Here is a 135724-nt window from a genome sequence, read left to right as displayed (position 1 = left end):
AGAGGCCTCAGCAGTTCGCAGGGAACCCAAACGTAGACGAAATGAAAGGGGAAGGAGACCAGGAGGGCAGGAGTGAGGGGAGGGGAGGGCAGGGGAGGGCAGGGGAGGGGAGGGGGAGGGACCGGGCAGAGACCCCGCCCCTGCCCACGTGACCCGGCCAAGCGCTCCTGCCCCCAGAGGTGGCTCAGCACAGAGGGAGGAAGGACCACAGAGCCAACTTGTGACAGCGGTGCTCCTGAGCATTTCTGGAGCCGAAGCTCTCCTCACAGAGGGAAGGACAGAGCAGGCAGCAGGCGGCATGGAGCCCCCCTCGGCCCTTCCCCGAGGAGGGCGTGTTCCCTGGCAGGAGCTCCTGCTGGCAGGTGAGAGGGACGATCCCCTGGGTTAAGGGTGAAGGGAAGAGAGAGACTGGCTGCGGTCTCCCAGGGGAAGACGGGGCGCCGAGAGGGGACATGGGAACAGGGCAGGGCAGGGCAGGGCAGGAGAGGGGGTTCCCGGCTCAGCAACAGGAAAATCTCATGATCTGGAAGAGGCGAGCGAGCGACGTGCTGTGTGTCCCAAATTACTCATCAAGGAGGGTTGAATTTTGGACACGATGTGAGCAACCAGGGACCCTAAACCCTGCCCCTCCCACCAACCTGAGATATTGACAGATCAATGCTGGGCCCTGGGAACACTCATTCATTCATCCACAGGTATTTGCAGCCGGCCCCACCACTGGGGCACAACACAGATCAGAGTCCCTGCCCTCCCTGAGCACACTTCTCTGGGGAGGAAGACAGACAAGCAAAGACACAGTATGGGAGGTCGGGCACTGACAGGCCATGAAGGGAACAGAGCAGGGAAAGGTCAGAATGTGAAGACAGAGGGTCTTTAGAGGAGGCGGTGTGGGCAGGCCTCTCCCAAGGACCCCTGAGTGTGAGCAGGTACCTGAGGTCAGTGAGGGAGTGAGCCCACGGACATCTGAGGGGAGAGTATTGGAAACAGAGGAAATCACAAGTTCAGAAGCGCTGAAGCCATGGCGGTCGTGCCCTGACCTTGACCCGTAGGACGCGTGCGCGCGCTGTCACACACACACACACACACACACACACACACACACGCTCACCCCTGGGCCCAAGGCTGAGCGATTAGGACCTGCTCAGTCTCCAGGGCCACATCTTTCCGTCCCAATACATAGGCCAAATATTGATCCAGGTCTTCTCTCTTCCCTCCTAGTCTCACTCCTAACCTTCTGGAACCCTCCCACCACTGCCCAAGTCACTGTTGAATCGGTGCCGCCCAATGCTGCCGAGGGGAAGGACGTTCTTCTGCGTGTCCACAATCTGCCTGTGAATCTTATAGGCTTTGGCTGGTTCAAAGGGGAAACTGTTGAGCCCCGTAGTGAAATTGTATCATATGCAGCAGACTCACAAGAAATTACCCCAGGATATGCACACAGTGGCAGAGAGACATTATATCTCAGTGGATCCCTGCTGTTCCAGAACATCAACCTGGAGGACACGGGATACTACACTGTACGAATCTTAAAGAGAAATTTTCAAATTGAAATAGTAACTAGATGGCTCCGTGTATATCGTGAGTAATTCCTCTCTCACCTCTGGTGTCGGGTGGAGTGAATTCTACTTCGTACACACAGGATTGACAGGCCTGGACTGTGCCTCCCTCCCCTTCTGCATTTTGTCCCAAATGGTGTTTGAGCATTTAGTGCAGGACACACACAGTAAAGATGAATTTCCTAAGATTGCAACTTCTTTCCTGGAATCCAGACTCTATGACCATCTGAGAAAGACCATGCAGGTCACAGTCAAGGCCAGGCCCGAAGGGGCCCTGGGATCCTCACTAGAGCTCAGCCCAGAAGGCCCTTGCCCAGAACAGTGCCTTGGGGCTCCTGAGTCTCGTGACCCCGGGGACTCTGTGCCAGGGTGGGGTAGGGCTCCTGGGCAGGGCTGACAGGGAGCAATGATTTCCCAGCTGCCCGAGTCCTGAGCCTCTGAGCTGGTCGCCAGCCAGCGCTCAGTCTCCAGATCTGCATCTGGAGAGAGGCATGGGCAGCACAGACATAAAAAGGCTCCAGTCCATTAGCCAACTGCTGTGGGGGACTTAGGAGACTCCAGCGGAGGGTCAGCACCCCCAGGAAGGAACAGAGCAGAGAGATGCTCTTGACAGCTCTTCCTCTCCCAAGAAGGAGGCCCAGGGAGGGAGCCTTGTCTTGTGGAGGCAAGAGTAAGGGAGGCCATTTGATTGGCCGGCCGCGATATACCATTTTAGGGCCAGGTATTTAAGGATGGTTAAAGGTTACTTCACAGGCATGGCAGGTGGAGATCATTTACCATTATTCCTGTTGTATTAGGGGGAAACTGAGGCCCAGGGAGGTATAGTCACTGAATCAGGGTCACACAGGCTGATGGGCTGCTGGGCAGCACAGCCCCGTCCTCTCCTCCATCAGCGGGAAGGGTGCTGGTGTGGGCAGTGAGAGCAAATAGAGGCTCATTCTGTGATCACTCTCCAACTAATGACCCCCAGCAGCAACCTGAGTCAGCATGCCCCTGCCGCCCCTCAGGTGGCCCATCCTCACCTCCTTATGCTGGACTTGAAATCACTGAGTGTTTCCTGGTGTGTTGGTGTCGCTCCCACTGGGGTAGACTTGCCTTCTCCTTCTGACTCTGCACCTGAAACCAGCACAGGGCCTTGCCTCGTTTATAACTCTGGCACTCGCCTCAATAAGTGCACAGTCAAGACTATCACAGTCTCTGGTAGGTGGATCCCTGGAGCATCTACATTAGGCACTATGGTGAAGGTCTGCCTGGTTTTCATAAAAGAGCCGAGGTGAAGTTATTTTCACTTGTTGTGACACAGATCTGTCCCTGAACTCTCCCATCACACGTCTGCAGATGCTTCCTCCTCTTGCTCTCTGAATTCTCATCGCAGATCTTGAGATCTGAGATCTGAGATCTCCCAGTCCAGTCTCCAATGTGGGGAGGGGAGTCTGTCAGCTCCAGAAAACCCCACACACATATAAGGGGCCTTTGCAGATGGGGAAGAAAGAAGGGTCCTCAGGGTCAAGTTGCTTTTTGTTGTTGTTGAATTGCAGAAGTGCTTTATATATTCTGGATATTAATCTCTTACCAGCTATGATTTGCAAATGTTTTCTTCCAATCTGTGCATTGCCATCACTGTTTGTTTTTTGTTTCTGTTTTTGTTTTTGTTTTTTGTTTTTGGTCTTGGTTTTGGTCAGGGAAATTTAGCTGACACACAATGTAACATTAGTTTCAGGTTCAGAGGGATTGGACAACTCTATATGTTATGTTATGCCCACCACAATGTAGCTACCATCTGTTACCATGCAATGCTATTAAAATACCATTGACTAAGGGCACCTTGCTGACTCAGTAAGTAGAGCATGAGACTCTTGATCTTGGGGTTGTAAGTTCGAGCCCCACATTGGGTGTAGAGCTTACTTAAAAATAAAATCTTAAAAAAATTAAAAAAAATCATTGACTGTGTTTCTATCTGTGCATTTCCTACCTGAGTCCTGTTCATTCCATAACTGCTACCATCACTCTCTTGATTGTGCTTTTGGTGCACAGAAGTTTTCTAACTCAATACAATCCAATTCATCTATTTTTTCTTTTGTTTGCTTTGGGCATCATATCTAACAAATCTTTGGGAAATACGGGTTCAGAAAGTTTTTGCTTTATGTTTTGTTCTAAGACTTTTACAGTTTTGACTCTTATGTTTAGATGTTTGATCTATTTTAAGTTAATTTTGGAGGGCAGTTATGCTCACCACTATACCACCAAAACATACTATTTTAAGGTATTTCTGTACATGATGTAAGGTCAAGGTCCAACTTTATTCATTTGCTAGGATGCCCAGTGTTCCCAATACCACTTGTTTAAAAAAATTTTTTAACATTTATTTGTTTTTGAGAGGCAGAGACAGAGCATGAGCAGGGGAGGGGCAGAGAGAGAGGGAGACACAGAATCCAAAGCAGGCTCCAGGCTCTGAGCTGTCAGCACAGAACCTGATGCAGGGCTCGAACTCACAAACCGCGAGATCATGACCTGAGCCGAAGTCGAATGCTTAACCGACTGAGCCACCCAGGCAGCCCCCAATACCATTTGTTGAACAGATTTTTTTATGCATTGAATGGTCATGACAACCTTATTGAAAATCATTGAACCACATATATTCAGTTTGTTTCTGGGGTACCTACTGCATCCCATTGGCATTTCTGTGCCTATCTTTATACCAAGCCCATGTTATTTTGGTTGCTGTAGCTTTGTAGTCAGGAAGTAGGAGTCCTCCAAATTTGTTCTTTTTTCAAAATAATTTTGGCTATTTGAGGCCCCTGAGATTTCATGTGAATATTTGGAAATTTCTATTTCTGCAAAATATTTCCTTAAGAATTTGATAGGGGGGGGCACCTGACTGGCTCAGTCGGTAAAGTATGCGACTCTTGATCTCTAGGTTATATGTTCAAGCCCCACGTTGGGTATAGAGATTACTTAAAAATAAAATCTTTTAAAAAAATGATTTTGATAGGGATTACATTGAATCTGTGGATCTCTTTGGGTAGTATTGTCATCTTAACAATATTAAGTCTTACTATCCATGAACATGGGATGTCTTTCCATTCGTGTCTTCTGTAATTTCCTTCAGTGATGTTTTATAGATTTCCATGTACAGTCTATTGCCTCATTAGCTCATTCCTAAGTATTTTATTCTTTTTAATGTTATTGTAAATTAAATTCTTTCCTTAATTTGGGAAGGGGTTATTTCATTATTAGTGTATAGCAGCACAATTGATTTTTGCCTGTTGATTTTGTATCCTGCAAGTTTGTTGAAATTGTTGATTAGTTCAACAGTTTTTGTGGAATCATTAGAGTTTTATACATATCATTTCATGTCATCTACAAACAGACCTAATTGTACTTAATCCTTTCCAATTTGATTGCATTCTACTCTTTTTTCTCCAAATTATTTCAGCTTGGTCTCCTATACTCTGTTGAATATGGGTGGTGAAAGTGGCATGTTTATGTACTACCTGATCTTAGAGGAAACGCTTTCCGTGTTTCACCATTGAGTATAATGCTAGCTGTAAGGGTTTCATATAAGGCCTTTATTATGTTGCAGTAGTTTTCTTCTATTTACAAGGGTGCCAGTATTCTGTATACCGTACCCGATTCTCTACAGAAGTTTTTCACCCTGAGATTCAGTCCACAGATGTAGAAGTAAAAGTCTTCAGAGGGAGAAATCCTATGGATTGAAAACTCTTTGGTCCCTAAGGTGATGAAGACTGGGTGGGCTGCTCTCATTTCCTAATAAATTATAACCGTGCAAATACCTTCCCTATTTTATGTAAAGGTGCCTCAGACTCAGACATAGAAGGCCCGCAAGCCTTCCTCCCCACCATACGCGAAAAGGTATATAAGGAGTGAGGCTTGATCTATTAAAGTCATAGAAGTTCAAGAAAGGAATCACACAGGAGTCCATGGGAAAAAATTCCACCTGCTGATGAGGATGCTGGACACATGGACTGAGAGGTGTGTGGTGCTGATACTACAGAGATGTCCAGGCAGACCAGGCAGATGACTGACGGCCAGAGGGGGACCTGAGGGTCAGAGGGAGAGGTACAGCCCCCTCCTTATAGATCGCCACCTGAACAAAGACACTCATCCTTCTGCAGACATCAGGGCCATCCTCTAGGGCACCTTTACAGAGCCCAGTGGGGCCCTCTGAGTGGCCAAGATCTTGGAAGAAGGAGCATGGCCCCAGGCTCCCTCTCATTCTGTCACCTCCTCTGTTTCTCCACAGAGCAAGTGTCCCAGCCCTCCATCAACATCAGCAACACCACAGCCACAGAACATAAGGACTCTGTGGTCCTGACCTGCTCTACAAATAACACAGGGGTCTCCATCTGGTGGTTTTTCAATAACCAGAGTCTAAAGCTCTTGGAGAGGATGAAGCTGTCCCCGGACAACAGCACCCTCACCGTTGACCCTGTCAGGAGGGAAGATGCCGGGGATTATCAGTGTGAGGTCTCCAACCGGGCCAGTTCCAACAGAAGTGACCCCATCAGGCTGGCTGTGAGCTGTGAGTGACCCTAGACCTCTCCCCCTTCCTCCCTGTACATTTCATGGGCAGGGGGTGTGTGTTAAATAGAATACCGGTCTGGGGGAGGTGGGAGCCTCCTTCACAGCCTCTACAGCAATGTGGATGAGATCCCTGGAATTAGACTAATCTTGTTAACATCTTGGTTCTGCTTTATACCAGCTGTGGGACCTCAGACAAGACACTCAACCTCCAGAACCTAAGTTTCCTCATCTGTAAAACTGGAAAGAACAGCTGGGTCTTAGGGCTGTTCTGAGGGTTGTCACTATGAGGTTAATGAGATCTTAAATCCTGAGACAGCATCCTACACAGGTTCAAGGCTCAATCAAATTTAGCAGTTCTTGATCTTTTGTCATTGACGTTGTTGTTATTAGCCGTAACGTCCCGTGGAGCTGGGATTAAGTGTTGTCTCAACTCGGTCCAGTTCTGTGACCTTCACTACTTTACTGAAGCCCTTGACACTCTCAGACCGTAATTTGCACAGTGGGGTTGACACCTGGCCGCCTCATGGGAGCAGCAGATGAGATAAACACAAAGTATTTCCCATGTGCCTGGCCCAGCGCTGACCTCGAAAGCAGTCAGCTAGTGTTGTTTTCACTAATCCGTGTTGAGTGGACAAGTAGGGGCCTCCCTCTAAGACCATCAATGGTAATAGAAAGGAAGAAATGTGGAAAGAGGCATAATGTGAGAATAAGAAAGAGAGGCATTAGGAGGAAAATGAACAGGATGTGGGCACTGGCCACCGTTTTGGGCAGAGGAGGGCAACATGAAGATTCAAGTCCAAGGTTTCACTATAAGGATAGAAAGGACACAGCAGGGGGAACCTGGGAAGCTCACTCCATTAAGCATCCAACTCTTCTTTTTTTTTCTTAAGTTTTTTAAAAAAGTTTATTTATTTTCAGAGACAGAGAAAGAGAGTTGGGGAAGGGCAGAGAGAGAGGGAGAGAATCTCAAGCAGGCTCTGCACTGTAGGCACAGAACCTGATGTGGGTTTGAACCTACCAACCATGAGATCGTGGCCTGAGCCAAAGACACATGTTTAACCAACTGAGCCACCCAGGTGCCTCAAGCGTTCAACTCTTGATCTCAGATCAGGCCATGATCTCATAGTTCATGGGTTCAAGCCCCTTGTTGGGATGTGCACTGACAGTGGGGACCCTGCTTGGGAGTCTGTCTTCCCTCTTTCTCTGCCCCTTCCCTGCTCCCACTCTCTTTCTCTCTCTCTCAAAAAAAAAAAAATACACTTAAAAAAATAAAAAAAGAAATGACACAGCAGCCGAGGGGGTGGGGATGCTGTGGAGATAACACACATCATCCAGACCTCGATGGCCATTCCTTCCTCCCTAGCCAGGCCCTTCCCCCCAGCCCTCATGGCTTCAGCAGATATGACTTGGGACTCATTCCTCCTCCCTTTTGCTTCTTATTTCAGATGAAAGAAGCCCCACGGGCCTCCCTGTGGGGACCAGTGTTGGCATTGCAATTGGGGTCCTGGTTGGGGTGGCACTCGTGGCCGCCCTGGGGTATGTCCTGCTCCGGGTGAAGACGGGAAGGTACGATGGCATTTCCCACACACACGATCCTGTCCACCACCCCTCCCCCACCCCAGCGGACTCACCAGCAGGCAGACGCCGTCCTGACCCAGGATTCTGGGCTGGGTGTCCCAGACCTCCCAACTGCCCCCTGGATTTCTCCTCTGATCACACCTGGCTCCTTCCTCACCAGCTGCTGCCCGGGGCCCTTCCTCCACAGCTGCCTCTGTGCAAAATTAGGGACAATCACAGAACAGCCCCTCAGGGTTGTCCTGGTTCGCTCGGCAACCCTACAGCAATGCTCGCTTCTAAGTGCACGGAGGAGACTGGTACCTCCCGTGGTTTGTCAGTCCACATGCCCTGGGACGGGGATTTGCAGCCTCAGGACCGAGGGTGGTCCCGGCCAAGGTCACACAAGGGAGAGTGGAAGACCCTGACAGGCCGGGTGGGGTCGACCCCCTAAGTGGCACATGCGGGAACCACGGTGCCTGATGTGTGACACCGCAGACCCTGGACCCCGTCAGGTAGAAGTCCTGGGACGATGCCCCTCGTCCATGCAGATGGAGATAGAGCACGAGCCAATGTCAGTTTTCAGCGAATTCTGGCCTGAGGACTCGAGGGTCTGGCCACAGCAGGGGCACCGCATTCAGGGATCTGACATACCTGGGGCTCCCCAAGTGTCCTGCACACGCAGCTGGCCGCCTTGACCCTTCCACTCACTCAGACCCTCATGTGTGATTCCTTTCCTGGGCCCTTGATCCCTTTTCGGGACACTTTCTCCTAGGTGTCCGTCCGCTGCCCGGCTTCCTCTCTGGTCCGAGGATACATGTGCTCCGAAGGCCTTTTTTTATCCCTCTCCTGGGCCCTTCCCCTCCTAAATTGACTGGTGGAGAGATGGGGTCTCTAAGCCCTGCTTGGAATGAGGACCCTCCCTGTCCCCTGTTCTGACACCAGAGCTGTGACCTCTCCCTGCCCACCTCACAAATAAGCCTGATCTTTCCTAGGGCCAGTGGCCAACGTAATCACAGAGAGATGGGGCACCCAGCCTGCACCCCTGGTGAGTATCCCTTCAGCACAAGGAGCCCCTCGACCTGCCCCCAATGTCCACTCCTGCCAGTCACACCCTGGGGCCTCTGACCACGTCCCTGGGGCTTCAGTACAGGGGACCCCAACTGGCCATACTCCCTGACCTATGGAATCTAGGTCACGGCTCAGCACCTCCCAGACCAGCACCAGTGGGTCTCCCTGTGGGAGGTGCTCCTTCCCTGGTTCTCCGAGAGCCGATGACCCGGTACCTCCTGGGAGGGTGGACCCTGGGTGCTAATTCCTGTTTCTGTCCCCAGGTCATGGTCCAGTCAGCAGCTCCACATCCCCGGTAAGCCCGCCCCCTCCCCACTGGGGTCTAGGTTGTGCGGGCGCAAGGCAGAGAACCAACGAATTCAGCAGCACAGCACACACCCTGCTTCCCCCAGAGTAGCCAGGACAAGGCAGGGCCCGTTCTGCCCAGGAATGGGACCGTCTTCAGGGACAGGACCACTCCCCACCCCGTCCTGAGTGTCTCCTGCCACTCTGAGCTGGCCCAAGGGGAACCCTGGAGTCTGGCCAAGGACAGAGCACTGGGCACATCAGCCAGGGGTCCTGGGCTAATAGGAGTGGGGCAGGGAGTTCAGGAGAGACCGGTCTGGGTCTGGGGTGTGGGTCAACAGGCTTGGCGAAAGCTGCTCAAGAGGCAGAACGGGTCACCCCTGCAGAGAAATGACTCTCCCTCTGTCCACTGACACCCATTCTCTCCCCCTGTTCAGAGCGCCCTACCCAGCCCGAGGACAGCCGTTCCCATCTACCAGGTGAGTGTGGGCAATGAATGTTCAGGTCCCCCAAGCCCAAGGGGGCTGAGGATCTGTCCCCAGCCTGCCCTGCCTGTGCTTTCAGGTTTGGGACACAGCAGGGCAAAAGGGCACAGGGGCTAGTGGGAGGAAGGAGGGGCCTGGGGCAGAAACCTGCCACCCAGCCAGGTTCCCAGAGAGGTGGACGCAGGACCTGAAAGTCACCCAGACATGTTCTGAGAAGCCTGCGGGGTTCAGAGGCCTCTTTTTCTTTTACAGGAGTTACAACACCCTGACAGGAACATTTACTGCCAGATCAACCACAAAGGACAAGTGTCTTCTTAGTTTCCCCTCCCCTGGGAGCTACACCTTCCAGGGGCCTTCCTGAGACCCCAGACCCTGGGTGGGGTCAGGTGCCCCCGCCTGAGCCAGAGAGCCAGCTCTAAGCCCAGAGGATATTCAGGGACATGGACCCAGGGTCCGGGCCTTCCTGATTTCTGGAAGCCCCGACAGGCTGCCACGAACCCCGGATGGGCCAGGACAAAGGCCCCCATGTCCCAGGAAGTGGGGTTTCCCAGGGAGAGTATCCCGGGCCCTGACCCACCAGGGACAGCATGAGGGGATCTGATGAAACAGGACTCTTCCCCCTCCTTGGCCCTTTTTTGGTGAATGGTGATTTCTCTGAGCAGAAATTCACCTGAACCTCTGGGGCCCTTCTCTCCTGGGTCACACAGGGAAATGTTCCCTCTGAGTTCACCAAGCCCCCACCTTAGTCCCCTGAGATAGAGGAGGGGCGAGGGGTGTTGACATGCTGGGACCACGTTAACTAGAAAAGGAGAGATCACCAGAGCTGTGGCCAAACTATGACAGCACTCAGCGGTCCTCACCCTGCTCAGGGACCAAGGCTGGAGACACCTCCAGTGTCTGCACACGTGCACAGGGTTCTCAGGAGCACAGGACATGGGGCCTCTGGTGACCACACGAGGAGGAGCTTGGAAGGAGCAGCCATGGGCAGGCACACGTCCCAGGTGGGACCCCTTCATAGCCTTTTGGTGTCCTGAGCCCTTTGGTCCTCCTCACCCATCCCCGGTGGCCCTGACTGGTGGCCTTCACCAATAAACTTGCCCTGTCCCCAGATCCAAGATCCAGGGCACTGAGACCTGTCTGAAGCTTTCTCCAGCCTTCGGGATGTCCTTCCTGCTGGGGTGACATAAAGGCAGGTTGTCAGAGGAACGCCAGGGTTTGGGACCCAGACTTCATGCTCTGAGCATAGCCTTCCCGGACACTGCCCATGACGTCTAGCCCAGTACCTCCCAGCAGTGTCCACTTTTCTCCCTGAACGGGATCTTATCTTGAAACACACGTCCTCCCCATACATAAGCATGCAGGTCAGAGGCAGAGGGCTTCCCCCACCTAACTCTCACCCAGGCTCCCATGGTGATGGGACAAAGTGTCTCTTCCACCTGGTCCACAGGCCTCGTCCTGCTGTCCCACCTGCAGCCTCCTCCACACACCTGGGCCAGCGGCTCTCAGTCCTTCCCTGAGGCCCCCGGTTGGGTGCCCATGTGGATTCGCTCGCATCAAGGTGCCCTGTTCACACAAAAGCGGTCCAAGCACCAAGGCACCGCACCCACGTTTCACAGGTGGGTTTGCCATCACCCACTTGTTTCTTAGTCATGAGATGAGAGGTAAGAAAAACAAGCTGCAAAGTATCACGTCACTTTTAGCTCTGTGATGCTCCTATCGCAATGCACACTATGTTGGATTAGACAGGGTGACGCCTCTTGTTAGTTTCCTCTTGGTGCTCTAGCAAATTATTGTAAGCTTAGTGGTGGATGTCAACACAAATCAAGGTGCCCACCTGGCTGTCTCTTCTGGAGGCTTAGGAGAGAGTCTGTTTCCTTGTTTTTCAAGCTGTGCCGTTGGAGGCTGCCCACGTTCCATGGATGTGGCCCCTTCCTTCACCTTCAAAACCAGCAGTGCAACATCTTGAAGTCTCTCTGTGTCCTGTTTCCACATCACCTCTTCTTCTCTGGTTCTGCCTCTCCTGCCTCCCCCTGTCACTTATATAAGGACCCTTGTGGGTGCCTGGATGGCTCAGTGGGTTAGACTTCCAACTTTGGCTCACGTCGTGATCTCAGAAGGTCGAGCCCTGTGTTGGGCTCTGTGCTGACAGCTCAGAGCCTGGAGCCTGTGATTATGTGTCTCCCTCTCTCTCTCTACCTCTCTCTGTGTCAAAAATGAATAAACATTTTTTAAAAATTTAAGAAAAAAAGAAAGAACTCTTGGATTATATTGGCCCACCTTGGTAAACTACCATAATGTCACAATCACATGGTCCTTAACTTAATCTGCTAGTCCCTTCATCATTGAAATAATCACAGATTCTTGACACGAGGGATGTGGGAGTCTCTGAGAGGCCTCTGTTCTGTCTACTGCACCCCCAAGGCCATATTCACCATAATCGTTCATGACAAACTGCTGGTGGGCAGCCTGGACTTGGTCATCTGACCACGGAGTCACTGCCTGCAGGGATGTCCACAACACCATCACTGCCCTGAGCCAGTGATGAAGGCCAGTCCACACTCCCTGCAGCCTTCTCCACCTCTTCCTTGTTAGTAATGCTCCTTGTTAAGAATGCAAAGAGAGTGGACACAACTGGAAGATCACAGCTCCCAAGCCTTGGGAATAGTTCGGTGAGCATCAGCACCTTGGACAGGTGCCCCAGCCACCCTCCTCCCAGGGGTTGAGCAGGGAGGAGGCAAGAAAAAGAGACTCTGGAGAAGCTGCCTATTGCTTTTCTACATAAGAAAGATGTAATGAGGGGCACCTGGGTGGCACAGTCGGTTAAGCGTCCGACTTCAGCCAGGTCACGATTTCGCGGTCCGGGAGTTCGAGGGCCGCGTTGGGCTCTGGGCTGATGGCTCAGAGCCTGGAGCCTGTTTCCGATTCTGTGTCTCCCTCTCTCTCTGCCCCTCCCCCGTTCATGCTCTGTCTCTCTCTGTCCCAAAAATAAATAAACGTTGAAAACAAAATTTTTTTTAAAAAAAGAAAGATGTAATGAGGCAGAATGCTATCACGGGGATGAGCTGCTTCTGCTCTAATATCAGTCATAAGCGCTTTGCACATGTCTGGATGTTACTGTTGGCACGTTCATTACAATTCCCTGCGTGGCTGTTAGCTGCATCCAGAGGGTGGCCTTGGGGAGTCTGGGAGGCTGCTCCAGCCTCTTGGGGAACCTCCTGCCCCCCGAGAGTCAGGCCACTGTCTTGCATACAATAAGGAAGGAATGGGGGCTCCTGGCTGGCTCAGTCAGTACAGAATGAGACCCTTGACCTCAGAGTCGTGAATTGGAGCATTGGGGGTAGAGTTTCCTCAGTAAAAGAAAAAAATGGAAAATAAAAGGAAGGAATGTTTCATGATTAGCTTCTGACCCTTAGTGCCTGACCTTGGAAACACACTCATCACCCGGCCTGGAGCACCCCCTAAGCACAGCATCCTGTTTCCAAGCCCCAGCTGAACCCCACAGGCAGCAGGGCTGAGCAGAGCCCCTGGGCTCTTCTCCAGCTCCTCCTTGCTGAGCCCTGTGCGTGGTGTCGGAGTCCTATGCCATCTGCCTGCCCTTCCCAGCAGAGCAAACATTTCACCCAGGGGACAAGGGGGGACCTGAAGATCTCCCAGGGGAGAATCCAACATCTGAGGGTTTCTGCATCTGCCTGTGACCCCTCAGGGGAAGAGATAAGACAAGGGCGCTCACAGTCACCCCCATCTTCCCTTTTCCCCATCCACATCCCACCTGCAGAACCAACTCTGATGCTACAGACCCAGTCTTGCCCTTCCATGGGCTCGGGTGCATTCTGTCCACTCACAGTGTCCAATATAAGGTCAGCTGGGTGCTCTGTCTCTATTATTTCTTTCTTTCTGCTTTTAGCTGGGTTCATTTTGCTCTTATTTTTCTGGTTCTTCTAGTAGGAACTTACATTATTGATTTGAGATATATCCTTTCTTGTAATGGAAGCATTTTGTGCTAGAAACTCCCCTCTCAGTGTCGCATAAGCTGCATCCCATAGATACCCTCAGATACCTTTTCAGTCCGCACGCTTCCCTTCCACTTCTGGTACCCAGTGGCACCGAGGTTCCATCCTTTTTTTACGGAACATAAGCAGAGGAGGGTTTTTTTTAGTATATTTAATTTAATTCTGTGTGTTTAAATGTTTTTTTTTTTTATTTTGAGAGAGAGAGAGAAAGAGAGAGGCCATGGGTAGGGGAGAGAGAGAGAGAGAGAGAGAGAGAGAGAGAGAGAACCCCAAGCAGGCTCCGCACTCAGCACAGAGCCTGCCTTGGGACTCAGTCCCACGACCCTGGGATCATGACCTGCCTCAGATCAAGAGTCAGATGCTCAACCGACCAAGCCACTCAGGCATCCCAATTCTGTGTGTTTTTAAAATTTCCTTTGAAATTTGCTTTTTGACCAATAAATTATTTACAAATATGTAGCTTACTTTCCAAATCTTTTAGGGATTTTTTTCAGTTGTCTATTATTAATTTCTAGATTCATTACCATTTTCCGAGAACATACTCCGATTTCAGTATTTTACATTTATTTATTTTTGAGAGACAGAGAAAGAGCATGTGCAAGGGAGTGGCAGAGAGGGAGAGGGAGACGCAGAATCCTTAGCAGGCTCCAGGCTCTGAGCTGTTCGCACAGAGCCCGATGAGGGGTTTGAACCCACGAAGCGTGAGATCGTGGCCTGAGACGAAGTCAGACGCCAAACCGACTGAGCCACCCAGGCACCCCAGATTTCAGTATTTTAAATTTGGTGCGGGGCGCCTGGGTGGCTCAGTCGGGAGAACATGTGACTCGATCTCAGGGTCGTGAGTTCAAGCCCCACGTTGGGCTTCCTGCCGTCATGCAGAGCCTGCTTTGGATCCTCTGTCACCCTGTCTCTCTGCCTCTCTCTCTCTTTCTCCCTCTCCCTCTCTTCCTCCCTCTCTCAAAAATGAATAAATATTAAAAAAAAAAACAAAGTAAATTTGGTTAGATTTTCGATATGATACCAAACATGAGCTACAGAGAATGATGAATTATACATCTCCTTTGGCCATTCTTTAATAGTAGGTCAGCTGGCAATAAATTTTCATACTCTCCCTTCATCAGGGAATTTCCTTCTTTCCCCATTCACTCCTGAGGCTAATTTTAGCAGGCGCACAATTTGAAACATGTGCCACTTCCTTCTGGCCTCCATGCTTTCAGATACAAAACCTACTGTCACTTAAATTAGTGTTCCTTAGTGCGCAAGGGGGGTTTCTCTGGGTGTCTTTAGGATTTTTGTTCTCTTGTCTTTTATTTTCAGAAGTTTGTTACGTGCCTTAGTGTGACCGCTCACCGTGTGTGGGGTTCTGACTCAGCCTCTTGGGTTGTCATTTCCTCAGATACCTTTTCAGTCCGCACGCTTCCCTTCCACTTCTGGTACCCAGTGGCACCGAGGTTCCATCTTTTTTTTACGGAACAGATCTCAGGACTCGGCTCATTTTTCTGTCTCTTCCTCTCTCTTTTTCAGGAGGAATAAATTCTATGGATTTGTCCTCCAGTTCATTGATTCTACCTTGTACATCGTCATGTTACTATGAAGTTCACCAGTGAGGATTTGGTTTTGTTTTTGTTTTTTTTTTTTTTAATTTTTTTTTGGTTTTGTTTTTTTAAATATTGGTTACTGTAGTTTTCAGTTTCATCATTTCTATGTTTCTTTTCTATTTTTCTTTTTTTTAATTTTTTTTTCAACTTTTTAAATTTATTTTTGGGACAGAGAGAGACAGAGCATGAACGGGGGAGGGGCAGAGAGAGAGGGAGACACAGGATCGGAAACAGGCTCCAGGCTCCGAGCCATCAGCCCTGAGCCTGACGCGGGGCTCGAACTCACAGACCATCTATTTTTCTTGAAGACAGAGAGAGGGAGTGCATGGGTGTGGGAGTGGAGGAGAGGCAGAGGGAGAGAGAGGGAGAGAGAGGGAGGGAGAGGGAGAGAGAGGGAGAATCTCAAACAGGCTCCATGCCCAGGGTGGAGCTCGACTTGGGGCCTGATCTCACCACCCTGATATCATGACCTGAGCAGAAATCAAGACTTGGACACTTAACCAATTGAGTCACCCAGGTGCCCCTGTGTGGTTCCTTTTTATAACTTTCTTTTTTTGCTGTGGTTTTCTTTTTTCTTTTTCTTTTTCTTTTTTTTTTTGAGCAGCCTTGACGCCAGTGTGGCACTTGAACTCGTAACCCCTTGATCAAGAGTCATGTGCTCTACTAACTGAGTCAGATAGGCCCCTCTCAATTTTGTTAAAGAATTTATTATCGGTTATTGAAGTGTTCTTTTAATGATATTTACTTGTTAAATCTTCGTTGGATAATTCCACAGTCATTGGGATTGGAGTCAGTAATGATCTTTTCTCAGTCAAATCGTGATTCTCCTGGCTCTTGGTATGATGAGTGATTTTTTTTTATTGTATCCTGGATATTTTGTTATTGGGTTAGTAGATTCGATAATATTTAAATCTTCATGAAAAATTTTTTTTATGTCTTTATTTTATTTTGAGAGACAGAGTGAGTGTGGGGGGAGGGGCAGAGAGAAGGAGACACAGAATCAGAAGCAGGTTCCAGGCTCTGAGCTGTCAGCACACAGCCCTACCCCGGGGCTCAAACTCAGGGACAGCCCAAGTCCGACACACAAGGAACTGAGACACCAGGCGCCCCCCCCCCCGCCTTTTTCTTATACTTTCAACAGGTGGATTTTCTTATATGTCAACTATAACACAATAAGGTCGCTAAAAATTGTATCTACATACATGAAATAGTAATTAAAGTATACTTTGAAAATACAGAACTCTAAAAACACAGAGCAGGACGTTTTCTTCCACATTTTCCGCATGGTCCAGCAGAGGGCGGCAGAGAAACTCCGCAGCCTGGAGCCTTGGGTAGGGTGGGGGCGGGGGGGGGGGGCGCTGCTGATGCCCCTTGGCGCGCCCACTCCCCAGCAGGGTCTGACCCTCCCAGCCTCACCCAGTCACAGTCCTCCTCGCTCTCCAGGCTCCCACACTGACCTCCGTCAGCCCCTCCGGCCAGTCGGGTCTGCCCGCTGAGACAGGTCCCTCTGTAGGCAGCTCAGCCCCCCACACCCTCTGTCCTTCGCGGGGCAAAGGCCCACCCACACTTCCGGTCTCAGCCAAAAGATCACTTTGTCAGGGGTGCTGACGTGACCCCAGGCCAGCTGAGACCCCGTTACTTGCTCCTGTCACACTAGACGCTTTCCCTTCACGGCTCTTTTCTCCATTTTATTGTACTTTATTTTCAATCTTATTTTAAAAAATGTTTTTTTGATGTTCACTTAAGAGAAAGACAGCCGTGAGCAGGGGAGGGGCAGAGAGACAGGGAGACACAGACTCCAAAGCAGGCTCCAGACTCTGAGCTGTCAGCACAGAACCTGACGCAGGGCTCGAACCCACGAACCATGAGATCAAGACCTGAGCCAAAGTGGAACACTTTACTCAACTGAGCCAACCAGGCGCCCCTTTTTCCACTTTACAGAGAGAGAGAGAGACAGAGAGAGAGAGAGAGAGAGAGAGTGGTAGAGAGGCAGAGGGAGAGAGAGAATCCACGCAGGCTCCACACTCAGCAGGCAGCCGACAAGAGGCTCAATCTCACCGCAGAGAGATCATGACCTGAGCCAAAATCAAGAGTCGGACATTAAATCAACTGAACGACCGAGGCTCCCCACCTTCCCTCCATTTTAAGGGTGTCCTCAGAGCCATGATTTTCTCTGGGTGCCTGTGGCCCTGTTTCAGGATCTATGTCTGTCCTGTTCTCTTTGGAGTCCCCAGGACCCAGCCCCGTGCCCCGTGCCTGACCCTGTGCAGGATGGGACAGGAGAACCCAGGATCTACGTTTGTTTCCATCTCAGAGGGGCTGAGGGTCTCCTCCCCTGTAACAGAGGAAGCCCTGGGAACCCTCAGCTGAGTCTCCAGGTGGGCTCTGTGGGGAGGCCTAGAGCAAAAGCACGGACACAGATGACACGGATGCATTCCCCCCCCTCCCGCCCCGTGCTGTGATGAGGAAACAGGGCATTGTGGTGTCCAGCCCCCTCCCCCCAAGCCAGTGCCTCTTCCAAAGTCTCAAGAGACTCTACTGGGTCATTCCTTGAAACCTCAAGGACAGAGAGCTCCTCCTAAGGGAGCACATCTCTCTGGGTGGACAATTCTCCTGACTCACGATCAGGAATCTTCGGGATGGTGCCTGTCCACTCCCTGGGCTCACCCTACCCTGGAATGGAGTCAGGCAACCCAGGACCCACAGGGACCAGGACCCAGGCTGCCCAGGGCTCAGGGCCCACGCATCCTTTGGAGCCAGGTCAGGGTCCCTGGTGCAGCCCCAGGATCGCCTCCAGGGGGCGACATAGGGACACGCAGGCAACATACAGGGAATTAAAATGTGAAGCTGGCTTTGTTTGCCTAAGGAGGTAGAGGAATCTGATTTCCGTCTCTTTCTCCAAGAGACCCTTCTGAGTCCCTCCCATGTGGCTGTTCTGTCCTGCCCACTCCTTCTAGGGGACGAGGAGCACCCTGATCTATCAGGGGTCCCTGTGCAGCCCCCACTCCTTGCCATGGGGGAGACAGGGTGACCACAGGAAAGTCCCTCAGGCAGAGGACACGGGCTGCCCAGGATGCTCAGGATCACACGGTCAGCCTCTCGGCCACAGTGCAGCCAGCAGACACGTAGAGGAAGGGTCTCCTTACGATCTGCCCTCCAGGATCAGGGAACTTCCCGCCACCGGACCTCCCCCCATCTCTTCTCTTCCTGGGACACACAGGAAACTGCCTGCACACCCGGAACCTGAGCTCCTGAGACACTTGGTCCCGGGTGTCGGTCCCTGGAAGCGGAGACCGGGCTGGGGACACCCAGGGATGGAGAGTGGGTCCCTCACCAGTCATCACCCTGCTTGCCCTCTTCTCACCCTCAGAGCATTACTGTGACCTTGCTGCCAGGAGTCAATGCAACTTCCCCAGAGCATTTGACAACACTGGGGGGAGCCGGTGCCCCGCTGGGCTTCTCTGACACAGATGGAAAGAATCCCCTGGGTTTGGGGCCCCTGGGGCTCTGTGTGCGGTGCTGACAGACTGGAGGCCAGGACTCAGCAGAGGCCAACACGGAGTAGGGAGGAGGCTCGTCCTCTGAGAGAACCAGGTCCCCGTCAGCCTGGCTATTCAAAGTGTGCCTGGCCCAGGACAACCAGCCTCACCTGAGAGCTTGTTAGATGCGGACTCTCAGGTCCCCACCACACTGCTGAGTCAGAATGTGCATTTTACAGGATCTGCAGACCCTCTGTGGGTGCAGGAAAGAAGGAGGTGGCCCCACTCCCACATCCTGGGGTCTCAGCCTGGCTGGCCATCTGCTGAAGCAGCATTTCTAGGGGTCACCAGGGCATTGGCGGTCTTTAGAAAGTTCCACAGGTGATTCCGATGCCCAGTGGGGGTAACATCCCTGTGATGAGAGTTCCTGGGGTAGCCCCTCGGGCTCCTGCTCTGAAGAGAAAAGGCACATAGGGAGGAGAGAGGGCTGCAGGGGGCTGACTGTGCGCCCCGACCCTGAGCTGCGGGGAGCGCCCAGGACACCAATGCCACAGGCTTGTGCTTGTCCACACAAGGGCATTGTGTGCGCACTCGCATATGGTGGGAAATTCCAGCTGAAGAGGGAGAGGCCTCAGCAATTCGCAGGGAACCCAAACGTAGACGAAATGAAAGGGGAAGGAGACCAGGAGGGCAGGAGTGAGGGGAGGGGAGGGGGAGGGACCGGGCAGAGACCCCGCCCCTGCCCACGTGACCCGGCCAAGCGCTCCTGCCCCCAGAGGCGGCTCAGCACAGATGGAGGAAGGACCACAGAGCCAACCTGTCGTGACAGCGGTGCTCCTGAGCATTTCTGGAGCCGAAGCTCTCCTCACAGAGGGAAGGACAGAGCAGGCAGCAGGCGGCATGGAGCCCCCCTCGGCCCTTCCCCGAGGAGGGCGTGTCCCCTGGCAGGAGCTCCTGCTGGCAGGTAAGAAGGACGATCCCCTGGGTTAAGGGTGAAGGGAAGAGAGAGACTGGCTGCGGTCTCCCAGGGGAAGACGGGGCGCCGAGAGGGGACATGGGAACAGGGCAGGGCAGGAGAGGGGGTTCCCGGCTCAGCAACAGGAAAATCTCATGATCTGGAAGAGGCGAGCGAGCGACGTGCTGTGTGTCCCAAGTTACTCATCACTGAGGGTTGAATTTTGGACACGATGTGAGCAAGCAGGGACCCTAAACGCTGCCCCTCCCACCAACCTGAGATATTGACAGATCAATGCTGGGCCCTGGGAACACTCATTCATTCATCCACAGGTATTTGCAGCCGGCCCCACCACTGGGGCACAACACAGATCAGAGTCCCTGCCCTCCCTGAGCACACTTCTCTGGGGAGGAAGACAGACAAGCAAAGACACAGTATGGGAGGTCGGGCACTGACAGGCCATGAAGGGAACAGAGCAGGGAAAGGTCAGAATGTGAAGACAGAGGGTCTTTAGAGGAGGCGGTGTGGGCAGGCCTCTCCCAAGGACCCCTGAGTGTGAGCAGGTACCTGAGGTCAGTGAGGGAGTGAGCCCACGGACATCTGAGGGAGAGTATTGGAAACAGAGGAAATCACAAGTTCAGAAGCGCTGAAGCCATGGCGGTCGTGCCCTGACCTTGACCCGTAGGACGCGTGCGCACGCTGTCACACACACACACACACACACACACACACACACGCTCACCCCTGGGCCCAAGGCTGAGCGATTAGGACCTGCTCAGTCTCCAGGGCCACATCTTTCCGTCCCAATACATAGGCCAAATATTGATCCAGGTCTTCTCTCTTCCCTCCTAGTCTCACTCCTAACCTTCTGGAACCCTCCCACCACTGCCCAAGTCACTGTTGAATCGGTGCCGCCCAATGCTGCCGAAGGGAAGGACGTTCTTCTGCATGTCCACAATCTGCCTGCCAATCTTATAGGCTATGGTTGGTTCAAAGGGACAACTATAGATCCCCGTACGGAAATTATATCATATGCAACAGACTCACAAGAAATTATCCCAGGATATGCACACAGCGGCAGAGAGACATTATATCCTAATGGATCCTTGCTATTCCAGAACATCAACCTGGAGGACACAGGATACTACACCCTACAAATCATAAAGAGGAATGTTCAGGTTGAAAAAGTAACTGGACAGCTCCGTGTATATCGTGAGTAATTCCTGTCACCTCTGATGTCGGGTGGAGTGAATTCTACTTCGTACACACAGCATTGACAGGCCTGGACTGTGCCTCCCTTCCCTTCTGCATTTTGTTCCAAATGGTGTTTGAGCATTTAGTGCAGGACACACACAGTAGAGATGAATTTCCTAAGATTGCAACTCCTTTCCTGGAATCCAGACTCTACGACCATCTGAGAAAGACCATGCAGGTCACAGTCAAGGCCAGGCCCAAAGGGGCCCTGGGATCCTCACTAGAGCTCAGCCCAGAAGGCCCTTGCCCAGAACAGTGCCTTGGGGCTCCTGAGTCTCGTGACCCCGGGGACTCTGTGCCAGGGTGGGGTAGGGCTCCTGGGCAGGGCTGACAGGGAGCAATGATTTCCCAGCTGCCCGAGTCCTGAGCCTCTGAGCTGGTCGCCAGCCAGGGCTCAGTCTCCAGATCTGCATCTGGAGAGAGGCATGGGCAGCACAGACATAAAAAGGCTCCAGTCCATTAGCCAACTGCTGTGGGGGACTTAGGAGACTCCAGCGGAGGGTCAGCACCCCCAGGGAGGAACAGAGCAGAGAGATGCTCTTGACGGCTCTTCCTCTCCCAAGAAGGAGGCCCAGGGAGGGAGCCTTGTCTTGTGGAGGCAAGAGTAAGAGAGGCCATTTGAGTGGCCGGCCGCGATATACCATTTTAAGGCCAGGTATTTAAGGATGGTTAAAGTTTACTTCACAGGCATGGCAGGTGGAGATCATTTACCATTATTCCTGTTGTATTAGGGGGAAACTGAGGCCCAGGGAGGTATAGTCACTGAATCAGGGTCACACAGGCTGATGGGCTGCTGGGCAGCACAGCCCCGTCCTCTCCTCCATCAGCGGGAAGGGTGCTGGTGTGGGCAGTGAGAGCAAATAGAGGCTCATTCTGTGTTCACTCTCCAACTAATGACCCCCAGCAGCAACCTGAGTCAGCATGCCCCTGCCGCCCCTCAGGTGGCCCATCCTCACCTCCCTGTGTTGGACTTGAAATCACTGAGTGTTTCCTGGTGTGTTGGTGTCGCTCCCACTGGGGTGGAATTGCCTTCTCCTTCTGACTCTGCACCTGAAACCAGCACAGGGTCCACGTGTAACCAAGTCACTTGCTTTTGTTTAGGAGGGAAGGCGTGAGGGGCGCCTGGGTGGATCAGGTGGTTGAGTGTCCAACTTCGGCTCAGGTCCAGATCTGCTGAGATCAAGCTCTACATCGGGCTCCCTCCTGTCAGGGCAAACCTTTTGGATCCTCTGTCCTCTCTCCTTCGATGCCCCTCCCACCCCTCTCTCTGTGTCTCTCTCTGTCTCTGTCTCTCAACAATAAATGAGCCCTAAAAAAATTATTAAAAAAAAATAGGAGGGATGGAGTGAACAGTGTGGGTGCCTCTGTTGCTGGAGGAGGGCCAGGCCTCCTAGGATCCTGCACCAGGTTGCCTTTCTGAAGAGATGTGGTCATTCATTCGCTCATCACCCCTCCTTCCTGCTCATGCTCTGACTCTTTGCTTGATGTTGGACTCTGCTCTCCCATGTATGGGATCACTGTCTCACGGCAGTCATTATCAAAGCCCCTTCAGGCCCTGGGCCCAAGTACTGAACTGACCTCTGGGCTTGCTTCTGGTGTCCCTGGGTGTCATTTCTGCTCAGATCCCCATCCCCTGGCCAAGCCATCAGGTCTGCGAAGAACCAGGAGAGGTGCCGTGTTGGGGGATTGGGGGCTGTCTCTGACTCTGTCCCGCGTCTTCCACGACAAAACTCTGCTCTGTGATTGACATTTGAGAATCTCTGTGCTTGCTCTCAGACACACAGAGCAGGGGGCTTTTCCTTCTGTGAGTCCTCAGATCCTCTCGCATTTGTCTTGAGATTCACAGATCTGCTTTATTCTTTTTTTTTTATTTTTTTAAATTTTTTTTTCAACGTTTTTATTTATTTTTGGGACAGAGAGAGACAGAGCATGAATGGGGGAGGGGCAGAGAGAGAGGGAGACACAGAATCGGAAACAGGCTCCAGGCTCCGAGCCACCAGCCCAGAGCCCGACGCGGGGCTCGAACTCACGGACCGCGAGATCGTGACCTGGCTGAAGTCGGACGCTTAACCGACTGCGCCACCCAGGCGCCCCAGATCTGCTTTATTCTTAAGGACTCGGGTTGGCAGACAGATGAGAGAAGGCAGCTCTGATTGAAGATGCCTTTGGAGGAATCACAGGTACCACACAGGGCAATGTTCTCTCTGTTGTCTACACAGCGGAGTTACCCAAACCCAACATCACAAGCAACAACTCGGACCCCGTGGAGAACGTGGATTCTGTAGTATTAACGTGTGAACCTCGGACTCAGAACACAAGCTACCTGTGGTCAGTAAACAGTAAGAGCCTCCCGGACAGCGCCAGGCTGGAGCTGTCCCTGGACAACAGGACTCTCACTTTACATGGTGTCACAAGGAATGACACAGGACCTTATGAGTGTGAAACCTGGAACCCAGTCAGTGCCGGTCATAGTGACCCATTCACCCTGAATGTTCTCTGTGAGTAACTTGTATTCCTACATGGCCCAGGCTGCCAGCCCAAATCCACGCTGCCAGAGGCCAGGCCACATGTGTCCTTCTGGGGTCTGAGTACCTTACTCTCACCTAGACACCCAGGCTGGCCATGGCTTCTGACCCAACTTAGCTGGACACTGTGGCCCCTATACACACCCAGATCTTCCTCTTCCCCTTCCCTTGGATTACATCACATGTGGCTTTATTCTGTTTGCTCCAGATGGCCCGGATGCCCCCACCATTTCCCCCACAGACTCCTATTACCGTCCAGGGGAAAACCTCAGTCTCTCCTGCCACTCAGCCTCTAACCCGCCTGCACAGTATTCTTGGATTATCAATGGGAGCCCCCAGCCATCCTCACAGGAGTTCTTTATCCCCAACATCACTGTGAATGATACTGGATCCTATGCCTGCCTTGTTTATAACCCTGGCACTCGCCTCAATAAGTTCACGGTCAAGACTATCACAGTCTCTGGTAAGTGGATCCCTGAAGCATTTACATCAAGCACTGTGGTGGAGATCTTCCTGGTTTCCAGAAAAGAGCCTAGAAGAAGTTATTTTGCATTTGCTTGTGACTCAGATCTGTCCTTGAACTCTCCCATCACATGTCTGCAGATGCTTCCTCCCTGTGCTGTCTGATTTCTCATGGCAGATCTTGAGGTCTGAGATCTGAGATCTCCCAGTCCAGTCTGCAGTGTGGGGAGGGGATTCTGTCAGCTCCCAAAACCCCCACACATATAAGGCGCCTTTGCAGGTGGGGAAAAAAGAAGGGTCCTCAGGGTCAAGTTGCTTTTTGTTGTTGTTGAATTGCAGAAGTGTTTTATATATTCTGGATATTAATCTCTTACCAGCTATGATTTGCAAATGTTTTCTTCCAGTCTGTGGGTGCCATCACTTTGTTATTGTTGTTGTTGTTGGTGGTGGTGGTGGTGGTTAGGGAACTTTAGTTGACACACAATGTAACACTAGTTTCATGTGCACAACATAGAGATTGGACAACTCTGTGTTATGCTATGCCTACCACAGTGTAGCTACCATCTGTCACCATGCAATGCTATTAAAATACCATTGACTAGGGACACCTGGCTGGCTCAGTAGGTAGAGTATGTGACTCTTGATCTCGGGGTTGTGAGTTCACGCCCCACATTGGGTGTAGAGCTTATTTAATCTTAAAATCTTTAAAAAATTAAAATAATAAAATGCCATTGACTATATTTCCTATGCTGTCTATTTCCTTCCTGAGTCCTGTTTATTCCTTAAGTGCTACCATCACTTTCTTGATTGTGCCTTTTGGTGCACAGAAGTTTTCTATTTCAGTGCAATCCAGTTCATCTGTTTTTTCTTTTGTTGTCTTTGCTTTGGGTGTCACATCTAAGAAATCATCGGGAAATCCAGTTTCAATAAGCTTTTGCTTTATGTTTTCTTCTAAGACTTTCACAGTTTTGACTCTTACGTTTAGATGTTTGATCTATTTTAAGTTAGTTTTTGTGCATGATGTAAGGTCAGGATCCAACTTCATTCATTTGCATGGGTATCCAGTGTTCCCAAGACCATTTCTTGAATAGAAGTTTTTCTCCATTGAATGGTCATGACAACCGTACTGAAAATCATTGGACCGTATGTATCAGGATTTGTATCTGGGGTGCCTGTTGTATCCCATCGGTCTCTATGTCTATCTATATAGCAGGCCCACATTATTTTGGTGACTGTAGCTTTGTAGTCAGGAAGTAGGAGTCCTCCAACTTTGTTCTTTTTCAAAATAATTTTGGCTATTTGAGGCCCCTGAGATTCCATGTGACTTTTTGGAAATTTCTATTTCTGCAAAATATTTCCTTAAGAATTTAACAGGGGGGGCACCTGACTGACTCAGTACAGTGGATCATGCGACTCTTGATCTCGGGGTTGTATGTCCAAGTCCCACGTTGGGTATAGAGATTCCTTAAAAATAAAATCTTAAAAGAAAAGCATTTGTTACGGATTACATTGAATCTGTGGATCTCTTTGGGTAGTATTGTCATCTTAACAATATTAAGTCTCATCATCCATGAACATGGGATGTCTTTCCCTTCATTTGTGTCTTCTGTAATTTCTTTCAGCAACGTTTTCTAGATTTCCATGTATACTCTATTGCCTCATTCTTTCATTCCTAACTATTTTATTCTTTTTAATGTTATTGTAAATGAATTTTTTTCTTGATTTTGGGAGGAAGGTATTTTTAGTGTATAGCAACACAATTGATTTTTGCCTGTTGATTTTGTATCCTGCAAGTGTGTTGAAATTGTTTATTAGTTCAACAATGTTTGCAGAATCTTTAGAGTTTTGTACATATAATTTCCATCATCTACAACCAGACCTCATTGTACTTATTCCTTTCCAATTTGATTGCATTCTATAGTTTTTCTCCTAATTCTTTTGGCCTGGACTCCTTTCCTCTGTTGAACATGGGTGGTGAAAGAGGCATGTTTATGTACTATCTGATCTTAGAGGAAACACTTTCCGTGTTTCACCATAGAGTATGAGGCTAGCTGGGGGTGTTTCCTATAAGGCCTTTATTCTGTTGCAATCATTTCCTTCTATTTATAAGGGTGCCAGTATTCTGTATACAGTAACCGCTTCTTTACAGAAGTTTTTCACCATGAGAGTCAATCCACAGTGGTGGAAGTGAAAGCCTTCTTCAGCCTGAGAAATCCTGTAGATTGAAACTCTTTAATTCCTAAGGTGATGAAGACTGGGTGGGCTGCTCTGATTTCCTAATAAATTATAACCGTGCAAATACCTTCCCTACTTTACACAAAGCTGCTGGGGACGCAGAGATAGAAGGCCTGCAAGCCTTCCTCCCCACCATACACGAAAAGGTATATAAGGAGTGAGGCTTGATCTATTAAAGTCATAGAAGTTCAAGAAAGGAATCACACAGGAGTCCATGGGAAGAATTCCACCTGCTGATGAGGATGCTGGACATGGGCTAAGAGGTGTGTGGTGCTGATACTACAGAGATGTCCAGGCAGACCAGGCAGATGACTGAGGGCCAGAGGGGGACCTGAGGGTCAGAGGGAGAGGTACAGCCCCCTCCTTATAGATCGCCACCTGAACAAAGACACTCATCCTTCTGCAGACATCAGGGCCATCCTCTGGGGCACCTTTACAGAGCTCCGTGGGGCCCTAGGAGTGGCCGAGATCTTGGAAGAAGGAGCATGGCCCCAGGCCCCCTCTCATTCTGTCACCTCCTCTGTTTCTCCACAGAGCAAGTGTCCCAGCCTACTGTCCATGCCAGCGACACCACAGCCACAGAACATAAGGACTCTGTGGTCCTGACCTGCTCTACAAATAACACAGGGGTCTCCATCTGGTGGTTTTTCAATAACCAGAGTCTAAAGCTCTTGGAGAGGATGAAGCTGTCCCCGGACAACAGCACCCTCACCATAAGCCCTGTCAGGGTGGGGCATGCCGGGAATTATCAGTGTGAAGTTTCCAACCCAGTCAGTTCCAGGAAAAGTAACCCCGTCAGGCTGACTGTGAGCTGTGAGTAACCCTCAACTTCTCCCCCTTCCTCCCTGTATATTTCATGGGCAGGGGATGTGTGTGAAATAGAATACCGGTCTGGGGGAGGTGGGAGCCTCCTTCACAGCCTCTACAGCAATGTGGATGAGATCCCCGGAATTAGACTAATCTTGTTAACATCTTGGTTCTGCTTTATACCAGCTGTGGGACCTCAGACAAGACACTCAACCTCCAAAACCTAAGTTTCCTCATCTGTAAAACTGGAAAGAACAGCTGGGTCTTAGGGCTGTTCTGAGGGTTGTCACTATGAGGTTAATGAGATCTTAAATCCTGAGACAGCATCCTACACAGGTTCAAGGCTCAATCAAATTTAGCAGTTCTTGATCTTTTGTCATTGACGTTGTTGTTATTAGCCGTAACGTCCCGTGGAGCTGGGATTAAGTGTTGTCTCAACTCGGTCCAGTTCTGTGACCTTCACTACTTTACTGAAGCCCTTGACACTCTCAGACCATAATTTGCACAGTGAGGTTGACACCTGGCCGCCTCATGGAAGCAGCAGATGAGATAAACACAAAGTATTTCCCATGTGCCTGGCCCAGCGCTGACCTCGAAAGCAGTCAGCTAGTTTTATTTTCACTAATCCGTGTTGAGTAGACAAGTAGGGGCCTCCCTCTAAGACCATCGATAGTGATGGAAAAGAAGAAATGGGGGAAGAGGCATAATGTGAGAGGAAGAGAGAGAGGCCTTAGGAGGAAAATAAGCAGGATGTTGGCACTGACCACAGTTTTGGGCAGAGGAGGGCAACATGAAGATTCAAGTCCAAGGTTTCACTATGAGGAGTAGAAACGACACAGCAGGGACACCTGGGTGGCTCAGTTGGTTAAGCTGGCAATTCTTATGGGGTTTTTTTAAAGATTTTTTAAAGCTTATTTATTTATTTTGAGAGAGAGAGAGAGAGAGGGAGAGAGATGGAGTTAGGGAGATGCAGACAGAGAGGCAGAAAGAATCCCAAGCAAGCTCCGTACTATCAGCACAGCATCCAATGCGGGGCCAGAACCCATGACCCATGAGGTCATGGCCTGAGCCAAAGACAGATACTTAACCAACTGAGCCACCCAAGTGCCCCAAGCGTCCAACTCTTGATCTCAGCTCAGGTGATGATCCCACGGTTCGTGGGTTAGAGCCCCTCGTTGGGGCCTGCACTGAAAGCAGACACCCTGGTTGGGATTCTGTCTCTCGCTCTCTCATGCCCCTCCCCCTTCTTGCTCTCTCTCTCTCTCTCTCTCTCTCTCTCTCTCTGTCTCTCAATAATAAAAAAACTAAATGACACAGCAGGCAAGCAGGTTGGGATGCTGTAGGGATAACACACACCACCCAGACCTCAAAGTCTTTCCTTCCTCCTTAACCAGGCCCTTCCCCCCGCCCCCAAGCCCCTCATGGCTTCAGCAGATATGACTTGGGACTCATTCCTCCTCCCTTTTGCTTCTTATTTCAGATGGAAGAAGCCCCACGGGCCTCCCTGTGGGGACCAGTGTTGGCATTGCAATTGGGGTCCTGGTTGGGGTGGCACTCGTGGCCTCCCTGGGGTATGTCCTGCTCCGGGTGAAGACGGGAAGGTATGATGGCATTTCCTACACACGATCCTGTCCACCACCCCTCCCCCACCCCAGCGGACTCACCAGCAGGCAGACGCCGTCCTGACCCAGGATTCTGGGCTGGGTGTCCCAGACCTCCCAACTGCCCCCTGGATTTCTCCTCTGATCACACCCGGCTCCTTCCTCACCAGCTGCTGCCCGGGGCCCTTCCTCCACAGCTGCCTCTGTGCAAAATTAGGGACAATCACAGAACAGCCCCTCAGGGTTGTCCTGGTTCGCTCAGCAACCCTACAGCAGTGCTCGGTACTAAGTGCACGGAGACCGGTACCTGCCGTGGTTTGTCAGTCCACATGCCCTGGGACGGGGATTTGCAGCCTCAGGACCGAGGGTGGTCCTGGCCAAGGTCACACAAGGGAGAGTGAAAGAGCCTGACAGGCCGGGTGGGGTCGACCCCCAAAGTGGCACATGCGGGAACCACGGTGCCTGATGTGTGACACCGCAGACCCTGGGCCCCGTCAAGTAGAGGTCCTGGGACAATGCCCCTCGTCCATGCAGATGGAGATAGAGCACGAGCCAATGTCAGTCTTCAGCGTCTTCTGGCCTGAGGACTCGAGGATCTGGCCACAGCGGGGGCACCGCATTCAGGGATCTGACATACCTGGGGCTCCCCAAGCGTCCTGCACACGCAGCTGGCCGCCTTGACCCTTCCAGTCACTCAGACCCTCATGTGTGATTCCTTTCCTGGGCCCTTGATCCCTTTTCGGGACACTTTCTCCTAGGTGTCCGTCCGCTGCCCGGCTTCCTCTCTGGTCCGAGGATACATGTGCTCCGAAGGCCTTTTTTTATCCCTCTCCTGGGCCCTTCCCCTCCTAAATTGACTGGTGGAGAGATGGGGTCTCTAAGCCCTGCTTGGAATGAGGACCCTCCCTGTCCCCTGTTCTGACACCAGAGCTGTGACCTCTCCCTGCCCACCTCACAAATAAGCCTGATCTTTCCTAGGGCCAGTGGCCAACGTAATCACAGAGAGATGGGGCACCCAGCCTGCACCCCTGGTGAGTATCCCTTCAGCCCAGGCAGCACAGGGAGCCCCTCGACCTGCCCCCAATGTCCACTCCTGCCAGTCACACCCTGGGGCCTCTGACCACGTCCCTGGGGCTTCAGTACAGGGGACCCCAACTGGCCATACTCCCTGACCTATGGAATCTAGGTCACGGCTCAGCACCTCCCAGACCAGCACCAGTGGGTCTCCCTGTGGGAGGTGCTCCTTCCCTGGTTCTCCGAGAGCCGATGACCCGGTACCTCCTGGGAGGGTGGACCCTGGGTGCTAATTCCTGTTTCTGTCCCCAGGTCATGGTCCAGTCAGCAGCTCCACATCCCCGGTAAGCCCGCCCCCTCCCCACTGGGGTCTAGGTTGTGCGGGCGCAAGGCAGAGAACCAACGAATTCAGCAGCACAGCACACACCCTGCTTCCCCCAGAGTAGCCAGGACAAGGCAGGGCCCGTTCTGCCCAGGAATGGGACCGTCTTCAGGGACAGGACCACTCCCCACCCCGTCCTGAGTGTCTCCTGCCACTCTGAGCTGGCCCAAGGGGAACCCTGGAGTCTGGCCAAGGACAGAGCACTGGGCACATCAGCCAGGGGTCCTGGGCTAATAGGAGTGGGGCAGGGAGTTCAGGAGAGACCGGTCTGGGTCTGGGGTGTGGGTCAACAGGCTTGGCGAAAGCTGCTCAAGAGGCAGAACGGGTCACCCCTGCAGAGAAATGACTCTCCCTCTGTCCACTGACACCCATTCTCTCCCCCTGTTCAGAGCGCCCTACCCAGCCCGAGGACAGCCGTTCCCATCTACCAGGTGAGTGTGGGCAATGAATGTTCAGGTCCCCCAAGCCCAAGGGGGCTGAGGATCTGTCCCCAGCCTGCCCTGCCTGTGCTTTCAGGTTTGGGACACAGCAGGGCAAAAGGGCACAGGGGCTAGTGGGAGGAAGGAGGGGCCTGGGGCAGAAACCTGCCACCCAGCCAGGTTCCCAGAGAGGTGGACGCAGGACCTGAAAGTCACCCAGACATGTTCTGAGAAGCCTGCGGGGTTCAGAGGCCTCTTTTTCTTTTACAGGAGTTACAACACCCTGACAGGAACATTTACTGCCAGATCAACCACAAAGGACAAGTGTCTTCTTAGTTTCCCCTCCCCTGGGAGCTACACCTTCCAGGGGCCTTCCTGAGACCCCAGACCCTGGGTGGGGTCAGGTGCCCCCGCCTGAGCCAGAGAGCCAGCTCTAAGCCCAGAGGATATTCAGGGACATGGACCCAGGGTCCGGGCCTTCCTGATTTCTGGAAGCCCCGACAGGCTGCCACGAACCCCGGATGGGCCAGGACAAAGGCCCCCATGTCCCAGGAAGTGGGGTTTCCCAGGGAGAGTATCCCGGGCCCTGACCCACCAGGGACAGCATGAGGGGATCTGATGAAACAGGACTCTTCCCCCTCCTTGGCCCTTTTTTGGTGAATGGTGATTTCTCTGAGCAGAAATTCACCTGAACCTCTGGGGCCCTTCTCTCCTGGGTCACACAGGGAAATGTTCCCTCTGAGTTCACCAAGCCCCCACCTTAGTCCCCTGAGATAGAGGAGGGGCGAGGGGTGTTGACATGCTGGGACCACGTTAACTAGAAAAGGAGAGATCACCAGAGCTGTGGCCAAACTATGACAGCACTCAGCGGTCCTCACCCTGCTCAGGGACCAAGGCTGGAGACACCTCCAGTGTCTGCACACGTGCACAGGGTTCTCAGGAGCACAGGACATGGGGCCTCTGGTGACCACACGAGGAGGAGCTTGGAAGGAGCAGCCATGGGCAGGCACACGTCCCAGGTGGGACCCCTTCATAGCCTTTTGGTGTCCTGAGCCCTTTGGTCCTCCTCACCCATCCCCGGTGGCCCTGACTGGTGGCCTTCACCAATAAACTTGCCCTGTCCCCAGATCCAAGATCCAGGGCACTGAGACCTGTCTGAAGCTTTCTCCAGCCTTCGGGATGTCCTTCCTGCTGGGGTGACATAAAGGCAGGTTGTCAGAGGAACGCCAGGGTTTGGGACCCAGACTTCATGCTCTGAGCATAGCCTTCCCGGACACTGCCCATGACGTCTAGCCCAGTACCTCCCAGCAGTGTCCACTTTTCTCCCTGAACGGGATCTTATCTTGAAACACACGTCCTCCCCATACATAAGCATGCAGGTCAGAGGCAGAGGGCTTCCCCCACCTAACTCTCACCCAGGCTCCCATGGTGATGGGACAAAGTGTCTCTTCCACCTGGTCCACAGGCCTCGTCCTGCTGTCCCACCTGCAGCCTCCTCCACACACCTGGGCCAGCGGCTCTCAGTCCTTCCCTGAGGCCCCCGGTTGGGTGCCCATGTGGATTCGCTCGCTTCAAGGTGCCCTGTTCACACAAAAGCGGTCCAAGCACCAAGGCACCGCACCCACGTTTCACAGGTGGGTTTGCCATCACCCACTTGTTTCTTAGTCATGAGATGAGAGGTAAGAAAAACAAGCTGCAAAGTATCACGTCACTTTTAGCTCTGTGATGCTCCTATCGCAATGCACACTATGTTGGATTAGACAGGGTGATGCCTCTTGTTAGTTTCCTCTTGGTGCTCTAGCAAATTATTGTAAGCTTAGTGGTGGATGTCAACACAAATCAAGGTGCCCACCTGGCTGTCTCTTCTGGAGGCTTAGGAGAGAGTCTGTTTCCTTGTTTTTCAAGCTGTGCCGTTGGAGGCTGCCCACGTTCCATGGATGTGGCCCCTTCCTTCACCTTCAAAACCAGCAGTGCAACATCTTGAAGTCTCTCTGTGTCCTGTTTCCACATCACCTCTTCTTCTCTGGTTCTGCCTCTCCTGCCTCCCCCTGTCACTTATATAAGGACCCTTGTGGGTGCCTGGATGGCTCAGTGGGTTAGACTTCCAACTTTGGCTCACGTCGTGATCTCAGAAGGTCGAGCCCTGTGTTGGGCTCTGTGCTGACAGCTCAGAGCCTGGAGCCTGTGATTCTGTGTCTCCCTCTCTCTCTCTACCTCTCTCTGTGTCAAAAATGAGTAAACATTTTTTAAAATTTTAAGAGAAAAAGAAAGAACTCTTGGATTATATTGGCCCACCTTGGTAAACTACCATAATGTCACAATCACATGGTCCTTAACTTAATCTGCTAGTCCCTTCATCATTGAAATAATCACAGATTCTGACACGAGGGATGTGGGAGTCTCTGAGAGGCCTCTGTTCTGTCTACTGCACCCCCAAGGCCATATTCACCATAATCGTTCATGACAAACTGCTGGTGGGCAGCCTGGACTTGGTCATCTGACCACGGAGTCACTGCCTGCAGGGATGTCCACAACACCATCACTGCCCTGAGCCAGTGATGAAGGCCAGTCCACACTCCCTGCAGCCTTCTCCACCTCTTCCTTGTTAGTAATGCTCCTTGTTAAGAATGCAAAGAGAGTGGACACAACTGGAAGATCACAGCTCCCAAGCCTTGGGAATAGTTCGGTGAGCATCAGCACCTTGGACAGGTGCCCCAGCCACCCTCCTCCCAGGGGTTGAGCAGGGAGGAGGCAAGAAAAAGAGACTCTGGAGAAGCTGCCTATTGCTTTTCTACATAAGAAAGATGTAATGAGGGGCACCTGGGTGGCACAGTCGGTTAAGCGTCCGACTTCAGCCAGGTCACGATTTCGCGGTCCGGGAGTTCGAGGGCCGCGTTGGGCTCTGGGCTGATGGCTCAGAGCCTGGAGCCTGTTTCCGATTCTGTGTCTCCCTCTCTCTCTGCCCCTCCCCCGTTCATGCTCTGTCTCTCTCTGTCCCAAAAATAAATAAACGTTGAAAACAAAATTTTTTTTAAAAAAAGAAAGATGTAATGAGGCAGAATGCTATCACGGGGATGAGCTGCTTCTGCTCTAATATCAGTCATAAGCGCTTTGCACATGTCTGGATGTTACTGTTGGCACGTTCATTACAATTCCCTGCGTGGCTGTTAGCTGCATCCAGAGGGTGGCCTTGGGGAGTCTGGGAGGCTGCTCCAGCCTCTTGGGGAACCTCCTGCCCCCCGAAAGTCAGGCCACTGTCTTGCATACAATAAGGAAGGAATGGGGGCTCCTGGCTGGCTCAGTCAGTACAGAATGAGACCCTTGACCTCAGAGTCGTGAATTGGAGCATTGGGGGTAGAGTTTCCTCAGTAAAAGAAAAAAATGGAAAATAAAAGGAAGGAATGTTTCATGATTAGCTTCTGACCCTTAGTGCCTGACCTTGGAAACACACTCATCACCCGGCCTGGAGCACCCCCTAAGCACAGCATCCTGTTTCCAAGCCCCAGCTGAACCCCACAGGCAGCAGGGCTGAGCAGAGCCCCTGGGCTCTTCTCCAGCTCCTCCTTGCTGAGCCCTGTGCGTGGTGTCGGAGTCCTATGCCATCTGCCTGCCCTTCCCAGCAGAGCAAACATTTCACCCAGGGGACAAGGGGGGACCTGAAGATCTCCCAGGGGAGAATCCAACATCTGAGGGTTTCTGCATCTGCCTGTGACCCCTCAGGGGAAGAGATAAGACAAGGGCGCTCACAGTCACCCCCATCTTCCCTTTTCCCCATCCACATCCCACCTGCAGAACCAACTCTGATGCTACAGACCCAGTCTTGCCCTTCCATGGGCTCGGGTGCATTCTGTCCACTCACAGTGTCCAATATAAGGTCAGCTGGGTGCTCTGTCTCTATTATTTCTTTCTTTCTGCTTTTAGCTGGGTTCATTTTGCTCTTATTTTTCTGGTTCTTCTAGTAGGAACTTACATTATTGATTTGAGATATATCCTTTCTTGTAATGGAAGCATTTTGTGCTAGAAACTCCCCTCTCAGTGTCGCATAAGCTGCATCCCATAGATACCCTCAGATACCTTTTCAGTCCGCACGCTTCCCTTCCACTTCTGGTACCCAGTGGCACCGAGGTTCCATCCTTTTTTTACGGAACATAAGCAGAGGAGGGTTTTTTTTAGTATATTTAATTTAATTCTGTGTGTTTAAATGTTTTTTTTTTTTTATTTTGAGAGAGAGAGAGAAAGAGAGAGGCCATGGGTAGGGGAGAGAGAGAGAGAGAGAGAGAGAGAGAGAGAGAGAGAGAGAGAGAACCCCAAGCAGGCTCCGCACTCAGCACAGAGCCTGCCTTGGGACTCAGTCCCACGACCCTGGGATCATGACCTGCCTCAGATCAAGAGTCAGATGCTCAACCGACCAAGCCACTCAGGCATCCCAATTCTGTGTGTTTTTAAAATTTCCTTTGAAATTTGCTTTTTGACCAATAAATTATTTACAAATATGTAGCTTACTTTCCAAATCTTTTAGGGATTTTTTTCAGTTGTCTATTATTAATTTCTAGATTCATTACCATTTTCCGAGAACATACTCCGATTTCAGTATTTTACATTTATTTATTTTTGAGAGACAGAGAAAGAGCATGTGCAAGGGAGTGGCAGAGAGGGAGAGGGAGACGCAGAATCCTTAGCAGGCTCCAGGCTCTGAGCTGTTCGCACAGAGCCCGATGAGGGGTTTGAACCCACGAAGCGTGAGATCGTGGCCTGAGACGAAGTCAGACGCCAAACCGACTGAGCCACCCAGGCACCCCAGATTTCAGTATTTTAAATTTGGTGCGGGGCGCCTGGGTGGCTCAGTCGGGAGAACATGTGACTCGATCTCAGGGTCGTGAGTTCAAGCCCCACGTTGGGCTTCCTGCCGTCATGCAGAGCCTGCTTTGGATCCTCTGTCACCCTGTCTCTCTGCCTCTCTCTCTCTTTCTCCCTCTCCCTCTCTTCCTCCCTCTCTCAAAAATGAATAAATATTAAAAAAAAAAACAAAGTAAATTTGGTTAGATTTTCGATATGATACCAAACATGAGCTACAGAGAATGATGAATTATACATCTCCTTTGGCCATTCTTTAATAGTAGGTCAGCTGGCAATAAATTTTCATACTCTCCCTTCATCAGGGAATTTCCTTCTTTCCCCATTCACTCCTGAGGCTAATTTTAGCAGGCGCACAATTTGAAACATGTGCCACTTCCTTCTGGCCTCCATGCTTTCAGATACAAAACCTACTGTCACTTAAATTAGTGTTCCTTAGTGCGCAAGGGGGGTTTCTCTGGGTGTCTTTAGGATTTTTGTTCTCTTGTCTTTTATTTTCAGAAGTTTGTTACGTGCCTTAGTGTGACCGCTCACCGTGTGTGGGGTTCTGACTCAGCCTCTTGGGTTGTCATTTCCTCAGATACCTTTTCAGTCCGCACGCTTCCCTTCCACTTCTGGTACCCAGTGGCACCGAGGTTCCATCTTTTTTTTACGGAACAGATCTCGGGACTCTGCTCATTTTTCTCTCTTTCCTCTCTCTTTTTCAGGAGGAATAAATTCTATGGATTTGTCCTCCAGTTCATTGATTCTACCTTGTACATCGTCATGTTACTATGAAGTTCACCAGTGAGGATTTGGTTTTTTTTTTTTTTTTAATTTTTTTTTGGTTTTGTTTTTTTAAATATTGGTTACTGTAGTTTTCAGTTTCATCATTTCTATGTTTCTTTTCTATTTTTCTTTTTTTTAATTTTTTTTTCAACTTTTTAAATTTATTTTTGGGACAGAGAGAGACAGAGCATGAACGGGGGAGGGGCAGAGAGAGAGGGAGACACAGGATCGGAAACAGGCTCCAGGCTCCGAGCCATCAGCCCTGAGCCTGATGCGGGGCTCGAACTCACAGACCGTCTATTTTTCTTGAAGACAGAGAGAGGGAGTGCATGGGTGTGGGAGTGGAGGAGAGGCAGAGGGAGAGAGAGGGAGAGAGAGGGAGAGAGAGGGAGAGAGAGGGAGAATCTCAAACAGGCTCCATGCCCAGGGTGGAGCTCGACTTGGGGCCTGATCTCACCACCCTGATATCATGACCTGAGCAGAAATCAAGACTTGGACACTTAACCAATTGAGTCACCCAGGTGCCCCTGTGTGGTTCCTTTTTATAACTTTCTTTTTTTGCTGTGGTTTTCTTTTTTCTTTTTTCTTTTTTTTTTTTTTTTGAGCAGCCTTGACGCCAGCGGCACTTGAACTCGTAACCCCTTGATCAAGAGTCATGTGCTCTACTAACTGAGTCAGATAGGCCCCTCTCAATTTTGTTAAAGAATTTATTATCGGTTATTGAAGTGTTCTTTTAATGATATTTACTTGTTAAATCTTCGTTGGATAATTCCACAGTCATTGGGATTGGAGTCAGTAATGATCTTTTCTCAGTCAAATCGTGATTCTCCTGGCTCTTGGTATGATGAGTGATTTTGTTTTATTGTATCCTGGATATTTTGTTATTGGGTTAGTAGATTCGATAATATTTAAATCTTCATGAAAAAATTTTTTTATGTCTTTATTTTATTTTGAGAGACAGAGTGAGTGTGGGGGGAGGGGCAGAGAGAAGGAGACACAGAATCAGAAGCAGGTTCCAGGCTCTGAGCTGTCAGCACACAGCCCTACCCCGGGGCTCAAACTCAGGGACAGCCCAAGTCCGACACAAGGAACTGAGACACCAGGCGCCCCCCCCCCTTTTTCTTATACTTTCAACAGGTGGATTTTCTTATATGTCAACTATAACACAATAAGGTCGCTAAAAATTGTATCTACATACATGAAATGTTACTTAAAGTATACTTTGAAAATACAGAACTCAAAACGCAGAGCAGGACGTTTTCTTCCACATTTTCCGCATGGTCCAGCAGAGGGCGGCAGAGACACTTCGCAGCGTGGAGCTTGGGTGTGTGGGGGGGGGGGGGGGCGCTGTTGATGCCCCTTGGCGCGCCCACTCCCCAGCAGGGTCTGACCCTCCCAGCCTCACCCAGTCACAGTCCTCCTCGCTCTCCAGGCTCCCACACTGACCTCCGTCAGCCCCTCCGGCCAGTCGGGTGTCTGCCCGCTGAGACAGGTCCCTCTGTAGGCAGCTCAGCCCCCCACACCCTCTGTCCTTCCAGGGGTAAAGGCCCACGCACACTTCCGGTCTCAGCCAAAAGATCACTTTGTCAGGGGTGCTGACGTGACCCCAGGCCAGCTGAGACCCCGTTACTTGCTCCTGTCACACTAGACGCTTTCCCTTCACGGCTCTTTTCTCCATTTTATTGTACTTTATTTTCAATCTTATTTTAAAAAATGTTTTTTTGATGTTCACTTAAGAGAAAGACAGCCGTGAGCAGGGGAGGGGCAGAGAGACAGGGAGACACAGACTCCAAAGCAGGCTCCAGACTCTGAGCTGTCAGCACAGAACCTGACGCAGGGCTCGAACCCACGAACCATGAGATCAAGACCTGAGCCAAAGTGGAACACTTTACTCAACTGAGCCAACCAGGCGCCCCTTTTTCCACTTTACAGAGAGAGAGAGAGACAGAGAGAGAGAGAGAGAGAGAGAGAGTGGTAGAGAGGCAGAGGGAGAGAGAGAATCCACGCAGGCTCCACACTCAGCAGGCAGCCGACAAGAGGCTCAATCTCACCGCAGAGAGATCATGACCTGAGCCAAAATCAAGAGTCGGACATTAAATCAACTGAACGACCGAGGCTCCCCACCTTCCCTCCATTTTAAGGGTGTCCTCAGAGCCATGATTTTCTCTGGGTGCCTGTGGCCCTGTTTCAGGATCTATGTCTGTCCTGTTCTCTTTGGAGTCCCCAGGACCCAGCCCCGTGCCCCGTGCCTGACCCTGTGCAGGATGGGACAGGAGAACCCAGGATCTACGTTTGTTTCCATCTCAGAGGGGCTGAGGGTCTCCTCCCCTGTAACAGAGGAAGCCCTGGGAACCCTCAGCTGAGTCTCCAGGTGGGCTCTGTGGGGAGGCCTAGAGCAAAAGCACGGACACAGATGACACGGATGCATTCCCCCCCCTCCCGCCCCGTGCTGTGATGAGGAAACAGGGCATTGTGGTGTCCAGCCCCCTCCCCCCAAGCCAGTGCCTCTTCCAAAGTCTCAAGAGACTCTACTGGGTCATTCCTTGAAACCTCAAGGACAGAGAGCTCCTCCTAAGGGAGCACATCTCTCTGGGTGGACAATTCTCCTGACTCACGATCAGGAATCTTCGGGATGGTGCCTGTCCACTCCCTGGGCTCACCCTACCCTGGAATGGAGTCAGGCAACCCAGGATCCACAGGGACCAGGACCCAGGCTGCCCAGGGCTCAGGGCCCACGCATCCTTTGGAGCCAGGTCAGGGTCCCTGGTGCAGCCCCAGGATCGCCTCCAGGGGGCGACATAGGGACACGCAGGCAACATACAGGGAATTAAAATGTGAAGCTGGCGTTGTTTGCCTAAGGAGGTAGAGGAATTTGATTTCCGTCTCTTTCTCCAAGAGACCCTTCTGAGTCCCTCCCATGTGGCTGTTCTGTCCTGCCCACTCCTTCTAGGGGACGATGAGCACCCTGATCTGTCAGGGGTCCCTGTGCAGCCGACACTCCTTGCCATGGGGGAGACAGGGTGACCACAGGAAAGTCCCCCTGGCAGAGGACACGGGCTGCCCAGGACGTTCAGGAGCACACGGTCAGCCTCTCGGCCACAGTGCAGCCAGCAGACACGTAGAGGAAGGGTCTCCTTACGATCTGCCCTCGAGGATCAGGGAACTTCCCGCCACCGGACCTCCCCCCACCTCTTCTCTTCCCGGGACACACAGGAAACGGCCTGCACACCCGGAACCTGAGCTTCTGAGACACTTGGTCCCGGGTGTCGGTCCCTGGAAGCAGAGGCCGGGCTGGGGACACCCAGGGATGGAGAGTGGGTCCCTCACCAGTCATCACCCTGCTTGCCCTCTTCTCACCCTCAGAGCATTACTGTGACCTTGCTGCCAGGAGTCAATGCAACTTCCCCAGAGCATTTGACAACACTGGGGGGACCCCGTGCCCCGCTGGGCTTCTCTGACACAGATGGAAAGAATCCCCTGGGTTTGGGGCCCCTGGAGCTCTGTGTGCGGTGCTGACAGACTGGAGACCAGGACTCAGCAGAGGCCAACACGGAGTAGGGAGGAGGCTCGTCCTCTGAGAGAACCAGGTCCCCGTCAGCCTGGCTATTCAAAGTGTGCCTGGCCCAGGACAACCAGCCTCACCTGAGAGCTTGTTACATGCGGACTCTCAGGTCCCCACCACACTGCTGAGTCAGAATGTGCATTTTACAGGATCTGCAGACCCTCTGTGGGTGCAGGAAAGAAGGAGGTGGCCCCACTCCCACATCCTGAGGTCTCAGCCTGGCTGGCCATCTGCTGAAGCAGCATTTCTAGGGGTCACCAGGGCATTCGCGATCTTTAGGAAGTTCCACAGGTGATTCCGATGCCCGGTGGGGGTAACATCCCTGTGATGAGAGTTCCTGGGGTAGCCCCTCGGGCTCCTGCTCTGAAGAGAAAAGCCACATGGGGAGGAGAGAGGGCTGCAGGGGGCTGACTGTGCGCCCCGACCCTGAGCTGCGGGGAGCGCCCAGGACACCAATGCCACAGGCTTGCGCTTGTCCACACAAGGGCATTGTGTGCGCACTCGCATATGGTGGGAAATCCCAGCTGAAGAGGGAGAGGCCTCAGCAGTTCGCAGGGAACCCAAATGTAGACGAAATGAAAGGGGAAGGAGACCAGGAGGGCAGGAGTGAGGGGAGGGGAGGGCAGGGAAGGGGAGGGGGAGGGGGAGGGACCGGGCAGAGACCCCGCCCCTGCCCACGTGACCCGGCCAAGCGCTCCTGCCCCCAGAGGCGGCTCAGCACAGAGGGAGGAAGGACCACAGAGCCAACTTGTCGTGACAGCGGTGCTCCTGAGCATTTCTGGAGCCAAAGCTCTCCTCACAGAGGGAAGGACAGAGCAGGCAGCAGGCGGCATGGAGCCCCCCTCGGCCCTTCCCCGAGGAGGGCGTGTTCCCTGGCAGGAGCTCCTGCTGGCAGGTGAGAGGGACGATCCCCTGGGTTAAGGGTGAAGGGAAGAGAGAGACTGGCTGCGGTCTCCCAGGGGAAGACGGGGCGCCGAGAGGGGACATGGGAACAGGGCAGGGCAGGGCAGGAGAGGGGGTTCCCGGCTCAGCAACAGGAAAATCTCATGATCTGGAAGAGGTGAGCGAGCGACGTGCTGTGTGTCCCAAATTACTCATCAAGGAGGGTTGAATTTTGGACACGATGTGAGCAAGCAGGGACCCTAAACGCTGCCCCTCCCACCAACCTGAGATATTGACAGATCAATGCTGGGCCCTGGGAACACTCATTCATTCATCCACAGGTATTTGCAGCCGGCCCCACCACTGGGGCACAACACAGATCAGAGTCCCTGCCCTCCCTGAGCACACTTCTCTGGGGAGGAAGACAGACAAGCAAAGACACAGTATGGGAGGTCGGGCACTGACAGGCCATGAAGGGAACAGAGCAGGGAAAGGTCAGAATGTGAAGACAGAGGGTCTTTAGAGGAGGCGGTGTGGGCAGGCCTCTCCCAAGGACCCCTGAGTGTGAGCAGGTACCTGAGGTCAGTGAGGGAGTGAGCCCACGGACATCTGAGGGAGAGTATTGGAAACAGAGGAAATCACAAGTTCAGAAGCGCTGAAGCCATGGCGGTCGTGCCCTGACCTTGACCCGTAGGACGCGTGCGCACGCTGTCACACACACACACACACACACACACACACACGCTCACCCCTGGGCCCAAGGCTGAGCGATTAGGACCTGCTCAGTCTCCAGGGCCACATCTTTCCGTCCCAATACATAGGCCAAATATTGATCCAGGTCTTCTCTCTTCCCTCCTAGTCTCACTCCTAACCTTCTGGAACCCTCCCACCACTGCCCAAGTCACTATTGAATCGGTGCCGCCCAATGCTGCCGAAGGGAAGGACGTTCTTCTGCGTGTCCACAATCTGCCTGCCAATCTTATAGGCTATGGTTGGTTCAAAGGGACAACTATAGATCCCCATAGGGAAATTGTATCATATGCAGCAGACTCACAAGAAATTACCCCAGGATTTGCACACAGCGGCAGAGAGACATTATATCTCAGTGGATCCCTGCTGTTCCAGAACATCAACCTGGAGGACACAGGATACTACACCCTACATATCATAAAGAGGAATGTTCACGTTGAAAGAGTAACTGGACAGCTCCGTGTATATCGTGAGTAATTCCTGTCACCTCTGATGTCGGGTGGAGTGAATTCTACTTCGTACACACAGCATTGACAGGCCTGGACTGTGCCTCCCTTCCCTTCTGCATTTTGTTCCAAATGGTGTTTGAGCATTTAGTGCAGGACACACACAGTAGAGATGAATTTCCTAAGATTGCAACTCCTTTCCTGGAATCCAGACTCTACGACCATCTGAGAAAGACCATGCAGGTCACAGTCAAGGCCAGGCCCGAAGGGGCCCTGGGATCCTCACTAGAGCTCAGCCCAGAAGGCCCTTGCCCAGAACAGTGCCTTGGGGCTCCTGAGTCTCGTGACCCCGGGGACTCTGTGCCAGGGTGGGGTAGGGCTCCTGGGCAGGGCTGACAGGGAGCAATGATTTCCCAGCTGCCCGAGTCCTGAGCCTCTGAGCTGGTCGCCAGCCAGGGCTCGGTCTCCAGATCTACATCTGGAGAGAGGCATGGGCAGCACAGACATAAAAAGGCCCCAGTCCATTAGCCAACTGCTGTGGGGGACTTAGGAGACTCCAGCGGAGGGTCAGCACCCCCAGGGAGGAACAGAGCAGAGAGATGCTCTTGACGGCTCTTCCTCTCCCAAGAAGGAGGCCCAGGGAGGGAGCCTTGTCTTGTGGAGGCAAGAGTAAGAGAGGCCATTTGATTGGCCAGCCGCGATATACCATTTTAGGGCCAGGTATTTAAGGATGGTTAAAGGTTACTTCACAGGCATGGCAGGTGGAGATCATTTACCATTATTCCTGTTGTATTAGGGGGAAACTGAGGCCAAGGGAGGTATAGTCACTGAATCAGGGTCACACAGGCTGATGGGCTGCTGGGCAGCACAGCCCCGTCCTCTCCTCCATCAGCGGGAAGGGTGCTGGTGTGGGCAGTGAGAGCAAATAGAGGCTCATTCTGTGTTCACTCTCCAACTAATGACCCCCAGCAGCAACCTGAGTCAGCATGCCCCGGCCGCCCGTCAGGTGGCCCATCCTCACCTCCTTATGCTGGACTTGAAATCACTGAGTGTTTCCTGGTGTGTTGGTGTCGCTCCCACTGGGGTGGAATTGCCTTCTCCTTCTGACTCTGCACCTGAAACCAGCACAGGGTCCACGTGTAACCAAGTCACTTGCTTTTGTTTAGGAGGGAAGGCGTGAGGGGCGCCTGGGTGGATCAGGTGGTTGAGTGTCCAACTTCGGCTCAGGTCCAGATCTGCTGAGATCAAGCTCTACATCGGGCTCCCTCCTGTCAGGGCAAACCTTTTGGATCCTCTGTCCTCTCTCCTTCGATGCCCCTCCCACCCCTCTCTCTGTGTCTCTCTCTGTCTCTGTCTCTCAACAATAAATGAGCCCTAAAAAAATTATTAAAAAAAAATAGGAGGGATGGAGTGAACAGTGTGGGTGCCTCTGTTGCTGGAGGAGGGCCAGGCCTCCTAGGATCCTGCACCAGGTTGCCTTTCTGAAGAGATGTGGTCATTCATTCGCTCATCACCCCTCCTTCCTGCTCATGCTCTGACTCTTTGCTTGATGTTGGACTCTGCTCTCCCATGTATGGGATCACTGTCTCACGGCAGTCATTATCAAAGCCCCTTCAGGCCCTGGGCCCAAGTACTGAACTGACCTCTGGGCTTGCTTCTGGTGTCCCTGGGTGTCATTTCTGCTCAGATCCCCATCCCCTGGCCAAGCCATCAGGTCTGCGAAGAACCAGGAGAGGTGCCGTGTTGGGGGATTGGGGGCTGTCTCTGACTCTGTCCCGCGTCTTCCACGACAAAACTCTGCTCTGTGATTGACATTTGAGAAAGTCTGTGCTTGCTCTCAGACACACAGAGCAGGGGGCTTTTCCTTCTGTGAGTCCTCAGATCCTCTCGCATTTGTCTTGAGATTCACAGATCTGCTTTATTCTTTTTTTTTTATTTTTTTAAATTTTTTTTTCAACGTTTTTATTTATTTTTGGGACAGAGAGAGACAGAGCATGAATGGGGGAGGGGCAGAGAGAGAGGGAGACACAGAATCGGAAACAGGCTCCAGGCTCCGAGCCACCAGCCCAGAGCCCGACGCGGGGCTCGAACTCACGGACCGCGAGATCGTGACCTGGCTGAAGTCGGACGCTTAACCGACTGCGCCACCCAGGCGCCCCAGATCTGCTTTATTCTTAAGGACTCGGGTTGGCAGACAGATGAGAGAAGGCAGCTCTGATTGAAGATGCCTTTGGAGGAATCACAGGTACCACACAGGGCAATGTTCTCTCTGTTGTCTACACAGCGGAGTTACCCAAACCCAACATCACAAGCAACAACTCGGACCCCGTGGAGAACGTGGATTCTGTAGTATTAACGTGTGAACCTCGGACTCAGAACACAAGCTACCTGTGGTCAGTAAACAGTAAGAGCCTCCCGGACAGCGCCAGGCTGGAGCTGTCCCTGGACAACAGGACTCTCACTTTACATGGTGTCACAAGGAATGACACAGGACCTTATGAGTGTGAAACCTGGAACCCAGTCAGTGCCGGTCATAGTGACCCATTCACCCTGAATGTTCTCTGTGAGTAACTTGTATTCCTACATGGCCCAGGCTGCCAGCCCAAATCCACGCTGCCAGAGGCCAGGCCACATGTGTCCTTCTGGGGTCTGAGTACCTTACTCTCACCTAGACACCCAGGCTGGCCATGGCTTCTGACCCAACTTAGCTGGACACTGTGGCCCCTATACACACCCAGATCTTCCTCTTCCCCTTCCCTTGGATTACATCACATGTGGCTTTATTCTGTTTGCTCCAGATGGCCCGGATGCCCCCACCATTTCCCCCACAGACTCCTATTACCGTCCAGGGGAAAACCTCAGTCTCTCCTGCCACTCAGCCTCTAACCCGCCTGCACAGTATTCTTGGATTATCAATGGGAGCCCCCAGCCATCCTCACAGGAGCTCTTTATCCCCAACATCACTGTGAATGATACTGGATCCTATGCCTGCCTTGTTTATAACCCTGGCACTCGCCTCAATAAGTTCACGGTCAAGACTATCACAGTCTCTGGTAAGTGGATCCCTGAAGCATTTACATCAAGCACTGTGGTGGAGATCTTCCTGGTTTCCAGAAAAGAGCCTAGAAGAAGTTATTTTGCATTTGCTTGTGACTCAGATCTGTCCTTGAACTCTCCCATCACATGTCTGCAGATGCTTCCTCCCTGTGCTGTCTGATTTCTCATGGCAGATCTTGAGGTCTGAGATCTGAGATCTCCCAGTCCAGTCTGCAGTGTGGGGAGGGGATTCTGTCAGCTCCCAAAACCCCCACACATATAAGGCGCCTTTGCAGGTGGGGAAAAAAGAAGGGTCCTCAGGGTCAAGTTGCTTTTTGTTGTTGTTGAATTGCAGAAGTGTTTTATATATTCTGGATATTAATCTCTTACCAGCTATGATTTGCAAATGTTTTCTTCCAGTCTGTGGGTGCCATCACTTTGTTATTGTTGTTGTTGTTGGTGGTGGTGGTGGTGGTTAGGGAACTTTAGTTGACACACAATGTAACACTAGTTTCATGTGCACAACATAGAGATTGGACAACTCTGTGTTATGCTATGCCTACCACAGTGTAGCTACCATCTGTCACCATGCAATGCTATTAAAATACCATTGACTAGGGGCACCTGGCTGGCTCAGTAGGTAGAGTATGTGACTCTTGATCTCGGGGTTGTGAGTTCACGCCCCACATTGGGTGTAGAGCTTATTTAATCTTAAAATCTTTAAAAAATTAAAATAATAAAATGCCATTGACTATATTTCCTATGCTGTCTATTTCCTTCCTGAGTCCTGTTTATTCCTTAAGTGCTACCATCACTTTCTTGATTGTGCCTTTTGGTGCACAGAAGTTTTCTATTTCAGTGCAATCCAGTTCATCTGTTTTTTCTTTTGTTGTCTTTGCTTTGGGTGTCACATCTAAGAAATCATCGGGAAATCCAGTTTCAATAAGCTTTTGCTTTATGTTTTCTTCTAAGACTTTCACAGTTTTGACTCTTACGTTTAGATGTTTGATCTATTTTAAGTTAGTTTTTGTGCATGATGTAAGGTCAGGATCCAACTTCATTCATTTGCATGGGTATCCAGTGTTCCCAAGACCATTTCTTGAATAGAAGTTTTTCTCCATTGAATGGTCATGACAACCGTACTGAAAATCATTGGACCATATGTATCAGGATTTGTATCTGGGGTGCCTGTTGTATCCCATCGGTCTCTATGTCTATCTATATAGCAGGCCCACATTATTTTGGTGACTGTAGCTTTGTAGTCAGGAAGTAGGAGTCCTCCAACTTTGTTCTTTTTCAAAATAATTTTGGCTATTTGAGGCCCCTGAGATTCCATGTGACTTTTTGGAAATTTCTATTTCTGCAAAATATTTCCTTAAGAATTTAACAGGGTGGGCACCTGACTGACTCAGTACAGTGGATCATGCGACTCTTGATCTCGGGGTTGTATGTCCAAGTCCCACGTTGGGTATAGAGATTCCTTAAAAATAAAATCTTAAAAGAAAAGCATTTGTTACGGATTACATTGAATCTGTGGATCTCTTTGGGTAGTATTGTCATCTTAACAATATTAAGTCTCATCATCCATGAACATGGGATGTCTTTCCCTTCATTTGTGTCTTCTGTAATTTCTTTCAGCAACGTTTTCTAGATTTCCATGTATACTCTATTGCCTCATTCTTTCATTCCTAACTATTTTATTCTTTTTAATGTTATTGTAAATGAATTTTTTTCTTGATTTTGGGAGGAAGGTATTTTTAGTGTATAGCAACACAATTGATTTTTGCCTGTTGATTTTGTATCCTGCAAGTGTGTTGAAATTGTTTATTAGTTCAACAATGTTTGCAGAATCTTTAGAGTTTTGTACATATAATTTCCATCATCTACAACCAGACCTCATTGTACTTATTCCTTTCCAATTTGATTGCATTCTATAGTTTTTCTCCTAATTCTTTTGGCCTGGACTCCTTTCCTCTGTTGAACATGGGTGGTGAAAGAGGCATGTTTATGTACTATCTGATCTTAGAGGAAACACTTTCCGTGTTTCACCATAGAGTATGAGGCTAGCTGGGGGTGTTTCCTATAAGGCCTTTATTCTGTTGCAATCATTTCCTTCTATTTATAAGGGTGCCAGTATTCTGTATACAGTAACCGCTTCTTTACAGAAGTTTTTCACCATGAGAGTCAATCCACAGTGGTGGAAGTGAAAGCCTTCTTCAGCCTGAGAAATCCTGTAGATTGAAACTCTTTAATTCCTAAGGTGATGAAGACTGGGTGGGCTGCTCTGATTTCCTAATAAATTATAACCGTGCAAATACCTTCCCTACTTTACACAAAGCTGCTGGGGACGCAGAGATAGAAGGCCTGCAAGCCTTCCTCCCCACCATACACGAAAAGGTATATAAGGAGTGAGGCTTGATCTATTAAAGTCATAGAAGTTCAAGAAAGGAATCACACAGGAGTCCATGGGAAGAATTCCACCTGCTGATGAGGATGCTGGACATGGGCTAAGAGGTGTGTGGTGCTGATACTACAGAGATGTCCAGGCAGACCAGGCAGATGACTGAGGGCCAGAGGGGGACCTGAGGGTCAGAGGGAGAGGTACAGCCCCCTCCTTATAGATCGCCACCTGAACAAAGACACTCATCCTTCTGCAGACATCAGGGCCATCCTCTGGGGCACCTTTACAGAGCTCCGTGGGGCCCTAGGAGTGGCCGAGATCTTGGAAGAAGGAGCATGGCCCCAGGCCCCCTCTCATTCTGTCACCTCCTCTGTTTCTCCACAGAGCAAGTGTCCCAGCCTACTGTCCATGCCAGCGACACCACAGCCACAGAACATAAGGACTCTGTGGTCCTGACCTGCTCTACAAATAACACAGGGGTCTCCATCTGGTGGTTTTTCAATAACCAGAGTCTAAAGCTCTTGGAGAGGATGAAGCTGTCCCCGGACAACAGCACCCTCACCATAAGCCCTGTCAGGGTGGGGCATGCCGGGAATTATCAGTGTGAAGTTTCCAACCCAGTCAGTTCCAGGAAAAGTAACCCCGTCAGGCTGACTGTGAGCTGTGAGTAACCCTCAACTTCTCCCCCTTCCTCCCTGTATATTTCATGGGCAGGGGATGTGTGTGAAATAGAATACCGGTCTGGGGGAGGTGGGAGCCTCCTTCACAGCCTCTACAGCAATGTGGATGAGATCCCCGGAATTAGACTAATCTTGTTAACATCTTGGTTCTGCTTTATACCAGCTGTGGGACCTCAGACAAGACACTCAACCTCCAAAACCTAAGTTTCCTCATCTGTAAAACTGGAAAGAACAGCTGGGTCTTAGGGCTGTTCTGAGGGTTGTCACTATGAGGTTAATGAGATCTTAAATCCTGAGACAGCATCCTACACAGGTTCAAGGCTCAATCAAATTTAGCAGTTCTTGATCTTTTGTCATTGACGTTGTTGTTATTAGCCGTAACGTCCCGTGGAGCTGGGATTAAGTGTTGTCTCAACTCGGTCCAGTTCTGTGACCTTCACTACTTTACTGAAGCCCTTGACACTCTCAGACCATAATTTGCACAGTGAGGTTGACACCTGGCCGCCTCATGGAAGCAGCAGATGAGATAAACACAAAGTATTTCCCATGTGCCTGGCCCAGCGCTGACCTCGAAAGCAGTCAGCTAGTTTTATTTTCACTAATCCGTGTTGAGTAGACAAGTAGGGGCCTCCCTCTAAGACCATCGATAGTGATGGAAAAGAAGAAATGGGGGAAGAGGCATAATGTGAGAGGAAGAGAGAGAGGCCTTAGGAGGAAAATAAGCAGGATGTTGGCACTGACCACAGTTTTGGGCAGAGGAGGGCAACATGAAGATTCAAGTCCAAGGTTTCACTATGAGGAGTAGAAACGACACAGCAGGGACACCTGGGTGGCTCAGTTGGTTAAGCTGGCAATTCTTATGGGGTTTTTTTTAAGGTTTTTTAAAGCTTATTTATTTATTTTGAGAGAGAGAGAGAGAGAGGGAGAGAGATGGAGTTAGGGAGATGCAGACAGAGAGGCAGAAAGAATCCCAAGCAAGCTCCGTACTATCAGCACAGCATCCAATGCGGGGCCAGAACCCATGACCCATGAGGTCATGGCCTGAGCCAAAGACAGATACTTAACCAACTGAGCCACCCAAGTGCCCCAAGCGTCCAACTCTTGATCTCAGCTCAGGTGATGATCCCACGGTTCGTGGGTTAGAGCCCCTCGTTGGGGCCTGCACTGAAAGCAGACACCCTGGTTGGGATTCTGTCTCTCGCTCTCTCATGCCCCTCCCCCTTCTTGCTCTCTCTCTCTCTCTCTCTCTCTCTCTCTCTCTCTGTCTCTCAATAATAAAAAAACTAAATGACACAGCAGGCAAGCAGGTTGGGATGCTGTAGGGATAACACACACCACCCAGACCTCAAAGTCTTTCCTTCCTCCTTAACCAGGCCCTTCCCCCCGCCCCCAAGCCCCTCATGGCTTCAGCAGATATGACTTGGGACTCATTCCTCCTCCCTTTTGCTTCTTATTTCAGATGGAAGAAGCCCCACGGGCCTCCCTGTGGGGACCAGTGTTGGCATTGCAATTGGGGTCCTGGTTGGGGTGGCACTCGTGGCCTCCCTGGGGTATGTCCTGCTCCGGGTGAAGACGGGAAGGTATGATGGCATTTCCTACACACGATCCTGTCCACCACCCCTCCCCCACCCCAGCGGACTCACCAGCAGGCAGACGCCGTCCTGACCCAGGATTCTGGGCTGGGTGTCCCAGACCTCCCAACTGCCCCCTGGATTTCTCCTCTGATCACACCCGGCTCCTTCCTCACCAGCTGCTGCCCGGGGCCCTTCCTCCACAGCTGCCTCTGTGCAAAATTAGGGACAATCACAGAACAGCCCCTCAGGGTTGTCCTGGTTCGCTCAGCAACCCTACAGCAGTGCTCGGTACTAAGTGCACGGAGACCGGTACCTGCCGTGGTTTGTCAGTCCACATGCCCTGGGACGGGGATTTGCAGCCTCAGGACCGAGGGTGGTCCTGGCCAAGGTCACACAAGGGAGAGTGAAAGAGCCTGACAGGCCGGGTGGGGTCGACCCCCAAAGTGGCACATGCGGGAACCACGGTGCCTGATGTGTGACACCGCAGACCCTGGGCCCCGTCAAGTAGAGGTCCTGGGACAATGCCCCTCGTCCATGCAGATGGAGATAGAGCACGAGCCAATGTCAGTCTTCAGCGTCTTCTGGCCTGAGGACTCGAGGATCTGGCCACAGCGGGGGCACCGCATTCAGGGATCTGACATACCTGGGGCTCCCCAAGCGTCCTGCACACGCAGCTGGCCGCCTTGACCCTTCCAGTCACTCAGACCCTCATGTGTGATTCCTTTCCTGGGCCCTTGATCCCTTTTCGGGACACTTTCTCCTAGGTGTCCGTCCGCTGCCCGGCTTCCTCTCTGGTCCGAGGATACATGTGCTCCGAAGGCCTTTTTTTATCCCTCTCCTGGGCCCTTCCCCTCCTAAATTGACTGGTGGAGAGATGGGGTCTCTAAGCCCTGCTTGGAATGAGGACCCTCCCTGTCTCCTGTTCTGACACCAGAGCTGTGACCTCTCCCTGCCCACCTCACAAATAAGCCTGATCTTTCCTAGGGCCAGTGGCCAACGTAATCACAGAGAGATGGGGCACCCAGCCTGCACCCCTGGTGAGTATCCCTTCAGCCCAGGCAGCACAGGGAGCCCCTCGACCTGCCCCCAATGTCCACTCCTGCCAGTCACACCCTGGGGCCTCTGACCACGTCCCTGGGGCTTCAGTACAGGGGACCCCAACTGGCCATACTCCCTGACCTATGGAATCTAGGTCACGGCTCAGCACCTCCCAGACCAGCACCAGTGGGTCTCCCTGTGGGAGGTGCTCCTTCCCTGGTTCTCCGAGAGCCGATGACCCGGTACCTCCTGGGAGGGTGGACCCTGGGTGCTAATTCCTGTTTCTGTCCCCAGGTCATGGTCCAGTCAGCAGCTCCACATCCCCGGTAAGCCCGCCCCCTCCCCACTGGGGTCTAGGTTGTGCGGGCGCAAGGCAGAGAACCAACGAATTCAGCAGCACAGCACACACCCTGCTTCCCCCAGAGTAGCCAGGACAAGGCAGGGCCCGTTCTGCCCAGGAATGGGACCGTCTTCAGGGACAGGACCACTCCCCACCCCGTCCTGAGTGTCTCCTGCCACTCTGAGCTGGCCCAAGGGGAACCCTGGAGTCTGGCCAAGGACAGAGCACTGGGCACATCAGCCAGGGGTCCTGGGCTAATAGGAGTGGGGCAGGGAGTTCAGGAGAGACCGGTCTGGGTCTGGGGTGTGGGTCAACAGGCTTGGCGAAAGCTGCTCAAGAGGCAGAACGGGTCACCCCTGCAGAGAAATGACTCTCCCTCTGTCCACTGACACCCATTCTCTCCCCCTGTTCAGAGCGCCCTACCCAGCCCGAGGACAGCCGTTCCCATCTACCAGGTGAGTGTGGGCAATGAATGTTCAGGTCCCCCAAGCCCAAGGGGGCTGAGGATCTGTCCCCAGCCTGCCCTGCCTGTGCTTTCAGGTTTGGGACACAGCAGGGCAAAAGGGCACAGGGGCTAGTGGGAGGAAGGAGGGGCCTGGGGCAGAAACCTGCCACCCAGCCAGGTTCCCAGAGAGGTGGACGCAGGACCTGAAAGTCACCCAGACATGTTCTGAGAAGCCTGCGGGGTTCAGAGGCCTCTTTTTCTTTTACAGGAGTTACAACACCCTGACAGGAACATTTACTGCCAGATCAACCACAAAGGACAAGTGTCTTCTTAGTTTCCCCTCCCCTGGGAGCTACACCTTCCAGGGGCCTTCCTGAGACCCCAGACCCTGGGTGGGGTCAGGTGCCCCCGCCTGAGCCAGAGAGCCAGCTCTAAGCCCAGAGGATATTCAGGGACATGGACCCAGGGTCCGGGCCTTCCTGATTTCTGGAAGCCCCGACAGGCTGCCACGAACCCCGGATGGGCCAGGACAAAGGCCCCCATGTCCCAGGAAGTGGGGTTTCCCAGGGAGAGTATCCCGGGCCCTGACCCACCAGGGACAGCATGAGGGGATCTGATGAAACAGGACTCTTCCCCCTCCTTGGCCCTTTTTTGGTGAATGGTGATTTCTCTGAGCAGAAATTCACCTGAACCTCTGGGGCCCTTCTCTCCTGGGTCACACAGGGAAATGTTCCCTCTGAGTTCACCAAGCCCCCACCTTAGTCCCCTGAGATAGAGGAGGGGCGAGGGGTGTTGACATGCTGGGACCACGTTAACTAGAAAAGGAGAGATCACCAGAGCTGTGGCCAAACTATGACAGCACTCAGCGGTCCTCACCCTGCTCAGGGACCAAGGCTGGAGACACCTCCAGTGTCTGCACACGTGCACAGGGTTCTCAGGAGCACAGGACATGGGGCCTCTGGTGACCACACGAGGAGGAGCTTGGAAGGAGCAGCCATGGGCAGGCACACGTCCCAGGTGGGACCCCTTCATAGCCTTTTGGTGTCCTGAGCCCTTTGGTCCTCCTCACCCATCCCCGGTGGCCCTGACTGGTGGCCTTCACCAATAAACTTGCCCTGTCCCCAGATCCAAGATCCAGGGCACTGAGACCTGTCTGAAGCTTTCTCCAGCCTTCGGGATGTCCTTCCTGCTGGGGTGACATAAAGGCAGGTTGTCAGAGGAACGCCAGGGTTTGGGACCCAGACTTCATGCTCTGAGCATAGCCTTCCCGGACACTGCCCATGACGTCTAGCCCAGTACCTCCCAGCAGTGTCCACTTTTCTCCCTGAACGGGATCTTATCTTGAAACACACGTCCTCCCCATACATAAGCATGCAGGTCAGAGGCAGAGGGCTTCCCCCACCTAACTCTCACCCAGGCTCCCATGGTGATGGGACAAAGTGTCTCTTCCACCTGGTCCACAGGCCTCGTCCTGCTGTCCCACCTGCAGCCTCCTCCACACACCTGGGCCAGCGGCTCTCAGTCCTTCCCTGAGGCCCCCGGTTGGGTGCCCATGTGGATTCGCTCGCATCAAGGTGCCCTGTTCACACAAAAGCGGTCCAAGCACCAAGGCACCGCACCCACGTTTCACAGGTGGGTTTGCCATCACCCACTTGTTTCTTAGTCATGAGATGAGAGGTAAGAAAAACAAGCTGCAAAGTATCACGTCACTTTTAGCTCTGTGATGCTCCTATCGCAATGCACACTATGTTGGATTAGACAGGGTGACGCCTCTTGTTAGTTTCCTCTTGGTGCTCTAGCAAATTATTGTAAGCTTAGTGGTGGATGTCAACACAAATCAAGGTGCCCACCTGGCTGTCTCTTCTGGAGGCTTAGGAGAGAGTCTGTTTCCTTGTTTTTCAAGCTGTGCCGTTGGAGGCTGCCCACGTTCCATGGATGTGGCCCCTTCCTTCACCTTCAAAACCAGCAGTGCAACATCTTGAAGTCTCTCTGTGTCCTGTTTCCACATCACCTCTTCTCTGGTTCTGCCTCTCCTGCCTCCTTCTGTCACTCCCTCTCTCATGCCTCGGTGGCTCAGTTAGTTATGTGTCCAACTTCAACTCAGGTCATGATATCACAAATTTCAGCCCTGTGTCAGACTCTGTGCTGACAGCTAGGGAGCCTGGAGCCTGCTTTGGATTCTGTGTCTGTCTTTCCCTGCCTCTCTCCCTCTCTCTCTCTAACTAAGCCCTGGGCATAGTTGGGGGACATCAGAACCTTGGACAGTGTCTCAGCCTGGGGCTGAAGAAGCTGCCCATGTCTATTCTCTGTATGAAAGGTGTAATGAGGGGTCTGTTGATTGACCTAGGCTCAGATCATGATCTCAGGGTTTGTGAGCCCAAGCTCACGTGGGCTCTCTGCTGTCAGTACGGAGCCCACTTCAGATCCTCTGTCTCCCCCTTTCTCTCCCCCTACCCCGTGCTCTCTCCTTATCTCTCTCTCTCTCTCAAAAATAATACAAACATTTAAAAAAGTGATAATAGAGGCTCCTGGGTCACTCAGTCGGTTAAGCGTCCGACTTCAGCTCGGGTCATGATCTCGCAGTCCGTGAGTTCGAGCCCTGCGTCGGGCTCTGTGTTGACAGCTCAGAGCCTGGAGCCTGTTTCAGATTCTGTGTCTCCCTCTTTCTCTGACCCTCCCCCGTTCATGCTCTGTCTCTCTCTGTCTCAAAAATAAATAAACGTTAAAAAATTAAAAAAAAATTTTAAGTATACAATTCAATGATTTCTAGTATATAATTCACAGAATTGTTCAACTATCAGTAGAATCAATTGTGAACTATTTTTATACTTACAGCCATTAGCAGTCATGCCCTCTTTCCCCAGATGCCCACAGTCTTAGGCAACCACTAATCTACTTCCTGTCTCTACATCCATCTCTGGGATTCAATGGGCAGACTATGGTGAGCAGAATAATGTCCTCCCAAAGATATCCAAATCCTTATTCCTGGAACCTGTAAATATACTACATTACATGGCAAAGGGGAATTAATGTAACCAATGGAATTAAGGTTGTTAATCTGCTGCCCTAAAAAAAAAATGGACACTATCCTCGATTATCTGGGATGGGCCTAACATCGTCATGAGTCCTTAAATGTGAAAGAAGAAGACAGAAGGATCAATGTCAGAGTGAGCTGATGTGAGAAAAACTTGGTCAGTTGTTCTGGACTTTGAAGATGGAAGGAGGCCACAAGTGAAGCAGTGATCAGCAGACTCCAGAAAGTGGTAAAGGCAAGAAAACTGATCCACCCCTAGAACCCAGAGAAAGGAATGTGGCCCTGCCAATATCTTTATTTTAGCCCAGCAAGATCCATGCCAGACTTCTGACCTCCAGAATTGTAAGGTAACAAATGTGTTGTTTTAAGCCACTGTGCTTCTGGTAATTTGTTACAACAGTAATAGGGCACTAATATAGATGTCATATTAGTTTACATTTTTGCGTTAATATTAAATTTGGGGGGCTTGATAATAGGACTGTGGATGTATAGGAGGAAGTCCTGGTTCTGATGAGATACAGGCTGAGGTAGTTAGGGTGAAGTATTATGGTATCTATAACTTTCAAATGATTCATCAAAAAATCATATATATATATATATATATATATATATATACATATATATGTGTGTGTGTGTGTGTGTGTATATATATATACATATAATAAAAAATGTGTGGGTACACGTGTGCACATATTTACATCTATACATCTTACTGTGCCTAATTTATAAATTAAACTTAATTTGGGTATGTATGCATAGGAAAAAACATAGTATACATAGGGCTCAGTACTATCATGGTTTCAGGCATCTACTGGAGATGCCTGAATATATTCCCCATGGACAAGGGGGGCTACTATATAAGTTGGATAAGTGCTGAGAATCTTATGTACAACATGGTGATTTTAGTCAACGATACTGTATTGTATATTTGAAATTGTTAAGAGGGTAGATCATAAGTGATCGCACCACCAACAAAGAATGATAATTATGTGATGTGATGGAGGTGTTAGCTAACGCTGTGGTAATAATCATTTTGCAATACATAGATGAATCAAATCATCACATTGTACAGCTTATGTTGTATGTCAATTGTATGTCAATTATATTTCAGTAAATCTGGGAAAAAACTTTAAAGAACTACCAAAAAAAAGCAAGTAAACAAACAAAAAACAGCAAATATTGTGGGGTGGTTTTTTTTTTTTTTGCCTTTTAAAAAAGTTTCTATTTATTTTTTAAGAGAGAGAGCAAGCAGGGAAGGTGCAGAGAGAGGGAGGCAGAATCCCAAGCAGGCTCCGCACTGCCAGCACAGAGCTGGAGGCGGGGCTCGATCTCACAAACCGTGAGATCATAACCTGGGCCGTAATCAAGAACCAGAGGCTTAACCGACTAAGCCACCCAGGCACCCCAGCAAATATTGTTGATAGGGAAATGGCAGAATTACATTTAAAATCAACTCAAAGATGTCCAGCATTGTCAGTGTCCTCCTGGGATGTCCCAGACAGCACAGATCAACTGTCATCACTCATAGGTGATTATTGTCTATACAGAGAAGCCCCCAAAGCCTGTAAACATATTGGTAGAAATAATAAAAGAGTATAGCAAGATGTTTGACTTTAAGATAACATAGTGTACAAAATTTATTGCATTTCTATAAATTAGAAACAAATAGAAAATGTCCTTTTTTTCCTTTCTTAAAAATATTTATTTATTTATTTATTTATTTGGAGAGGGAGACAGAGAGGGCAAGAGAACAGGGGAGGGGCAGAAAGAGAGAGAGAGAGGGAGAGAGAGAATCCCAAGCAGGCCTCTCACAGCACAGAGCCCCATGCAGGGCTCCATCTCAGGAACCGAGAGATCATGACTTGAGACAAAAGCAAGACTCAGACGCTTAACCAACTGGGCCACACAGGTGGCTCACCATCGGAGTGCCTTGGGGGCTCAGTCCGTTGAGCGTTGGACTCTTGATCTCAGTTCAGGTCATTATCTCTCTGTTCCTGAGATTGAGCCCAGTGGGGGGCGCTAATGGTGTAGAGCCTGCCTGGGATTCTCTCTCTCCCTCTCTCTGCCCCTCCCCTGCTCTCTCACTTTCTTGCTCTCAAAAATAAACTTTAAAAAAATAATAAAAAATGAAAAGAAACCATTTATAATAACGAACACTATAGATCATTTTGGAATAAATTAACAAAAGATGTGCAGACTCATGCATAAAATTAAAAAAAAAAAACTTTACCGAAAAATATTAGGGAAGACTTAAATGGAAAGACGTCACATGTTCATGGATAGAAAGGGTCAGCTTCATAAATACATAAAGCATCTCCTAAATTGGCTATTATTCAATGAAGTTCAAACCAAAATCCCAACAGGGTTTTTATGGAACTTACAAGCTGAACCTACGTTTATATGGAAAGCCAAGATCCTCCTGAAGATGAACAAGTGTAAGGGGGAAATGACTTGCGTTCTCAGGTGGAAAGATTTAGTAAAAAGTTATAAAAATTAAGACAGTGTAGGGCTGGCACAGGAGTAGATAAATTGATCCCTGGAAAAAACAGGGAGCCCAGAAACAGACTCATGCAGATGTGGAACTCTGATCTACAACCAAGATGCCGGTGCAGATAAATGAGGAAAGGTGGAATTATTTCATAAAGGAGGTGGAGCAATTAGTTACCCACATTTTTAAAAATGAAAGTAGATTCCTACCTCAAAGGAGCACAAAAATCAATTCTAAATCGATTAAGAATCTAAATGTGAATGGAATATTGTCTTTTCTTCTTCTTTCCTTTTGAGACTTGCTTTGACTTGCCGCTTGATTTCTTTTTTTTTTTTTAATTTTTTTTAACGTTTATTTATTTTTGAGACAGAGAGAGACAGAGCATGAACGGGGGAGGGGCACAGAGAGGGAGACACAGAATCGGAAACAGGCTCCAGGCTCCGAGCCATCAGCCCAGAGCCCGACGCAGGGCTCGAACTCACGGACCGCGAGATCGTGACCCGGGCTGAAGTCGAACGCTTAACCGACTGAGCCACCCAGGCGCCCTGCTGCTTGATTTCTTATTTGGCCCGTTGGCTGTGCCCTTGTGTGTTGCTTGGTATTTGCATATTAAATATTTAATATTTACATTGTAGATTTTTCAGCTATGTTTTTTTTTCAATATTTATTTACTTTTGAGAGCAGGGGAAGGGCAGAGAGAGAGAGAGAGAGAGAGAGAGACAGAGGATCTGAAGCAGACTCTGCACTGGGAGCAGAGAGCCCGATGCAGGACGCAAACTCAGAAACGGTGAGATGAGCCTGAGCCGAAGTTGGACACTTAACTGGCTGAGCCACCCAGGCGCCCCCCCCAGCTTTGTTTTATTGTTGATCTCTAGCTTTGTGCCATCGTGGTTGGCAAATATAGTTGGTATGATTTCCGTCTTCTTAAAAAAAAAAAAGAACTGAAATGTGGAAAGCCAAACTTAACTTTTTGGAGAAAAGAGAGTATCTCTTAAGCAAGGCACGAGAAGATTTAACCGTAAAACTGGAAGACTGAGAAATTCAACATTGAAACTCTCTTCTTGAAAAGATACCATAAGAAATGAAGACAAATCATCCAACTGACAGACTATTAGCACTTAATATATAAGCATACATAAGGAACTCCTATATATCAATGAGAAAAAGATAAGGGGCACCTGGGTGGCTCAGTTAAGTGTCCGACTCTTGGTTTTGGTTCAAGTCATGATCTCCTGGTTCATGAGTTCGAGCCCCACATCGTGTTCTGTGCTGACAACATGGAGCCTGCCTGGGATTCTCACTCTCCCTGTCTCTCTGCCCCTCCCCTGCTCTCTCTCTCTCTCTCAAAATAAATAAACTTAAAAAAATAAATTTAAGAAAAAGATAAATAACCCTATAGGAAAACAGACCAAAAAAAAACCCATAAAATAGGCATTTTACAAAAGAAGCACAGCCAATACACCCATGAAAGGAAGCCCAGCCTGCTGAGTATTCGGGGAGACACAAATTCAGACTGCAGGGAGATGCCATTTTACAGCCGCCAGACTGGCAAGAATTAAAAAGTCAGAAAAGTCGGAGGGATGCGGATCAAAAAGAATTCTTTACTTTGTCACTAGTAATGTATAACTGCTACAACCACTTTGGGAAACAATTTGGCATTGTCCCCTAAAGCTGAACAGACCTTACAGCCCAGCCATACCGCTCCTGGGTGCGTACCCAGGAAAAACCCCTACACATAAGCGTAAGGGGGCATGTAAAGGAATATCCATAAGCAGCCACTGCTGGATCAAAACACTGCAGGGGAGGGAGACAGGAATCCAAGGATGATTGACGACAAATGCATGGTGATACAGTAGGATGTGATACACCAGTAAAAACGGAAGAACAAAAGCATACACTGGAATATTGGAAATATGGGGGTGCCTGTCTGGTTCAGTCATTGGAGTGTGAGACTCTTGATCTCAGGGTTATGAGTTCAAGCCCCACTTTGGACGTAGAGATTACTAAAAAGGCAAACTTAAAAAAGTAAACTTGGGGAGGGCCTGAGTGGCTGTCGGTTAAGCGTCCGACTTTGGCTCGGGTCATGTTCCTGCCGTTCGTGGGTTCGAGCCCCGCATCGGGCTCTGTGCTGACCGCTCAGAGCCTGGAGCCTTCTTTGGATTCTGTATCTTCCTCTCTCTGCCCCTTCCCCGCTCACGTCCTCTGTCTCTCTCTGGCTGCTGGGCATGACATGGTCACTTTGGCAGTGATGCTCCCCACCCCCACCCATGCCCTGCTCACTTCACCGCGGACACTGCCCACCACCTGCCCCTCCCCCCACACCTCCCATGTCCCCACAACCCTCATGGACCACAGGACAAAGGAGAAAGGCAACTCTGTGACTTTACTGGGTTATGGGAAGGGGTTTGTCCAGTCCGGCCAGACTGTCAGTCCCTGAAGGCAAGCAGAAGCCCTGAGAGGATGCCCCAAGCAGGACCCCGACTGGAGGGCTCTACACCAGCAATCTGGCCCTTCTCTAAGATGTTGAGGACCTCGGTCACTCTGATGCTCCCAATATGGTGAAAATCTGCTAAAAGTTTGTGATGTCCACGAGCACAGCCCATGAGGAGGAAGGTGGTATTGAGGAGCCCTGTGAGGAAGACAGAGCAGTTAGGGACACTTTCAAGATGCAAGTGTCCCACCCCTCCTTCCAGACACGCCTCACAAACCAGAACACCCGTTCTTCCACCAAAAGCTTGGGTACCAGGCACCGTATTCCTTCCCCCTTGGAGTTCACGTGCCTGCTCCCCACAGCCCCAACCCCCTCTCAGTCCTCCAGCCCCTCTGAGAGATGAGAAGGCACTAACGCAAGTTTCTCTTCTCTCACCTGCCTGAAATGTTAAGGTGGAACTGTAGCACTGAGAGGCGTCATAGGGGCAAGAATCAGTGGTGACAAAACTTGGGAGGCAGCCCTTAGAGTGTTCGCCCACACAGGTTGGGCAACCATGGGAAGAAAATGCTGTAGACCTCGGAGTGTTGGCCTTGAGTTTCACAAAAGGATCCAAGCTGGTGAGGTTGTTGCAGAGATATGACCGGCAGACGCGGCTGTAGGAGGCAACGGACAGTCCAGGCGGTGAAACGAGGTAAGAGACTTGCTGGGCGTAAGAGGAGGCTGGGCTGCAGCCCTTAAAACCCACAACTCCCCTTCTGGACCCTGAGGAGCAGATTAGAGAGCTCTGATCAGTGTCGTTGGTCGCACCCAGAGTTCCCCCTCCCACCCTGCACCCCGCTCTTCTGGCTCATTCTGTCCCATCACCAGCTGTGCTGAGGTGTTCAGCCGCACGGGGCTCAGGTCCCGGGGTCTCCATCAACCCACCCTCCCCACAGGAGCCCCTCTGCTCCTCTCTCCCCTGTGTCCCTTCCTTTTCTCCTCTCCCAGATTGCCCCTCTCCTCCTGGGATCTGCCCACCTCCTTCCTGCCCTCTTATCCAGCCCACACCACACCCCGCTGGAGCCCAGAGCCACTTCCCTTCAGCTGTCTCGATGAATACCAGCGTCTCCTCACAGCCCTCACTCAGCTTACACACCATGCTCCTCATCAGAAGCCATTTCCAGTTATGGAGAGACACAGCTCTGAAGAGCGAGGATGTTGCTTCGTAGCACAAAAGAGCCCCAGCCCCTAAGGAGAGAATGTCCTTCCAGTCGTGTGCCACTCACGTTGCTTTCTCAGCCCCCAAACTGCCAACCAAGAACTCAGCCTCCACAGATCCTGTCCCCCCGAGGAACCCAGATATCCTGCCCTCCGTCCCCTAGTTATGTGAATCCAGCCCCCCACCCTCTGGGGGCCCCCAAAGCATCTAGCCCTGCAGGACATACGAGGCAGAGTGAAGATGGCCCCTAGGAGGCAGAGCAGATGCACAGGGCTCAAGTGCTGGGGTCCCATGGTCCTGGGTCTGGGTCTCCGGATGCTAGAGGTCAATCTGGAACCAATTTCAATCCAGGTATCAATCAAGGTCAGTTCTAGTTAGCTTCTGAATCCTCTGTTCACTTGCCTCTGGGTCACTGTTTCGAGAGCAGAAAGTTGATTGTCAGTTTTTGTGACATAGGCTCCCTGAGACCTTCAGGGACACAGGTCTTCCCATCTCCATAGTCTCCCCTCCAACCTGCCCCGAACCCACCACGTTAGCTTCTCAAGTTATGACTCTCCCCTGCTTAGGTCCTCCCATTGGAGGCTGAGCAAAGATGCTGACTTAATCAGAGTCACCGTTACACAGGCTGCTCTCCAGCCAGAGACAGTGAGACCAGAACAGCAAAGGTGTGTACGGAAGCTCACTGAAATACCACTAAATAGATTTGGGTTTGAAAAGGATATTTATCAGTATTCAGGAGTGAGTAATAATGAACCTAGTACATACCACACACACACACACACACACACACACAAGTGCATGTAAAACCTGGTGAAACCTAATCAGGTCTACAGTCTAGTTAAGAGTGTTATACCAACGTCAAGTTCACGTTTGCATCCTACAGTTCTAGAAGATGTCCCTGTGGGGAAGTGAGAGGAAGTATTTACGGGTTTACAACTTTTGCAACTTCTTGTGAGCCAATAATCATTTCAAAATCAACTGGGGTTTTTTTTTTTTTTCAACTACAAGTCAAAATTTGGGACACAACTGAAGCAGTATTTAGAAGTAAATTTATAGTTTCAAAAAAGAGACGATGCAAATAAAATACAAAATGAAAAATAGGAAGTAACAGACAGGATGTTTTTAAAAAATAAAAGTATCATTAAGAACTCTACATTTATAAAATTGAAAACCGAGATGAAGTCGGAGTGCCTGGATGGCTCAGTCGGTAGATCACACGGCTCTTGTCATTGGGATTGTGAGTTCGAGCCCCACGTTGGGTAGAGAGATTACTTAAAAAAAAAAAATCTTTAGAACACCCAGAGGAAGTGGATTAATTTCTAAAATAATATGAAATGTCAAGATTGGCATATGAAGAGCATACGCAATGCCTTAAAGCAATGAAAATGGCCAAGGATCTCTGGCAAATTGAAAAGAAAAAGACAGTAACCCCAGTAGGAATATGGGCCAAGCATAGGAAGAGACAATTCTCAGAAGAGCAAACCAGAGAGGCTAAGAAATACGTGAAGACACCCGAGCTTAACAATAACCAGAGAAATGCAGTCTATCAAACTGTACATCTATCGGGCTGGCAAAGAACCAGAAAGCCGGAAGAAGATTAAGTGTTGGCAGCAATGTGGGGATGCAGGGACTTTTGTGTACTGCTGCTCGTGGGGTCGTTGGGAGGGGGACAGGACCTTCTTCTGGACCGTGAGGAATAAAGGAGTTGAGAGTTCTGATCGATGTTTCAGCCCCAAAGCAGTGTTGTGGGGAGGAGTCTCGCAATACTGAGTCAAATTAGGTTTACAAATACCCATTACGACTATATCCTAGGTATGACGTAATAAAGAGCTCCACCTTCAGCTACAAAGGAATGTATACAAGGATGCAGCATTATCAGGGAGATGGTGAGTCAAGAGCACTGTGGGCATCCCTCCCTGAGACTTAGTGAACACGCAGCCTGCAGGGGATGCCAACCGTGGAATATCATGCAGCAATTAAAAGAAACTGATGAGATGTACGCATAATATGCACGTGGATGGATCAAAAAAGCACAGTGCTGGGGCGCCTGGGTGGCGCAGTCGGTTGAGCGTCCGACTTCAGCCAGGTCACGATCTCGCGGTCCGTGAGTTCGAGCCCCGCGTCGGGCTCTGAGCGGATGGCTCAGAGCCTGGAGCCTGTTTCCAATTCTGTGTCTCCCTCTCTCTCTGCCCCTCCCCCGTTCATGCTCTGTCTCTCTCTGTCCCAAAAATAAATAAACGTTGAAAAAAAAATTAAAAAAAAAAAAAAAAGCACAGTGCTGATTATCTTACATAATAACACAATATCGCTTGCGTAAGTTAAAACCACACGCAGAGGGGCATTGGCTGGCCCAGTTAGAAAAGGAAAGCATGCAACTCTTGATCTCGGGGTTGTGAATTCGAGCCCCACAATGGGTGTAGAAACTACATACATACATACATACATACACACACACTTTAAAAAACACGTGCACATAAGACAGTGCACATATTGCAAGCACACACATGAACCAAAAGATACCCAGTAGCCACCTGAAGTGAGTGCCCACAGGAGGGTTAGGGGATGAAAGTGGAGAATGATGATTACTGGAAAAACTAACGAAAATAATGTAGGTGGTACAAAGTTCATAGGCTTTGGACTCAAAGGTAGAGCAAGGTTAGAATCTTTACCCCTGCACTGACTAGCTGTGCAATCTTGCGCAAGTTGTTGAACTCATCCATAAACTGGATTAATAATACCTCTCATAAGGTACTGTTGAAAATTAGTAAGATTATTAACATAAAGTGCCAGGCAAGAACTAAGCTTTCCATAAATGTCCATTCCCCGGTCTTTCCCTGTCTCTCCACTATCTAAAGGAACAAGGCCAACCTCACTAGCTGGCATTCAAGCCTCCCGCACCCCACATTCCCCACCCCAGACTGGCCCCAAACAATCTTTGCAACTTTGTCTAGTACAGCTCCCCTGCACAGCAGTCCAGCTAGAGTTCACATCAGCAACCCTTTTCTGTCCAGAATGCCTGGCACACAGGCTCTGTAACACAGGAGTCTGTGGCAAACAAAGGGACTAAGACTCACAGAAAAGATGGGACACAGGAAGGGGCGATGAAGGCTGATGAAGGAGCACACACAGGGGTTGGGCCAATCAGAAAAGATGGCACACACCAGCCTGGAATGCAAAACGACAGGACCCAAAAATCTGAGCACAGGTGGAGACACACTCAAAAAAGAGTGGAATGAAATCCTCAGGGAAAAAGGATGGAGAGGATAGAGAGGTAGTCAGAGGAGATACTATCCCTACAAAAGAGAAACCATGCAGAGGAGGAAGGGTAAACTGATGGACTGGAACCGTGCAAGGGAGTCAAGAGGTGCAGCAGAGAAAGCACAAGAGGAGAGGCAGGAAAATGAGGCCTGGGGCACAAAGATGTGGTTCTGGGGGCGGGGGTGGGGGGGTGAGGGGGTGGGGGGTGGGGGGGAAGGAGACAGGGCGGGATGCGCAGCGAGAAGGGGACAAAACAGAGGGTGGGAGGGAAATTGTGAGACACACCGAGAAGGCAGGCGATGATTACAGAGTGGAGCCCAGATGAAACTGATGAATTCTGGTGAAATCAGGGAGCGAGATGCACACCGGGGGTGGGTGGAGAGGATATCTATGTCTATGAAGACATAGAAAAACTACAGTGGGCGTCTCAGAAAGAAAGCGAAGGATGGGCGGGGGAGGTGGGGGTGGGGAACTGGGCCAGGCTATTTGGAAATTAAGAACGTGGAGGAAGGGGGCCCGAAAATCAGCAGGACAGACAGGCAGAGAAAAACTCCAAGAGAATGGGGAAAATAGGAGTTAGGAAAATCAACACCGAAACGGACGGTAAGAGAGACACAGAAAGGGGTGGGATAAGGGAAGGAAGCGGGAAAATGACAGGAGGGGGAACACATAAAAAAGAGAAGGGTAGATCGGGAGTTGGGGCACAGGGAGAAAAGTGAAAGAAACACGAGCGTCCACACAGCGAAGAGGAAACGCCCTGTCGAAGCCAGGAACGCCAAAAGGAAGGTCGCACTGTGCAGCCCAGAGGGTGAGACTGCGCAAGCGCAGGCAGGTCCCAGTCAACGCCTGGGAGTGGGACCCAGATAGCCGTTTCTTGGGGGGCAGGGCCAGCCTCATCCTGGGAGCAGTACTCGACGCCCCATTGGCCACCTCTCCGAAAAGGGGTCTAACAATCCGGGAAGGCAAGCCACAAGGGGCGGAGGAATTGGGGGGGGGGGGGGGTGTGCCGAGACTCAACTCGACGCGCTATTGGCTGGCCTCACAGTCTGGCGCGGGGAGAAGAGGCCTGGAGGTAAGGGGCGGGCCGTCAGTGCAGGATCTTGAAGCGCACTGGTCGCTTGCCTCGGTGGCGTGAGGCGACGCTTGACGCTCATTGGTCCTTGTGAGAAGGGGCGGGAAAACCGGCGCGAGCTTAGCAGTTCCTCACGCCGCTTCCTCACCGCGTCCTTTCGCGTCCTCCTGACTGAGTCCGACTTTGCTCGCTCGCTCGAGGCTGTGGTAACCACGGGGCGAGGACGCGAACACGACCCCGCCCCTCCCTGCCCCTTCTCCGCCCTGTCTCTGGCGCTGGGCCCCCTCCCCCGCCTCCCCCTCGCGCTCCTCGCTCCCCTCTCCTCCCCTCCCCCACCTCACGGGGCCCCTCCGCGCGCTCCCTGTGCCCTGCCCTCTTCCTGGGACCCTGGAGCGAGGACAGGCCGAAGGCCCAGCTTCTGAAAGGGGGTGCACGCGGGCAGCAGGCGCTCGAGGCGGTGGTGCATGCGGGGAGGTGCGCTGGGGGGGGGGGGGGCGGTCCATGAGATGAGGTTGCTGGGAACGGGCAAAGGCGCCCCAAGCGCCGGGGCAGCGATCACAGGGTTGGCGTCCGGCTTTGGACGCCTGTGGGTGCAAGAGGGGACTCCGTGCCGGGAGGAGGGGGCCTGCGACCGAGATCGGGGCCTGGCACCTGGAAGGGGCTCAGTAAACGTTTGTGGAGTGGATGACAATCATTCCTGAAAGCGGGGGGGGGGGGGGGGGACGGGGGGGCGAGGAATCTCTAAGAAGAAAGTAATCGCGGGGTGGGGTGGGATCAAGAGAGTGTTCTGATGTAAAAGGGGGGCAAGGCGAACGTTGCCTCGCAGGACATACGTGAGGCTGAGAATTGAACGGGGAGCACAAACATTTGCAGGAACTGGATAAATGCACGAGGGAAGGATGATAGTTGCCGAAGATGATGGCAGGAAACATCATCGGATCGGGGCAGTGGGGGGAAGGGGGTATAGAATCCCTGGGGGGGGGGGGGGGGGGAGAGAAGGGACCGTGAATGAGAATGAACGTGGGACTTGGGCGCGGGGAAAGCACAGGCGAGCAGCATAGAGTACGGTTTGCGTTGAAGGAATACGTAAGAAGGGAGTGAGAAGAGGGGCGCCTGGCAAGACGGTGAGCCTTCTGGGAAGGAGGATGCTCGAGGAAGGCAGTGGGTGAAGAAGGGAGAAAGCCAGGGAGGAAGCAAGGCGAAAGCTGAGTCCACAGAGGTAGCAATGGAAACCCCTTCAGGTGTGGCCTCCCAGGGGCAGGAGGGCTGGTCGGGAGAGGGCCCATGTGGCCACCCTGACCTTCCAGTCCTGCCTCTAGATCCATGGAAGCCAAGGAAGTGCCTGCTGCCCACCACTGCGCCGCAGACTCTGCCACCGGGGATGAGCCCAGAGCCCTCCCGGGCACAGAGCTTATCCCCAGGAGAGCTGTCAGTCGCTCTCCAACCTGCGCCCGCTGCCGAAACCACGGCGTCACTGCGCACCTCAAGGGCCACAAGCGCCTGTGCCTCTTTCAGACTTGCGAGTGTCACAAATGTGTCCTCATCTTGTAAGTATGAAGGAGATCCAGGGAAGGGAAGATGATGGGCCTCATCTAAAGGGAGGCTAACTTTTGACTCTCACCCCCCATTTTAGGGAGCGCCGAAGGGTCATGGCTGCCCAGGTGGCCTTGCGTAGGCAACAGGAGGCACAGCTAAAGAGGCACCTGGCTCAGGGACTCATGAGGAGAGGGGCGGCCCCTCCCAAAGCTCCTAGCCATGCCAAGAAGGGAGCCACTCGACCAGGGGTCCCCTGTGAGTGTCTGGCCAGGGATGGGGTGGAAAACAGTCCCAGACCTCCTGTTGGATTAGTGTGTGACCTTGGGCAAAGCGTTTCTACTCTCTGGGCCTCAGTCTCTCCAACTTTAAAATGTGATCATTGGGAGTATGTAGTGAGATCTGTGGATAGAAAAGGGTCACAGAGAGGGTCATGGGGAGATAAAAACTCAGTTTGCAGTTGGAGTGGGATGGGGGTCAGGAAAAAGGTCTCATCAAAACTCCCCCTGGTCCTTTATAGCTGGAAAGGAGAACATAGCACCCCAGCCTCAGACGCCCCATGGGGCAGTCCCACTGGCACTGACACCCCCTGGGAAGGTAAGGAGAACCTGGGCCGTGGTGGGGAGTGACTCCTACACTAGCCCCTGCCCAGGCCCTTTCCTCTGTGCCCTCAACACTTGGGTTCTAGATTTAGCCCTGACTTGTAATATGATCTCCGGGCAAATCACTTCTCTTCTCTGGGCAAAAAATGAGAGAGTGGGATTTTACAGCCCTCCAAGTCTAAAGTTTTGAGGTCCTGCCCCCATCCTAGAACATACTCATTCTTTCCCCAGGCTTGTACCTGAATCCAACCTGTGCTCTCTGCCCTTGCAGGATAACTCCCAGGGGCCTCTGCTGCTCAGCCGTCCCCCAGAAGCCTTGCCTTTGTCCTGGACTCCAATGCCCCCAGGCCCTTGGGCTCCTGGACACTGGCTTCCTCCAGGCCTTTCCATGCCACCCCCAGTGGTGTACCGCTTGCTATACCAAGAACCTACTGTCCCTCTGCATCCCTTTTCTGGTAAGACGAATTCAACATTCAACAGATGTTTAAATGCCATTGTACCACTGTATCAGAAAGAGAAGAGGACAGGGTAGGAAGGAAGATAGAAGCCATGACCTTTAACCCCTGTACCCTCTTGCATTCTCTTACCCTCATTAGACTTTGACCCTGGCACTTCCCTCCGGCTGCCCACTCATGGACCCCGCCCAACCTGCCCAGGATCTTGCCCGATACTGATGGCTCCTCTTTCCAGAGAATCCCAAGGGCCCTCTGCCTTGCCCCGCACGTGAGTAGGAAGGGAAGAACACGCGTTTATCATATGCCTGACCCTGTTCTGGACATCACAGCAGATGATATAGAAGATAAGGTCTTAGACCTTGTGAAGAGGAGCTCTCCTAGCGCTGCCATTGCCTTACTATGAACCTTTGTACAAGTATCTTTTTTTTTCTTTTTAATTTTTTTTTTCAACGTTTATTTATTTTTGGGACAGAGAGAGACAGAGCATGAACGGGGGAGGGGCAGAGAGAGAGGGAGACACAGAATCGGAAACAGGCTCCAGGCTCTGAGCCATCAGCCCAGAGCCTGACGCGGGGCTTGAACTCACGGACCGCGAGATCGTGACCTGGCTGAAGTCGGACGCTTAACCGACTGCGCCACCCAGGCGCCCCTGTACAAGTATCTTTACTCTCCCTGAACCTGGTTTTCTATCAGGAAGTTGGAGACACAATAATTTTCTTTGTGGGTTGTCATGAGCATTAGTGATAATGTATGGAATGCACCTAGCACAAGCCCTGGCCTTGGACAAATAGGGGCTATTAAATCCTCTTAAACAGATAAGATGGAGTCGAATTGCCCGCTGAAATGGGGGGTGGGGCATGATGATGAGAGCCTCAGAGGCCTAAGATAGAGGCCAGAGACCATTAGGGAAGGCTTCTTCAAGGGGTCCCAACCTGTTCCTCAAGTTCCATGGGGATTGGGGAGGGAAACTAGACTCTGGTAGGGCAGGAACAGTCATCCCAGTCCCTCCCAATGTTTGGTATGTTTTTAAAAACTGACATCAGTGATTTCCCATAATCGGCACAGTAGCGCTGGAGGAAAGAAGCTGGCAGATATTTTCATTTCAAAGAAAACAAAGCAGGCCAAGCCAGGGGAAAAGACTTGCCCAAGTCCACAAAGCCTAATGACCTACCAGGCACTCAGACTCTCAGATCAGCATATGCCAAAATCCTGCCCTTTCTCCCATGTGTACATGTCTGTCCATGTGTTTAATCCCCTTGGCATCTTCTCTTCTTCTTTCTAGATGCTCGACTCTGATACTCCAGCCCTGTGGCACCCCAGACCCTCTTCTGCTGCAGCCACAGGTCCTGGGACCAAAGTGGGATCCAGGACCCTGGGAGGAAGTTGAGCCAGGGGAAGGGAACATAGGGGATAGTGAAGTAACCAGGGGCTGAGAGAGCACTTGGAGGGTGGGCAGAAGTGGGGGTTCCCAGTCTGTTTCTCTCCCTTTCTTTTGCAGGCGCCTGCAGCCTCTCGCCTAGCCTGGACCTCTGCCCCCTCAGAGCGGCAGCTGCAGCGGGAGGCAGCTGAGGCTCTTGTGGGTCTGAAAGATTCTTCCCAGGCTCCCCGCCTGACCTCTTCTGTTCCTCCCAACCCTGCCTGGATCTCCCTGCTCCACCCCTGTGGCCCACCAGGTAACCTGTTCCCTGAAAGGAGACGATGGGATAGAGATATTGGGAAATGGAGGTACCAGAATTAAGTAGGGACTAACCAAGGAGATCAGAGGGGTCAGCAGGTTGAACATCTTCAGACTCAGGCCCCAAGCTTCTCAACCTAGCTTCTGGAATTGCAGTTGAGAGTTGTTCAGTGGATTAGTTTTATTAGTTTCGTGCTCAAAAGCAAATGTCCAGTGCCCTGATGTCAAAGAAAATGAGGCCCTGAGAGAGGCAGGGACTTGCCCAAGGGCATGCGGCAAGACAGTGGCAGACTTCAGCCCAAGGCTCGCTCTCTAGACCTATGCTGCCTGCTGTTGTCTCGAGAGGGCTGAGGAAGTAACAAGGGTCTGGCGTGGAAGGAGATCCGATAACTGCCTTCAAGGAGCTTCCGTTTTACTTGGGGAAACTGGATGCCTTCACAAAGCTCAGTGACAGAGCAGATGGCTCAGTTGGTAGAGCGTCTGACTCTTGATCTCGGGGTCATGAGTTCAAGCCCCATGTTGGGTATAGAGATCACTTAAATAAATAAAACTTAAAATCAGTGACAAACCTGGAAAGAACTAGAAAAATCTTGAGGAATGAGACTTACGGGGGCAGAGAGGGAAGGCTGAAGATCTTCCTGTCCAAAATGTTGAATTAGGCATGGGTACGAGTGAGGAAACCTGCATGGAAGAACTGCTGGAATGAAGAAGATGAAGCTGGAGAGACTTCTGATCATGGAGGTGTGGCATGCCAGACTTAGGCATCTAGAGCAGCCACTGTGCATGAAGGGGAGCCAGGGTATGTTTCTGAGCTAGGCAGGGACATATTTAGATACCCTGAGCTTTGAAAGACAAGTCTGGTGGCTTGATGGAGGGATTGAGAGACAAAGTGGGAAAATCGGGGAGGAGGAAGTGTTTGCTATGAGCCAGGTGAACAAGGATGAGGCCTGGATTGGGTGGGGTAGAAAGAGGGGATTGCTGGGAAAGGAAATGGATGTGACTTAGTCCCAGCCCCTTCCTTCTTGCTTATAGCTCCTGCTGGAGGAAGAGGATTCCAGCCTGTTGGCCCCTCTCTCCGCCCCAGCCCAGCCCCCTCCGTAGCTCTGCATATTGGGCATCTGGGCTCCATCTCCCTCCTAAGCTAGAAGCCCAGAGGTTGAGACCTCACTTGAGCAAGGGGCAAGAGCCTGCAGTCACTGCATATTTGGTATTTTGCCTCTGGATTTATGCATGGAATATAATATAGTGCAAGCTTCCGGCTTTTTTTTTTTTTTTTTAAGCTTTATTGTGCTTTGTTAGCTTTTGGTTCCTTTTGTAGTGTGGGTATTTCCTTGACTGAAAGTGGATATCCTCTTACCCACTTGGGTCCGGGGACCTTTTTAAATACCCAACAAAGTGAGAGTTATGCAATTTAAGCTAACAAGTATCTAAATAGGTTTTTGCATGAGTTCATGTTCCAGAATATTTAACATGTGATTCTGTACGTACTTGTGCACTTATGTCTGTCTCCATGCGTGCAAAAACAGGAGGGTATTTTCATTTTGTGTCTACGTTTGGGTGAGTAACCGAAAAATAAACCTTTGTTGTTTTAAGCCACTGAGACTTAGGGAGTGTTTGTTGCCAAAGCCTAACCTAATCTATTCTGATTGACATAAAGGACTTGTTCAGTTTACTTTTCAAATTGAAAATAGTTATCCAGTAACTACCATAAATAAATACAAACTTGGATTTCTTATTATGGCTCAATAAGACAGATTGGTAGAGGGAGATGGGAGATTCAGTGACTCAACAATTAAGTGTCTGCCCTGTGCCGGGCATAGATACTTTCCAGCTGTCCAGAGGGCTAAAAATTGAAATGCATACAAGGCCAAGCCCATCACTTAAATGAGTAAAGAGGGGTGCTTGGGTGGCTCAGTAAGTTAAGTGTCCAACTTCAGCTCAGGTCATGATCCATGGTTTGTGAGTTCAAGCCTCGCGTCAGGCTCTGGGCTGACAGCTCAGAGCCTGGAGCCTGCTTCGGATTCTGTGTCTCCCTCTCCCTGCCCCTCCCCCGCTCATGCAGCTTTTCTCTCTCAAAAAAAATTTTTTTTTTAATTTAAGTGAGTACAGAAAGCTAGATGAGCCCTAGAAAACAGAATACATGCCATACCAGAGAGGGCAGCCTCCTTTGGGCCTTAGTGGATTGTTGCCAGGCAGGAATGTGACTATTGCCACAATTTCTGATTCCTTAAGAGAAGCTGGAAAACTGAATTTCTATATAAAACATATTAATTTTCAAGTGTTGGCTCAGTTTTCTTCTTTAAATTCTAGGTGAGCTGAACAAAACATATCTTCAGGCCAGTTTTGGCCAAATGGAATACCTATAATGCTAACATAATGTAACATTTTTTAAATGGGGAAACTGAGGCCAATGAGAATAGGAAGAATCAAGTTAGCCTTTTTCAAGGGCTTTATCTGAACTAGGGAGATTCATGTGTCTACATTTTGAAGGACCTATGAAAGGTAAGAGAACATTGTTACCATTTATTAAGTACCCCACTGTATGTGATTCACATACATGCTCACAGCAACTCTGTAAGCCATGCATGATTACTCCCATTTTACAAATAAAGAACACGTTTATTTTTTATTTATTTTTTTTAAAGTTTATTTGGAGAGAGAGAAATAGAGCATGAGCAGGGGAGAGGCAGAGAGAGAGAGAGGGAGACAGAGAATCCCAAGCAGGCTCAGTGATGTCAGCACACAGTCTGATGCAGGGCTTGAACTCACAAACTATGAGATCATGACCTGAGCCGAAATCAAGAGTTGGACGCTTAACCAACTGAGCTACCCAGGTGCCCCAAGAACAAGTTTAAAGAGAGAAAGTAACTTGCCCAACTATTTTAGGGAAAATTTCTAGGCAAATAAAGGAGGAAGTTTCCTTCTCCTTGCCAAGCCCTAAATCAATTAGGTAATTTTTATAAAACAGAGTGAAAGATTCAGGACTCCAGCAGACAGGCATGAGCCCAAGGGTTTTTCAGAAAGTCTTTTGTTTTTCTACTCAAGGTATCCTTAGATAATAAGCAGGTCGTACCTGCATGTTCCTTTGTCCGCTGCTGTCAAGTCCTTCTCCTCGAACCATTCCACACATGAAGACCTCTTGAGCTATTCCAAAGATATGAACACCTGGAGATCCCCATCCCCGTCTCCACTCGTAGAAGCAGCAGACAGAAAGCGCAAGGGACAGGCCTGATCACTGATTCTTTTTCCTGAGGCCACTTACACTCCTCTTTTTATCCAAGATGATTGCTGGTGATGGCATTCAGTCACTGCTTGTTCTTTTGTGTCTGGAGCCTTGAAAAGATGGGCTGCTTCTACTGCCTAACATTACAGGGTAACAAATCTGCAACACTTCTCAGGACTCAACACAAGATAATCAAAGGAGGAAAGCCTGCTTCACACTTTCCTTCCCTCCCCTTGTTATAACTTAGATATATGATTGCTCCTTAATAGACCTGCCTAAGCCTTGCTGGGCCCTGCTCTCTCAAGTGACAGATGACCAAGCCCACATAGTTGTGGAGAAGGGAAGCGTTGCAACAGGAAAGATGCCTGAGACCCTGCTACTCAGGGCTGACCAAAGGTCCCAGTACACCAAGGTCACACAGCTGGGAAGAGTAAATGGGAAAGTACAATGTGGGGTTAAAGGATGACATGAGAAGGTGGGGAAAGAGAGGACTGGGCGAAGGAGCTAGGGGCAGGCCACTCTTCCCTGGCCCTTCTTATTTCTCTGCAGTCCACCTCCCCTCCCAGCCAGATCCTTAGGGCTTTTCACGCCATTGGCTAGGCCTACTTTGTCCATCACATTGTCAGGGCTTCCCCATTGGTGCCTGAGGGAGAGGGTGGAGACTCTGCAGGAGCGAGCCCCGGGGAAAAGGGCAGATTTCAGAATTGTTCCCGTTCCTCTCTGTCACTGCCTCTTTGGGTGCAGCCGTCTTCGTCTGCTGTGGTTGTAGGGAGCCAGTGGGTTCCTGGCCTGTGAGCAGCCCTTAGAGATTAGAGTCAGTGGGCTGTGAGCACTGTTCCATGTGCTGCCACTTTCCCACTTCCCATGGCAAGGCGAGGAAAGGTGCCACCCAGGTCCAATAGGGTACTGCATAATTCATCCCCCTTCTAAGCGCCTTTTGTGTACCACCCTGACGTTCTGCAGAAATAACCAATGAGGTTCCAAATCTGAGGCGCCATCCCTCTGTCCAAACAAGATTGCCCCATCCCACCAGTCACCCACGTATTACTTCAGAAGTTCATTTCACATTCTGCCTTTTGAGAATCGATGCTCCTCCCTTCACTTCAGCCCGACGTGAACCTGGTCCACACGTGACCACAGTCCTTGTTCAGTGTAGAACCGACATCTTACCACCCACCCCATCCAGTTTCTACTCAGACCCTCATTACCTGGTCCATGCGGGCCTCATTCTGCTCCCCCAGCCCCTTGTGTAGCTGGCTCTGCAGCCCCCAACATATGTTCTCAGAAACACAGTCCTATAACCCATACCCTGCCTGGGCCCTAATGACATCCTGAGCTCTCCCCAAAAAAAAGATTCCTCCTTTTCACCTGACTTAATGTCTCCTATGAACAGATCGGGCCAAGTTCCCTACATTCCTACATCCACAGGCCTGATCACCCTGAGCTGCGTCTGGCTTTGTGCCTCTATGTCTCCCCCTCTTAGTACTCTCAGGGAGCAGTACTTATTCTCAGGAACTCTCAGGGAGTTCCTCTCTGGGAACTCAGAATAAATAACTAAATACATTCTGTCTGATTCCTTAGGAATTTTTTTTTCCTACAAAGTTGATAAACTCTAATGTTGCCTCTCCCCTCACAATATGAACAACTTCCTGTCCTCAAACCAATTTTTTTTAACAGAGTTTTTTTAGAACAGTTTTACGTTCACAGCAAAATTGAGCAGAATGTAAGTGTTCCTGTGGTCTCCCTGCCCCCGTACAAGCACAGCCTCCCCCACTATCACCATCCCACACCAGAGTGGTACATTTGTTAAAACTGAGGAGCCTACATTGGCATGTCAGTATCACCCAAAGTCCATAGTTTACATTATGGTTTGTTCTTGGTATTGTACACTTTACGGGTTTGGACAAATGTATAATGACCCGTATCCACCATTATAGTATCAAACAGAATTGTTTCACTGCCCTAAAATTTCTCTGTACTCCACCTATCCTTATTCCCATCGTCCTTATCCCCATCGACCCCTGGCAACCAATGATCTTTTTACTGTTTCCATAATTTTGCTTTTTTCCCCCAGAATGTTGTATAGTTGGAATCATACAGTTTGCCTTTTCAGATTGCCTTCTTTCACTTAGTAATATGAATCTAAGTTTGCTCCATGCCTTTGCATGGCCTGATAGTTCCTTTCTTTTTAGCACTGAATGGCATTCTATTGTCTGAATGCACCACAACTCTGAATCATTTTTAAATTTTCTGTCTATAGAGTTATTGAAAGAGGTTAAGCAGTCACCAGTTATGGATTCAAATCCAGTTTGGGCTTTACATTTACATGAGCTTGGCCAAACTACTTGACGCTCTCAAATCCAGTTGCCTACCAACCACCTTACAGAGTTGTTAAGGTTATGAACCTGTAAAAATTAACACCAAGGACACAGTGCTGAGAAACCATGTTATCTAAAATCATAGACTGTCAGAAAGTTTGCTCTTTGAAATCATAGCAATAGTGAGAACGGGACATCTCACTCTTGCCTGGGGGATCACTTTGACACAGAGACGTAGCCATGATTTTCACCCAGGTGCAGGGCGTCAGAGGAGGGATTTCTGGAGATAACATTGCACATTTATCTTAACCCTATAATTTCCAAACAAACAGGACCCTGTGTCTGCTTCTCAGCCAAGGTATGATGTTGACTCCATTACATAGGACCTGCTTTGCCTTGAGTCCCTCAAACCTCTGCTTAATATAAATGTTACCTACAGTTCTTCTGGAAAGCTTTTTTTAAAGAACTCTTTAGTAAATTGACTCAAGTGGACTAACCTTAAATGATTCAGCACTGATATCAGAAATGTACATCAAAAATGTATAAAAGGAGAACATAAGTTACCTAAGTATATGGACACTTATAGTTACACCTACATACAACTACGTATTCATACATATTTTGATTCGGGGTGGGGGGCATGGAATTTGAGATACTAAAACTATTCTTAAGTTTTCAAGACAGTGTAAGATAGGTTTCGACACCATTCTACCTGAATGTGAAGCTCCTAATGTAAACACAAGATGTTATCATGCTAGAAACAGGGTTTGTGTTATAGACTTAGTGCTTATGTCGCCCCTCCCCCCAATTTCCTATCTTGAAACCTAGTTTCCACTTGTGATGGTATTTGGAGGTGTGCCTTTGGAAGGTGATTCACATCATGAGGGTGGAGCCCTCATGAATGGGATTAGTGTCCTAATAAAAAATTCCCCAAAGAGCTCCCTCACTCAAGTAAGGGCATGCAAAAAATAATTGTCTATGGACCTGGAAGTGGGCCCTCACCAGACACGGGATCGCCTGGCACCTTGATTTTGGACTTTTCCCAGCCTCCAAAACTATGAGAAATAAATTTCTGTTGTTTATGAGTCACCATCCATGGTATTTTGTTATAGCAGTCTGAATCAACTGAGATATTTGGTTTTAACTTTTATTTGTTTTAACAGGTATTGGTGTAACACATTGGCTTACTAATAACTAAGGCATTTTGTGTACACAGTATATCACTGTGAAAAAAATAATATTCGCTCTGATTTTTAAACTCTGTCTTTTCAACATAAGAAAATAGCAACACGCATTTAAATGTTTCCTTTTGCAGCAAGTTAACCATTTTATCAGACAAGTGTGTCCCTCCTGTTCTTGGTCGTTGGACGTTTCAAGGATTGAACCAAATCACGCATGTAACACTACATAACGTTTACCTGTGCCTGGCACAGAGTAGACACACAAAAATTATTTGTTGATAGAATTAATGTGACAACACCATGTACAACAAAAGGCGCAAAACGCCGGGATTTTGGTGTTTCCATCTAAATTGTGTTTGCTTTTTCTTTTGTAAAAATGTTTTTATTTTTGAGACAGAGAGAGAGCATGAGCAGGGGAAGGGCAGAGAGTGACCGAGACACAGAATCTGAAGCAGGGTCCAGGCTCCGAGCGGTCAGCACAGAGCACCCACGTGGGGCTCGAACTCACGGACTGTGAGATCATGACCTGAACTGAAGTCAGGCGCTTAACCGGCTGAGCCACCCAGGCGCCCCTGTATTTTCTTTTTCTTAACTGAGAGTCTGAAGCCTTGGGCAAGTGGACTGCCTAAAGCCACACGGGTCAGTGAGGCAAGTGAGCAAAAGAAACCTAAAGTGCTGAGCGAACAGACTCAAGCACTAGGAGGCAGAGCTGCACTAACTTCTCCGAAGGTCCCGCCTCCACCTCTTTGTCCCTGCCCTGATCTCCTCCCCGCCTGTAGTTCCTCCTTCCCACTGCGGTCGCCTGGGCCGTGATGAAGCAGTTTCCGCCCTAAGAAGGGTGGTGCGGCTCCTTCTGCTCTCGCGAGGACTGGTGATCGAACACATTTCCTCTTTGCACTACCGCAGGGTTCCCCATCACAGTTCCGCCCTTACTACCCCCCACTTCCGGCCCGGAAAGCCACTTCCACCCACAAAGGGGGTCGCCCCGCGGGGGCACGGGCCGTGGCCGGGTCCCCCTTTCCTGCCCATCCAAATGCCCAACTTCCGCCGCCACAGTCTCCTCCGCCGCTGACGCAAACGAAGCCGTCCCACCCCACAGCTCAGGACGGGCGCTCGATTACACTCCGGGAGAGGAAAGGGCTGGCAGGACCCAGGCCTCCACCCCCGCCCCCTAGGCTTTCCCCTTTGCGTGCCCGCCTCCACACCACACGCCCTCCCAGCTCGAAGCCGCATTCGCCCTCAGAGGGGCGGGGCGGCTCTTCTGGCCTCGCTCTCGCGAGAGCTCGCACTTCTCGCGATACCCGACGCCCGACTTGTGCGCCCGGGAAACCCCGTTGCTCCCTTTCCCCTGGCTGGCAGCGCGGAGGCCGCACGGTAAGACGGGCGCTCCTGCTCGGGCTGGGCGCGGGGCGTCAGGGGCCCGACCCCCCAGTCGGGAGTGCGTGCCTGGGGCTCCCGGGGAGACCGTGTGGGGCCGCCCCGCCCCCTGGAGCCGCAGCCACGTGCGAGCGGCAGGCCCGGACATGCTCGGTCTGCGAGGTCCGGGGACCGAGACTGGGCCAGGCGGGCGGCGGGGATGCAAGGAGGGGGTCCCCAGAATCAGGGGCTGGGGTCATCTAGCGTCTCCCACCACGGCGCCAGGCCGTGCTCGTGCGACGCGCAGAGACCGTGAGCGGCGGTGAAGTCTAGCACCCACAGGCGCCGGGGCCTTTAAGGGCCCATATCTGAAGTAGGGCCTCGGGAAGGAACTGGAGAGCGGCGGCTGCGGTCGCGTGGGGGCAAGGCCCTGGCCCCTGTCAGCCGTCTCCACCAGTGCCAAGTTCACATCCTTGCTCTTTTTCTCGTAGATGCCTGGAGTTACTGTAAAAGACGTGAACCAGCAGGAGTTCGTCAGAGCTCTGGCAGCCTTCCTCAAAAAGTGAGTGTGGGGCCTCGGGCTCGGTGGATGGGGGTTGTGGTCTTTGCCTGACTCCTCCGCGGACGTTGTTTCTCTTCTCGGGTACCGGGAGGCTCGTGTGAGGTCTCCGTGTGGAGTCTGCTTTTCTGCCTGAGGCCTGGGTTTGGGTTGTGGCCGCGTTTCTGGTTTTTTTATATTCTGGGACACGTGGAGCTCCTGGTAACCTATACTTTTTGGGTTGAGCAGAGGGGATTTGGGGGCTGGAGTTTGGGGAGACTCCTGGATCGTCACTTTCTCACCGTTGGTCCCAGGTCTGGGAAGCTGAAAGTCCCTGAATGGGTGGACACTGTCAAGCTGGCCAAGCATAAAGAGCTTGCTCCCTACGATGAGAACTGGTTCTACACACGAGCTGGTGAGGAACTGGGGCCTCTGGGTAATGGGGGGGGGGGGTGCGCTGGGTGACCCCTGGCACAAACCATACCTCCCTGTTCTCTCTGTGAGCTCTCCCAAGATTGCAAGAGGAGAGAAACTCTTTAAATTGTAGTTGAACTCCAGTATGAGAGAAGTACTAGGCTATCACTACGTGCTTGTGTGATGCTCAGTAACTTCATTTTCTGAGTCTGTTTTCGTTTGTAAGCGGTTGATGTGGGCACCTGTGGCTTCCTCTGAAACTCTAGGGAAACCCAGGGTCAAGTGAATGTTCATAGTTTACTTAGAGGAAAGCGTTTACTGACTCTTCCATGTTCGTGGAGTCAAGATTCTCCCCAGTTCAGATTTCTCTCTGCCACTTAACTGTGTGGCCTCCATCTGCCTGTTCCTCTTTGTGTCCTCTCTGAAATGAGGCTAACGATTGTTAACGCAGGATTGTAGTGGGAATCAAATGAGCTTATGACAGTTAAAACCTGTACAATACCCCTGTGGCAGAGTAGTCCTTCAAGAAACGTCAGGTGTCCCGTTTTTATCGTTCAGATCCATAGGCTGGTTTTCTCCTTGTCTCTCTAGAGAGACCATTTCTTTTAAGTGGTTGGGATCTGGCCGGGTCACTCCTTGCTCTAAATCTTAGTAAGTCCCAAGTACCCAAAACAAAGCCTTATGATCACCCTGTAACCATTTGCCAGTCCCCTCTCTTATTAGTCTACCAGTGATAAGTTGGAAGGAGTGACTTCAGTGTAGTGCCCAATGGCACAGTGCTAATTTTCACCTGTCCTTGACATTTCAAGTTTCTCCCGGCTGTCACTCCATGAAGGCCTAACTTAGGGATGGAGGGGTGGTCAGTGCTAGGTTGTTCAAGGCAGCAACCTCTGCACAGGCCTTCATTAAGGACCCTCAGCTTCTGCAATCTTTTAACCTTCAATCTCTGACCTAGGGGCCCCATCCTGGCCAAAGACTGTCTCCAGACGGGAAGTAGGTGGGAAGCACGGTTTAGAAATAAAGAAAGCTTCAGGGTGACTTTGAGAAGAGTTGGCCTTGGTACCAAGTCCCTTTGGCACTTTGGAATATGATGTATTTTGTAGATTGGTGTTGCCCTTGTGCATCAGATGTCCATGAGGTCCACTCTGTTTCAGGCCCTGGACGGGCAGAGGCCAACATGACTTGGCCACAGCCTCAGACCCCTGAGGATTAAAAGGTCAACTCACAGGTGGGTAGGGTGGGTAGCATATAGCGGGGATCCCCACTGTGCTTTTAGGAAGAAAAAGGGCTGGGGAAGGGAAGCTGGCTTGATTTCCCCAGGCACACATTAGTGATGGGGCCTGGATGAGACCACCACCCCATCCACCCATCTTGGGAAGCAAGGCTGCCTGGTCCTGAATGTTCTTTGGCAACGCCCCAAGAATCAGTTGGTCAAGGCAGCTTTGGATCTAAGATGAGGAGAAAGTCTACTGGCTTTTCCTATGTGGTCAGGTAAATCTACATATTTTGTTTAATCTGCCCTGTTGAAAACTTCCCAGATAGTACTGGTGGTTTTCTGTTTTATGCTTGTTGTATTTTTGTAGATGGGGAGAGACTAATGTGAAATGAGATCGAGACCACCCTGGGCAGTACACCTAGATGAGCCTTAGACTGTTTCCTGGCCCCTTCTCTGACAACTCACACGGAATGTGCATCCTCTACCTGCCATCCTGATCTCCCTTACTCAAGGTTTCCAAGACTCCCTTTTTGACCTCATTTCCCCAGCTGCCTTAGTGGCATAGCATAGTGATTCTAGACCAAGGTCTGTTGTGCACATTTTTGTTGGGACACTGCCACGCCCATTTGTTTCCATGTACACCAGAGGCAGAGTTGCAATTGTGATGGACTGGTGGCCTCCAAAGCCAAAAATATTTATTTTGACCCTTTACTGGAGAAGTTTACCGGCGTAGAGTGCTCCCACCTAGTTGGGGTTAGCTCATACTCTGGGCAAGTCACTGGAGATACTCAATTACCAAAGAGGAAACAGGTACAGAAGGTGAAGTGACCCTAGGAGAGCATGACACACTGACTCCAAGCTTGGCAGACCCGAGTCTGTGCTGTATTTGCATTTTCTCCTTCCCTGCATTGTGATGTCAAGGAAAGACCACTGTAGGGCTTTGTGAGGGGAGGGGGTGTTGCCGTGTGGCCTTGGACAAGCCCCCTGGTTTCTTCATTGTCAGAAGGTCTTGCTTGGGAGGGAGGTGGGAATCCATTGTGTCTTGTCCAGCAGTGAGTGACTCCTGAATTGGGACATCTGAATGTCTCAAATGAAATCATTGTGGATGGGACCTGGTCTTCTCTGATCAGTGCATAGTGCTGGGCAGTCACATATGTTATTGGAAAGATCAAGGCTTGGAGACATTGCAGGAACAAGTTAAGGGGTGACAATGTCCAGATTCTTTCCTTAGAAGCTTGGCAAAGAACAGTTATTAAGACGCTGACCTGTAGGGGCACCTGGGTGGCTCAGTTGAGCATCCAGCTTCAGCTCAGGTCATGTTCTCACAGTTAGTTCAGGCCCTGCATGCTGACAGTGCAGAGCCTGCCTGGGATTCTCTTTCACTCCCTCTCTCTCTCTCTCTCTCTCTTTCTCTCTCTCTCTCTCTCTCTCTCTCTTTCTCTCTCTCTTTCTCTCTCTCTCTCTCTCTCTCTCCCCCCCCTTCTCCCTCTCTCCCTCCCCTGCCCCCCACAATATAAATAAACTTAAAAAAAAAAAAAAAGATGCTGCGCTACAAAGACATTTGTGAAACTTTGGTATACCAGGTGTTCAAGAGCATTGTGACCCTCTCCGCCTGGTGGCCTCTTGGGTGGGAGGATGCTACTGGTCCCTCCTTTATACTTTGAGGTGGGGAGTGACTCCTGGACACTTGGGGCAGGATTTCCAAGAGGAACAGAAAGTCTTAGAGGGACTTGAGAAGCCATTTGTGACCACACCTGGCTTGCTGTCACCTCCTAAGCAGCACCTAGGATGGCCTGATTTGTGATGTTAAGCTCCACTTCAGAAGGATTGGGGCCTGGGTCTTAGCAGGGTGGGGTGAGAAAAGGCCAATTATTTTGTAGAATTCTGTTATTTTGACTGTAATGCTTTCCGACTTGTAGCATTAATATTCTTTCCCTTTTAATAGGTCAGGAAAATAATTACCAAGAACTGGGGTGGGGGGTACCCTCTATCTGACACCACACCAGCTAGTTTTTTTCAGCGTAGGGAAAAATTTACAGCAGCCCCTTCACCTCCTCCTTGAAGAAACTAATAGTTGGACTTTACTGGAGCTTATTCTCTGCCACTCAATCCTCAGGATTTGAGTAGGCTTCCCCTAGAGTCCTGTGGCCCAGGCCCAGACCGCCCAAATAGGGGGTGGACTCGGCTGAGAGGAGCAGTGTTGGGATTCACACCCTGTGTTGCCAGACAGCTCAGGGGTTGGCCATATTTTTTTATACAGAGCCCGGATTGGGACTAGGCTGAGCATTGGTCCTAGCCTGACCAGGCTTCTCCTGGGCATCTGTGTGCTTGGGAGTATTCCACTGACCCCTTCCTGAGGCTATTCTGCTTTCCTCAGCCCTGGGTAGAGCCCAGGTGGGAGAGCACAGCTCCACCCAGGCCAAAGCATGGCTTGGCACAGGCACAGGAGGAATGGTGGTAGCTGTTGGGCATGTGAGCTGGTCTGGAAGTCTGGACTTTTCCAGTGATATCACTGGAAGGGGAGTTTTGATCCTGGAGGTGGTGTGGAAGTAGGAAGAACCAAAGAGAACTGTTTAAAAAAAATTTTTTTTAATGTTTGTTTATTTTTGAGAGCATGCGAGAGCATGAGTGGGGGAGGGGCAGAGAGAGGGAGACACAGAATCCGAAGCAGCCTCCAGGGCTCTGAGCTGTCAGCACAGAGCCCGATGCGGGGCTCGAACTCACAGGCTGTGAGATCATGACCTGAGCCGAAGTCAGATGCTCAACTGACTGAGCCACCCAGGCGCCCCCCAAGGAGAACAGTTTTAAAGTGAGCAAAAGCTGGAAGCAGTGAAACCAGGGAGAGGTTGTACAGTGGTCCTGATAAAGGTGGTGAGGGTTTCAGCCATGCCGGGGCCCCCAGAAGCCCATGACTGTATCTGAAGACCATTACAGGGCAGGAGGGGTCTGGGTGGGGACAAGTGGTGTGGAAGAACTTCTTTGGGAGGAGTAGCCCACTTTAGGTGGTAAGTTCCACCCACCCCCAGCTCAGAACCCCACAAGGTCATGGATGTGGCCTGGCACCTGGTTGTTAGGAGTAAGTAGTTACTGGAGGAAGGAATCCTGATTTTTCCCTCTGATCTGTAGGTAGGGACTAAAAGTAGTCACTTGGGCAAAACCATTATGTACTGATCGCTGGCAGCCCTGGAATGACTTGGAGTCCTTGCATCTCAAGCCCTAGTTCCCTCAAATTTTAGTGGCCCCCTGAGATAGAAAGCCAGAACAGTCTGCCCCTCCGTGCTATGTGACATGAGGCCAGTGAGTACCTTCTGGAGCCTGTTTGCTTTTCTGTGAAGGAGAATAGCACTGGACACCCGTGCAGCTCTCAGGTGAGGGTGGGTGACTTACCGAGGCCACACACCATCAGGCCAGGTCGAAAGGCCATCTTACTGCCTCATGGGGGAGCATGAAAAGCAGATGGCACGGGGCCAGGTGGGCAAACGGCCCTGTTGAACAGAACAGTGAGGGACGGGGGACTTGTCCAAGCCGGATGAGAATCCTGTGGTTGCGGAAGGGGTGATGCCCGTTCAGGGTTGGGAACGTCACTGTATGGGGTGTCGGCTCTGATCCTGAGTTCTCCAGGGCCAAGGGGCTTAGGGAGCTGCGCTCAGGTGGCGACATATCCCTGCTCGTACTCCTGCCCCTCAGGCCTGGGTCTGGAGGTGGAAAGTCACGGCTTAAGCATTTGCCAGGCTCTGCCCATAGGACCCTGGGCCCAGGCTCACGGCATCTCAGCTGTGGCAGGCCGTCCAGTCTCCTCAGCTGGGCCCGGGGTGTAGGGCAGCTTGGCTGTGGGATAGCTGGGGTGGGGGCCCAGTCGTTAGTCTGTGTATTCTCAGTTTTCCGGGCTATACAATGGGAGGAATTAGCTGCTACGCACACAGTTCATGTGTGTGACCTTGAGCGAGGCCCTTCCCTCAGCCTGCTTCAGCTGTAGAGAGGACTCTACTTTGCTTGAGAAGGATCCTCACATCTCACGCACACCCCACCCAGCTTCCACAGCACGGCACCTGTACCTCCGGGGTGGCGCTGGAGTCGGCTCCATGACCAAGATCTACGGAGGACGTCAGAGAAATGGGGTCATGCCCAGCCACTTTAGCAGAGGCTCCAAGAGCGTGGCCCGCAGGGTCCTCCAAGCCCTAGAGGGGCTGAAAATGGTGGAAAAGGACCAAGATGGGTAAGCGGGGTTGGGGGGAATGGCTGGGACGGGGGTGATGGAGGAGACTTGGGGTCAGGTCACCTGTAATGAAGTTGTCTAGAGCCATCCTTCCCCCGTGTGGAGAGGTGCCAGGTCTGTCCTGCCGTCTGCACCTGCCCCTCGGGCGGGCAGGGGATTCTGCAGAAAAGCGAACAGTGAGGGGCCTCACCCCGACCTCTCTGGCTGACTACCCCAAGCTCCAGGAAGGTAATTTAGCGACTGTCCGCTTTCATTAGCCTGCTCGTTAACTTTTCCCAATTGATTTTTCGGGGCTTTTGATCTAATGCTTGCACAAACGACACCCTGGCAGCTCCCAGGGGGGCTCCCACCCCTGCCCCCAGCTCGTTAGAATGCAGCTGACTGGGGCCCTCAGTGGGACTTGGCTGGTGTCATGTGGTCCCATGGCCAGGTGCCTTCTTGGGAAGCCTGGCTTACATCCAGGGTGGGCCTGGCAGTGACATGGTTGAGAGCCTTCACTCATGGGGGGCTGCATGACCCTTCTCCCACAGGGGACGCAAACTGACACCTCAGGGACAGAGAGATCTGGACAGAATCGCCGGACAGGTGAGGTCTGGGTGTGGGCCGGGACTGGGTCTCTTAGTCACTGCCTGGGCGTTTCCAGAGCCTGCGATTTGTCAGGTCAGAATTTCCTACCCTAGAGGGCACAGCCCAGGCTGGTGGGGTCAGGGGCAGGAGAACGTTTCTGACTGACTTCCTGCTAGAGCTGGTTAGAGATGTGGGTGTCGGGACCCCAGGCCTGGCGTGCAGCTGGAATTGTTTCTCGTGCAGGACAGGTTTCTGCACACAACTCCCCTTTGCCCAGTCAGCCTTCTCAGGACTCTAGCTGCAGTGTTTCCTCATTCTTCATGCTCCCTGACATCAGCCGGGATGGCTGTGGAGAGAGTGGGGGAGGCAAGCCAGCTCAGAACAAGGGTCTCCATCCACATCCCTGACTGGCTGGACACCTTGGGGCAGAGTCTGTTCGCCGGGAGCCATTCCCATCTGTAGAATGGTCTACTCTTGCCAGCCTCCATAGGGTAGTGGTGAGGGCTCAGTGGGCTACAGCAGGGGGAGCCCCCAGGGCCAGGCATGAACCCATTGTTGGGTTTTTTCTTTCTGTGTCATTGACTTAGGTCTCCTAGGAGCCTTGGAGGGCTCAATCACTTAGTGTCAAGAGTAGAAGGTGTCAGCCCCCTGGGAGTCCGCGGGTTGCCTGGAAGGAGCCGGTGATCTTTTCTGCGCAGGGCAGGGCATCGACAGTGTGGATAGCAGAGCAGTGGGCAGGTGTTGGAATCCTGCCCCGCCACTCCCTTTCTTTTAGTCCCCGTTGACACTTCTGTAAAATGGGGAAATGCCCGAGGCTGTAAGGATTAGATTGGATGAACACCTGTCAGACCACAAATCCAGGTGCCTGGCGTCCCTCGGGTGGGGGGTAGCTGCTCCAAAGCGCCGGAACACAGACCCCACGGCCGATCTTAATTACTCTCCCGTCTTTTCCCACAGGTGGCAGCTGCCAACAAGAAGCATTAGAACAAATGCTGGGTTAATAAATTGCCTCATTCGTAATCCTGGTCCGAGTCTCTTGATTGGCTGCTGTTGCTCTTCCCTTTGGGGGCATGAGGGAGGCGCATGGAGCTTCCCTTTCCTCGTGAAAGAGGGGGACTAGGGATCCCTAGTGACTGATACCAACAGCCACTAAAGCCTAAGGCCCAGCCTTCCCGGTTCAAGCAGTTCCACCCCCGGTGGGCCTGGTGCCCTAGCTGGACTGGTGGTTGGGTGGGGCCAGGACTAGAGGCCCTTGCACCTCCCCCACATCCTGCCTTTGCAATTCTCAGTAAGATGAGAAACTGAAAAGGAGTGGCTTTCAGGTAGTGGCCTCAGCTGGGGCCTGGGCTACAGAGACTGCATTCTGTCCCTTCCTGCAACAAAGCAGGGCTGGGGCAGCCGGCCTTCATTCCTGGTGACTCCTTGAGTGCCTCCAGACCAAGGTGACTTGGTGTGCACCATTCGTTGGCAAACAGACCACTGACCCTGCCTGAACCTTTGCTCTCTAGAGATCTATTGCCTTGGGCCCTTCTGGAGTTGGTCGTACCTGCCCCAGAGTTGGGACCCGGTGCCCTTTCCCACCCACACCCACCATCCTCCTAGTGGAGAGGAGCGAGAGGCACCTGAGCAGAGGTAGAGGGGCACTGCCTCTTCAGTCCTGCAAGGTGATTGGCTCTCAGGCATGAATGGGGCAGGAGCCTGCCTGTGATTGGGCCCCTGGTAGGGGCAGGGGATATGAAGGGCACCAAGTGGGTATGTGCCAGGCCCCAGAAAATAGCCTGGAAAAGTGGCCCCTGTGGGACCAAACCCAACTCCTACCTGGGGAGTGCTAAGATGCTGAGCCTGAGCTGGCTTTGGAAGAGACAGAGTGCGAATGGGGAAGGGGCAGAGAGAGGGAGACCATTAGAAGCAGGCTCCAAGCTGTCAACACAGAGCCCAATGCGGGCTCCAACTCACAGGCCACAAGTTCATGACCTGAGTCGAAGTCGGACGCCCAACAGACAGCCACCCCGGTGCCCCAACTTAGTTTCTTATTCTTGAGGGATCTGGGGAGATACCATATAGGTAGATTGTGCCATGGCTCAGAACATCACACCAAGCAGACAACCAGTTACCAGAGAACAGCAAAGCAGAGTCCCTCACCGGGTGGGAAATGAAGCTGGCCTCCCTCCCAGCTTAGAAGTCAGTGCTGGGGGTGCCTGGGGAGCTCGGTTAAGCGTCCGACTTCAGCTCAGGTCATGATTTCATGGTCTGTGAGTTCGAGCCCCACGTCGGGCTCTGTGCTGACAGCTCAGGGCCTGGAGCCTGCTTCAGATTCCGTGTCTCCCTCTCTCTCTGTCCCTCCTCTGCTCACGTTCTGTCTCTTTCAATAATAAACATTTAAAAAAAAAAAAGTGCTGGAAGACTTGTACTGAATAAACAGCCTACCACATGCAAAGGCACTTTGTATCACCTAACACACACGGCAACCTGCTGAAGGTGCCCAAAAGCCCCCACATTTTAGATCTAGTGAGAGTAAGTCACAGGGTGGGTAATTTGCCTATGTACTACAGGGGGGTGGCAAAGCCGGAATTTGAACCCGGGCAGCTGGGCTCCAGCCACTACGGTGCATTGCCCACCTCAGAAGTACAGGAAAGGGGGCAACGAGGTAAGCGGGGTGTGGACGTGCCCAAACAGTCCAGTTCGGCCTCAAAGGCCTGCAATCCAGCAGCTGCGCCTCTCCAGCCGCTGGGGGGCAGTCGAGGGCCTGGAAACTGCCTCAGCAGATGGAGGAGGTGAATTACAGGGCTGCAGCTTCTGCCCAGGTTTCTTGAGGGGGGGGCGGGGGGGGCGAGGATCATAAGGAGGAGCTAAAGCAGAGAGGGGCTGGTGACCTGCTACACAGCGAGGGTCACAGCAGAACACCTGGGTCCCTGGAGGGAAGGGGGAGGGCCCCAGGCCAGAGAAGCAGAACTGTGTCCTAGGAACTGTGATAAGCTCACTGTAGTATTCTTGTAGCCTCACAAGGGGGACAAGCGGGGTGATTACAGGAGAAGAAACTGAGGTTCAGACCACCAGTCAGTTGGCAGAGCTGAGATTGAAACAGAACTGAGATTCAAACATGAACTCCGGAGGCCCATGCTCTGTGTGGGTGACAATTGCACTTTCATTTATAAATTATGAAATGCTTCAAGCAATCAAAACAGTATACCTATTAGTGTAAGAAAGACCCACGTACCCCCTACCCAGCTTAGGAAGTAACACAAGACCTAAAACTGGGACAGACAAAGCCTCTGTACCAGCCCTCTGAGGTCACAGCCCTCCTCGCTTGCCCCAAAGGGAACCCCCTCTCAGGAACTGGGTGTCACTCACCTGCATGGGTTCCCTAATTGACTACAGATGCATGTGCCCCTAACAGCACCCAGTGTTGCTTCGCCTTTTGAAAACAAGTCAACTGTTTCATGCTACACGTTGTCATTTTCATGTCATTTCTGAGACGCAGCCGTGTTGACAAGCAGAGCTCTGCCTTTTCTCCTGCTGAGTATTACTCTACCGGCTGCCTACACCACAATGTATCCGTCCCATTCTCCTGTAAATGGGCCTTCTGTTTCCCAGCTTCTGCTACCAAAAATCTCCCTGCAATAAATGTTTTCCCTATGTGTCTCCTTAGGTGCATGTGTGACTGTCCCCTAACAGCTCACAAACGTCTCAACAACCTCCTGTAATTCCCCACCCCCACTCCTCAGACCGCATCTTCCTTCCACGTGACCTAAAATGGTGCTCAAAGGTATGCGGGCCCACATAAGTGACTTTGAATCTCTGCTCCACTACTCCCAAATTGTACTACGCTGGGTAAGTGATGGCATCTCCTCTCTGGGCCTCAGTTTTCTCCTCTGTAAAATGGGGGGGGGGGTGACCTACCTTACCTACTTGTGGGGAGGCTGACTCATGTCGAGAGCCCATCATGGCTCTAACTCCTTGGGTGCTGGGGACATCAGCTCATCTCACAACAGCAGGGAGATATTCTTGCTCTAATTGCTGAGATTAAAAACGCCAAGGCTGGGGCTGTCGGCCGGCTCTGTCAATAGAGCATGCAACTCTTGATCTCAGGGTTGTGAGTTCGAGCCCCATCAAGTTGGATGTAGAGATTACTTTAAAAAAAAAAAATGTTTTAAATGCCAAGGCCCAGGGGGCACCTGGCTGGCTCAGTCGGTTAAGCATCCGACTTCAGCTCAGGTCATTATCTTGTAGTTTGTGGGTTGGGGCCCCACGTCGGGCTCTGTGCTGACAGCTCAGAGCCTGGAGCCTGCTTCATATTCTGTGCCTCCCTCTCTCTCTGCCTCTCCCCTGCTCGAGCTCTGACTCTCTCTCTGTCTCAAAAATAAATAACCATTAAAAAATTTTTCTTGGGGCGCCTGGGTGGCGCAGTCGGTTAAGCGTCCGACTTCAGCCAGGTCACGATCTCGCGGTCCGTGAGTTCGAGCCCCGTGTCGGGCTCTGGGCTGATGGCTCAGAGCCTGGAGCCTGTTTCCGATTCTGTGTCTCCCTCTCTCTCTGCCCCTCCCCCGTTCATGCTCTGTCTCTCTCTGTCCCAAAAATAAATAAATGTTGAAAAAAAAAAATTACTTTAAAAAATTTTTCTTTGCTTTTAATGCCAAGGCTTAGAAAGCCACCACCTAGTCGTAGAGCCGATCAGCCTGCCCCCATTTATTTTCATGAACATTAAGAGCAACCAACATCTACTGAGCACCTGCTATGGGCTAGGCCCTATGTTCAGAGCTGTGCATGCACAGCCCCTTTAAATCCTGGATTCCAACCTCAAGAGGTAAAGACGTGGAGGCTCAGAGAGAGGCTCAGCTTTGCCTAAGGCCAGTGACTGAACGGAGACCGGGCTCAGAACCACCACCCTGACAGGACAGACCTGTGCCTGCACACAGCAGGCACCTCAAACTCTGACTCCCTCAGGCTTCCTTCCCAGGGCTGGCCAGTGGCCGAGCCAGGCTGTGAACTGGTCTCTTTCCCCAACCCAGCAGCCTCCCCTCGGGGGAATTGCGGCCACAGGTGCAGGGAGCGGTTTCTCTCCACTCGGGGCCTGAAGCACACCGGCAGGGGCTGCCCCTGGGCCCACAGCCGAAGGGCCCAGCAGTGGGGCCATTGGAGCCCATCTCCGGCGGGGCTGGGCAGGAAGTGGGGCGGGGCTTGGGGCCAGTGAGGTGGAATCTGGTACCCCAGGACTGCTGCAGCCCAGACTAACCAACCCACTGGGAGAGATGCCTGGGGGTCCCGGAGTCCCCCAAGTGCCGTGTGCTACTATCTTTCTCCTCTTCCTAATCTCCGCTGTTGGTCTGGGTACGTGGCTAACAGGCTGGTGCTGGGGGGCCGGGGGAGGACTGGAGGCTGGAGAGAGGGCTCGGGCAGAGAGAAGGACACTAGGAGTGGGGGGAGAGGAACCGGAATGTGGGGGCGGGGGGCAGTGCTGGGAAGGCCCCTAAAGAAACTGCATCTGTCTGCTTGACTGTCCCAAGCAGGCCGCAGGTCCGAGGGGAGGCCGGAGGGGGCTCGGCGAAGTTGAAGGGCCTCCGCGGCCACATGGAAGGAGACAGGGGCGCGAGATGACTTCCCCACCCCCTCATCTCCCCCACAGGTCAAAATAAGGAACTAAGGTCGCCCTTGACTGAGCTCCAGAGCTGGGGGAAGAGCACTTGGGGGTAGGGCTGAGCTTCAGGGGGGAGAAACAGCTTTCTCCTTCTCTGCCTCGAGTCTCGGTCACCCCCGATGGGCTGGGAGCCCCTTTTCAATGCTAGGGGAGGGGTTCCTCGTTGACACTGTCCTCCCAGCTGTACTGCCCCCCCCCCCCCCCCCCCCGCCGACCCCGGCAATGCCAGCTGGTGGGGCTGTGACCACCCAGGTTACACCGGGAGCCGGGCTGGGGACTGTAGCCCATGACCCTGAGGTGGCTGCCTCTTCCCCCTCCTCTCTTCCTCACCTCCCACCTCCTCCCTTCAGAAGACAGCTGTGGGCTGGCCCGTGGGGCCGGGAGCTGAGGCCGCCCCTGGCTTCCTTTTGACAACCACCGTGCTGAGTCCCTACCCTAATCCCCAGCCCAGCCATCAACTGAACTCGCTCCTGAACCTTAAGGTTGACACAGGAAAGTTACAGAGAATAATGGGTGGGCGTGAGGGTGCAGGGCAAGGCAGGCCCAAAGACTGGCAGGAAGAGGCCCAGGAGGCTCAGGCTTTAAAAACCCCAGCCACTCCCCCTCCCTGCCCTGATGATGCCAGGCAACAGATTTGCCCTCCCCGGGCCTCAGCTGTCCCACCTGTAAACTGGGATGAGAGAACCTACCTCTGAGGGTTTTGTGAAGATTACACAAGATAAAGTGGCAGGGGCGGGGCAGGGCTGGGGTGGTGGTGGAAGGAGGACCAGGAGGGCCTTCAGGAGGAGGTGATGCCCAAACTGATTCTGGAGGGAGCTGCCTGGGCGGGGGCACCTCTGCCACTAGGGAACCAAATATCCAAATGCCAGTGAATTCAGTGGGGCCAAAGCACAGAGCATGGGGAGGGGGGCAAGAGGGAGTGCTGGAGAAGTGAGTGGGGACCCGCAGGGGTGTGTCCTCCCCTCCTCCCCCAGGGTGTCCTCACCCTCCACAGGTGTGCCCTCCCTCCGCTGCCCTAGGTACAGCCTCAGTCCCCCAGCAAGCGTATTCACTCTAACCCACAGCCTTACTCCAATGACAACACCGTGTGCCCTCTTCCCACCCCACCCCACCCCACCCCCGCCCTGCTGGAGTGTCCTCAAGCCCCACGACACACACACACACACACACACACACACACACACACACACAGGCAGCTGCCCGCAGGGGCCGGGGCTGGGGCCTGTGTCCCCATCCACAGTCCCTGACTCCTCCGCCTCTCCGCAGGCCCCGGCTGCCAGGCCCTGTGGGTGGATGGGGGCCCACCATCAGTGACCGTGAGCCTGGGGGACACCGTCCACCTCCAGTGTCTGCACAACGGCAGCGGGCCGGACAGCACCTTCAACGTCACGTGGTGGCGTGTCCTCCAAGGCAATGCCACGTGGCCCGATATATTCTGGAGCCACGGCGAAGGCCCCAACGGCGAGCTGACCATCAGCACCGTGAACAAGAGCCACATGGGCATGTACAGGTGCCAGGTGGAGGAGAAAGGCCCCAACAGCAAAGTCCTCAACTTCCTGCAGTCCTGCGGCACCTACCTCCGCGTGCGCGGTGAGTGGCAGCCCTGGCTGGGCTCCGGGGGTCTCCCCTCCCCCCCCACCGCTGCCACCCTGCCTGGGAGGTGGGGGACGGAGCCAGTGCCCCCACCATGGGCATATCCTGGCCCGCACTGCCAGATCTCCTCATCTGTGGAGTGGGGGCTTCAGTGGTCTGGCGTTGCGGGGGGGGGGGGGGGGGGGGCGGGGCTGGGAGGCCAGGGGTGTGGGGGCAGGGGGCAGCAGCGCTCTGAGCAGCACCCCTCCTCACAGAGCCACTCTCCAGACCTTTCCTGGACATGGGAGAGGGCACCAAGAACAACATCATCACGGCCGAGGGCATCATCCTGCTGTTCTGCGCTGTGGTACCTGGGACACTGCTGCTGTTCAGGGTGAGCCCCCTGGGGACCAGGGCCCTCTGAGTCTGAGGTCACCTGCTAAAATGGGAGACTGACAGCACCCTCACAGTGCTGAGGGGGTAAATGAATTAGTACCATGACGGGAGTTTAAAGAGTGCGGGGGCCAAGAGGGGTATCTTGCCTCAGTCTCCCCTCAGGGCTGTCCTCAACCTCCCTACCCCAGGACATTCTCAACGCCCCCTCTCCCCGCCACCCCGCCGTCATGGTGTCTCACTCTACCCCACCCCCAACGGGGAGTGCAGTGGCCCTCCCTCCAGGGAAGATGGGGGCTGCGTGTTCCCCCAGGGGCCTCTCACCTGCACCAGCCCCTCTTGAGGCCACGGGCAGCCACTGCCATTTACTGTGATTGCTGTTATTCGTGGAAGGACAGTGGAGACAGCCGGGACACTGGCTTGGACCCAGGGACACCTGCCACTCCCCCGCTATGTGGTCTTGGCGTGCCCCTTACCCCCTCCTGGCACCCAGGAGGGTCTGAAAACATTCTCCCACAACCCCCCTCACCGAGGCTCCCAATTATCCACCCCCACCCCTAGAAACGATGGCAGAATTTGAAGTTCGGGGTGGACGTCCAGGATGACTATGAAGACGAAAACCTTTATGAGGTGAGTGGTGGGTGGGGACAAGTTAGGGGCAGGCGCCTGGGGGTTCTCGTGGGGTCCTCCCTAGGGTCATCCGGGGGCAGGGGCTCGGCCATCAGGGCGCTGAGGCCCGCCACCATGTGTCCACCCCAGGGCCTGAACCTTGATGACTGCTCCATGTACGAGGACATCTCCCGGGGCCTCCAGGGCACCTACCAGGATGTGGGGAGCCTCCACATCGGAGACGGGGACGTCCAGCTGGAGAAGCCTTGACCCTGAGGGCTGCGCCAACCAGCTGTGCCCCCCACCCACCCCTTCCTGTTCTCTTTTCACAAAATCTTCCCTGGGAGGGTCCTGACTCAACTTCCCCCTTGGGGGTATCCACTCTTTTTCCCTCTCGACTGTCCTCATCCCCTCCCCACACCCCAATTCAGTTCTCCCGCTGCCCGGCCCAGCCTCCCCCTACACCCAGCGGGTAATGAGCCCTTAATCGCCGCCTCCAGGGGAGCTGATTGTAGAGCCTCGTTAGTGTCACCTCCCCCTCCCTGCTCTGTCATGGCCACTTAGTGATAATAAATCCTTCCCAACTGCAGACCTTGGCAGGAGTCATGGATCTCATGGGGATGCCCCCCTCCTCTGGTGGGACCCAGGAGTCCAGGCCTCTGGCCTCCTCCTTCCTCAGACCCAGGATCCTGGGACCCCAGCCCCTACCCATTGTCCACACCTGGGACCAGGTAGCCAGCCTTGGCTGCCAGGTGAGAGAAACAGGAAGTGTCTGGGGGAGCATCTTGCCCAGGCTACATCCCAGAGCAGGGAAGAGACACAGGAAGGAGCCAGGTGACCATATTCATTTCTGCCTATTTAAGTCTCACAAACACAGCGGCCTCTCTGGTGGGGCCGGTACCAGACTCGGACTCTGATCACAGCCAGGCCGTACCTGTTCTCTGGCAGTGGCGTCCAAGCAGGGGGATTTGTAATCTGTGGCTCTGACTTGGGGATGCTGGGAGCCCCGGGGGGGGGGGGGGTGCGAATGACAGAAGCAGAGGGACACAGGGTTTCTGGGAGAGGACAGACAGGCCGAGACACAGAGAGATAGTGATGGAGAGAGAGCAAGTGAAGAGAAAAACAAGGAGTGGACAGGGAATCAGGGAGAGGCAGAGGTACTGGGACAGAGGGAAAGCAGGGAGAGAGAGAAAGGAAAGAAGGGTCCATGAAAAAATGGACCCGGAGAGGCTGACCCCCGAGACTCTAAGGAAAGCAACAGTGGGGGAAATGACTGAGGTGGCGATGCAGAGAGATGCAGAGAGATACAGAGACCCGGAGGTGGGAAGAGAAGGGCTCTGAGGGAGAAGTTGCAGAGGGGAGGGACAACGAGGGGAAGCGGTGGGGGGGGGGGGGGCAGGAGGGAGCGGGAGGAAAAGACCCGAACGGAGAGAAAGTGGCAGAGAGAGGCACGTAAAGAAACACGCACAGCGAGGCAAATAAAAGAGAGGAGGACCGAGAGACCCGGACGGAAAGCAGGGGAAGCGATGGCGGACACCCGGCAGGGGCGAGAAACGTGGGGCCGACGCCCTGCGGATGGACAGACGGACAAAGCCGGGAGGGGCCGGGCGGGGCCGGGGCGGGGTTGGGGCCCGCGGGTCCCCGGCCGAGGGGGGGGAAGGAGGGGCCGGGCGAGCGGCAAGAAGGGGAAGGAAGCGGAGGTGCCGGGCGGGCGCGGGGCGCGGGCAGGAAGCGGGGAGGGGCGGCGGGGCGGGGGCCTCCGGAAAAACGCCCCAACTTCCTGCCCCGCCAGAGTCAGGAAGCGGGAGCCGGGACACAGGGCCCGGGATCGCCGAGCCCGACCTCGGGCGCCCCGCCGGTCGCCTCCCCGCGCGGACACCAGGTACACCGTCCCTGGCCCCGCCCGGCCTCCCGCCCCTCGGCTGCCGGGGGAAGTGGGGAGGAGGAGGGAGGGGGCCGGGGCGCTGCCGGCAGTGGAGGGGCCTTCGCTGCGCCCCACAGAGCCAGCGGCCGCCCCTCCCCGGGCCTCAGTTTTCCCATCTGTCAAAGGGGGCAAAGAGAGGAGAGAGAGCTCATGCCTGCCGAATGCCCAGTAAGTGGGGGTGAGGGGTGCGAGGCCGGGGTCAAGGCCTCCCAATTGTGTAGCCGAGGACGGATGACCACTCCCATTGCACTGCTGGGGAAACTGAGGCTCGGGGAGCGGCACCGACTCTTCCCAGGGTACACACACCGTGAGACCGAGTGGAGTTGGGATTTGAACTTGCAGGTGTTTCAAGCACCTTCCTCCGACTCTACATGCTTTAGGGCCACTTAAAAAGAAAAACGTCCGTAACCACGCCGTAGGCCGCGGTGAAGCTGAAAGTTGCAGAGCGCCGTTTGAAAGCAGTTTTGGAAAGCTCTTTTTCTGGGCCATTGGTTATACCCTGAGACATGGGTTGTAGGGGACAGAGCTAGAGACCTTCCCCCCATTGTACAGGTGGGAAGACTGAGGCTCGGAAAGAGGTAATTACTTTTTCCAGGTTACACTGGAAAGGTATCTGCGGGAGAGGTACGCTGGAACACAGGATTTTTGCATTACAGCCCCAGCAGAAAGCGTGCGGCCGGGGCGGGGGGTGGGGGGTGGGGGATGCGGGGGAAAATTAACGTACACCTTGGGAATTCAGCTGGTTCCGGAGTTAGGAAGGCAAGATAGGGTGGGGAGCCCAGTCCGGAGACTAAGGGCCACGGGTGACTCGGAGCTCTCGAATTGAGCCTTGGCCAGGGGGCTGGAACCACTTTCTAGTCGGCCTGGGGGCGGGGCAGGGTAGAGTGACAGGAGCAGTCGAGATACGGAAACGCCAGTCCTCCAAGGCAGGCCAGAGCGGCCCTGTCTGGCCAGCGTGGCGCAGTGAAGAGCTAGAGCGGCCGGCGGGAGGAGTAGAGTCGCCTGGGCAGTAGCCTGGCAGGAGCTGGGCTAGAGTGGCTGGCGGGAGGAGTGGAGCTGGAAGCAAAGGTAGATTTGGGGACAGCTAGAGCGACTCGGCGTTGGGGGTGGGGGACCGGCGCGCCGAGACTTCGGTTCTGGCGGCTGCGGTGGATACTCCAACGACCAGGAGCAGGTGAGGGACGCGGCCCCTGTCAGGCGTCAAACCCTGACTCCGCAGGTCCGCCCCAGCATCCCTGGCCGTGCATACCGCCACGTCCCCTGTAGGATTTGGGGCCCGTATAGACCCGCCACGTCCCACATAGGATTTGGGGCTGTTATGGATCCGCCACGTTCCATATAAATTACAAGGCCCTACAGGCTCACCAGCTTTCTGCTAGCCCCCCATGGAAACTCGGCTTCTTAATAGATGCAGGCTTCTTAATAGATCAGTCATTAGTACCTCCTAGAATCCTGGGCCCTGTAGATCCTAGGTCTTGGGACTACCACAGGCTCCTATAGAATCCTGGTTCCCTTTTTACCTTACATAGGTCCCAGGAACTGGCTATTTTACATATGGAATCATGATTGTGTGTGATCCCCGGATCCGTGTAGACCCACCATGTGTCAAATAGAATCTGGGGCCTTATACATTCCAAGGGCCCTTCATGGACTTAATTTGAATACTCTATTTTAGGTTCTTAAAGGCTCCCTCCCAGAGGTTCTTGGAGACCAGGGTCATCCATGCAATGTCTTATAGACCCCAAACCTTGCACAGAATCCAGGCGCCCATGTGGTCCCCGACCCATGTCTGCTTTGCTTTAGGACCCTTATCTCTAAGAACCTTCTAAACCTTCCCCAACCAGCACCACCCCCAGTCCCATGCACGCAGCGTCCCCTCTGCTGGACCTTAGGCCTTGTCAGTTGCCTAGAGATCCATCTGACGGCTTCAACCTATAATTGCCCTTTGTGGCAGCCCCTCACCCTGTATCTCCTAAGCAGCCAACCCCTCACCTTCCCTGCTAGCGTCCTCTCTGAGCCCTAAGTCCCTGTGAAGCAGCCTCAGCAGCAGCCTGCGCTCCTGCCCAGGTCACAGTGCCCACATACCTCTGACTTTCCCAGACACCATAAAGAGACCCGATAGGTCTCAGCTTCGGTTCAGATTTTAGTTTCTTAAGGTTGGGGTGGGGTTTCCCCATGCTCTGAAGCAGCACATTCTGATAAATGCATAAACTCTGGAGCCAGACTACGTGGGTCTCAATCCTGGCGCTGTCCCTTATGAGCTGTGCCTCGGTTTCCTCTTCTGTAAAAGGGGGATAGTTATAAAACTGAACTCCAGGGGTCATTTAGGGGATTCAATGAGTTAATACCTATAAAACAGTTACGTTGTACCTGGCACATACTCAGTGGCCCTTAAGCGCAGATCAGGTGTTAGCTATTATTTCGTATTAGCGTGATGAGGAATGAAGTAGGTCACGAGCATCTAGTGCATGATTCGGGGTCTGCCTGGCACTGAGCATTTGCTCACATAATGTGGGTCCTTTCCTTTGCCCTTTTGGAACCTCCCTGCCTCTGTTGAACCTTCCCCCGCCGCCCCCCCCCCCAAGTGGGATGAGCACGGACGTTCCATGTGCGTGGTCATGTTTTCCAGCCCAGAAGTTGCAGCTGGTGGCCTGGTGAAGGTTTTCCATCTCGAACGGGAATACTAATCGCATGGGGTGCTTGTGGTTGTGAGCGTTGAGTTCGTATGTGAGAAGCACTGAGAGTGATGCCTAGCACACTGTAAGTGCTAGGTAAGTTTAGCTTTTGTCATAAATAAGCACTTTTTTTTTCTTTTTGCCTTGGTTTACAAATTTATTTAAGTGAAGTTTAAACGGTGCTCAAATCTTAAGTTAACCCAAACTTGAAGTTGGACAGATACACTCTATGGAAAAGAATAAAAACGATGCGTGCCCTGGGGAACCCACAGGACAGCACTTGAAGACTCCAGAAAGCGTCGCTGTCTGATGAGCCTAATCAAAATCATAGCCACCGTTTATTGAGTGCCAGGGAGGAGGCCTGTGGGGGAGGGAGAAGGCTGGGTCTGAGGCGACCGGGGTTATAAATAGCTTTGGGAGAGGCCCCCCCCACAGCCCTGCTGGTCCACCCCACCCTGTTTCCACAGCTCCTTCCCTCCTGACACGGGCTCGAGTGGCATTAGTCAGCCTAATTAAGGACACAGAAGATGGCGGTGGGAAGACACAGGGGGAAGTGGAGACTCTAAGGGAGACAAGATGGGAGAGACAGCAAGAGATGGGAGAGAGAGACGCGAGAGACAGCATCTGACACAGTGACTCGGAGAGGACTTGGGGAGGTGGCTGCAGAGCCAGACGTGGGAAGACAGGCAGAGACACCGGGGACAGGCAGGGAGCAGCAGAAGCAGTGTTAGGGGGAGGTGGCTGACTCGGAAGGGAGGCAGAGATGGTGGGGAAGCGAGACGGGCCGGAAGGGAGGGAGGAAAGGGAGACAGGGAGAAGAGAGGCAAAGAGAGGCACATTCGCAGGACAGACAGCCAGGGAGAGCTGGCTGGGGCAGGAGGGCCGACCAGACAGACTGATGCGGGGTGAGGGAGACCGACACCCCTTGGGGATGGACTGGCTGAGGACTGTCCCTTGCTTTTTGGGGTTGGAAGCTGGGGAAGATACCGGGTCCCTGAGGGAAAGAAACTGCTGGGTTTGGGGAAGGAGGTTCAGTTTTGTTTTCTAATGTAGAGCGAGTTGGGGGTTGGGGGATCTGCCATTAGATTTCCTGTCACAGGAAGTGGGGCTGGTGGGTTCAGAGGCAACATCCTGCCCCAAGCCTGTCAGATGGAGGAGAGCCCCCCACACCCCAGTTATCTGCCTTCTACCTCCCTTTCAACCTTCCCAGCTCTGCTTGGCTCCAGGCCCTGCCTCCCTAGGACCCAGCCTGCAGCCCCCTCCTCCCTCAGACCCAGGAGTCCAGGCCCCCCGGCCCCTCCTCCATTAGGGACCCCAAATTACAGGCTCTCATGTCCACAGCTCTCTCATGGACCCAGGCTCCTGGGCCCCCATCTCTCCCCCCCCATTCCAAGGCTCCCTGTCCTTGGGCTCCCCGCCCTGGCTGGCCTCTGAAGGGCTCTTTGTCGCCACACAGAGGCCCCATTGAGCTGCGGACGCCGGGATTGGGGGGGGGGGGTGCTGTTTACTCACCTTCACACCTGGGCCAGGAATCTGTGAGTAACTGCCCTGTGCCTGTGCCGCTGCCTCCTGCGCCCCCTAACCGTGGCCCCTCCTCTTCCTCAGCCCTGTGGAGCCCATGGAGGCAGACGACATTGCCCGCGGGCTGGTGAGTGGAGAGAGCCTGGGGTGAGAGGACTGGGGGGCTGAAGTGAGGAGCTCTGTGAGCTGAAGCCATCCCTCTTCCACAGGCCCCGGGACCACTGCGGCCTGGCCTGGTGCCAGTCAGCATCATCGGGGCTGAAGATGAAGATTTTGAGAATGAGCTGGAGACGGTGAGGGGTGGAAAAGCTTCTGTCCCAGTCTCCCTAGGCCCCAGCCCTCAAGTCCCATCTTCAGGGTCCCCTCCCTCCTTAGGTCCATCGTCGGATGCTGCCCCCGCCTCCTCTCGCCCCTCGCCCCTCTTTCTCTAATCTTCTGGGTACCACCTTTGCCGTCCCCTACTACCCCATCCCTGATGCCCCATCAGAGCACAGACTTTCACCCTTTTTACTCTCACCCTGGTTTTTGTCATATCTTCCTTAATTGCGGCACAGACCCCTACTCTGTCTCCTAATGCCTGTCCTTGTCACCCACATGCATAACATTAGATCTCATCCCCTGTCCCCGACACCAGCGCTGGCCACCACCCTTACAGCGTAGACACCACTGCCCGTGGTGGTGTGGGTGGGGGACGGGTCAAGCCCAAGGCTCCCCTTCTCCCCACCGTCTCACCCCCATCCCCACCCTCAGAATGCAGAGGAGCAAAACAGCCAGTTCCAGAGTCTGGAGCAGGTGAAGCGGCGGCCTGCCCACCTCATGGCCTTCTTGCAGCACGTTGCCCTGCAGTTTGAGCCGGGACCCCTGGTGAGGGCAAGGCTGGGTGGGCAGAGGGAGGGGTGGGGCCGGGACAGGCCACAGCGCTCAGAGAGATGGACTAGTGAAGATGAGCTGGGAGGGTTTGGAAAACAGATCCAGAATACACAGCACAAGATCTAGAAACAGAGAGCCAGAGAACTAGCCGCATGATCCCGAGAAGATTGCAGGTGCCCCGTGTCCGTCTCCGAGAGCAGCAGGTGCAGGCGGGAGTGTACACCCAGCAGGGGCACCTGGAGGGCAGCAGGGAATCCTGAAGCTGGCAGAGACTGTGCCCCACCCCCGCCTTCCCAGCCCGTGGCAGTGACCGCGACCTTTCCCACTGACCCTGCAAGTGGATCCCTCTCTGTGGCCTCGGCAGGTGCCACCAGTCATTCAGGGCCGGTGCATGGGAGAAAGCCACTAGCCTTCCCAGCTCCAGGTGGCACAGAGGGCCCCGGTCCAGAAATAAGAAGCCACCACAAGCAGCCCACGAGGCAGAGAGAATGCAGTTGATGATCCACAGATATCAGACAGAAATTACCTGGGCAGTGGTGGATGCCCAGAGAACCATGCCGTCCGGAAACATGCAGAGTCCAGAGAACCAGTGGGTGATTTAGAAAGGAAGAGGCCACCGCTCGGGCTGGAGGGGGCTCCAGGCAAGGATCTCCTCCCAAGATGACCCAGGGCAACCCAGCACAGGCTGCAGTTAGGGGGTATCCTAGAGCACTGGACTGCACTGGAAATGCATAGTAGGTCCCTCTGGAAACCAGAGACTGATAGAAATGCCAGGGCAGGATGCCTGGGGGATGCAGAAGGGAGGGCGCATTGACTGATCCTGTGGCTTCCGAGATCGGCAGGAATCGGGAAGGTGCCTTCTCTCCAGAAAAGTAGCTGCCCCTTGCCTGTGAATGGAGGCTCTGGCCCTCCAGGCAAGGGGGTCCCCCTACTGAACCTGAGGTTTCTAGAACCTGAGCTCTTGGAACTCAGCCCAGGGTGGTGCTGACTGCCATGGCCTTTTACAGATGTGGAAACTGAGGCCTGGCAAGGGCCAGGGGCTTGGCTGAGGTGACCCAGATGCCCCCCCCCCCCCCCCCCCAGCATTTGGAATCTGTCCTCCTGCTGCTCCCTCACCTCATCAGCTGGGAAAGCGGCCAAGAAAGAGTTGCGGTCCCGTGGGCTGCTTCCTGGAGCCCCCGTGTTGCGGTCCCGTGGCCTCTCCTGGAGTTTGGGGGTGTGCAGACGCAGATTTGTTGGAAATGGTTACAGCAGAGAAATAGATTCTTGCCCCTGCTGGGGCAAGTCCTTAGCACAGAGACCATGTCCCTTACCAGATGAGAGACCCCAGGAGTCGGGTTGGAGTTTCCAGTGCCCTGCCAGCATCACCCAGCATGGGGCTGACACACAGCCAGCCTCAGGAAAAGAGCAGTAAATGAATGAGAGAGCCCACTTGTCCACCTGTTTATTTACTCAGCCCCACTGTGCACTAGGCCTTGTCTGGGGCACAGGCGAGTCAGAACCTCACACACACACACACACACACACACACGCATCAAGTCTCTCGTGGTATTGTGGCTTTTTTTTTTTTAGAGCTAGAGCATCCACCAGCAGAGCAGGGGGAGGGGCAGAGTGAGAGGGAGAGAATCTCAAGCATGCTTCACACCCAGCTCACGGAGCCCCTGAGGATCATGACCTGAGCTGAAATCAAGAGCCGGATGCTTAACTGACTAAGCCCCCCGGGCACCCTGCTCATGGTGTTCCTAGGCAGTGGGGTGTAGTGGAATAGGCTGCCTGGATTCTGATCCCAACTTTGCCACTTACTAGCTGTGTGACCTTGAGCAAGCTTCTTGAGCTCAGTTTTCTTATCTGTAAAATGGGATAACATTGACCAGGTTAATGTGGTTAAAGGGTTTAGAGCAGCATCTGGTACACGCCCCTAGCTGTCTTAGTGTAGCAGGTGACGCCAGGAGACAGAACCGGAGAGAGCCATTTCACGGGACAAAAAATTAGCAAATGCTCTTCGTGGCCCCAGGGAGGCCAAGAGAGGCAAGGGCCTGAGGTGGGGGGGGGGGGGGGGGGAGGGGATGATGGAAATCAGGGAGCACGAGCAGAAGGTTTGAGCCCCAGGCTTTTTGAAGGAGAATATGGTTTGGGGAGGGGGAAGAAGACGAGTGACAGTCTGTCTCCCCAGCTCTGCTGCCTGCACGCGGACATGCTGGGTTCACTGGGCCCTAAGGAGGCCAGAAAGGCCTTCCTCGACTTCTGCCACAGCTTCCTGGAAAAGACCGCGGTGAGAAACACCTTCGGGGGACCCCAGCCCCTCCCCCCCCCCATTCCTTGGTCCTGGGGAGACTCTGTGCCATCCTGGCCCACCCTCCGCTGCTCCCTCCCCTCAGACCGTCATTCCCAGTGGGCACCTGGGCTGCGGTCCCGTGACCCCACCACTGCCCAGTCCTCTCCTTCATTCCGTTCTCTGTTCTCTGTCCTGAGCAGGTTTTGCGGGTGCCAGTCCCTCCCACTGTCGCCTTTGAACTTGGTAAGGAGAGAAAAGGGGACTGTGGGTGGGGGAGAGGTTGGTAGCCGGGGGCTGGGGTATCCGGGGAGTCCCAGGGAGGGAGGCCGCCCTTTCTGCTCACGGGGACAGTAGAGATTCCTCCTCCCCTTCCCCCTGGTCGCTGCAGCCCAAGGGTGGGTGGAACTGGCCTCCAGCCCCCTGCCTGTGTCCCTACACAGACCGCACACGGCCCGACCTCCTCTCCGAGGACCTCCAGCGGCAGTTTGTGCAGGAGGTGGTGCAGAGCCAGCAGGCCACCGTCAGCCAGCTGCTGGAGGACTTCCGCTCCAAGAGGCTCATGGGCATGACACCCTGGGAACACGACCTGACCCAGCTGGAGGCCTGGGTGGGGCGGGACCGTGCCAGCTTTGAGGCCCGGGAGCGGCACCTGGCCGAGCGGCTGCTGACCCACCTGGAAGAGATGCAGTGAGTGGGGCCCGTGCCCTGTCCAGCCTGGTGGCCGGGGCGGGGGGGGAGGGGGTGGTCCCTGCAACTTCACGGTTCGTTCCTTAACGTTTGGGCTCTGGGTCCCCTGGCCCTGGCATTTTAATCCGTCTGGTTGTCTGGTTTTGTGTCCTCTCTTCCCAGCTTTAGGGCACCCTCCCAGTTTCCAGGTCTTTCCACAGCCTTGCGTGTGGGCCTGGCGCTTGGGTCCTGTCCTTGCAGCTCCCGGCTGCCCTTGGTGCCCTCAAAAGAGACACTCCTCCCTGCTGTGATCCTCCTTCTCCTCAGCCTTGGCACTCTCCCTCTCTGCCTCTTCTTTCTCTCCTGTCCCAGCGTCTAAGGGGACAGCAACCCAGACATTTGTGCCGGGTAGGCAGGGACCCAGGCCTAGCAAGTTTATCACAAACTTCTTTCTTCTTTTTTACAGACACACCATCTCGACTGATGAGGAAAAGAGGTGATGGAAGCAGAGAGGACAGCAGGAGAGGCATTTAGCCCCCTGGGACCCAGGGAGGAGGACCAGGGGTCTGGAGGCCTGGGCATGGAACGGCATCCCTGGCCCTGTCCTCCGGAGCCCTCTCCCCCTTCCTCAGACACTCACTTGGAAGCTGTTGTGGGGTTGGGGTGGGGAGCGAATGTGGAGGGGAAGCCTTGGGGATAGCGGTGTCACTGCGGCCATGGGCGTGTGCGCATCTGTGCACGTGTCGGGGCCCTCACCATCCCCTTCCCACAGTGCCGCTGTGGTCAACGCCATCAGCCTGTACATGCGCCACCTTGGGGTGCGGACCAAGAGCGGGGACAAGAAGTCAGGGAGGAATTTCTTCCGAAAAAAGGTGCTTCCCTGAGCGCCCAAACCTGGCCCTTTCCTCCCCAGGGACTCCTGGGGAGCCCCGTGACTCTGGCCTCCTGGGGTCTGATTCAGCTTTGTTGGGGTCTCAGAAATGCACAGCCCCCTCTCCACTCTCCTCCTTCCCTTAGATGATAGGGAATCGGCGGTCAGATGAGCCAACCAAGACGAAGAAAGGCCTGAGCATCTTCCTGGATGCTGCCCGCTGGAATCGGGGAGAGCCTCAGGGTGAGGTGGCTGGCCCCGGCCCTCCCTGACTTCCCCCACACCGCCCCCGCCTCATGGTCCCGTCTTTTCATTTCAGCCCCAGATTTCCGACACCTCAAAGTCGAGGCTGATGGTAATGGTCCTGAAGCTAGCTGGGGGCCTCGGGGAGGGGGTGGGGGGCGGTAGAATGGAGCTGGAGCACAGGCTGCTGTGTGGGTTAGAGTCAACTGGGCTCTCATTTCCACTGTCTCCTGGATGTTTCCCCAGCTGAGAAGCCAGGCCTTACAGAAAGGAAGGGAGGCCTGGGGGTGCCCTCCCGGGACCGGAACACTGGAGCTGCCGGGCAGGACATCCCTGGAGTTTCTCTGCACCCTCTGTCTGGGGACAGCCCTGACCGGGAGCCAGGTGAGTTTCCTGGGTCTCTCAGAGAGACTGCCCCGCCCCCTGCTCCTGGTCACCAGTCTTGTTAATAAAACCACCCCCTTCCCTCAGTTCACCCATTCCACAGCTTTCCTCTCAGGCTCCCACCGCTCTCCAGGTGATGCGTTTCCCACCTGCTTGGACTACGTTTCCCGTCAGCCCCCCACAGCGGCATTTCCCAGGACCCTCTCAGTACACTGTCAGTCACCCCCATGGATCTGAGACAGCTGCTTGGCTGGGCCTGGGTTCAGATCCTGGCTCTGCGGCTTAGTTGTGTTGTATCTCGGGAGTCACTCCTCTGTCTGAGACTCAGGCTCCTCGTTCCTAAATGGGACCCCCCCCCCTTCCCGTAAGTCCCGCCTGAGACTCGGGAGAGGGAATGGACGCGGAGGCATCATGCAGAGCACCTGGTCTCCCCTGCTTCAGTGTTTTCTTCACCGCCTCCACCCCCCCCCGGCCCCAGCTGCCCACAGCCGTGTTCTCAGAGGCCTTTCCATTTCCATCTGTCCGTCCCCCGCTGAAACGCAGGGCAGCCTCTGGTGTCTGGCAGGCATTGGGTGGTTTTAGCCCCCGTCCCCCATTCCCCGGGGGTCACGGAGGCCCCCAGAGCATGGGTCTTGCCACGAGGGCCTGGCAGCCAGCCTCGCTCTCCCCCGCTGCCCGCACAGGTGTTGATGCCCCACCAGAGCTGGGGGACCCGCCCCCGCAGGGCCCGGCCAGCCTGGAGCCCGTGGTGCCCCCGGAGAACACGGAGGAGGGTGCTGAGACAGAGAGGTGCCCGGGGCCGGGTGCGGGGGGAGGGGTTGCTGGGAGCAGGACCAGGCTTACCAGGCGGGGGAGGCGTGTGCCGTGTGCCGGGTCGCGCTGCCATCTGCACCTGCTGTCCCCGAACCGTCTCCACTCTGCCCTGCTCCTCCCTTTTTCCATTTTCCGCCTTCTCTTTCCTTCTCCGGCTTCCTCTTTTCTCATCTCCTCCTCCCACTTCCTCTTCTTGCGCTCCGAGCCCCTTCAGGTTTTCAGCCCTTCCCTCCTCTTCTAAGCCACCGCCCAGCGCCTTGCTCCTGCCTCCCGGTGCCCTGTCCTCCATCCCCCACCCTGTGTGCTCCATGCCTGGGGGCCCTGTCCCCCTCACAGTTGGGGGGCAGGCTCTGCCCCCTGCCTGTCCTTGTGCCGCTGCTTTGGGGACCCTTTGGTGGGTGGGGGAGGTGAGTTGGGTTCCATTTGGGTCCACCTCTGACCCTGTGCCCCTCTCTCCCCAGAAAGTGGAAGAGGTGGGTGCCTGGGCCCTGGGTTGGGGGAGGGCTAGCCCCTCCCCCACTTCTCCCAGCCCCTCCCCTCTCCCCATGGGCCACCCCCTCCCCTTCACCCTGCAAGGGGTGGGTGGGGACATCACCCTCCCAGCAGAAGAGCTAAGTATTAAAACCCCCTTCCCCACCTCACTCCCAGCTCTGCCCCCACCATCCCCCTGCCTCAGGGAAGGGAGGGGTCAGTCCTGTGCTCCATACTGGGTTTCCCTCCCTACCCCTCCTGACCACCCCCACTGCCCCAGCACCCCGAAGTCCCACTGCTCCTTCTGACTCTCTCCTCTCTTCTGTTGCATGTTCAATCTCTGTCCTGGTCTCCCCTACCCCCGTCCGTCTGTCCCTGTCCTGGTCTCTCTGTCTGTCCCTGACCTGGTATCTCCCCCCCCCTCTGTCCCTGTCCTGGCCTCTCCCCTTCTGTCCCTGTCTTGGTCTCTCCCCATCTCTGTCCCTGTCTTGGTCTCTCCCTGTCTCTGTACTGGCCTCTGGCTGACTCTGTCCTTGGCCTCGGGGTCCAGGCTATCGGGGCGTCTGGGGCGCTCGGAGAGCCTGCGGGTGAGTGACCGCCGCCGGCCTTCCCGGGGCAGCCTCGGGGCTAAGGGCCGGGGTGGGGGCCGCTCCCGGAGTGACGTGGACATGGACCCCAGCTCTGCCACGGCCGTGCTTGGCCCTGCCCGACGAGCCACGTAGGTCATTCCTCCCCCCATCCACTGAGGCAGCCTGGAGTGTCAGAAGGATGGTGGGGGCGGGGTTGTTGCCAGAGTGACAGAGAACTGGGTTTTGGCTGCTAAGGTCACCAAGGTCACAAGAAAGGTGTGGGACTCTTCTTTCTAGAGATCTGGGGGCATATGGGCTACTTTGGAGGCATTGAATGCCAAGGCCACAGCGGGGGGTTGGACACTAGGAATGGAGGTCTTCTCCCTGGGATGCCCCAAGCCGGGGCCCTAACAAGGCCTCTGTCCCACAGCCCTGAGCCTGGAGATGAAGGGGACCCAGGTCGGTCTGGACTAGAGCTGGAACCAGAAGAGCCCCCTGGCTGGCGGGAGCTCGTCCCCCCAGGCACCCTGCACAGCCTGCCCAAGAGCCAGGTGAAGCGGCAGGAGGTTATCAGCGGTGAGTACCCCTCGCTGCGCCCCCTGTGGCCAGCCACACAGCCCAGTTCTGCCGAAGAGACAGGTGCGGGGAGATGTCCACCCGGGGGTCAATGACAACAGGCCGAACTGCGAGCTGGCCTGTTCCCATTGAGGGCCATTCATTATGTAAATTGTAGAACAGCCACTTGTGGAACAGGACTGTGGCTGTCAGCCCGTCAAACTGACGTTCGCAGAGAGTTTTTGGTAGTGCGGGACAGTGCAGGCAGGAGCTGGAAATGGTACAGAAAGTTGTATTTCTGGTGCAAATCCTTGTTTCCTTATTTGAGAAACACGGATAATAATGGTCCTACCCCAAAAGACTGTCACGAAGCAGAGATGTTTCACGTGATGTTTAGCGTGGGTGTGGGGCTGGGTAAGAACGTTCTGATGTGACGGTTACTACTGTGATCTTAACCGTTTAGGGGCGAAATGGGCAAGTTTCAGAAGATAATACATCAGTGCTTGCTTCTGGGCGGAGAGATGATGGGAGTATCATTTCTGTCTCGATTCTTTTCTGTGATTTCAAATTGTGCGGAGGGGGGTTTGGCAAAAGTAGAAGACCTTTTTGGAAGCTCTGGTTTGGAAGTTCATTTACAAGTTACTTAGTAAGAAGGGTACTCGTTTGGAATTTTTAGGGCAGTTAGGTGAATCCTTTTTTATTACAGATCCTACTAGGGACGTGATCCAAACGTAAAGCAGCGCCATCTGATAGCGTTTTCCGGAATCATGAAAACACGCAACATCTGTGCTGTCCAGCATGGTTACCACCAGCCACATAATGGCTCTTAAGCCCTTGAAATGTGACCAGTACAACTGAGAAGTGAATTTTGTATTTCATCTCATTTTAATTAAATTTCGAAGGCCCATATGTGGCTAGTGGCTACCGTAGCAGACAGCACAGCACTTTCTCTAGTCAGAAAAATACGAATAATGTGGAATTGTACATTCGGTCTCCAGGAACTCCTGGGGCCCCTGAAATCCAAGCATGTGGTCCCTCTGGGGGCGGGGTCCCTGAATCCAAGGCTATCAGCGTGTGTTTGAGGGGTTGTTGTTGTTCCAGAAACCAAGGCTGAGAGACTCACTGGACCTTTAGACACGAAACACAGCTGCAGGCTTGCTGGTGGTGGTGTGACCACATCATCCCAGTTTGCCTGGGAGTTTCCTGGCTTTGGCACTGAAAATCCCACGCGCCGGGAAATGCATCGGTGCCAGGCAAACTGGGAGCCGTGGCCACAGCCTGGCTGGCTGCCGCAGCCGAGGAAAAGCAGTGATGGGCTAAGGAACCCTCAGTGGCTATTTCAGGGGCAAATGACTGTCCAGGCTGTCCTCATCCCCCTCTCCCAACCTGCCCTTGAGACTGCACCCTGTAGTTTGCACTCTCCCCAGCCATGCTGCCTGTTCTTTGCCCCCCATCAGAGCTGCTGGTGACCGAGGCGGCCCATGTGCGCATGCTCCGGGTGCTGCACGACCTCTTCTACCAGCCCATGGCAGAAGGAGGCTTCTTCCCCCTGGAGGAGCTACAGTACATCTTCCCCAGCCTGGACGAGCTCATCGAGGTGCATTGTGAGTGCAGGGCAGCAGCCCCACAGTGCACCCCACCGTGGGCCCCCTCCTTCAAGGCCTTGGCAGCTAGACCTGGAGCCTAGCACGTCTCCCTGAGTCCCTACCCCGGCCAGCTTCTTTTCTAGCAGTGGGGACAGCCCCAGGCCCCAGAGCTCACATTCCATGGGGCACATCAATAAGCGTGGGGGTGGGGTGGGGGTGGAGGACAGCCCGTTGGCCCCAGGGTGGGGGTGGGGGACAGCCCGTTGGCCCCAAGGATCAGGCAGACACCCTGCAGCCCAGCCACCACCGTCTCCTGACCGGCTCTGCATACAACCTTGCACCCTGACGGAGGTCCTCACAGGGCCCTGACAGAGCACCCCCTTTCCTCACCGCGCTCCACAGCCCAGTTCCTCGATCAACTGATGAAGCGGAGGCAGGATAGTGGCTACCTCATTGAGGAGATCGGAGATGTACTGCTGGCCCGGGTGAGGGTGCCCAGCCCCTGCCCCCTCTGGGAGCCCCTCCTCCCAGCCAGGGACCTGGAATCCAGGCCCGAGGAGGCCAGCTCTCAAGCCTCCCCTCCATCAAGACCCGGGGGTCTGGGCCCCTAGCCCTGTCCTCCTGTCTAGGCCGCTATTCCCACGTGAGGCCCTGCTCTCTCCAATCCTACCTGAGACACCCTCCCTGGCCTGAATCTCACTATAGTTTGATGGTGCCGAAGGCTCCTGGTTCCAGAAAATCTCCTCCCGCTTCTGCAGCCACCAGTCATTTGCCTTAGAGCAGCTCAAAGCCAAACAGCGCAAGGAGCCTCGGTTCTGCGCCTTTGTGCAGGTAAGGGGGAAGCCTGGACCCCGGGGCCCCGGAGGGGGCTGGTGTCCCAGTCCCCGAGGTGAGCCGCCTCCACGCTACTCTCCCCTCAGGAGGCCGAGAGCCGCCCACGGTGCCGCCGCTTGCAGCTGAAGGACATGATCCCCACGGAGATGCAGCGCCTGACCAAGTACCCCCTGCTCCTGCAGAGCATCGGGCAGAATACAGGTACCGCGGGCCCCGCTCTCCCATCTCCCGCGTGGCTGTGGGACCCGAGCTTCCGGGGCTGGAGCTCACCGGGGCCGGTCTCTCCTCTGCCACAGAAGAGCTGGCCGAACGGGAGAAAGTGGAGCGGGCGGCTGAGTGCTGCCGGGAAATTCTGCACCACGTCAACCAAGCTGTACGCGACATGGAGGACCTGCTGGTGAGCCCGCGTGTGGCCCTGGGCCCAGGGCACTGGGACGAATGTGTGCAGAGGTTGGCCCGGCCTTTGTCTCGTCCTCCCCGGGGCCACTTCTTGGGAGGTCGGGCCCAGCCCTTGGCTTGTCCCCCTCGGGGTCACTGTCGGTCAGCCCCAGCCCTTGGGTTGTCCCCGTGACTCTCCCTTCCCTGCCCCAGCGGCTCAAGGATTATCAGAAGCGCCTGGATTTGTCCCACCTGCGGCAGAGCAGCGACCCCATGCTGAACGAGTTCAAGGTGGCTCTGCCTGCCCTGGCCTCCCCTCCTGTCCTCTCCCTTGCCTTCCCCTGCCCTCAGCCAGCCCTGACCCTCTGGCCTCGGGGAGTCTCCCATAACGCACCCAGGGAGCGAGAGCCACCCCTGTGCCCTGCGCCCCTCCTCATTCCCAGCGGGTTGCCCCTCCTGATGATCCCCGACTACGACCCTGGCCCTGTGAATCATCCCGACCCTCCCCTGCCCTCTCCTGCATCGACCATGACTCCTTCCTGCCTCCAGAACCTAGATATCACCAGGAGGAAGCTGGTCCACGAGGGCCCGCTGACGTGGCGGGTGACGAAGGACAAGGCTGTAGGTGGGTGCTGGCGCCGAGTGGGGCCCAGGGGCGGGGCACTCAGAGCGGGGAGGCCGCTGAGCTCCGGCCTTGCCCTGCAGAGGTCCACGTGCTCCTGCTGGACGACCTGCTGCTATTGCTCCAGCGGCAGGACGAGCGGCTGCTGCTCAAGTCACACAGCCGGACGCTGACGCCCACCCCCGACGGCAAGACCATGCTGCGGCCCGTGCTGCGGCTCACGTCCGCCATGACCCGCGAGGTGGCCACCGGTGAGGCCTGGCCCGGCGGCCCCGGGCACACCCGCCCGTGGAATGGGAGGTGACCCTCTAGAGAGCTGGGGAACGCACGTTCTAGCACTTGGGAGGCTGCTGCGGAGGTTGAGAAGGGGGCGGTGTGAGAGGCCCCCAGCTCGCCATGGCGGGGGGCCGGGCCGGGTTGTAGATCTTAGAGCTACACATGCCCGCACAGGAGCAGCCAGCTCTGACCGGCGTTCGAAAAGACACCGTGGCTGCTTCTTGGGGATGGTGGGGGAGCAGCGGTGGGGGCGGGAGCCCAGTGAGGAGGGGTTTGCACGTGTGCTGCCGGGAAGCTGCACCAGGGGCTCCGGGGGTTTGTGTGTAGAGCTAGACTGGGGACTGGCTGCCTGATGGATTAGGGGGAGTGAGAGGGAGGGACGGACTGAGCTGGGGCATCCGAGGCCACCGCAGTCAGGGGCTTGCCCAGGCTCAGGGGAGGCACAAGGTGGGGTGACCCTGGCTCCGAACCCCCCCTCCCTCTTCCTGCAGATCACAAAGCCTTCTATGTCATTTTTACCTGGGACCAAGAGGCTCAGATCTACGAGCTGGTGGCCCAGACCGTGTCGGAACGGAAGAAGTGAGGGGGTCTAGGTTCTAAGCTTGGGTGGAAGAGGAGGTCCAGGCCCTGGGTCTCCAGGGGCAGGGCTGGCGGTGGGAGGCCCTGACACAGGGTCTGGGGGGCTCTGACTGCCCCGGGGCCTGTCTCCCCAGCTGGTGTGCCCTCATCACGGAGACCGCTGGATCCTTGAAGGTCCCTGCCCCTGCCTCTCGCCCCAAACCCCGGCCCAGCCCAAGCAGGTGAGGGGCCTGGGAGGAAATTGGAGGGCTGAGGAGCTGGGGGAGACCTTTCTGTGCCCCCAGAACCTGAGCTCTAGCCCCGTGTGTGTGTGCATGTGTGTGCACACCCATCACAGCCCATCTGGCTCCTCTCCAGGTCCCTCTGTCTCCATCTTCCAGCCTCAATTTCTCTTTGTCTCTGAACCTCCCTGCCCCCTGCTGCCCCCAGGGCTGTGGGGTCACCCAGTACTTCTCCCCACAGCACCCGGGAACCCCTGCTCAGCAGCTCGGACAATGGCAACTGTGGTGGCCGAGAGATGCCCCCAGCTGACGGTGAGCCTTTTCGGGGGGTGCTGGAAGGGGGCAGGATTGCCGAGGATACCCGGCCGGAACTGAGCACCCTCCCTGCTCGCCCACCCAGGCCGCATGGAGAGAATCTTCAGCACCCTCCTGCCCTACTGCAGACCTGGCCCTGAAGGCCAGCTGGCAGCCAAGGCCCTTGAGAAAGGTAGCCCTGTGCCGTCCCGTCCTGCTGCCAGCCCGGCTTTCCAGCTCCCCTCCTGCCCGGGCCTGCATGCCAGGCCTATACCACCACCCTCAGGGGGCCAAGCCCCTCCTTCTGCAGCCTCTGTCCCTTCCTTGACCTTCCAATTCACCCTCTCCCAGGACGCCCTCTTCATGCCCTCCCACCCTGCCCCAGCTCTAGCCACGGGCTCACCTCTGCACCCCACCTCCCCTCTTTGCCAGTCCTGCCTCTGACTCTGTCCTCTTGTCCCTGGCCAGTGCTGTCCCTGAAGCAACTCCTGTTTCCCTCGGAGGAAGATAGTGGGGCGGGGCCTCCCCGTGAAGGGGATGGGGTCCCGGGGGGCGGCCCCCCGAGCCTGACACAGACCCAGACCCAGGAAATTCAGGAGAAGCTGCTCAGCCTGGAGGAGACCATTAAACAGCTGGAGGTGGTGGCCTGGGGGGAGGGTCAGAGTGGGGGGGAGGATGGGGCTCGGTGGAGGGACGTCACTCATTGATGACCTTTCTGCCCCCGTCCCCCCCCAACCAGGAGGTGGAAGAGGAATTCTGTCGTGTACGACTCCTCCTGTCTCAGCTTGGGGAAAACCCTGTCCCCCAGCCTGGCTGTACCTGAGGCTTCCTGCCCCAGGCAGGTGAGTGGGGGAACCAGAGGCCCCAACGCTGCCCACAGGGGAGGGACCAGAGTGGGCATTTCAGGGCTCCCTTGTCCACGGCCCCGTCCATCTCTCTCCCTTGGTCTCGCTGCATCTCCCCGTGCCACCTCCTGGCCATCAGTTTCTGCTTCTCGGGCTCTTCTGTCCCCTCCCTGCCCATCCTCTCCCTTCCCTCTTCTCTTTGCCCCCCACCTGTGTCCTCCCAACTCCACACCCTCTCCCCACCACCCTGCCTTTTCTCTGCTGCTGTCTTCATCTCTCCGCTTCCCTTCTCCTCCAGCCCCCAGGCCTTCCGCAAGACTGAGGGCCACCCGCCCCCACCGCACAGCTGCCGCAGCATCTCCAACCCCAAGGGCCTGAGGAGAGGGAGCCAGGCGTGCCTGGGGGGCCCAGCTGGGATCACTGCCTCCCCCCAACCTCCCATTGGCCTTGGCCTTCTCTCCCTTCTGCTTGGGGGACTCAGGGCTTCATTCCAGGGCAGACCCACAGTGACCTCCCATTCCCCGGGCCAGCTCTGTATTGCCTGGGCTTGGGCCACCCCTCCATCCCCCCACCCCCAAGTGCCTCTGCTCTGTTTTTATACCCCGAATTGGAGGTTTATTTTTTAATATATATTACCTAAGGAGAGGTCTGTGTGTGTGAGGGTGGGGTGGGGGCTCTGGAGTGGCTTCTGGACCCTCCTGGGTTGTCTGACATCCCCTTCTTCTGCAGTTCTTCATTCATTGGTTCCTGTGCTTTAACAGAGACTCCCAAGGCCACTCCTCCCACACCCTGAGCCCCCGCCATCACCCATGACACTGGGCTCCCCCACATCTCACACTCCTTTCCGTTCTTTTATTTTTGTAGTAAACTCTCTGGAGGTGGCTGTTGGGGGTTGTGGGGAGGGGGCCCTCCTGGGCAGGGGCTGGGGGCGGGGTTATTGCTCTGAGCTCCCTGTCCCCAGGGGGCCTGTGTGGGGAGGGTGTCAGGACTGGGGCTGGCACAAGAGCAGACATGGCCGAACGAACACGCAGGTCACAGCACGGGGGTGGGCGGGCAGGAGAGGCTGGGCGCCATATTGCACTTTCGGAGCGGGGCCAGGCGGGGAGCCCCCTCAAACCGGAGCCTGGGAAAGAGGCTGGAGACCATTGTGTCCCCTCCCCCTCTGAAGGGGGAGGTGAGACCCCAACCCAGGGTTAGGAAAGAAGGTGGGTGACCATGTGGCCGGTCCTAGGAGGGGCCGAGGGCAGGGCCTTGGCCTTGGGCAGGACATGGAGGGCACACTGGACCAGGGCAGAGGCTGCCCCCCCCCCCCAAGCCCCCACCCTGGCAGAATCCTTTACCCCACAATGGTTCAGCTGCCGATCCCCCCTTTGCTCGCCTTGGCCTTGGGGGGCACAGGGAGGCCCTCGTCGCCCTCGCTGTCAGAGCTGCAGCCGCTGACATCAGTGATCTCCAGCTCTGAGTCGCTGTCCTCCTTCCCACCCAGCGCAGCCTCTGGACCCCCAGCTCCGGGCAGTGCCAGGCGAGGGGCGGCTGCCAGGCCCGAGGGGCGCTCAGGGCCCAGGCCCTCCCCCGTCGCAGCCAGCAGGGGTGAAGCTGTGGGGCCTCCCCCTGCCCCTGCTGAGGGCAGGTGGCCCAGGGGACCGGCCAGAGGGTTGGGGTAGAAGTGTGGGGGGTAGAGAGAGGGGGGCAGCTTGGGGAAGGGGCCGGTGAGGTACGGGTTAAAGTTCCAGGGGTACTCTGGGAAGGCGCGGCCATAAGGACCCAGCAGGCCAGGGGGCTTGGAATAGCCGGTGGCACCTGGTGAGTACAGGGGACAGAGGATCAGGTCGGGCACACCTCCACTGCCGGGGCTGCCTGCAGTGTTCCACCCGGTTCTCCCCCTCTCCCACGTGACATCTGCCGCCCCCCACCCTGTGGTTGCCCCCAGCTCTCCCCATTCCTTTGGCGCCCTGAAAGCCCTTCTCCCAGGCTGTTCCCTCTCTAGTTTCCCTCCTCCCTGCCTTCCTTGAATCCTCCTGTGGCTTTTAAAACGTGCTCACACACAACCTCGCCCCGGGCCTCCTTCCTGCATCCTGTCTCTCCCCATCTTTGCCCATCCTTTCCCCTCAAACATGTGCAGCATCCCCCCACCCCTCCCCCAGCACCCACAGGCTCTTACCGGAGCCCAGAAACGGGAAAGGGCTGTCCAGACGCAGTTTGTCTGTCTCAGGGGTGAACAGGGGCGCCCGGGCCCCTGGCTCTCCCAGGCGAGGGGCAGAGAACAGGGTCTGCAAGGTCTAGAGGGGGAGGGGGGAGGCAGCACCGCTCAGAGTGGCTGCCCCGTCCCCAGGGGTTGATGGCTGGCGAGGGGGGCACCAGACACCCAGTGCTGGGACCTCAGTGTCCCTAACTCACCTCAGGGGTAAGGGGAGGAACATCTGGCCCAGAGGTCCCCCCAAAGGGACCAGGGGTCAGCAAGAGTGGGGAGCCCGTGGTGGCTGCTGCCACATCCAACAGCGGGTAGTTGACCAGCACGACTTTGCTGAAGTTGAACTTGTAGGTGAACCTCTTCCCTTTGGTCTTGTGGAGAATCCGCTTGTTGTAGTAGTAGCTAGAGAGAGAATGAGGGAATGCTGGGCAGGGCCCCTAACTCACGTTCTGTGCCAGGCACGGTGCACAGAGCACTATAGTTTGGGGGAACGGAGGCTCACAGAAGTCCCTTCAGCAAGGTCACAAGGCAAGGAAAGGGTGAAGCAGGCTGGGACGCTGGCTTCCGGCCTTCCTCCTTGCTTCCCGTCCGCTCACAAGTAGTCACGGTAGCTACTGCGCGCTGGGATCCGAGGGATTCTGCCCCAGGAGACTGAGGGCAAGCCCCAGGGGGTGGGGGTCGAGAGGGACAGGGAGGGGAGAAGGGGCAAGGTGCCAGCCGGCCTCTCCCCACCCCTCCTCACCGCAGGGCCCGGCTCAGCTTGTCATAATTCATGTGGGGCTTGCACTTGCGGATGCCCCAGAGCCGAGCCACCTCGTCAGGGTCCTTGATGACGAATTCCCCGTAGTCCCCCTGCCAGGCGATGACACCCTGGTATTCCTCCTTCTGCAGCAGCTCCAGGATAAAGTGCCACAGCTGGATCTGCCTCGAGCCAGGGGACGACTCCGGCTTGTAGGCCCAATCTGGGAAGGCAAACCCTGGGGACAGGAGGCAGGGGAGTGGCCCTGGGTCAGGACACCGAGGCCAGGGCTCCCGGTCCTACTTGGACTCCGGAACCGAGAGGCATCCGGTCTTCCCCCCGACTCCCAGCCTCTGATGAACAGCTAGCTACCCACCCCTTGATGCCTTTAGGGACCCAATTCCTACTCTCTACCCCAGCTGGTGTCTAGTCCCCCATCTGGCCAAAGAGGCAAGAACTCCGTTGTCCGGGGACCCCGGGGTGGCACCTCCAGCCTCATCCTCGACCTTGGCACTTGAAGTCTGCCAGGTTCAGCGCCCCCGGGGTGGAGGTGGGAGGGATCAGTTTCCTGCGGCCTCGACCGTGGGGAGGAAATGGAGGGGGCAGCTTGCAGGGGAAGGGCACCCCCGACACGGGGGACAGCCCTCCTCCCGCTGCCCCCTCCAGCCCTGCCCTGAGAAGCCCCCAGTCGCTCCTGCTCTCTGGAACACCCCCTCCCTGTCCCTTGCCCCCTGCTCCATCTCTCCCTGAAGCCCTCCGCTGACCCCGCCCTGGGGCGGCCAGGCCCGTGTGCCCATGTGTCTTTGCACCGGTCCGTGTACTTACACTCTCACGTGCCACATCCCCACCCACACCTGGCTCTGTCGGTCCTAGAGCAGTGTGCATAAGCGTAAACCTGCAGCACGCACACAGCCGTCCCCTCACACTCCAGGGATGCCCAGCTACACCGTGGGACACAGGTGGCCCCGAGGGCGGCGCTCCTGCTGGGGCGCGACACCTCGCCCACGACGTGCCACCACGGCGGACACACCAGATACCCGGCATCACACGTCCGTCCCAACACACAATCGTACGTCTCCGGCCCCTCGGAACCAAGACCCACTAACAACGCAGCCATGACGGGAGACGCACAGGACGCCAAAGGCCCAAATCACACACAGTGTGGCAGAACTGGCGGGTGCGGTGTCGGGACGCGTGTGTCAGCCTGACAGGCGCACGCGGGCTGAGACCACGCCTGCAGAGCGGCCTCCCAAACCCACGAGACGCAGGCACCCGCGCTCTGTAACACCGAGGGCTCGCCCCTTGGCACACGCTTCACACACACGAGTGGCCCGCACCCTGCTGTCCAAATGTGCCGAATAAGCTGGATGGAAAGGGGAGGGTCTCGCCCACCCCCGAGTCTCCCCTCCCATCCACAAGGCCCCGGGCCCACTTCTGTGCTCAATCCTGGGCCACGTCCTCTTCCTCCCTCCCTCCTCAGAGACCCCCGGGCCCACGCCTGAGAACAGCAGGCAGGATCAGCCCACAGAGAACCGAGGTTGGGGAGGAAGACAACGCTAAGCTACCTACTTGCTGTGTGGCCCCAGGGCAGGTCCTTGCCCTCTCTGGCTTAATAGAATTTCAGCGGTAGGAGGCAAGGGGCAGCAGGGTCCCACCCAGGCTGCCTGGTGCTGGTGCGTGAGAATCGGCGCTAATGCCTCCCGCCGAGGGCTCGGGAGGCAGGCGAGGCGGTTTCCTCCCCGAAGAGAGAATTTTTCTCTCAACCCCATTCTGGGTCTTTCTTACTTCGGGTGATGGGGCTCAATCAGCTCGTGAGGTCCGGCCCATTCCACACCCGCTACTGCATCACACACACACACACACACACACACACACACACGCACGCACACACGCGCGCGCGCGGCCCCGAGAGGACAGGGCACAACTGCCCCACACCTGTAGATACACGACCCAGTCCGGAACCACCACGTGCCCTCAAACACATTTCCTCAGACGGACTGGATCTGCCGGGACCCACAACGCACAACTAGAGAGGACCCGCAACTTCAGCCCGCAGACACACTGTGACAGACCCCCCCCCCCAAGTTCAGTCACAGTGACCCACGGATACAAGGACCCCTCCCCCCACCGCGCACACACCGACACAGAGGCCTGGGGGGGGGGGGCACCCACCCGCCCACGCAGCCCGAAGTGCACCGAAACCTCCGTCCCGGACCATGATACGCACCAGGAAGTCATGGTCAAGAGCGCCTCACCCCCGAGGCAGGTACGTGCTTGGCAAGCCCACAGACACCCCCAATCCTAAAACGCAGACATGCTGCGCCCAATGTCCCAAAGAAACCCCCCCACCCAGCCCAGAGACGCTCAGGTAGGGGTGTGTGTGTGTGTGTGTGTGTGTGTGTGCGTGCACACGCACGAGCAGGCTCGCCAGCTCACACAAAGACAGACGTCGCACATACACTCTCCCAGTGCGACCACTTCTTCCAGAAGCACTGACGTGTGACGCAAGGACACACTCCGAGCCCCCAAACTAGCAGGCACAGAGTCCCAGTCTACACGCACGCACACGCGCACTCCCCATCTGTGGGGCGTGTGACTTGGGCTTAAATGCACGTCCAAGCCGGTCTTACTGTCCACATCCCCAGCTCTGAGTGTCCGCTTCTGAGCAGGCCGTCCTCTGTCCCAGGGCTCCGGCTGGCTGGACCATGCTCCACGTCCCCCTGGCCAGGCAGCCCCTGTCCGTTTGCACACCCGCGCCTGGCCTGGTGCCCCCTCTGGTCCCCGCCCTGCTCCATCACTGCCCTGGCGTCTCCAGTACCTGCCTCTCTGCCCAAGGTCCTGAGTGGGAGCAGGCCGAGACCCCAGCACCTCGGATCCCAGGAGCCTACCCCTCTCGGACCCCAACACCTCCCCTACCCTCCAAAGACCCTCACATCCCAGTAGGCAGGGGGCAGGGACATCTGGCTGTGAAGTTTTTAGCCAAGTTTCTCATTAGGGGGTTGCATTCAGGGGACCGTGACAGACCCGGACAGAGGAGGGAGGACAGGAAGAGGTGCAGAAAGGAGCCAGCTGGCTGGGAGGGGCAGGAGGTCCGGGCCAGTTACCGGGGGTCCAGAGAGCCGGCAGGGCGGGCGGGGCGAAGAGAAGGTCGGAGACGCAGCTACAGTCCATGGTGGAGCCAGCCCTGCAGAGAGGCCGGGACAGACACACGGGGACAGGCGGGGGACAGGCGGGGGACAGGCAGGAGAGACAGACAGGGGTCAGTGGGGCGGGCGCTCCCCACGGGCCCTCCCGGCCCGCCACCCTCTCCACCCACGTCCCACGGACCCTGCCTCCCAGCCTCTCCTCCCGCAGCCTCGCCCTCACCCTGTGCCTCAGTCACTACCCGCGTCGCCCCCAGCCTCCCTCCGCTGCTCCCACTCGCTGGCTCACTCACACCCGCTGGCTGGCCACGCCACCCGCCCGCCCCGCACCAGCTTTGCCGCCGCCGCCGCCGCCTCTCCGGCCGGCTCGTGCCTGACCTCTCATCCGTCTCAGCGTCTCTGGGTCTCTGTCTATCTGGCCGCCCCAGATTTGTCTCGCTCTGAACCTCGCCCCCACCCCCTGGCCCGCCCAGTGGACCCCCCTCCTCCCCCCACCCCGGGCTGGCTCATCTAGCTCCCAAGCGGTCCCCAGCTTTCACCCGCCGGCCCAGAGAGGGCCCCCCGCCCCCGCAGAGCAGACCCCAGCACCCTGAAGGAGGGATCCCACAGATGCGCCTCCCTGACCTCAGACCCTACCACTTGCACCTGCCTCCCCCAACCTGGACAGCCCCCCCAGACACCCCTTCCCCTTAGATCTGCCTCCCCCACCCCACAGGCCCCCTCAGACCCCCTTCCCCCAGACAGCCCCCCCAGACTCCCCTTCCCCTTAGATCTGCCTCCCCCACCCCACAGGCCCCCCCAGACACCCCTTCCCCTTAGATCTGCCTCCCCTCACCCCACAGCCCCCCCAGACACCCCTTCCCCTTAGAACTGCTTCCCCCACCCCACAGCCCCCCTCAGACCCCCTTCCCCCAGACAGCCCCCCCAGACTCCCCTTCCCCTTAGATCTGCCTCCCCTCACCCCACAGCCCCCCCAGACACCCCTTCCCCTTAGAACTGCTTCCCCCACCCCACAGCCCCCCTCAGACCCCCTTCCCCCAGACAGCCCCCCCAGACTTCCCTTCCCCTTAGATCTGCCTCCCCCACCCCACAGGCCCCCCCAGACTTCCCTTCCCCTTAGATCTGCCTCCCCCACCCCACAGCCCCCCCAGACACCCCTTCCCCTTAGATCTGCCTCCCCTCACCCCACAGCCCCCCCAGACACCCCTTCCCCTTAGATCTGCCTCCCCTCACCCCACAGCCCCCCCCAGACACCCCTTCCCCTTAGATCTGCCTCCCCTCACCCCACAGCCCCCCCAGACACCCCTTCCCCTTAGATCTGCCTCCCCTCACCCCACAGCCCCCCCCCAGACACCCCTTCCCCTTAGATCTGCCTCCCCTCACCCCACAGCCCCCCCCAGACACCCCTTCCCCTTAGATCTGCCTCCCCTCACCCCACAGCCCCCCCAGACACCCCTTCCCCTTAGATCTGCCTCCCCCACCCCACAGCCCCCCTCAGACCCCCTTCCCCCAGACAGCCCCCCCAGACACCCCTTCCCCTTAGATCTGCCTCCCTCACCCCACAGCCCCCCCCCAGGCACCCTTCCCTTAGATCTGCCTCCCTCCAGGAGGCCCCCCCTCAGATACCCTTCTTCCTCGGATATGCCTCTCCTCGAGACAACCCCCTTAGACACTCCTTCCCCTAAGATCTGCCTCTCCCAAACAGCACCCCTCAGATACCACTTCCTCCTTGGATATGCCTCCCCCCTCAGATACCTGTGCCCCTATCTGCCTCCTCCCTCAGACATATTTTCCCCCTTGAATATGCCTCCTCTTTCAGACACCCCTTCCTCCTTGGACATGCCTCCCCTCTCAGGTCCTCTCTCTCAGACCCCTTACTCCTTCAGATACCCCTCTCCTCAAATACCCCCTCCCCCCTCCTCACCCGCCTCTCAGAACCTTTACCCTTCTGACAGCCTCTCCCCCGCGGATACCCCACTACACAGACACCCCCCCCATGCACCCCCAGACCCTTGGACATCTGTTCCTCTCAGACACCCAGCCCTAGGGCACATCCTCCCCCTTAGATACTTTTCAGCCCCTCACCGCTCCTCCCTTTGAGACCCCACCTTTCAGAGACAGCACTTTTCTCAGACCTCCTCGTTCAGACACCCCCCTCAAATACCCCACCCCCACGACGTGCTCTTATAAGACAGCCTTCCCCGCAGACACCGCTCTCCCCAAAGACCCCGCACGGCTGCTCTGCTCCCCACAAGCCCCACCTCACCCCTTGGACGGCAGACAACAGTTGGCAGATGGCCCATTCCCTCCAGACCTGCCGGGTCCCCACGGGCACCCAGGCGGCCCCCCCCCCCCCCCGCCACCCGGTGTCCACTGCATCTCTCCCACACGGTCCTCTCCATCACTCAGGCCCCCGGCCACCTCATCTGCCTCCTCAGGGTCCCCCCTTCCTGCGGCCACTTTGCCCCCACACCCCCATGTCCCCTGTCTCCCATCCAATCTCCCCAACTTTCTCTGTTGCTCTCCCTCCCTGTCTCTTCCCCCCCGCCCCCCCCCACACTCTTTTCTCTCTCCCCTTCTCTGTCTCCTCCTCATCTCTTTTCCTTTTTTCCATCTCTCTTCTCTCTTTCCTTGTCTTCCTCAACCCAGGGGGTCTCCTCCCATCCTTTCCCACCCCCTCTCCCCAACCCCTGTGCCCCCCCCCACCTCCCTCGGGTCTCTCCCATCTCTGGCTTCCCCGCACCCCATCCCCTCCGTCCCTTCTTCCGCCGGCTCTCCCCTCTCCCCAGCTGTGCCACCACCCCGGCTCGCTCGGCCCCCAGCCCGTCCCGCCTCAGTCTCCCCATCTCCCTCCCGGCTCCGGCTCCGCACCTCGCCGGCCACCTCTCTCCCACCTCCCGCTCGCTCTGCCTCTCCGTGTCCCCCTCCCTCCTGCCTCCGCCCCCGCCCCCACCCCCACTGGCCCCTCTCATTTCCGTGTTGGTTTTGATTTCTCTTCCCGACGCTTTCAACTCCCCGCCGCCTCCTCCGGACACGTTATAACGAGGAGCCGTGGGATCGGCGCTCCGGGCCCTGCTCCCACGCTCCCCCCCCCCCCCCCCGCATCTCTCACGCGTCTCTGCCGTCTCGCCATCTCTGCCTGCCCCTTCTCTGTCCCCGTCTCTGTCCGGTCAGGCCCACAGGGACTGGGTCCCTGCCCTGACGGACAGGGTCCACAGCACCACGTCTCAGGGTCCCCGTGTCTCTCTCTGGGTCCCCACGTCTCTCCACGTCTCTCCTCCCCACGTCCTTGTCTCTCCGTCTCTGTCTCTGTCTCCATCTCTGTCTCCGCATCTCTGTTTCCGTCCCACTGTCCGTCTCTTGTCTCTTGGGGTCCCTTTGATCTTGCCCTGCCCCTGGCGCCCCCCTGGCCCCATTGATCGCCGATCGACCGGTGGAAGGAGCGGGGCCTGCGGGGCTGGGGCTGCAGGGCCAGGCAGGGGCCCGGTTAGGACGCTGGACAGACGGACAGCCGGCCCCAGACCCGGTAGCTGTGGAGGGGGAGCCGCTGCAAACCCCCGCCCCGCCCCGCCGGTCCGCGCCGTGCGGATGGGGACTCCGGGCCAGCTTTAATTTTTAATTTTATTTTGCTTCCTTCGCCCCCCCCCCCGCCCCCCATCTCCACCGCCTGCAGCCACGGCACTGAATGTGTGTGTGCTTGTGCGTGTGCGTGCAGCAGTGTGGGGAGAGGGGCTGGGCAGGCAAGACGCTGCCTCTCCCCTCCTCGCCAAGCAGTCACACAGACCCACAATCCGGCCCAGGCACACTTCACACAGACCCACACGGCACCCTCGGCACCCCCCCCCCCCCCGTGTCATACGCAACACACAGACACGCAGGTCAAAACAGCCACACGCCCCGTGACCGTCACACACACACACACACACACACACACACACGATCACGACGCTCACAGATATTCACAGAGGAACACACGGTTGTCTAGGGATACACACACCACCTTGATCCCACCCGGAAGCAGAGACACACAACCATGGACAGAAACACACTGACACAATCGCACGCAGACACGCAGACCTACGAGCGTGCACGGACACAGGGCCACACCCACCCAGGCACACACACACCAGCACAGCCAAGCCAGGGACACAAGGGACACACGCAAGGGACACAACAGCTGCACACAGTGCCACACGCACCAGCACCAGAGACCCTGTGTCACACACACGGTGACACAGACGCACACGTGGCACCGATACAGCCACCATGAGACCGCACACGCACGCACACACACACACACACACACACGCACACGGACCAGCCCGCCCAGCAGCACGCTCACACCCAGAGGCCAACTGGGTGATGGGCTGTGTCGTGGCGAGGCGGGCACTCGGAGGTCAAGCCGCCGTCTGTCCGGCTGTCTGTCCACCCGTCCCCTCGCACTTCTCCAGCGCGTGTCTGCGTGTATAAAGCGGGCACCGTCTCAGGCCTACGTCTGCCTCTGTCTCTCTAGAGATGGGGCTCCCGGCCTCAGGCCCACGGGCTGGCGGGGTCCGTCTCACAGAGGTCTTTGTTGTTCCATCCCTCTGTCCGCCTGGAGCTCCAAGAGTCTCAGGGTCTGCGGTTCTTGTCTCTGTCTTAGGGCGTCTCTGTCTCTCTCTGTCTCTCCACATCTCTCCTCGCCTCTGGTCTCCTCACCCCCACCCCCCACCCCAGCACCCCGGCCCCCTGGGCTGGGGTTTAACCAGTTGTCTTGATTTCTCTAAGCTGCTCCGGCCGCCTCGGGAGCCGCCTCGGGCCTCACCCCCCCCCCCACCGCCCCTTCATCCCTCACCCAGCACCCCCTCCCCTTAACACAATCTGCACAAGTGGAATGAAAATTGATTTTTTTTTTAAATTTCATATCTTCTCCGGGGCTCTGTCTAAAGAGGAGAGAGACGCGGCCCAAGACCCTTCTCCCGCTGCCGCCCCCGCACGCGCACACGCACACACACACCAACAGGCACACACCTCACAGCTAGACACACACACGTATACACCCTGACCTTCCGTCTGCACCCGCGCCGGGGACACGCCCCTCCCTAGGCCATACGCCCACGCGGGACACATCAGTGCACACGGCGGACACATGGCAGACTCTCGCACCACCCTCTCCAGGCCCCCACCGGTAGGCACGCGTCGCGCACCGTGCGCCCTGTCCCCTCCGGCCGCACACGGCCCAGCCGCCTGCTGTCGCACGCTACCTGCGCGCGTGCTCGCACACGCACCTGCCCACATCTGTGCGCACACGGGCCCGAAGGCGGTCTCACTGCAGGCACCAAGGGGGCCTCTGCGGCTGTCCCGAGGAGGACTGGGCCAGGAAGGGGACGGGGGGCTTTCCTGCCTGGACTTGCCCGCCCCCCCACCCCCAAGGTCACCCCCACTCCCACCCCTGCCTGCATCAACCAAATGCTTCAGCCTGCCCCCGGGCGGGGGCGTCTCTGCGTCTGGGGTGCGTGAGCGCACGTGTACGTACGTTCGCACACAAACACGCCACTGGCTGCTTCTCTCCAGGCCACACGCCGTCATCCCCACAACAGGCTGGCTCATTTGAGAGCTAGAGCATCTCCACACGGGCACACGAAACACGCAGGGACAGACGGGGCGCCTGAGCGGCTCGGTCGGTTAAGCATCTGACTTTGGCTCAGGTCATGATCTCACGGCCTGTGGGTTCGAGCCCCGCGTTGGGCTCTGTGCTGACGGCTCAGAGCCTGGAGCCTGCTTTGGATTCAGTGTCTCCCTCTCTCATGATGCCTCTCCCCTGCTTGCACTCTGTCTTTCAAAAATAAATGTTCAAAAAAAAAAATTAAAAAGTTAAAAAAAAAAAATGCAGGGGCAGGAGCACGCAGGCCCCCATGACAGAGACCCACGGAATATACACGACACACACAGGGCAGCGCGGAGCACACGTCTGTGCCCACGCGTCATCACACACACACACACACAGCCTCACGCGTGCTGGGGCGTCGGCTCCCACGTGAAGAGCACACGCACACCAGCCGGACAGGCACACGTAGACACGCAACCACAAGCGCACAGGGCCTTCGACACTCTTCGGGGCACACGCAGGATCATTTCACGTCCGGCCTCAGACTCGGACACAAGCCCACAGGCTCGGAGACACGACGGCACCTCCTTAACACAAAACGCACCGCCACCCAGGCTCACGCGGCCGGTTTTGACGCGGGTGGGGGTGGGGGTGGGGGTGGGGGTGGGGGGGGTGGGGGGGCGAGCGGGAGCTGTGACCACAGCCCACAGCTGCTCCTTCACGGTGTCCCACGCCCACACTCGCCAAGCCCGGCTCCTGGGGTGGTGCCCGCTCGCCCCCCCCCCCAACCCCCCATGCCTCCCTTGGACTAAGCCTTCTGGTCTCCTCGCCTGCAGAGGCGTGGGCCGTCCTGGTCACCGAGACAGGCCAGCAGACTTCGAAAGTCCAGACTCCGCACCACTCCAGAATCGTGGGCAGTCACACCAGATGCCCGCAGAGGAGCATCACACGCACTAGGCACGCACGGGCTCACAGACACGGCTCAGACGGCGTCTCCCAGCCCCCACGGGCTCCCGCTCCCACGCTTAGTCCCCGCTGCCCTGGAACGCACAGGTCTCCGCAGGTCACGTCTGCACGCACTGCAACACAAGTCACAGCCACATGAACCGCCAAGCCCGCCCCCACCCCCCACCCCCCGCAGTGTCACACACACACACAGTTACGGTAGCTTGCGCGTGTGCACACGCATATGCACACACACCAGACTCTCTGTGTGAGACAGGAGGACGGGCGGACAGACAGACGAGGCACCGGCCTCCCGCCCGGAGAAGGTGTGTCTGAGACGCGATTTGGGGAAGGCGAGAGGCACCAAGCCGTGGCAGCACCAGAGACCTCACACCCACCCTCTCCCCCTCTCTCTCCCTCTCGCTGGTGTCTCTGGGTCTCTCTGCCTCCATCTCTCTCGTTCCCTGAGTCCCAGTCTCTGCACGAACATCCCCGGGGCTCTGGCCAGCACGCGGAACCGTGTCAGTTGGGGGGGGGGGGGAGCGTCCCCGGGGAGGTGGGAGCCGCAGTGCCACGCACCCCGCCTACCAAACAGCACTGGGGGAGGGGAGGGGAGGGCGGGAGGCGCCACCGCAGATGTGGACCCAGAGCTCAGGCTGCTTCCCTACCCCCTGCCTTCCCCTTCAGAGACCCCAAGAGATGGAGGAAGAGTGGGGGGCGGGTAGAGGGAGGGGGGAGACACCCAGAGAGGGAGGGTGGGGGACAGAGACAAGCAGAGAGCAACACCTACCGGGAGACGGAGGGGGACAGAAGGGGACGAGTTAGGGAAACCTGGAAAAGGGGAGTGAGTCAGAGCCGCTTGGACAAAGTGAATTAGGGAGACAGAGGTCGGGAAGAGAGCTGTTCCAAGGAGGGACCCCGTCACGGAGAAAGGAGAGGAGGGGCAGAGATGCGGAAAATTGAGGGATTAGGACAGAGGCAAAGGAGTGGGCAAGGAGGGCAGAGGCTGCAGGGGCTACAGGGGCAGAGGAGGCGGGAGCAAGGGGAAGGCACAAGTGCGGGCTCATGGCCAGCACAAGGCCCAGCTGTGGTCTTCGGCAGGGGGGGTCCCCAGGGGCTGACCCAGCTCCTGGCTACCACCCCAACTCCAAAACCCACCCTGCCCCTCCTCCTCACCTCCACCTGGCCAGGTCCCACCTCCTGCCTCATCCTGAACCCCAACCTCTTCCCTAGACTCCTCAGTTCCAGCTCCCTCCCCTGTCTCATCCCTACACCCCAGCACCACCCTCCCCCGCCCCCCCCGCCCCCCCCCCCCCCCCCCCCCCCCCCGCCAACTGCCTTGTATCAGAGACAGCGACAGAGGTGCAGGGGCAAGGGCTGTGATCTGGCAGTGCCGGAGGGGTGGAGGAACAGAAAGCTGAAGGCAAGTGTGGCCAGCTAATCCCAGTGGCCGAAGTCCAAGAGGGCCCCTCTGGACCATGATGGCCAAGAGGCAGGGGCGGGGGCACCCTGTGTCCTGTTCGTGGGGCTTGGCACCAAGTATGTGCTCAGGAAACGGGGCTTAAGTGAAACTTATATTAAAAGGAGGCAGAGAAACAGAGGGACAGACAGGGAGTCAAAGGGACAGAAAGCCAGAGACCAAGGGGCAGTGATGAAGGTGGTACAGCGAGACGTGGGGTCAGGGGCACAGAGATGGGGGGGGGGACAGGAAGACTGAGGGATGAAGCAGGGGGACAGACAGATGGGGGACTGAGACACAGGAACAGAGGGGGACAGAGAAACAGATGAGGAACAAAAATGGGGGAGAAGTGAGTGACTGAGGGTCAGAGAAAATGAGGAACAGATAAAGGGGGTCAAAGACCCAGGAAGGCAAACATAGAGGCAAAAAGGGAAGAGAGGCACAGGCGGACAGGCAACCAGGAAACAGAGGGCAGGGCCCCAGAGCCTGGGGCCAAGTGCAGGTCCTGGGCCCATGGGAGCTGGGTGCCTGGGCTGCAGGGGAATCCCACGAGGGCCAGAGAAGGGCCGGGGTCCGGCCAGGCTGGGGGAGGCTCGGGGCTCCAGGGGCATCGCACGGTGCTAATTCAGCTCCATCGATCAGACGGGATGAGAGCAATAAATTATTGTGACAAGATGCAATCCTGGCCCGCGCACTGCCGCCGAGGCGGATCGATCCCTGTCCCCAGCCCCACACCGGGTCCCATGCCCAAGCCCTGGCCCGGACGCCTCTGCCCATCTCTCTCTCCGTTCCCCCACCACACACACTCCCACCAACATCCAGGTGGGGCAGCAGCCCTTGGGAAGAGATGGGAGCAGAGAGGAAGCCACGGAGGGAAGATCAGCCCCCATCTGGCCCAGGTCCTCTTGCCTCCCTCACCACCCCATCCTCACCACACGACCTGGGAGGTAGCAAGTGCCGTGATGCCCATTTCACAGATGCGGAAACTGAGGCTCAGATAGGAAAAGTAACTTGGCCAAAGTCCCACAAGGGTGAGTGGGGAGGCCTGGACTCAAACGTGGGTCAGGACTTCAAGCCCCCAAAACCTGTACTTTCGGAGGAGAGAACAAAGGAGAGGAAAAGAAGAGGTGGGAGGAGACAGAGAGTGAGAAAGAGACAGAGAATGCAGGACACAGAGAACAAGAATCAGACCCTATAAAGAGAGAAGATACAGAGACACAGAGACAGACGGAGGTGGAGAAACACAGCGAACAAAGAGACAGGGAGGGAGGAAGAGAGAGACAGAGATACACAGAGAGACAGAGACTCAGATTCGGGAGACAGAGAAGAAGCACACAGAGGGAGGGCGGGCAGAGAGGCACCAGGCTGGGGAAGACGGGCGTGCAGAGATGGGTAGTTCTGCAGGGCAAGGGGTGTCTGAGGAGACAGGAGCGTGTTGGGAGGAGCTGGGCTGGCTCCGGGCAGCTTGGACGGTGGGAGGCAGTGAGGATGTGAGTGACCAGCTCGGCCCCGGGGAGTGGGTGTCCAAGAGACAGGTGTACGAGCAGGGAGATGGGACACGACTGATGGCAGGAGTGGGGGGAGAGCGCGAGGCTGGGGAGCAGGAGGGCTGCTGGGTCACGGAGAAACAAGGGTTGCCAAAGTGACAGGGCGGACAGGTGCCTCTGTGGAGGAAGCAGGTCACCTGATAGGCAGGTGGGGGAAGTAAGGACACCTGGATGACTGAAGTCAGATGGCCTCCAAGAACAGCCGGCTTCTGAGACCTCAGAGAAACTACTCCGTTTCTCGGGGCTCAGTTTCCTTCTCCGTAAATTGGGGACAAGAATAAGGACCTGCCTCCCGGGGGGCCTCGTGAGGAGGAAACGAGACTGTGGTTAGAAAGAACAGAGAACACTGCCAGTCACCGAGACAGTCTGAATAAGCAGTGGCTGGCTGGGGCTCCTGGCTGCCTCAGTCAGTACAGTGTGCAAGTCTTGATCTCAGGGTTGTGGGTTCGAGCCCCGTGTTGGGTGCAGAGATTAAGGTCTAAAACAAAACAAAACCAAAACGCAAAGAAACCGGGCAGGAGCTGGGAACATGTTCCGAGTAGGCAGGTGCTACTCCAGGAGCGGTCCGTGGGCCAGGAGCACCTGGAGCTTGCTAGAAATGCAGTCTCAGGCTCCACCCCAGACCTGCCGCACCAGGGTCTCCGGGGCGAGGCCCGGAGCGGTATGTGCCAGCGGCCCCTCCACGTGTTTCCCCTGTACACTGAAGTCAGAGAGCCTCTGGCTTAAGGGAGTCTGTACGATGCAGAGGGCAGGTGTGGGAACCCCTGAGAACAGTGTTATGTGGTCAGCAAATGCTACCACAGGTGTTACTTAAGCTCATCAAGGAAGGTGTTCCCTGAGGGGCTAGATGGCCGGTGACATGTCCTGTGAAAAGGGACAGGTATCTCCAGAGGGGAGCAGGCCGGAGACAGGTGCGAGGGATCTGAAGGTTAGGCTCTCAAGGTGCCGGGGTGGGATGGGGGGGGGCGGTGACAGGTCGCACGAGCAGGTAGTGAAGACGAGCACAGCTGAGACAAGGTGGCTGAGAGGTGTTGGGGTATGTACTCAATGTCTGTAAGAGTCGTGAAAGGGGGTGACCTGGCTGGCTCAGTTGGCACAGCATAAGACTCTTGATCTCAAGGTCATGAGTTCAAGCCCCACACTGGGCATGGAGATTACTTTAAAAAAAAAAATTTTTTTTTAAGAAAAAGCAGGGCGCCTGGGTGGCTCAGTCGGTTAAGCGTCCGACTTCGGCTCAGGTCATGATCTCATGGTTCATGAGTTCGAGCCCCGCGTCGGGCTCTGTGCTGACCGCTCAGAGCCCGGAGCCTGCTTCGGATTCTGTGTCTCCCTCGCTCTCTGCCCCTCCCCCACTCATGCTCGGTCTCTCTCAAAAATAAATAAAATGTTTATTTAAATAAAAAAAGAATAAAAAAAGAAAAAGCTGTGAGGGGACAAGAGCTACGTGGACGTCAGTGAGAGGGAAGGGGACTCGAACCTGGCTCACGTCTGTGGGGCAAGAGTGTGGCCAGGAGCAGGCATTCCCTTTGTGGACAGGCTGCGGATGCCAGGGGTATGGCAGAGACCCACTTGAAGAGATGAAAAGCAGAGAGAGATCAGGGAGGCGACAGGTGTGGAAGCCTCGGGACGCGTTTGCTGCAGGAGTGGGTGGACAGGACATTGGAGCCGGTGATGCTCTGGCAGACAGGTGAGGAAGGGGCAGGTACGGAGAGACGCTGGGGTGACCTCGTGCAGCAAGGAAGGGGGGATGTGGGAAACATGGGGGATTAGTTCTGTGGGGGAGGAAGAGAAGTAGGTAGTGCCTGAGGGACGGTGCGGGGCAACAGGTAGCTGCCTGAGGCCAAGGTCAGATTCCCCGTCCAAACCGGTGTACGTATAAGGTGGTGGTGTGAGAGACAAAAGAGAAGCAGAGACAGAGAGATAGAAGGAGCCAGATACACGGGGGAGGGGTGACTTTCAGGACAAGGGCTCGTAGGAGACATCATGGCAGGGGGGAGGCACACGAGGAAGGGTGCCCAGGGCCCACCGCACGTGCGAGCAATCAAGCCATGCCAGTTAGGAGACAGGTGCCGGTAGGTGGGTGCACCTGCCGTCTGGGGTGAGTCACCTGAACTGACAAGTGGAAGAGACAGTGGGAAGTAGGTATCTTTGGGCCAAAGGATGGGAGACGGAGTGTGGGGGCGTTAGGTGCAGGCAGGGAGCGTGGTGGGAAGCAGGTGTGTTCTCAGGTGACACACGAGTGGGAAGTGCTTCTGGAAGGAGAGGTAGGAGGGTGGACAAGGGTAGCATTGGAAGGGAGGATTATGGGACGGGAGAGGTGGGAGGGGGCAGGTTAAGAGGATGAGTGCTTATGTGCGAAGGACGGAGTGTGTGTGTGTGTGTGTGTGTGTGTGTGTGTGGTGGGGGGGAGAGAGAAGATATGGTGGACAGGCACTGTTTGAGACACAGAAGTGAACAGGAATGTGTGAGAAGTGTGTTTAATAAGTGTGTTTAGAGCTTCAGGGAATGGGGGGGTGCAGGTAGGAAACGGACGATGTGGCATGCGTGGGACAGAGGCAGGGATTTGAATGGAAGGGGCCGATTTTGGAGAATAGGTGTTACCTGGAGAAGCAGGTAAGAGAGGACACGTGTCACCGAGAGATCATAGGCATCTGTGGGGCAGGTTGCAAGGGACACGTGTTACCTGTAAAAGCAGGTGACAGGAAATAGGTGACACCTACAGGGACAGATGAAGAGAACAGGTTACCTGCAGGGGACAGGTATAAGCAGACTAATGTTACCTGGAGGTCCAGATGTGGGGAACTGAAGGGGACACGCTAACGTGACGCGTGTGTTGATACACAGGTGTGAGTGAAAGGTGTTACCTGCGGCCACAGGTGCGCGCAGCATGGCTCTTCAGGGTGATTCACTGCCTTGGTTTCACCTCCTTCCCTCTCCTCCCCTCCCCAGGGGCCAGGGCTGGCGCTGGGATCCCTCCCGAGGCTTCGGCCCCTGGCAGGGCGCGCAGTTAGCTCACGCAGTCAGCTCTGGGCTCAGCGAGGCCGGCCGGGCCTGCCGGGCGGCCGGGCTCCTGAGGCTGCTTGGCGATGCGGAGCGCGTCTGGGCCTCGGCGGGCCGGCCGGGCAGGGGGAGCGGGCGGGGGGGCCGTTTAGCCGTGATAGATCCGCGCGCCGCTTGTCTCTTAATCTCCGGAGCGACCGATCGATTCGCTATTTCCCTTTGTTGCCAGAAAATTCGATCCTGGGCCTGGAATTAGGTCCCCGGCTTAATCTGAGCGGAAACCAGCGAGGGGGAGACAGAGACAGAGATGCTGGGAGAGGCAGAGACAGAGAGATAGCAAGAGACAGAGAAAGGCAGAGACAGAGAGACACTGAGAAAGACCTGGGGAGAGAGAGGCACAGAGATTCTGAGATCGTCCGAGAGTTGGACCCAAAGAGGAAGAGAGAGATGCTCCAAAAGACAGAGATAAAGAGTCAGGGACAGATTCTTGGAGTTAGAGGTGGAGCCAGAGATGCTGGAAGAGACAGAGACACAGTCAGGAGAGACCCAGCCACGGAGGAGATGGCAGAGGTGGCCCAGCATGGCCCTGGGACGGTGGTGGAATGACAGACAGCAAAGGCGTGCAGCATACTGGCCACCTGTCCCCAGAAGGACACAGTCCCTGGAAGGTCAGGGGCTCCCAGCCCCAAAGTGTGCAGACCCATTTATTGGCCCAAATGACCCCCTTCCACCAAATAGCCAGACCCCAAATATCCAGAGCTAAGTGTGCAGACCCTCAGCCTTGAACTCCAGCTCCAAATCCAGACCTCCCAGCACCACCACCACCCCCAGCTAAACCTTCATACTGACCACGGCCCCAAAGGTCCACGCCCCATACTGACTCCAGCCTCAAACTGTCAGCTCTCAACCCCAAATAGCCAGTCTCTTGGCTCTGAACCCCCGGGTCCCAAATTTCAAGCCCTCAGTCCTGGTCTCTAAAACCTCCCAGGATTCTAGCCCCGCACGTCCAGAACCCCCTCAGGTGCGCCCGTCGGCCCCGGTTCCCAAATAGACCCCAGTCTCTGCCGGCCCCCGTCTCTAGCGCTCTCACGCACTCCTCCGCCACCCCCGCCCCCGCCGCCTCCGGAGCCCCTGTCCCGTGCGCGCACCTCCAGCCCTCTCCCCCACCCCCCCCACCCCACCCCCCCCACCCCACCCCCAGAGCTGGGCGCTGCCCCCACCCCCACCCCGGGCCGCCTCCGCCCGGGGCCGCCGACCCCTCCCGTCTTCCCCGCCCCGGGCTCGGCGGCCCGGCTCCGACGGTCCCTCGGGAGCACCTCCCGCGCCCCGCCCCCCATCCCCGCCCCCGCGCCGGCCCGCGGTGCTCACTCACTTTCCGGGGTTTGCGCCTCCGCTCCGGTCCGGCGAGAAGTGTTTAAAGTTCGGATCCCGCAGCCATGGCCCCGGCGGCGTCCTGGGGAGCGGGCTCCGGGGCGGGGGGCGGGGCCGGGCGGGGGGGCGAGGCCCGGGGGCCCCGGGGGACGGAGCGGGAGCGAGAGTCACTGCGAGACCCGGACGGAGAGACCCGGAGACGGAGGGACAGCCGGGGACGCGGAGAGGGGGGCCGAGCAGAGACCGCGAGACGCGGAGAGAGACGCGCGGGAGAGAGGCGCGCCGAGAGCCGGAGACGCGGGCCGCCGGGGACGGGGCGGCGGCGCGGGGCGGGGGTGCGGGGGCGCGGGCGGCCGGCCGTCCTCCTGAGCCTCCTGCGCTGCTTCCTCCTCCTCCTCCTCCTCCTCCTCCTTCTCCTCCCTCTGCTCCTCCGCGGCGCGCCGCGCGCCTCCGCCCTCGCGGCCGCCCGGCCGGCTCGGCGCGCAGATATATGGAGGCGGCGGCGGCGGGCGCTGCGGGGGAGGGGGCGGGAGCGCGATCGATGGAATATAATTTTCCTCAAACTCGGAAAATAAAGTTCAGAGCTGATCAAATTTGAAAACAGATGTCGAATCGCGACTCTAAATAAGGTTCGATCCCGGGACTGAGGGAGTGGGGGTGGGGGCGGGGTGGGTGGAGAGACCCCCCCCCCTTTCTCTCCCCTCCCCGCCCCGCCCCTCCCCTCCCGAGGAGGACGCGCGGACGAACCGACTGGCGGGCAGGAGGTGGAGGGAGCAACTACGCGGCCAGGACCTCTGCTGGACGCTCGAAACGGACCCGGACACACAGACACAGGCACCCGGACATGGGGACGCGCGGAGACAGTAACACAGTGCAAACACACGCAGGATACACAACCTGGTGGGCACTTGGGCACTCAGACACACACAGAGAAGTACATACACAAACAGATGGACCCTGAATCACTGACCCATAAACTGGACACACAGACACACACAGAACCATGGCGACACACGGTCACACTCCACCTCTGAACACACAAAGCTTGGGTGACACACAAGCCCAGGGCATCTGGATAGACACACTGACAAGCACAGAACCCCGGGGCAGGCCGGCTGACACTCCTTCACACGCCCCACGCCTCGACAGGAGCTCACTCACACCTGCAGGGACAGGGAAGGGCCGGATCTGCTCCCGCTGAAATAACAAGAGCCATGGCCTCAGGCCTCCGAGAGCAGCAGCCCCCAGCCCGAGTTCAGCTCCCCTCCAGACTCCCTGGCCTAGCCTGACCATGGCCTTCGTCATCCACTCTCCCCTTCCCCTCCTTCCCCTCACTGCTTCTGCGCCCCCCCCCCCCACTTTTCTCTCCCATTCTCAGGTCAGGCTCTGCCCCACCCCCAAGCACCAGTGACCCTTTCTCAGGGGAACAGCAGCCCTTGGAGTCACCTGCCTCAAGAGGGAGAGGGTCTCGGGGCAAAACAACAGTCCCCAGATGAATATGCCCCGGCCAGGGCAGCTATGCAAGATGTCACCAGCCCCAGTGACCCCTGGGCAGGGACGCCAGAGGGGGCGGGGGGGGGGGGTGGGAGTGAGACGGAAGGATGGAGCGAGAGGATCTGAGAGAACTTCAGCAGGCTCCAGCCCCACCACCGCTCGCCAGGCACTTGGGCAAGTTACTCAGCATCTCAACGTGAGCTAGTAAGCGCGAGCCTCACTTGGCCCAGCTGCGATGCAGGGCGATCGCGACAGCTACCTCCGAGGGAGGGGAGCAGCAGGACGGGGTGGGGGGGAGCGCTTCCCCCTGGGTCAAGCACGAAATAAACCACTTGCCATGAACGTCACTACTTTGGAACGATCATATTAAAAATACTAAACGTTCCTCTAGAAAACGAGAATCCCTTCATTTGTTTCCACGTGGACCCACGCTCTTCCAGGGAGCCAGCAGGAAGCCCCTGCACTGGGCGTCTCCACCCCTTCATTAGGCCATTCCGGAGACCCCTCTGGAAAGCCACCAGTCCTCCCGAGTGTCTAGAACCACTCTGGACTGTGTACAGCATCCCTGAAGATAGCTCACCGGCCGGACTTGAACCTCTGGGGTGTCTGTGACCTCCAGCCGACAGAGGAGAACACCCAGCCAGCACCTTCGTGGTCCGTGGCTCTGAATGCCAAGGAGGAGGTTCCAGAACACCCCCTGGGAGGTAGGACTCCTCGTCTGCACATGATGCCATTCAGGGGAGAAACAACACCCTCCAGGTGTTTCAGGAAAGCTAGAACACTGTCAGGACATCGAGAACACCTACTGGAACGTACTTAATGACCATTAAAGATACGAAGGAACACCTGGGAAGAGAGAAGGGACACCTGAGCAGCACGAACTCCATTAACTGTATGTTACACCCTTCAGTTAGAGAGCCCACCGCTGTGGGGAGGCAACACTTATTACACTGCACGCAGCACCCTTCTGGAAAATAGTAGAACATCCTTGGAATGTTAGTGACAGCCACCCATAAGACAGCAAAGAGCACCAGCCAAGAGGGCTTTCATACTCTTTATCTCTAAATATCTCTTTGTCTCTAATCCCGGCCTCTGGGATTGGCGAGGGCAACCCAGGGCGTCCCACTGTAGGTAACACCTGTGAGGGGCTCGCATTGCCCAACCGGAGGTTATGGCTGACCGCCACCCCCCACCCCCACCCCACCCCCAGGAGAGCTCTGATGCCCTTGATGGCTAGGACCAGATAGGCTGAACAGTCATGCCCAGAGGCAGGCACGCACACACCCGTCTGACCGCTCAGAATCACCCCCCTCCCCCCCCAGCCTGGGAGAACACCTTCCTGATTTCTGTGACACCTTTTGGGCTGTGCATCTTTGGACAGTCTGCGTTCCCTCTCTGAGCCCCAGGCGGTTGGCGGGGATCCGTGAGGAGGATGCCGGAGTGAGTGTGCTGCGTCCTGTAGGCACGCAGGAACCCAATCGAAGGGAGAGTTCTGACCGGACAGCCTTCCCAGGGAGGGGCGTGACAGCCACCTAGGCTCGCCGTCGCTCGTTAGCAGTATTGCCAACACCTACCTGACCGAAGGAAGCGTCTCGCAGGAGGGGGACCATTAAGCTGTAGTTAACATCCCCAGGGAGGCTGCAGTAGCAGACGACTGTAGTTAACACCCTACTGCGAGAGAACACCCTCAGGGTGTTTAATCCCCCTGGAAAAGAGAGAGAGGACACCCTGGCCAGCCTGCAACAGCCAGTGGACTGAATCTATTACCCGTGAAGGCGAGGACACCTCTGGGGTCTGTAATGTCCATTAGACTCTTTTGAACCCCCAAGGAGTGAGAAGGCCCCTCTGTTGGGACTAACGCATGCGAGGGGGTCTCTGGGTACAGGAAATACCCACTAAAGGCGACCGAGAGTGGAGCCAGGATGGGTTTCAGCAGATCACCCGCCCCAAGAATCCACCTCCTGACCCTCCCCCTGCACGGCTCTCCCTGAACCTCAGGAGTTCAAGAGCAGGGTGCACTGAACAGGGTCCGTGCATAATTACAATGATAATGGTGATTGCTTGGGGCCGGGCACCGGACCAAACTCTGCACAGAGATGAACTCGTTGACTTCGGTCAGTAACAACCCTGTGAGGTGGCTGCGGTCACTAACATTCTCTCCATTTTACTGATGAGGAAACCGAGGCACAGAAGTCACTTGCCCCCTGTTATACAGCTAGTTAGTGTTGGAAGTGGGACCCGAGCCAGTGGAGCCTGGCCGGAGGTGGGGGGAGTTGGGGGAGGGGGAGCCTGTTTTCCTAACCACCAAGCTGGCTACATCACCTGCTGTATACGCCCCCACTCCACCTGCACGTATTAGACTCCGGTCCCCAGCTTTGAAGGACACAGCCCTGCCCAGTCTGCCAGCACTTTCTCTGCGCAGGCTGACGTCCTCACCCGCAAACCCAGGCTCGAGGCTCCCTGAGGGCAGGGCCTGTGTCCGATTCCTCTCTGGGTCCCCAGTGAGGGCAGAGCCTGTCGCTCAGGGACCTGGGGAGACCCAGGGAGGAGGAGAAAGGCGGTAAAGAGGGGTGTGGAAAGGAGGGCGGGGGAGGGGGACTGAAACCGGGCCAGGCCTCACCCGAGGTGTTGGGGAGTGGGAAGGAATCCAGAGCCCAGGGGAGGCAAGTCTGCTGCGGGGGAGGGGAGCAGACAGCATCCCCGCCCCTCCCCCACCGCTCCCCACCCCCACCCCCTGGAAGGTGGTAGAGGACGGACAGACCGCCACGCAGGAGGCCGG

At 54.9% G+C, this 135724-nt stretch overlaps 8 protein-coding genes across 19 annotated transcripts; 6 read left to right on the top strand and 2 right to left on the bottom strand.

Moving 5' to 3' along the window:
* Positions 1 to 181: 181 nt before the first annotated feature.
* LOC147573637 (cell adhesion molecule CEACAM21-like) lies at positions 182 to 10628 on the top strand. Its single transcript, XM_086689957.1, has 8 exons — positions 182 to 362; positions 1219 to 1578; positions 5821 to 6099; positions 7547 to 7667; positions 8651 to 8703; positions 8990 to 9021; positions 9449 to 9490; positions 9749 to 10628. Exons 1-8 carry the CDS (start codon positions 299 to 301, stop codon positions 9812 to 9814), a joined length of 1017 nt encoding a protein of 338 aa, XP_086546083.1. The 5' UTR covers positions 182 to 298; the 3' UTR covers positions 9815 to 10628.
* An 8756-nt stretch (positions 10629 to 19384) lies between these two features.
* LOC112851338 (cell adhesion molecule CEACAM6-like) lies at positions 19385 to 31387 on the top strand. Of its 2 annotated transcripts, XM_086689955.1 has the most exons (10): positions 19385 to 19547; positions 20391 to 20750; positions 23012 to 23290; positions 23526 to 23780; positions 26549 to 26827; positions 28302 to 28422; positions 29401 to 29453; positions 29749 to 29780; positions 30208 to 30249; positions 30508 to 31387. In XM_086689955.1, exons 1-10 carry the CDS (start codon positions 19484 to 19486, stop codon positions 30571 to 30573), a joined length of 1551 nt encoding a protein of 516 aa, XP_086546081.1. In that variant the 5' UTR covers positions 19385 to 19483; the 3' UTR covers positions 30574 to 31387. The 2 variants fall into 2 exon arrangements, with proteins under 2 accessions (XP_086546081.1, XP_086546082.1); XM_086689956.1 differs by lacking the exons at positions 23012 to 23290; positions 23526 to 23780.
* An 8744-nt stretch (positions 31388 to 40131) lies between these two features.
* LOC147573636 (cell adhesion molecule CEACAM6-like) lies at positions 40132 to 53496 on the top strand. Of its 3 annotated transcripts, XM_086689952.1 has the most exons (10): positions 40132 to 40316; positions 41163 to 41522; positions 43784 to 44062; positions 44298 to 44552; positions 47321 to 47599; positions 49076 to 49196; positions 50175 to 50227; positions 50523 to 50554; positions 50982 to 51023; positions 51282 to 53496. In XM_086689952.1, exons 1-10 carry the CDS (start codon positions 40253 to 40255, stop codon positions 51345 to 51347), a joined length of 1551 nt encoding a protein of 516 aa, XP_086546078.1. In that variant the 5' UTR covers positions 40132 to 40252; the 3' UTR covers positions 51348 to 53496. The 3 variants fall into 3 exon arrangements, with proteins under 3 accessions (XP_086546078.1, XP_086546079.1, XP_086546080.1); XM_086689953.1 differs by lacking the exons at positions 43784 to 44062; positions 44298 to 44552; XM_086689954.1 differs by lacking the exons at positions 43784 to 44062; positions 44298 to 44552; positions 47321 to 47599.
* A 5403-nt stretch (positions 53497 to 58899) lies between these two features.
* On the bottom strand, positions 58900 to 64389 carry LYPD4 (LY6/PLAUR domain containing 4). Its single transcript, XM_086689951.1, has 5 exons — positions 63708 to 64389; positions 60391 to 60576; positions 59831 to 60193; positions 59402 to 59728; positions 58900 to 59164 (listed from the first exon to the last, which is right to left on the bottom strand). The coding sequence occupies exons 2-5, from the start codon at positions 60455 to 60457 to the stop codon at positions 58962 to 58964; spliced, it is 960 nt and encodes a 319-aa protein (XP_086546077.1). The 5' UTR covers positions 60458 to 60576; positions 63708 to 64389; the 3' UTR covers positions 58900 to 58961.
* Positions 59528 to 70355, top strand: DMRTC2 (DMRT like family C2). Of its 4 annotated transcripts, XM_086689949.1 has the most exons (10): positions 59528 to 59657; positions 61977 to 62050; positions 65814 to 66041; positions 66128 to 66285; positions 66548 to 66624; positions 66901 to 67084; positions 67226 to 67352; positions 68367 to 68427; positions 68583 to 68757; positions 69792 to 70355. In XM_086689949.1, exons 3-10 carry the CDS (start codon positions 65818 to 65820, stop codon positions 69902 to 69904), a joined length of 1119 nt encoding a protein of 372 aa, XP_086546075.1. In that variant the 5' UTR covers positions 59528 to 59657; positions 61977 to 62050; positions 65814 to 65817; the 3' UTR covers positions 69905 to 70355. The 4 variants fall into 4 exon arrangements, with proteins under 4 accessions (XP_086546075.1, XP_086546074.1, XP_086546076.1 ...); XM_086689948.1 differs by lacking the exons at positions 59528 to 59657; positions 61977 to 62050 and adding an exon at positions 64598 to 64700; XM_086689950.1 differs by lacking the exons at positions 59528 to 59657; positions 61977 to 62050; positions 69792 to 70355 and adding exons at positions 64598 to 64700; positions 69419 to 69711.
* A 6348-nt stretch (positions 70356 to 76703) lies between these two features.
* Positions 76704 to 92586, top strand: RPS19 (ribosomal protein S19). Of its 3 annotated transcripts, XM_086689947.1 has the most exons (7): positions 76704 to 76855; positions 77329 to 77399; positions 77690 to 77790; positions 90690 to 91013; positions 91271 to 91389; positions 91950 to 92018; positions 92148 to 92586. In XM_086689947.1, exons 2-7 carry the CDS (start codon positions 77329 to 77331, stop codon positions 92265 to 92267), a joined length of 804 nt encoding a protein of 267 aa, XP_086546073.1. In that variant the 5' UTR covers positions 76704 to 76855; the 3' UTR covers positions 92268 to 92586. The 3 variants fall into 3 exon arrangements, with proteins under 3 accessions (XP_086546073.1, XP_025770742.1, XP_086546072.1); XM_025914957.2 differs by lacking the exons at positions 90690 to 91013; positions 91271 to 91389; positions 91950 to 92018; positions 92148 to 92586 and adding exons at positions 83038 to 83221; positions 83752 to 83806; positions 84746 to 84808 and having other exon boundaries at positions 76714 to 76855; XM_086689946.1 differs by lacking the exons at positions 76704 to 76855; positions 77329 to 77399; positions 77690 to 77790 and adding an exon at positions 88960 to 89116.
* A 1154-nt stretch (positions 92587 to 93740) lies between these two features.
* ARHGEF1 (Rho guanine nucleotide exchange factor 1) lies at positions 93741 to 111904 on the top strand. 4 transcript variants are annotated; one of them, XM_086689941.1, is made up of 32 exons: positions 93741 to 93879; positions 96551 to 96681; positions 98202 to 98244; positions 98327 to 98410; positions 98868 to 98981; positions 101161 to 101259; positions 101463 to 101505; positions 101703 to 101949; positions 102395 to 102424; positions 102701 to 102800; positions 102946 to 103042; positions 103119 to 103154; positions 103289 to 103426; positions 104110 to 104215; positions 104701 to 104712; positions 105261 to 105428; positions 105710 to 105855; positions 107292 to 107438; positions 107823 to 107905; positions 108126 to 108251; positions 108341 to 108455; positions 108551 to 108651; positions 108846 to 108923; positions 109182 to 109257; positions 109338 to 109505; positions 110022 to 110109; positions 110244 to 110330; positions 110572 to 110642; positions 110731 to 110817; positions 111093 to 111262; positions 111364 to 111466; positions 111768 to 111904. In XM_086689941.1, exons 2-31 carry the CDS (start codon positions 96668 to 96670, stop codon positions 111445 to 111447), a joined length of 2958 nt encoding a protein of 985 aa, XP_086546067.1. In that variant the 5' UTR covers positions 93741 to 93879; positions 96551 to 96667; the 3' UTR covers positions 111448 to 111466; positions 111768 to 111904. The 4 variants fall into 4 exon arrangements, 3 of the variants coding, with proteins under 3 accessions (XP_086546067.1, XP_086546068.1, XP_086546070.1); XM_086689942.1 differs by lacking the exon at positions 104701 to 104712; XR_015244913.1 differs by lacking the exons at positions 111364 to 111466; positions 111768 to 111904 and having other exon boundaries at positions 109076 to 109257; positions 111093 to 111145.
* Positions 111905 to 112301: 397 nt separating this feature from the next.
* ERFL (ETS repressor factor like) lies at positions 112302 to 131558 on the bottom strand. The gene is made up of 6 exons (XM_086689945.1): positions 131453 to 131558; positions 117504 to 117583; positions 114403 to 114637; positions 113867 to 114062; positions 113631 to 113748; positions 112302 to 113269 (listed from the first exon to the last, which is right to left on the bottom strand). Exons 2-6 carry the CDS (start codon positions 117568 to 117570, stop codon positions 112821 to 112823), a joined length of 1065 nt encoding a protein of 354 aa, XP_086546071.1. The 5' UTR covers positions 117571 to 117583; positions 131453 to 131558; the 3' UTR covers positions 112302 to 112820.
* Between the last annotated feature and the right edge of the window lie 4166 nt (positions 131559 to 135724).

Source organism: Puma concolor, chromosome E2, assembly GCF_028749965.1.
Source record: "Puma concolor isolate L17-30 chromosome E2, mPumCon1.1.hap2, whole genome shotgun sequence".
Classification (NCBI taxonomy): domain Eukaryota; kingdom Metazoa; phylum Chordata; class Mammalia; order Carnivora; family Felidae; genus Puma; species Puma concolor.
The sequence above is the reverse complement of the archived record's forward strand: the minus strand, read 5'-3'. Positions and strand labels throughout refer to the sequence as shown.

What these genes read in the sequence shown, in the direction of transcription:
- RPS19 (XM_086689947.1), top strand. Translation starts at nt 77,329, where the DNA reads ATGCCTGGAGTTACTGTAAAAGACGTGAACCAGCAGGAGTTCGTCAGA. An exon ending in CTGGTTCTACACACGAGCTG is followed by an intron (nt 77,791 to 90,689) that starts GTGAGGAACTGG and finishes GCCTCTCCGCAG; the next exon opens with GCCCCGGCTGCCAGGCCCTG. An exon ending in GGACACTGCTGCTGTTCAGG is followed by an intron (nt 91,390 to 91,949) that starts GTGAGCCCCCTG and finishes CCCCACCCCTAG; the next exon opens with AAACGATGGCAGAATTTGAA.
- LOC112851338 (XM_086689955.1), top strand. Translation starts at nt 19,484, where the DNA reads ATGGAGCCCCCCTCGGCCCTTCCCCGAGGAGGGCGTGTCCCCTGGCAG. An exon ending in GCAGGAGCTCCTGCTGGCAG is followed by an intron (nt 19,548 to 20,390) that starts GTAAGAAGGACG and finishes CTTCCCTCCTAG; the next exon opens with TCTCACTCCTAACCTTCTGG. An exon ending in ATTCACCCTGAATGTTCTCT is followed by an intron (nt 23,291 to 23,525) that starts GTGAGTAACTTG and finishes TGTTTGCTCCAG; the next exon opens with ATGGCCCGGATGCCCCCACC.
- LYPD4 (XM_086689951.1), bottom strand. Translation starts at nt 60,457, where the DNA reads ATGGGACCCCAGCACTTGAGCCCTGTGCATCTGCTCTGCCTCCTAGGG. An exon ending in TGAACACCTCAGCACAGCTG is followed by an intron (nt 59,729 to 59,830) that starts GTGATGGGACAG and finishes TCTGCTCCTCAG; the next exon opens with GGTCCAGAAGGGGAGTTGTG. An exon ending in CACCTTAACATTTCAGGCAG is followed by an intron (nt 59,165 to 59,401) that starts GTGAGAGAAGAG and finishes TCTTCCTCACAG; the next exon opens with GGCTCCTCAATACCACCTTC.
- LOC147573636 (XM_086689952.1), top strand. Translation starts at nt 40,253, where the DNA reads ATGGAGCCCCCCTCGGCCCTTCCCCGAGGAGGGCGTGTTCCCTGGCAG. An exon ending in CGTCAGGCTGACTGTGAGCT is followed by an intron (nt 47,600 to 49,075) that starts GTGAGTAACCCT and finishes TTCTTATTTCAG; the next exon opens with ATGGAAGAAGCCCCACGGGC. An exon ending in GCACCCAGCCTGCACCCCTG is followed by an intron (nt 50,228 to 50,522) that starts GTGAGTATCCCT and finishes TTCTGTCCCCAG; the next exon opens with GTCATGGTCCAGTCAGCAGC.
- LOC147573637 (XM_086689957.1), top strand. Translation starts at nt 299, where the DNA reads ATGGAGCCCCCCTCGGCCCTTCCCCGAGGAGGGCGTGTTCCCTGGCAG. An exon ending in CATCAGGCTGGCTGTGAGCT is followed by an intron (nt 6,100 to 7,546) that starts GTGAGTGACCCT and finishes TTCTTATTTCAG; the next exon opens with ATGAAAGAAGCCCCACGGGC. An exon ending in CAGCCGTTCCCATCTACCAG is followed by an intron (nt 9,491 to 9,748) that starts GTGAGTGTGGGC and finishes TTTCTTTTACAG; the next exon opens with GAGTTACAACACCCTGACAG.
- DMRTC2 (XM_086689949.1), top strand. Translation starts at nt 65,818, where the DNA reads ATGGAAGCCAAGGAAGTGCCTGCTGCCCACCACTGCGCCGCAGACTCT. An exon ending in CACTGACACCCCCTGGGAAG is followed by an intron (nt 66,625 to 66,900) that starts GTAAGGAGAACC and finishes CTGCCCTTGCAG; the next exon opens with GATAACTCCCAGGGGCCTCT. An exon ending in CCCTCTGCATCCCTTTTCTG is followed by an intron (nt 67,085 to 67,225) that starts GTAAGACGAATT and finishes TACCCTCATTAG; the next exon opens with ACTTTGACCCTGGCACTTCC.
- ARHGEF1 (XM_086689941.1), top strand. An exon ending in AGAGATGCCCCCAGCTGACG is followed by an intron (nt 110,643 to 110,730) that starts GTGAGCCTTTTC and finishes TCGCCCACCCAG; the next exon opens with GCCGCATGGAGAGAATCTTC. An exon ending in AGACCATTAAACAGCTGGAG is followed by an intron (nt 111,263 to 111,363) that starts GTGGTGGCCTGG and finishes CCCCCCAACCAG; the next exon opens with GAGGTGGAAGAGGAATTCTG.
- ERFL (XM_086689945.1), bottom strand. Translation starts at nt 117,570, where the DNA reads ATGGACTGTAGCTGCGTCTCCGACCTTCTCTTCGCCCCGCCCGCCCTG. An exon ending in GCCGGCTCTCTGGACCCCCG is followed by an intron (nt 114,638 to 117,503) that starts GTAACTGGCCCG and finishes TCCTGTCCCCAG; the next exon opens with GGTTTGCCTTCCCAGATTGG. An exon ending in TTCCTCCCCTTACCCCTGAG is followed by an intron (nt 113,749 to 113,866) that starts GTGAGTTAGGGA and finishes CTCCCCCTCTAG; the next exon opens with ACCTTGCAGACCCTGTTCTC.